This window comes from Rhipicephalus sanguineus, chromosome 3, assembly GCF_013339695.2.
Source record: "Rhipicephalus sanguineus isolate Rsan-2018 chromosome 3, BIME_Rsan_1.4, whole genome shotgun sequence".
Classification (NCBI taxonomy): domain Eukaryota; kingdom Metazoa; phylum Arthropoda; class Arachnida; order Ixodida; family Ixodidae; genus Rhipicephalus; species Rhipicephalus sanguineus.
In genome coordinates, this window is record NC_051178.1 from 164,785,842 (window position 1) to 164,892,097 (window position 106,256).

The following is a 106,256-nucleotide window of genomic DNA, read 5'->3' on the forward strand; positions in this document are numbered from 1 at the left end:
CTTACTAGAGGGAACTCTGGCGCTAGTGTCTATGGGAGCTGCAACGCATGGCGCTTCAGCCAGGGCCCGTATTCTCAAAAGGCGACAATCGCAAAAGTATCGCCTTCGGTGCGCGCTGATTGGCTATTGAGCAAACCGGAAAAGTTAGGGCGCCATCTGGTAATTCCGTCGACGTCAATTTTGCGTCATGGTGCTCGACGGTGCTCTCGACATATTTAAGGCACCGTTAACCGTCGGTTCGTGGTGAAGTCTAGCATTTCAGTGACGTAGGCGGTAGCTTCTAGTATTCAATCCTCGGTGGATATACGCAGCATTTTTTACGCTGAAGCTTTCATCGAGCATTACCTTCGGGTGTTATCAGCACTCGTTCTTTGCCAGCGCGTGTTTTTTCGTAATTTGAACGTTCCAGGAACATGAACCGTGCGTTGCTCGCGTGGCTTATCGCGAGCCGGCAACATGTTGAGATCTTGAGACGATATCGCTGCGGCGGCGCGCTACAGCTGAACTCTCCGAGTACGCCGTGTTAAACTCTCAACGAAAATACGTTTCACGCAAAGTTGCATTCTTTAAATATTATACTGTGCAATAAATAATCAAACAAAAAAACGTTGAAAGCACTTTCAACACGTCTTATACTTCAAGTAGCCACTGGCAAGCCGGCCAAGCCTGGCCACTGCGTAGAAGCAGCAGCGCACGCTCGAAAACGCCGCACTCGGGTTGTTCTGCGCTCGTACGGTGCGCTCACTCCTGTGTTGTGAGACATTCGTACTACCAACGGCCAGTTGCAACAATGACGTCACAGGCAAGTGTTTTTTTTACTTACTGAACGCATCAAATTCTACGTCACCAAACGCGATACTATCGCCTTTTGCGATCGTTTGAGAATACGGGCCCAGCATGGGAATGATGGGTAGTACACGGATTTGTCTAAACTTCGTTCTTTCGGCTCCGTTTGGCTCCGCGTCACCTGCATCCGCTTTGTCGCAAAACAAAGTTCAGCAAAAGGCACCAGTTCCACTTCACCATTTTATCCTTTTTAGGCTCACGAATTCAAATCTGGTCACGAAGTTCACAACGATCCATTCTTTTATCCGAAAGAAAACCAAAACACAGCAATAAACAAAGCCGCAAGTGCGTTCGAAGCCCGCAAGTACGAAGACTAGGCAAATCCGTGTACTACCCATCATTCCCATGGTGGCTGAACGATCGCAGCGCCATAGTCCCCCCTAGTTAATTTTAGGAAACTCTATGCTCTTGGGTACCCACGTAAAGTTACGGAAAAAGCTTACCGCACCCAATGAAAGCTAATGCTGCGAACCCTATTTTAAATTACCTTCTGTAGGCTAGTGCGCTGCGGTTCGCACCGGGTGCTCGTTATTCCTGGATGACAGCTTCAAAAGAGAAAGAAACACTTTAAGAAAGTAGCACGGATAGCCTCGATGCGGAGTCCCGCTGGTGCGCTTCCTCAGCTCTGAGCTAATGTATAATCCCACATGCACTGCTGCTAGGTGCTTAAAGTCACCCTTTACTAAGAAATAAGAGGAGGAGTGGGGGGGGGGGGGGCAACATTCTTCAAAATGAAATGCGAATATGTATTTCTCGTCACCAGGCCAGGGAGCACCCCTTTCCTCCCTTCTCCCTCCCCTTGAGTGCCCCTGCAGTTTAAGCCCTGCCGCCGCTCTTGAGAGTACGGACGACATTTCGCGGCCTGGTGGTTAGCAGCCTCCATGAAGCGTGAACAGGGGATATGTTCGTTGCTGATGCTGACTGTGGGAGTTACTGAAAGAGTTACGACGTTATTTGATTTCTCAGTGGTTGTTAAACAGCAGTTGAAAATCCGGCTCAGCTCTTTCAGCGTACCTAAATGTATTGTATACATTGCTGGCGATTTTTTTGTCCTGAAGCACGGTGTGCTATCGTCCACCTAGCATTGGTGGGGGCAGGCATTTGTGATGATAAAGTTGAGAAAGTGAATGATGCTCCCGGAGTGTGTCATGAACACCAGAGGCGAAAGGGGGAGCAGCTGGTGTATAACGTGAGAGGCCCTGCTAAACGTACGCTTCGCCATTCAAGGGCATCAGCTTTTGTGGTATTGTCATGAGCTTTTTCTCCAAGTCACGTGAACATAGTATGCGAAAAAAGAAATTGTGAGCTGTTAAATATGGTTGTTAAATATAGGCAAGGTTCTGCCTGACGTTGCATGAGTAGCGCTGTTTTGCCCGCGTCAGTGGTTGGCCCGTATCACTGGGAAGCCAGTAACCAACGCCGTGCCTCTTCGCAGTTTTCACTATTTAGCCAGCATCACTACGGCCAGAACGAGAGTCGACAAAGGCGTGCCGGTCTACTAATGATGTCGTAGGTAACGGTTCTGCTCAACCGGAAGTTCCAGTGTCGCGCTTTTGAGGATAGGGAAACACGCTTCGTCGGTCGCCTGCAATTCGCCGAAACACGTCCACAATTAGTTAATCGCGGTAGGAACGACGCCGTTATGAAACAACTACTTGAACGACCGTTAGAAAGAACATTTGCATAACCTGGTGCGTTGACATGTACAGTATAAAACGCGCAGTCTCAACGGGAAAAGATTGGCACAAGTGACTGGTTGCCGGAGCGGCAAGATTGCGACTCGCGGCGCTGTTTTTACCGAGCACGCCTATATTGAGAGCACCAAGCACATTCCATTTTCCAAAGCAGGGGTGGCCGGCAGAAAGCATTCCCACAAACAGCCTTTTCGGGGCAACTGCGATAAAGGTGTACGGTTGCGCGCAACTCCAGCGAATAAAAGAATCCTGTGCGTAGCCACATCTGCCGTTAAGCATTGGACAAGCGTATGGGTTTTCGGATGGGCCAACAGCCAAATGGGCTGCTTTCCGTCGGTCCACCGGCCGCGCCTGCTTTGGAAAATGGAAAGTGCTTGGCAATCTCGCTATCAGCGTGCTCGTGAACAACAGCGCTGCGTGCCGCGATTTTGCAGCTCCGGCCACCGGTCACTTGTGCTAATCTTTTGCCGTTGAGACTGTAAATTAAGATGCACGCAAGTTCTACGGCGAGCGTGCAAGGTTACGCCTTCGTATACAACGGCTGAGCAGAAACTGAGGTGCCTAATTCAAGGGCGTTTCCCCCTGTACAAAATGATCCGTAACTGCTACGTAACCGAAAAGATGGTTCGTTGGTCACACGCACCCGACAATTAGCGGGGGTATACCCCATTCTACGCTCTGTAGACTCGACCTGAAACGAAAGAACGACACCTCGCCTTCTCCTTGAGCCGGACACCTGGTGCGGAGAACATTGCCTCTCGCGAAAGATGATGAACGCGTAGTCGCCGCGCGCAAGCGGTGCGCTGTAGTTCGTGGCGGCGGAAACGTTTCATTTTTCTTCACGCACCGCCTACGGTCATAGAATCTAAGGCTAAACGGTCCGTGTGCAGCAAAGTTCCTATGAGCGGCCTACCCTGCAATCGATCACCGAGCAAAGAAAGGCGTTGTGGGGAGAGAAGCATGACTGTACTGGGTCGGTGCAGGGCGACGACGTGTGTACTACATGTCCACCTGCGATTTGCAAGGTTTCTGGATGGCCTGCGTAAGCTTACAAGAGCGAGGCACACCTGCCAACTATGTGTCTATGCTATCCTCCTGTGCAGGCCCGGAGCCAGGAATTTTTTTAAGAGGCGGGGGGGCCCTTGTTGAAGGCCTTGACTATTTGATAAAAACTCGTATTTTTAATATTTCTTTTCGTTAAAACAACCCCCCCATCAAAATTTTAAGGTGTGGTGTGTGGGGGGGGGGGGGTGCGCTACGGGCCTGCTACTATGGCTCAATGAATGCACTCTTGTGCTCCTAGCTTCTAGTGACAAAGACGTGGTGGTCCAGTCAGTTCAAATTCCGGCGGAGGTGGCAACGCTTAGATGAGGGCGAAATTAATAATCTCGTGTACTTGGATTTACATGCACGTTACGAGTCCCAGGCGGCCACAATTAATCTTGAGACCCCATTATTGTCGTGCTTCATAACCAAATAGTGGTTTTGGCTGGTGAAGCAGTCAGATCTTACTGGATATATATATATTTTGGTGCAGCATAGCATTTCTTTGACGTTCCAGATGGACGTATGATCCATATATTCTGGTGTGACGTAACCTACAAACGCTATTACAACAGCGCGTTAGTGAAGTAATAATAATAATATCTGGGGTTTAACGTCCCAAAACCACGATATGATTATGAGGGACGCCGTAGTGGAGGGCTGCGGAAATTTCGACCACATGGGGTTCTTTAACGTGCACCTAAATCTACGTACACGGGCCTCAAACATTTTCTCCTCTATCGAAAATGCAGCCGCCGCGGCCCGGATTCGATCCCGCGACCTTCGGGTCAGCAGCGTTAGTAAAGTAAGCGCTGAGCGTATGTATACACCGGACCAATGAGGAATTGACCAGACAAACATAAAAGACTCGCAAGGTCCCTTATGCCTTATCCTAAGACGACTCGAAGGCGAACGCCATCTTCTTTTCCTACTCCGTCGATGTGATAATCCTCCACCCCCCGCCCCCCTCTAAAACCTTTCTGCACATAACATGGATTTGCACTGCCTCCGAGATCGGCCCACTTTTGACCAAGCGACGATATCATGTGAAAACGTCGTCATGTGACGCCGCAAATTTCGGAGATCTGTGATGTCAGGTGACGTCATCGCGTGGTGATGATTACTTGCGCCACTCTGTGATGACGCTGCCGACAGTCAATCTTCGCGTTTGATGAGACATGTAAGGCTTTCGCCTCAATAAAGGAATATTCCGCCAGCTGGACTTCAACTCTGGGCCTACCAGTACAGAAACCCAATGGTCTTAGAACTACGCCACGGGCACATGCGTCATCATGCGGAATAGAACGGCCTTGAGAAAAATGTGTCAACGAAAAAAATCACAGCATATCCACGGAGTGAATGATGATGAGTGGGCGAAGCTGCGGAGGTTCATCGGTAAACCGTGAATCTTCCGTGAATTCTGCCCAGTACATCATCACCGACGTGAGATCGGGCGCGTTTATACTAAAGGCTCGTTCACACCGGCGACTAGCACCGGTCGCGCGACTAAGTTGGTCGCAACGCGACTGGTCCCAAACGGTCGCAAATGGCCGTTTCCGTCGCAAAGCGACTGCTTTGGCTCAGTCGCTCGCTGCTCGATTTTTCAGTCGCGCGACTGCAGTCGCAAACCTCTGAACCAATCAGATGCGCAGGAACAGGACATCAGCCTATTTTACGGGGCAACGGCAATGCGAGCTGTATACGAGCAGACGTGAATTCTATGTCGCGACGTATATAGGTCGCACGCAGGTGTGAACATCGGTCGCTTTGAGTCGCTTTTTGACCGCCAGTCGCAAACGGTCGCGCGACCGTTGCTAGTCGCCGGTGTGAACGAGCCTTAAAGGTTCGATGAGAGTTATGACGACTTGCAGCTCACTTTAATTTTACATGTACGCTGTGAATTTTCACAGCGTACATGTAAAAGTACATGTAAAAGTACGCGTAGGAGAGGAGAAACATCTGGCGTCTTTCGTTAAGCAGCTGGCGTCTTTTCGTTTTGCTTTAGAAAACATCTGGCGTCTTTCGTTGGTTTATTTCATCAATCAACGGCGTTTTGAACAAAATTTTTATTGTTTAATCACGCACAGGAGAAATCTCACCAGGCACTACCTTGGAGGTAAACAATGGCTGCTAATGGGAATGAGAGACAGAAGAAGTCGGCTTTTAGCTAACACTTACACTTCTACTTCTACTAACGTTTCCTACTGGAACATGCCAATGGCTGCTAATGGGGAATGAGAGACAGAAGAATTCGGCTTTTAGTTAACGCGCACGCTGCGAATTTTTTATTGTTCAACAACGCACAGGAGAAATCTCCCACCGGCACCACCTTGGAGGTCAAGATCTGGTACTAGCGTTAAGACTGGTTACGCACTACCAGGCCCCGGAAAGTCTCAAGTTCTAGCGATCGCCGCAGAGGGCGAAAAAATCGACCGCGGCGAGTTCCATCGATATGCGCGCAGAGTGGAGCTACTAACTCCTCTTTTAGCGGTCGGCTATCTTAGTTTGCATTTTCCCTGCTAGGGGCGCTAAACCACCCAAATTTTCAACTTTAAGAAATTGTTTTGCGCAAGCCAATGAATCATTCAAACATGTTATTTTGCTTTGGATAGCTAGAGAGTTACTTATGTTTAGATTTAATATGTATAGCTGCTTTTTAATTGAAGTGTCAACGTTTTAAGACTTCAGTGATGACTAACTGGACCAAAATCCAATTTGTATCCATCTTTTCCGTGGCCGTTGGCGTTCAAATTGTTCGGCGGCAACGTAAATGCGGAAGCACCTTTCGCTTCAGTTCGCAGACGCCCTTTTATCTTTACAGCAATAGTAGCTGACTCAGTTTACCGGCGAATTTAGGAATGCCGCAGCGATCGAGATCGAGGGGTACGCTTGACGCTTTCATGGAGTCGATCTGTTGATTCCGCACCGCAAACAGGTAAGCCGGAGCGTCAGTTATGCTCTTGTTCAATGGTCCGTCGTCGTTTCTTTGACATTTGTTACATCATTAATGTATTACTATAATGACGAATATATAAACCACATATTATTCAGTGTCAGCTTTGCATTGCCGTGTAACTTGCACACGCGACACGTCTGGTTTGTGATTTCGGTGTACTGTACCTAAAGGGATTGCGCGTGATTTTTCAATAGGACGCCTAGGCAATTTGAAGTGGCTATGCGTGCAGCGTTTCTAATAATCGAGCACAAGTTTTTTAAAAGAGATTTTATATCCGCGAGGGGCGCGAACAGCGGTGATTATTGAACGAAATGGTAATCGCATTAGGTGAAAGAGAACGTTTAGTGCTTTGGGGTTCTTCATGAATGATTAGATTGTGTGAAACATTTAGATTATTATCAGCAGTCCTTAAAGTCAAGGGGGCTTAAAGTTAATGCGGTCTCTAGGGGTCTCATACCCCTCCACCGATATTGAGACCTAAGACCCATCTCGCCAGAATGTAGGGGTGTGTGTGTGTTGGGACTGTCAAGATTGTTCAGAAACTCTTATCATTTTCCTTGGTTTCACGATTACTATAAGATCTAAATTTTTAACGAATTTTGCCTGATGAGTATTTTGTACCTTCCACCCTGTAACGGCAGTGGTTTCGCGAATAATATTTCTTAGGTCACAAGTGTCGAAGCTTCGTTTCGCTGCTTCCATAGATGGTAATTTTCATTGTTTACTTGATTGAAAGTGTGTATTTCATCTGATGTGCTTTTTTCTAAAGCGGATATAGAATTAATGTAATGATGTGTACTTTCAGAATACCAAGATTTCCCCGACTTCTCTCCAGAACTCTCAGCATCAAGGTGTGAGACCAGTAAGTGGGAGCTTTCCAAAAATAAAGCACAATGCCACTGCTCCTGCTTAAATTTATATAGTGATATACAGCATTCTTTTCCAGTGCCCCTCAATATCTCTCCACCAATACAAGAGCCAGCATCCTAGGGGGCACAGGAGCCATTGCCAACAGCACCAACTACACAGAGTAGGTATTGTTCCTCTTATTAAAGCAAGATTAATGCAAGATTACATAGTAATTCCAGTAAGTGTGTCTTCATTCTACAAAACAAAAAGGAATTATTCCCACATGCGTCCCCAATATATAAATATTGGCACTACAACTGGTTAATGATACAGCTCATTACATTAAGTAGATGCTTTCATTAAATAAATGCACTTTTGTTTTAATGTTTTACTATCTGCCACTGGGTGTGTGCCTACATTTGGCCAGTCATATACGTGGCTGTGTGACAAAAAATACATTTTGCCTGTGTTTATTTTGTTCTCATAACATGCAAAAATACCAAATTAGCCTTTTACACTAGCCTGACCTGCTATTTCAATTTGGGCATAGCTTGCAAATTTTGTAAAGGATGCACACAAAATTCCAGGTAATAATACGTTGCATTAAAATACAAATGTACGTGTTTCTAGTGTACCAAACTTAGCAAACCATTTAACCAAGGTGTAAGTTTTAAAGCCTCTTGCTTAGACTTAACATTAGTGATGTGGCTTTTTGATTTCCAGGAACCCCAAGAGCCAGGACCAGGACTCGGAAAGTGCTCACTCCACGTTATATGAAGAGGCTTCAGCACTACTGCAATGAGAACTCCCACCTCCATCAAATTGTTGCAAGACTTAAAAAGTCCAAGAAACCAATTGCATCTCATGCGCAGCTTCTTCTTGAAGCAGGCAGGTACCTAAAGAAGGACTTTTTGGAAATTCTAAGAGTGCAAATGCATCTGCAACCACTGAAAAAACATGGGAGACGATGGCTGATGCAACTTAGACAGTTTGCCCTCAGTCTTTACTTTACAAGCCCTGAGGCATATAAATATCTATCAAAGGTACTAAGTAGGGGTGTGCGAATAGTGAAATTTCATCTCGAATCGAATAGTGCCGCATAGTGGCCGAAAATATCGAATAGTATCGAAGCGTGCACTGTCAGTAACGGCAAGAGAAAGGAAAAATCAAGAAAGCTACGGCGTGGTGACAGGTTTGTTACGTGCTTGTTCGGGAGTTTTTTTTTTTTTTTTTCTTCAGGTTTTATGGGCGCGCAACCATGTTGATAGAAGAGCTGCCATTCCAGTTAGCCGTGCCACTCTTAACCTCTTGGGCAACAGAGGGTGGTGGTACGGTAGCTAGTTTTTTTTTTTCGTATAATTGTACAATACGGCTCATCTGGCAACGGTCACGTTATTGTGCTCCATGGCCATGCTCTGGGCCCAAAAATCTTCAGGCGCCCGTTCACAGCAGCGTTTTGTTTGAGCACCGGAATGATGGGAGTTTCTGAACGAGTGGTGCAGTACGGCAGTGGTGAATGTGCAGCGTGGTCAAATTTTTACATGTGAAGCCAATCCTCAAGGGTTTCGCATGCCAAATTCGGGACGTTCTACGGCACTTGCGGCATACGCGACCGAACTATTCAAAAGTCCGTACCTTCGTTTCAGAAGTGAAGTTGAGAAGGGCTTGCCACTTTTCTTGTCTTTCTTTTTTTTTTACGTGCTGAAATAACATAACCTCCTCTAAAGTAAACACGCGCTCATTTTCGAACCAGGAAATCGGTGAAAGTTTTAACAAAGGCCTATTGTCACGACGTTAGCGTTAGTTTTAGCCACCCCACCTTCACCAAGTTGCACCATTGGCCTTTATCGCGTTTTAGATATTCGTACTGTCGAATTATTCGAAAGTTTGAATACTAGCTATTCGAAAGTCGAATCGAATTATTCGATTAGTTAGTATTCGACTCGAATTCGAAACTCGAATATTCGCACACCCCTAGTACTGAGCCTTCCCACAGTAAAGTCCTGAAGGACGTGGCTGTCGGCCGTAAATATAAAGACAGGAGTTCTGCCTCAGATTCTCGAGTTATTCAAAGGAAAGGCAAAAAAAATTGGGAAATTCAAGACAGAGCTTGCTGCCTAATTTTTGACAAAATTTCATTAAAAAGAAATCTGCAGTATGACCCTAAGAAAGACATCATACATGGATATGTTGATAATGCCAGAGAAAGAACAAATGGCACAGCGCACACTGCAGCACTTGTGGTCTCTGGGATAGCGAAGAAATGGATACAGCCAGTAGCCTTTTTGAGAAGAGAGGGGACAGTTCACGCAGGGCCCCTTTTAATGTCATTGAAAAAGCTAATCATTGAGCTAAAGGCATGTGTCCTCTTCGTCAAAGCATTGGTTTGTGACCAGGGTAGCAGCAATTGCGTTATTGCAAGGACACTGGGTGTGAGCCCTGACAGGCCTTTCTTTATTGATGATAAATAGAAGATTTCCTTCATTTTTGACGTCCCCCACCTGTTGAAATGTATGAGGAATAATCTGAGTAAGCATGATATTCCTGTTGGTGATATTGTTGCTTCCTGGGGGCATATTAAGATTTGTATGAATCAACACATCACCTGAAACTAAAATGCCTACCTAAATTCACTGAGGGCACATCTATGAAAGTGCATTTGGTAACATGAAAGTAAAGTGGGTGCTCAGCAACAGTGTCTATCTGGCAATAGAAGCATTCATAGCATTTAATGTTCTCCACCAGAAGCCACAAGCACAGCTGAGTTTGTTGTGAAAATAGATCACTTGTTTGATTCATTTAACAATTCTTGTGTAAAGATCGCTGAGAGAAAAATGAGGTATACAATTAATACTTCTACAGGGCACATTGAATTCTTGCATTCTTGGATTGCATGGATTAAATCTTGGAAATTCAAAGAGCCTAGGCAACCAAGAACCATTTAGGGCTGGCAGGTCACAATTAAAGCGGTTTGTATGCTGTGGGCAGATCTGCAGGAATCCTATAACTTCAAGTTTTTGCTCGCTCGTCGTCTGAATCAGGATCCCTTGGAGAACTTGTTTGGGATCATTCGGCAGCAGCACAGCTGTAACGAGACTGCAAACACATTTCAGTTCACTGCCGGTCTCAGGCATATCATTGTCGGGAAGCTCTTCAAGCTTTCAGATGGCAGCAACTGCCAAGCAGATAAGGCTGTTCTTCTAACTGAGCTAAAGAAATTAAGACTCGATCAAGAATGTCCTACTGTGGCCGACACCTTCAGCTCAAACCTTTCAGACACCGAAGAACCAGCAGATGTACTTGAATCAAACATAGTTTGTTACGTGTCAGGATACCTAGTACAAGAATTTCTGAAAAAAGCACCATGCTTACAGTGCAAGGATCTCTTGAAAGACAAAAGCCAAGATTTGTCTTCACCAAACCAAATCTCCATGATGTTCAAAGCAGTGGAGATGCAGGACAAGACTCTAGGTAATTTAACAGTGCCCACAGAAGCAGCTTTCAATTTTGTCAGAAAATTGGAAGAAGCATTCTCTGTTCAAATAGGTGCTGTAGCACACTTGAGAGGAGTGTCAGAGAAAATGCTTCGTATTATGATGGAAGTGACTAATGGCCCATTTTGCAGTGCTCACTGTCGCAAATTGTTTCTGCAAATGTTTGTACTAGGGGTGTGCGAATTGTGAAATTTCACCTCAAATCGAATCGAATAGTGGCCAAAAATATCGAATATCGAATAGTATACTTACACAAAATGTGTACCGCCAGTTACGGCAAGACAAAGGACAAATCAGGGGCGCTACGGCGTGCCGACAGTTTCATTACGCACTTGTTCGAGAGTGGCTTTTGTTTCAGTTTCTATGGGCGCGCAAGCATGTTGATAGAAGAGCCGCCATTCCAGTCAGCAGCGCCACTCCAAACCTCCTAAAGACTAACAGAAGGGGGTACGGTGGCTAGTTTTTTCCCCATGGTCGTGCAATACGGCTCATCTGACAACGGTAACGTTGTGCTTCATCGCCATGGGTGCTCCGTGCCCAAAAATCTTCGGGCGCCCATTCACAGCAGCGTTTCAACTGCGTGCCTCAACGATGAAAGTTTCTGAACGAGTGGTTCGGTGTGGCAGTGGCGACTGCCCAGCGTGAACAAACTTTTACAAGCAAAGCCAATGACAGAGGGTTTCGCAGGTCAAAGTCGGGACGTTTCACGGCGCTTGCAGCATATGCGACCGAACTGCGCAAGAAGTCCGTGCCTGCGTTTTGGGAACAAAGTTGTGAAGGGCTTGACAGTATTCTCATGTGTTTTCCTACGTGCGGAAATGACAATCTCTTTTAAGATGAGCGTGCGCTCGCTTTTGAACCAGAATGTCAGTGAAAGTTTTAACGGAAGGCCTAGTGTAACGACGTTAGCGTTAGTTTTTGCCACCCCACCCTAACCAAGTTGCACCATCGGCCTTTGTTGCGCTTTAGATATTTGTCCTGTCGAATTATTCAAACTTCGAATACTAGCTATTCGAAAGTCAAATCGAATTATTCGAAACTTCGAATACTAGCTATTCGAAAGTCGAATCGAATTATTCGATTAGGTACTATTTGATTCTAATTCAACACTCGAATATTCGCACACCCCTATTTTGTACATATTAGAATTCTTTGGAATTCAAAAACAGAGAATTAAGCCAGGCAAAGACTTGGAAGTCTGCTGCAAAAATTGACTTAGCAGTTCAAGACTATTGTTTTTGTGCTCATACACTGCTGTGTTATAATTGTTCTAAGCAAAAAGGATAAGCAATCCAAGGAGCTCATGACTTGGTTGTACAATTTTACTTGTTGTCCATGTGTTTACAAGCAATGTACTGATATTTCCTACAGTATTGTTGTGACCATGAAGTGTTTGTTATGTATCTGTGTTGTGAATTAAGCTGGTTACTTACAATGTGGGAACGCACAGAATGATTACACCATACCTATTACTTTCTGGACACTTGCCGTGCTGTCAAGTGGGCTCTTTACCAAGAAAGGTTGGAATTTTCCCAGCCCGCTTGTCTGCGGTCAGCTGCAAGCTGAAACAAATTTTGTGCTACTCCGAGCCATTACTTGCCTCTTTGGACAAAACTTAGCCGATTGCCTCTGCGGAGAGAAACTAGACGTTTGGATCATTTTTCTTCCAGGGCGAATTTATTATAGGTTCGCTCCACCAGTTAAAATAGTTTTGAATCCATAGAAATTTAATATATGAATTGTTTTTGGAGAATTACGCGCTGAAACCACGATGCGATTATGACGCGCATCATAGTGGGCACTCCGCATCAGTTTTGACCACCTGAGGCTCTTTCGAAATGCCTGTCACGGCGGCCGCATCCATTTTGTCGCCTAGTTTTCCTAGGCGATAAAACAAAACAAATGCGGCCGTCGTGGGGGGAATTCACACCCACGTCCTCGCATTTACCAGCGCGGCACCTTACCTGCTATGCTAAACTTGTCAAGAAACAAGCCAGTAGTAAGGAAAATACGGATTCGGGTGGTTTGAAGTCAAAAGGTCGAGAGAAGCGAGTTTTGCCAGCCACTGAGTTTTGCGCTGCAAGCTATCGTATTCTCTCCGCAAGGCTACCGGCCAGGTGATGTCCCAAAGAGGCTACATAAAATTGGCACGAGGAAATAGGGAAATAATTATAGTGTACACGAGCGTATACATACGTTTCGTAGCTCTTCTTGCTCGTGCGTTCGCGCTTTATGAGCCACTACTTCACGATGTAACCGCGTTGTTTGCTTGTGTGAACGCTCAGTGGTGTACTTCGTCTTGTAATGATTTATGAATATGTAATAAAACATTATCAGGCTTACACATCGCCGGTGTTGTGTGCGTTAATGCCAGTTGAGGCATTGGCGTCTCCTGGCACCTTCGTAGCATTTCACACAGTTGGGGCACGGAATACACACGAAAGACAGTTCAGAAGATTCATTACGACACTCGCAGGGCTCGGTAAGTGAACAAAACGTGGCATATACATTTATTTCTTTTGTACGAGCACGGCGACCGGAGCGCACTGCACAGCAACCAAAAACGAGCGACGGCAGCCATATTGCATAAAACTCATTTCCGTTTCCTGTTGTACAACGGCATCTCTTGGTCGGCTACTTTAGTTCACAACGCCACCGCTACCCTTATTTCCGTTGCACTGTCAAAGGTACAGTTTCCCTTCTCTAAGTGTATGGGTGTTCTCTGGCACTACGATGGGGACGGACGGGTGCCGCTTTAAGGAGCTTCGTCCCTAAAAACTGCCATCCTTAAGCCGCACAACATAACGACATGGATCAGCATGCCCTTGCAGCCCACTTACAATGACCCCTATTTAACAGCGTACGAATACAGCGTTAAAATGGGCACTGTTAAACGACGTACGGACACACATTGGCGGGGGCCTACAAAGTCTACAAATGTCGAATCGTCAATCACAGTACAAAAAACACCTGACTTTTTTCTTTGCCTTGCTACCTATAACTCCTCTCGTGGATTACCACTGTGTTCAATTAAACGCGCCGCAGCGTACAAGGTCGGATAGCAAGTCTTCGTTGTTAAGGCGTCGTCGGTTTCGCTTCGTACACAAAGCGGCGCAGAACGTTTTCTTGAACGACCACACTCTGTATTAAAAGCCCCTCTGTTTGTTTGTTTTTCTTTCCGTGTTTTGCTTTCTAATAGATGTGCATTGTACTGCGAGCGTTTGTAGTCCCTCCTGCTTTTCTTTCTTGCCTTGGCTTACTTTCTGTAGTCAGGGCGTGGCTCTGAACGCAGCAGCCATTCAGTGAGTGTCGACTGTGCATATACGCACCTGGCGGTTACAAATGACAAGAAAAATACAATAGCAAGGCAGTTTGAAACAATGAGCTTCGCCAAGACAATGCCCGTCGAAAGCTTTGCAAACTTACAACGTCAGATGTTTCTTTTCTTTCCATACTTGTTACACTAGGAGACTGTTCGAAAGAAAACTATTATCTCTGTGTGGTTTGTCTTCAACAGGATATCCTGCCCAGTGTAGTTGACCTGTGGCTGGGGCATATTGCTGCTTTATACGAACGAAGCAGCGGGTTCAATTTTTCGCTGAGGCGGTCCCAATTCGGTAGAAGCGAGATACAAAATGAACTTCCTGTAAGTGAGTTTACTTGCATCGTAAAAAAATTTCCACAATCATAAGTGGCAATAGACGGAAGGCTGAGCTATGAGGCAATGTTACCTGTGCTCCGTCTATATCTTGCGCTTTCTACAATGACCTCCCGAGTATCTAACTACGGTATCTATCGTAGGTTCATTGTTACTTTTGGATACCAAACTTCATGAATCATGAATGAATAAATCAAGTAGAGGCCCGTTGTGAATTCAAAAGCAACCAAGAACTTGACACTTCGCTCGCGTAAGATCTGCTATGAATAAGTCAGCTGCTCCCTTTCACAACTTGTTTTCTTAGGTTCATTACCTTTCCACCTTCAATATAGTTAGGAGCGTTGCCGTAAAAATAGCTCCCCAAGTAAATCATTCTTTCAGCGCGCTACGCCGAATGGTTTCATTAAACAATAACATCAGTTTTATTAGACAGCATTACAGTTTCATATGTTGATCACTCCAATACGCGCACAGTAAATCTGTAATGTCAAAGTGTTGTCACTTACCGATCCTTTAGGATGCTCCCTGTGTTTACGATGCTCCTGAATATCGCTACCATCGTCCTCTTGCTGATGACGACGTTACAAATCAATATTTCCAATCCCTGTTTGAAGAAATGCTAACTTATAAATTTTCCCTTTCAGCTATCGTGAAACGCGGTGAACGAGTATAAAAAGCCACGCAAGAAAAGTAAGATCGTATAATAGCGAACAAAGTTTCCTATCTATCTATCTATCTATCTATCTATCTATCTATCTATCTATCTATCTATCTATCTATCTATCTATCTATCTATCTATCTATCTATCTATCTATCTATCTATCTATCTATCTATCTATCTATCTATCTATCTATCTATCTATCTATCTATCTATCTATCTATCTATCTATCTATCTATCTATCTATCTATCTATCTATCTATCTATCTATCTATCTATCTATCTATCTATCTATCTATCTATCTATCTATGTAGTGCTTCGCTTTTTGGGGGGAGAAAATTATAAATTATAAAGGAAATTACGCGGAAAGAAACACACTCTCACAACATATACAAAACAAGCGCTTTATTAAAAACGTTGGAATGAGTTCCAGCAGCAGCATCTCGCGTGCAAAGTAATGAACAAAAATATAACTCGTTTTGAATTAGGCATCAAGTGAGGCAGTGCAATTTGATAAGGTAGCGACTATAACCGCTTGCCATCACAAAACTGCACAGAAGCGCGACACAAAAGAAATTACAATAAAAAAAATTAAGTAGAAATAAACCAAATGTCGCACTCACAAGCACCTCAGATATGCGTGACAGACTCACAGGAGTGAATTTTGCACGCGTAATGCACGAAGTGAACAGTGAAGCGACATTACGCATAAATAATATTGATTTCGATCATTCGCTCGCTCAATTCTATGGTGGTCTTTCGCGTATAAACCAGGAATGTGCTTAGTTCCATACGACGCTATTTCGTCTGAGTAACTGAGAACTTCACTAGCTACCAAGCTCAAATTTCCGTTCCTTTCTGTCAAAATCTATCAGGCTAACCACAGCGTGGCTGCTGCTAAGAGGTGACGCATAAACAGAATAACGCTAACCTACGTGTGGCCGCCTCAAGCCAGGGAGCTAAGCGAGCGAATGTTCCTCGGCGCTTATAAAATATAGAAAATGGCGTTCGTTGAATGCTATATACGTAGATTGAGGGAAGCATATTTCGCATTCGGAGTATTTAAAAAAACAATAAATAGGCTTAATTAGTAGAGAGAAAGGGGGAAATATTGTACTCTAATAAAGTCTGGTGATGTGCCCTCGTTGTTAAAAGCATTCAGACACACAAGCACCATCAATGAACACCATGGCAGCAGCTCCCGCTACACTTCTGGGTAGAAGCGTCGAGTAAAATCCGCGCTGCTCAATCGTGCGACTCGCGATGATAAACAGAAAATATGGTTTCGCTCCATCGCGATATGAGCAGCGTGATCGTACGACACACCCAGCGAAGCCACATGCAAAAAAAAAAGAAGAATAAAAGAAACTCTCAAACGTAATATATAGTTCACACAGCAGCACCCGGCATGGCAGGACACTGCCCACAAACAAACTCAATGAATAATGTCGATCGGCATCCACGCTGTTTTATAAATATGAAACATCTTCATCAAAGGAAAGAAAAAGATTGGTTGTACTCTAATAAATCATGGGCGAAGCCGAACACTTCGAATAAAACACCACGCCAATGATCATAAGCGATGAGAAATATAAAGGGAAGCAGGTAAAAAGAAATTCTAAAAGTATTATAAGGTAGAAAATAGGGGCATACATTCTGTGGTTAGTACAGAAGCCATTCATGCAAAAGATATTAGCTTGCAGATATATTGATCGAAATATTTCATCAATAGGACTGAAACCCACGCACCAAAGTTGTTTCTGGTGGTGTCATTAAGGTAAGTATATGGTAGGGCTGCTTACAAGGTGTTGTCTGCATAGTGTTTACAGCAACGCAGAATGCGGTACCTGTAGTTTCGCGCACAGCTGGCCATTTGTGCATATGTCTTATCATCAGCTCACGTCGAAATATATCGAAATGTGAACATCAAAGAAGTAATCAGACAACTATTGTGGCTAATTACGAAGTCTAATTATGTCTTCGTATCCGATTGCTGGACGCTTTTTTTCTTAAGTGTGTGCTGTAGATTTCAAATAAGGTCACGTTGATAATACTACATCTGCATGATCAATACCGATTAATATCAAGATTGATAATGCAGGTGTTTTCAATTTGTTCACGTTTGGACTTATACTGAAGGTGGATGAATTCTTAATAATGTGTTCGTGTTGAGCCCTATAAAATTGCAGTGAGTATAAGACAGGTTCCTTTTCTTTTGTTCAGCACTATGTAACCCCGCGGTCCTTACTGGGGAGACAACAGTGATTAGGGTTTGCTTCGAGAAAAACAAGAACCACGCATACAGAATTGTGACGTAGATGTGTGGTATGAAACAACTGCACACACAACGTGCTGGTGTAGGCATACAGAATCAGCCTTCGAGATAGCTGGCTTTGTACAAGCGTGCACCAAGAAAACTTGTCAAAGAGAAAGGGTAGTCAAGGCTCAGGTAATACAGGGTGAAAGCGAATACTTTCGCGCAGGTAATGTTCGTAAAACGGGGAAGAACGAAACGATTACGCCAGACAGAAGGAAACCTGCCAGGACCACCACTGTACAACTGTCAGACTGGAATAACACGCGAAATATAACCTATATCTTACCGGCGAACAACGAAAAAAAACAAAAACCACGTCGTATTACCGAAGTCACAGCTATAGCCTTAAGAAAAGCATAGCATTGCTTTGCCAACACTTGTGTTTGCAAAACAACTATTTATATTTTCTTTTAGAACTGAATTCCATGACAGAGATTCAATATTACCAATCTCAGACCAAATCTTCAGCCATGTTTCAGTATGGAAAAGTTTACTTCCGTCATACCCGTGTCTTCCTCGTACCCGTTTTATCCCAGTGGGCAGGACAAATATAAAAACTTCTAGAAAATAAAAATGCGGATTTGTGTCTATGAGAAGTGCTGGTAATGTTTTATGATACTTAGTAACAACGCGAACTTTTTAACCAGCAAATTTCACTGAGCCTCTGAGATAAAGAAAATTATTTTGCTACTGCTGTGACTTCACCTCTCTTGAACTTCTTTAACTGCTCTTTTATTGCATTTCAGAAGTTCACGAACAATGCTTCGGGGTGTTCGGACCGCTTGCATAGGCATTTTCAGCCCTCAGAAGTGGCATTAGCGAGTGCATTAGAATAGAACATTAGAGACGCATTTCACCAATCTGTAATGACCATGACACTTAGCGCGAGGTGCTAACGTCACCAGCGCCAACAATTCCTTGTTGTGTAGTGCTTAGAGCACACGGTAACATGCTCGCGGCCGTGTTACTGAGCCGCATCTCTTCTTTCTATTGGTCCCCTACAAACATGGCTGATTAATGTGTCCCTTCTGCCCAAACTTAGCCATTTGTTGTACTGTTTTACCTACTCCACACTACTAGCGGCGCCTTCGGAGCTTTCACGAATACCAGGAAGTAGCGCTTACTAGTACATACATACTCACGAAGACAACACTGAACAATTTCAACGCACAAAAACAACAACCTTCACTCAGGCAGTTAGTAAGGAAATCAAGATGGCCAGTGGTCAACGTGGAGCAAGCACTGATGTGAACTAGGCGCAACGAGTGCCCTCGATTTGGCATAGGCTTCTCAGTATCAGCGTCGATTCCACGCATTTCTTCGTTTCGCGCAGACGTAACAGGGTGCACGACGTATATAGACGACTTTCGTAAAAGGGAACCTGACAACAGCCTTTGTAACGCAGTGCATGGATACCAGAAGCACGTACGGTAACCCTCTAACTGCAGACGTGTTCGTTAAAACCACGTACCGATAGAGGAATGACGTACGCCCAGTCAACAGGTTGCCGGCTTCAACGTCTAAACAGCATACGGTCAGTGTCACTCAAAGCTGTTGACAGGTGTTTAGACTCCCTCATTTTCTTTGTCTCCGCTTGCTCCGAAAGCTGAGCCTGCCCGCGGAACTTGGTGAAAATCAACAGGCGTAACTTCAGCCATGTTGCTACTGAGCGGCATTTACCATACGCCCACGCACAGTTGGTTCAACCAGCGCACCAAGCCAACTGCGGAAACCTAACACTTCACATCTATATCGGTGGCCTTTGAAACGCACGGGACGATAAGTTAGGGGGGGGGGGGGCAGCGCGCTTAGTCCTTGTAAACGGGCACTTCGATGGTTCTGTAGCCTCCGTCCTTTGTGGCCTGAACGACGCGGACGCGAGGCCCTTGAGTCTTGGGGCGCTGCTTGTTGATGATGGACTTCTTGAAGAACTCGGCGGGCTTGCGGCGGCGCACCTTCTTGACGGTGCGGGAGGGACCTGCGCTGGCACTGCCACCGCTCGCGCTTCTTGCGACGGTGCCGCGGTTGCCTCCATACTCGACGACGACTGGGGACGCTCCCTGAGAGGCCACCACGGGAGTCAGGACGGGCACGGCAGCGGCCGGTCGCGCGGCCAGGCGCCGGAACGACGGCCTGCGAAGCACTGGAACCTGCGAACACGAGCGTGGTGCGTGAAATTATGAGCCTCTGGTTCACAACACTGGTGGTTTATATCTGACATCCATTGGGTGTTGCAGATGAATTGTCAGCGAATTACCTATTTTCACTGACCAACAACCAACCAAGGCGAGCTTGTTGAAATGCGAGCTTGAGGCAAGGCGAGCTTGTTGGTAATTGTTCATACTTAAAAACTTCAAAGCGTAAATACGACATCGGCTAAAAAAGGCAACACGAGCGCTCGTGTTGTGCGTTATCCTTGTCCCTGTCGTGTTAACGCTTTCAATATTTTTGTAAGTATGAATAATAGGATGTTTACTGTACCGCACCTTTTGAGCTAACATGAAAAAGACGTTGAGTAAAGTAAAAAAATAAAAAAATAAAAGCAATGAAGTGACAAAAACGGCATCTACTGTCTCTCTCATTGAATCTCGAGTGTTCTTTAGCAAATTACGCACGAATACATAGTGTCAATTCGAGGCCGTGGTGGTGGCTCTTAAACCCTCTCGAAATTCAAAGTGAGCTCTTAGCACACATGAATACCTTGGAGTCGCGGCCAATGAAGTCGGCTAGCACAAGTTATCCATGCTTAGACCGGCTGCAACGTTTAGAGGGCTGTAAAACGATTTGGTTTCTCGGGATAAACTGCAACGTATTCGTTAACGTACGCCGCACAGTTTCTGTGTTTTCACTTTATGAATACTGGAATTCGAAATAGTTATGTTAGTTTTGACAAAAGCGTTTTAATGCCGCCCGCACCCCTTTAGCACAGACATTAAAATGACTCGCCGGGACGGAACACTCGCCGGCATCGTGCGCAAGGCGAATTCTACCTAGAACAAAATAATACGTCAACGTCAACTTCACAAAAGTACATGCCGCCCTTCTAAGGTCATTTTTCATTCCGCTATTGTTCACAAAGCGTAGAGGGGCGTGGCTATGAGGTCATGGGTTTGCATACCTGCTGGGAATACGCCTGCTCAATGGGGCCGTGTCTCGCCGATATCTCGCCGATTGGGTAGAGAGAGTGGTGCACGGGAACCTTCCTCAGAGGTGCGGCCACGAACGTCGGTGCAGCAGCCACGAAGGATGGCGTCGCCGCAACGGTGGCTAGGTGGTGCACCTGCGTCCAGCGATCAAGAGCGCAATCAGCGCTGCTCTTGTTCCTTGCGTCGAGTGCAAATAACGGCGTAGTTCCGCTCCATGCTTCACTGGCGGAAAATTTCGCGTCGTTCATACTTGCGTTTGGTTGTTCGGTTCCCTGTCGAGAGTTCTCGTGCGCTACATCGCACTCGCGTGCTCTCTTTAAGCTAAGCTTTTATAACTAGCATATTTCGGTGGCGAATTTCGTACTCCGGTATACTGTCCATAGAGCCGAATGTGCTCGTACTGTTAACGCATGCTGTGCTTGAAGGTATCCATGCTTGGTCCGGATAACTTCAAGATTAAGTGTGCTTGTTTATTTCGCATTACGCTCAACCACAACATAAAAAAAATTTGCAAGAAAATTTTTCATGGCTCGTTAGGCTAACATTTTCGAAAGCAAGGCCTGGAACTTTTGTGCTGAAATGTTTTTTGCTAGTTTTGAACGAAAGAAGGGGCATGGATCAAAAGCTCGTTTCTTTGTTAGAACCAATTGAAACGAACCGACAATGAAGCCAAGGAATTCAGGTATAGGGACATTATATGTAGTCAACTGTGGTGTAGTAATTATGACATAAATCGAAAGGAACTAAACTGGATGAAAAACTAACTTTGGCGGCGTTAGGGATCGAACCTACAGCCTTCGAATAACGCGCCCGATGCTACACCAATTGAGGTACGGCGGCGGTCGTTTTCCCGTCCACTTTCTTGGGTATTTATGTGCACATAATGCTGGAAGTGCTAGCCAGCACCGCTCGTAGGCATGACAGCGAATGCGGAACAACCATCCGAACATTTGTGAGTTAAAATAAGGCTGAATTGTACGCTTTCACGCGGTCGCTACTTCCCCCTTCTTGCAAACATTATATATCGAAGTAATCAATGTAATCAACATTCGTTTACTTTATTTCGTTTATTCTCCTGTTGCACGTTTACCAAGTGTGTCATCGTGATAACTTCTTGTTCACTGTCTGCGAGCGCAACAGTTGGACATGTAGGCGCAGGCGTAACACTAGTTTATTTCCAAGAGTCCAAGTGTGTTTGTCCAGTAACAAAGTTAGAAGTTGAAGTTTATCCTAACGGAAAGATATTTCAAGTGAACAGAGACTCTCAGCCAGTAAACATGCATTTGACACACTGCTTAATTGTAGACTACCTTTTGACAGCACAACGTACACTTGAATACCACAGTTGTGCGCAGGATGGTGCACAGAATTCCTCAATATCAAACACTATTCACTTTTTCTGACGCAAATTACACTTACTATAACATCGGAAGATGCATCAACCGATATATATTTTGAACAAACAGCTGCCCAAAGCATCACGTTCGTCACTGTCATTTGCTTTCAGTGGACGTTTCGCCTTGAATAGTAATAACTTTTAGCGCAGAAACAACACAGGTACCAAGAAGAAGGGACAGAACAAGCGCGTTTTTCACACGTATTCAACGATCCAAAATGGCTTAAGTACTGAGCTGCCCTTTAAATTTCGGTGTCAAAGTCGGGCCAGGATTGAATTTATGCGTTCTTACCATTTTGCTGCTGCAGCATCTCTGTCTTGCATTACAAAGTCCTAGTGTACCAAATGCTATTTAGGGTGTCTAAATGTTGAAAGGTTCAGGCCTATTTTTGTTGTCTCGTTGTCGTCGCTCATTTATATAAGCACCTCAATTATCATCTGATGCCTTGCCTTGTCTTTCAGTGTATCTAATAACTGCAACGCGTGTGGAAACGAAGCTATGACTAATGTAAAACGTAGGCATTTCATTAAGCACTTTGTAGAGTGAGCAGGCCAAGAACATTACGTTCAACAAAATTCCTGCAAGCAGACAGTGAAATGGAGTACCATATACGATGTGCTCGATCTAAATGACCTACCGACGTGTCTGTTTGGGCATGTTGGCATCATATGAATGAAGGTTAAAGCTCATCAGACATACGATCGTTGACCAGCGCAAAACACGACGCTGTATCTGTATCACTCATTAGTCGATCTATTAGTTGGCGTTAGTTAAAATGCTCTGTCGTACTAGTCATCATAATAAGACAGTTTCGTCTCTGTTCTTCCTTTTCGTCAAGAGAGAGACAGAAGGAGTACAGGAAAGGCAGGGAGGTTAACTATATAGACTACGTCCAGTTTGCTACCCTACGCATGGGGAGGGTAATAAGTGGGTAAAATAGAGAGATGGAGAAGCAAGGAGAGGCAGGGAAGTTAGTCAGACGCATTTCCTGTTTGCTACCCTGCTCTGGGGGCAAGAAATAAAGGGGCGAAAAGAGAGACAGAAGAAAAGAGAGAGATTGACAGAATCACCGCGTACACTTGGGGGAACACATCAAGTCCACGGGCGGTCGCACAGACCTCTTAACTTTTAAGTACGCCAGTAACGCTATCGTTGCCTTCAGCGCCTTCGAGGCACATATCCATGTTCCTAGAATTTCGGCTACTGAAAATGGTCTTGAGTCCAGCTGGGTCAGAAGCACCCGGAGCAGGCATCGCTGGGTGTCAGAGCGAGCGCAGCCGCACGGTCGTGTTCAATTATGGATATGAACGCAAGGTGGCATGTAGCTTCAGCCTCTACACAGAGGTAAGTTAATCCCGCCAAAACAAAACAGCGCCCGCATATGCATTACAACGCGGTAATGGCCAACCGTGACTTGCTTACTGAACCTACCGGCTGCGGCCTTGGAGCCACCAGGCGGTACTGGTGCGGTGCCGCAGAAGCCGCGCTGGCGATGTGCGCGGCGGGCGGCTGCTGCGACTCAATGCGCGCCGAGGCGGGCGCCGAATCCTGCGTGCCCGGCTCGTTGGTCTTGACCCAGGCACGGAAGCCGCGGTGGTCGGCCACGTACTGCACCTGCCGGAACAGGCCGGCGGCGTCGCGGAACCCGTACATGCCGGTCTTCACGCCGTTGCCAGCGTCCTGCTCGTGCCTCGACTGGCGGTTGCCGTACTCGTCTTGCGTCTCGTAGCCGAACTGGTACGGCTGTGGAGCGTAGACCTGCGTGAAGAAGAGAGGATATAGAGCGTAAGCCACAGGCCAGCGTCGTATTATAGTAACTTTGACGACGCTTTTGAGTACGACGGGCTTGCGAACGCCTCTGACTTGTGGTGCAATCCCGCACGCTGCAGTGAGTTCACTGCATCTCTTCTCTCTATTTCTCGTCTTTCTATTCCCCTTTCCCGATCCCCCAGTGCAGGGTAGCCAACCAGAAGTGTTTCTGGTTAACCTTCCTGCCTTCTCCTTTTTCTGTTTCCTTCCTTGACGACGCTTACATAGAGAAGTTAAGGCATGTGTCACACGTTGTGTTCTACATCGTGAAAACGCTTTCGCTAGAAGACGAGTAAAGCTTGCTCGTCGAAAAAGTAAAGCTCTGGTGCCTATGTAACGAAACGAGTTGCCAATTCAAGTTGATTACATCTTTATTATGCTATTAACGCTACGCGGGAAACACACACATCTTTTGCATAAGTGTCAACGAACATTGCACTGTGTGATTAGCAATCACTGCACGTCGAAGAAGCGAAACTCGATTTATACGAGACCGAATCGGCAAGTTTCCAGCCAAGCGCCTGAATGAAATGGCCTTGACAGTTGATGAAGACGTGCATTGCGCCGCGCTGTCAGCACACGCCTAATGCATTTAAATACGCTCGTTTGCTAAATTATCTGCAGGCTCCCGGCCCCATATACAAGGCGAATGCAGCGTTCGTATATGTACGCAAGCATGAGAGTCTGGAAAACAAGCCATTGTGTGCGAAGCGAACCCCGAAGGAGTACTTCGCATTGCAACAAGATGTAATATTCGAGCTTGTCAGCACCTATAGCGCGCTATCCTTCTTCCCATCCTCTTACCGTTCCACCGCATCTCTAACGCGAAAGAAAGCGATTCATTGCGTCACCACTGAAGCAGTAGAAGAGATATACACGCGCGTTGTCTTCGGATCACAGTACTTTGCAGGCATCGCAACTTTTCGAGCGACTCCGATTCACCTTGAAGTCCGGCCGGCGTTTCGACGTTACGTTTCGGCAACGCTCAGCGCTGAACGGTGTTACGAAACATAGCCGGCCTCGATATGCGTTCTCGCACTGGCTCGTCTGTGCCGCGCGGCAGTCCCGATCGGAGCGCAAGAAACGGATTGTTTGTTTCAGGCAGAGCGTGCGACGACCGAAAGTCCATCGGCGGGCAGTTTGTGCACGTCGTCGAAGAACCAACCATCACGACTGACGGAACACCATGGATGGCTGATCCGGAATCTGAATGCCAGAGAAAGCGTACAGCGGGTATAACTGTCCTCGCACGTTGTCCACGCCACTGCCCCAACGTATGAGCAAATAATAAAGAGTCCGTATGCGAGAGTGCACGGCCGATTCCGAGAGTCGACGTGAGGCACGCTGACGCCGAAAGACGTCGTGTCGGCGTCGGTATGTATTCTCGATAAACAATAGGGAGCGCCGCTGCGGACTCGATGCGTGCCTTTCTTTTTCTGTTCTTTCTTCTTTCTTTTCCACAGAGACGCGAGAGCAGCGTTGCCTCTATGCTACGGTCAAGACGATCCGAACACCGTCGCCACGCACGAACTGCGTGCCGCGTAGGTACACATCACTGCGACGCATTGTACACCCTACAACATTACACGAGCCGCGCGTATTATGCATGTGCACGCTCAGCGCTCCGTGCAGAGAGATTCGCGTACATAGTGTATGACGACCTCGAATCAATGGCTCTGCGACACGAAGTTGTTGTCATTACTTCTTTCGATTTGGGCTCGCAGTCTGCCTTGTTGGTTCTTTAAGACGAAAACTTTATATATGTCTCGCGAGCCAAGAGACAGCGGGATTTGGCGAGGACACTTCGCGAGACCTGCTAAGGCACTGCGAGATTTTGCGAGACATGGCGTTACATCGCGAGATATGAGCACATGTCCCATGACGTCATCAATGATGACATGTGACAAATGACATCATCATGACTTTCTGTAGTGACGTCATGATGATGGCATGTAATGACGTCATCACCTGACATCGACGCCTCGTCAACAGGGAGTCATCCTCGGAGGCTATGCAACAACGGGTGAGGTGCTGAAAACTTCAGGGTAAAAGCGTACGCTTTCTCCTGGTCTCTCCTTAGCGTTAGCTGAGGGTGCTGTCAATTTTTATTTACGCGAGATTGAGTTGGCATCGTCTGCGGCACTCTTTCTTGGCGTTGTATAACGGCCGTTACACGCAATGAGGTACTGTTTTCAGCCCGAAACCAGTTCGAGAAAGCTGATATCCCTACTCGGACGATGTGACGCGAGCGAGCGCGCAAGTCGACGACTGTCCTGGTCGGCGTTGCCGTCGACAACGCGGAACTGACCCTTTTTAATTCTCGAGGAAATGTGTCCAATAAAGGGCTATCTCTGGCCGAACGCGCCTGCCTATAGCGCGCATGCGTGCAAGCGTCATCGGCTTCAGCACGTGCATACAGAGCGGTGGCCTCACTCGCGCCTTGTCAGCGTATACAGCGAAGGCATGGTGAAAAAGAAACTGAGAAGGAGGGTGTTTTCTCTCTCTGCTATCTTTATCTCTGCTTTTCACCCCATTCGCGTGAGTCTCACCGTCTAACGCTTGCATTGCAACACCAGGAAACTGAAGAGGCATTTTCTTCTTCTTCTTCTTTTTTTTCAATGCAAGCTGCAGGATACTCGTTTGGCCAGGCGCCCTGCTCGCCATTCCAGACGGCAGAGGTGACAACAAGAGAACCAGTGTTCTCACACCGATATCGTTTAGTCGCCGATGTGAAGAGACGATAACGGCAAAGCTCCAAAGCGATGTGCGCCGATGCGCATTTGTTCCACCGTGTAAGGCGGGCTTCTCTGATTTCAATATACAGTTATGGAGACATTGAGACGAGCAAAGCGTGGCGCCGCTTTTTTCTACACGCCTATACGTTGAAATCTGGAAGTTAGGTTGACGTTCTGGTAGTCGTAAAGTTAAGAGGATTACGACGGGAGATTGCCGATTTCTTCGCGCGGCTTTTAATGGTGCGACACCTTGAAGGCGCTCGAGGTGTCGATATTACTGTTCCTGAAGGGCATTAACGAAATCCCTACTCGCCATCGGGTTTTAGGCTTAACGCTATGTGATCGCGTGGAATGTTGACATGGCGTCATGGCGTAGTGTATGTAAAGCGTCGGAAAATGTCGCTATGCATGAAGTGACGCGCTCGGTATTTTTTCAGCTGTCTGAATTCTACAAGAGCATGATACTTAAAGAAAAAGCCTCTTGCGTTATTGCTTCCACTACTGAAAACAATAGCACTAATGATTAGCGAGAAAATATGCATCATCGACCTGTGGTGTGCAACAGATATTTTTTTTTATTTCTCTGTTGAAGTAAATGTGATTGCTTTCCAGTTTGAAAGGATGATTGCTTTTAAACCCAGGGAGCATTGAAGTGATAACCGCAGTGACTGTGCCCTATGAGATGATTGCGCTATGGTAAGCCTGAAGTGCTTTATTACAGTCATTTCTATCCCTCTAGTGTGTTAATTTTTCCCTAACTTTGTTTAGACATAAGAAGAATCACTTAATTAGATCCGTTTTCTTCTTAGTTTCGTGCTACTTATTGCATCGTTTTACGTGCCAAAACGATGTTATGAATGCGAAGCAAGCCAGAGTGAGGGAACTCTGGATTGATATTGAATAGCTGGGGATCTTCAACTCGTACTTATGAACCTAAGTGTGCGGTCGTTCTTGCATTCTACACCATCGAAATGTGGCCGCTGCGACCCGCCACCTCGCCCGAGCAGCCGAAAGTCACATCCTGTCGCTAAGCTATCGCGGCGGCACATGTTAGACGGTAAGATAGCGGCGCGGAAAAAAAACAGAATGCATCGTCTTAGGGCATCGTTTAACAAGTTCGTTCATATTCTAACAGCTTCGTTACTCTCAGCCATCTCTTTTCGACCCTCGATCTCGACCTTGACAAATTAAGCACGCAGCGCGTTCCATTTCGTGCGACTGCACACCACAGCACACGGTGGTGTCCGGCGTCGACGTCCTCCCCGTATGCGACCGTCAATCTATTCTCACATATTTTCCTTCTCACCGTTCTGTCGACGGCTGGCAAACAGAGCCGAGAGCGGAGCACCCATTAGATTGTCAGCGCCGGGGCAAAGGGTGGGAAAGAACTACGTTCGCGATAATTACGCGCTGGCCCTGTGGAGCAACACAGCGCAGGAGAGAGCGAGGGGCTCTTGCCAGAACACACGGCTGCACCAAACTCTCAATCGCGTACACATACCGCTCGATACGGATACGAGTACAGCGTCCAGCAAGACCTTCGCGCCGTGGATTCATATATTAGCGCGCTCGGTGCACGGCCGCCGGCCGTGTCCAAAGGGCGCGCTTTCCGCTTGCCTATTTCGTTCGCTTGTCTCTTTCGTTCGGCGCAGTGGAACGCTTGGGCGTGGTTCTCCGAATGCGTGGAACCCGCGGGGACCGATGCCCGTTTCTAATGCATACCTGCGAAACGGAACGCCCGCTCAATTTTCTCGAGGAAAAAGAAGGCGAGAACGACACTGCACGGGCAGTGCACTGTAATGCCAACTTTACGATGACCACAGAGGCGTTCAAGAATCGCACGCAAAGTTGGGGAAGGAGACAGGGACGTGATGACTGCTTGGCAGATTCCAGGGCTCTTTTTCATGAGGGCGTACACGGAGCGGCGATTTGCGCTAGCGACGATGGTAATGTCTGGTTTTTTCTCGGGTACAAAGGCACGAAGCGTTGGCTGGTGATGGTGATTGACTGTTAGCGTCATAAACAAGGAGATCAGTAAAACTAATTCCTGAATAAACACAATGCCTGTCGAAAGATACGACCGGGATTTAGTTAACAGTTTTTTTTTCTTTTTTTCTTTTTTTTTCTTCATGTTCTAATTTGACCTGCCGATGTTCAGCGTCGGTTATCCTACGATGGCTGCCTAATAATACATTTGTGTGATATTCCTGTTGTTACCTTCATTTTTTTCGGCGCTAATCAAAGGCAGTCAGGGACTGTTATTATAGCGCAGGGGATTACAGGCCGCGTGACTGTGCTGAAGACGATTTCATTTCATATATACCGATAATTAGTGACTAACTTAACCCAGGCAAAATTTCGTTGCTGTCGGCCTCTGAGAACATTCACAGCAACTACACAGCAAATGACTCACTGAGCTTGCTTGTATGGATGGACAGAAAAAACTTCATTATGCTTGTATGAAAGAAAATTTTCTCCTGCAATTGTTTAAGCGGCTGAGTCAATCTGTCCGCGCACAATGTTCAAGCCAGGTCTTCTCGGCAACGCGCATATCTAAATATTCGCTGTTTCCAGTCGGCATTCCGCAACGGCAACCATGAACAGGACCCTCAGCTAGCGGTCGTATCTATCTCGCGATCAGCACGAACGTCATTTTCACTCATTTTATCGCTTCCAAACCGCCTGCAATATCAACCAGCGTGGTCTGCGAGCAGACATTATCTATACCGCGTCCAGTCCGGCTGCCTCGACTTCACCCCTTCCTTCCTTTCCTTGGTGCTCGTGTCAACGAGCCTATTGTAAATTCTAAGATGCAGTTATCAAATCCGACTGGTGCAGTGCACAGACTCCGTTGAAGGCGAGGCACGTAAAACTTTCTTTCCTCATCGATATTCAGAAATGTGACAAAAGAAAGGAAACGAAAGCCTTCCTTTGTAGACCCGTTTATTTCTTGGCTTTGCCTACGTGCCGGCTGCAGTGTGTTTCAGGGCATTGAAATGGGCGCGCATATCTACGTCAAAGCAGAAAGAAAAAGAGCTCAAAGCAACGCCTCAGCCTTCGCCTTTGCTGATTACGTTCGCCGCGCCACGTTTGCCGATTGGAAAGGGGAAAAAAAAAGCAAGACAAGCGGAAAAGGCAAAGAATCGTACCCTGGAACCGGCCAACAATTACTCGTATGCACTGTTTCCACTCGCTGTCCTGATTTGAGCGCGCAACGCGAGAATTAATCGATGTAATCAGCTGTCTGAAACGGGCTGTTAAGCCCTGCCGGTGCGGTGGACAGGCGTTTTACTGGTCGCGATGACCCAGCCGATATGCTCGCGGCAAGGTCTTTCTGTGTTTCAAGAACACGCCGCCGGGGGACACGCTGGAAAAGCCCGCAGGAAAAGGGACACCCACCCAGCGGGGTGTCTCTACTCGGGGAGACGTAATCAGCAACAATTAAATCTAGAAAGGGCACCCATTGTGCGCTCGGGGCTCGTTAGGCGAGAATGCAAACTTGGGTGTCCGCGCATTTCCAGGGGAAGGTGCGCGCATAGGTTAAACACACGTATCATAAGCCTGGGTCGTGCAAACTAACACGCACAGACAGGCAATGAAACATACACACACAGAATTAAGACCAATGGGCTCGGTAGACACAGAGAAATGCTCGCACGGAGGTCTAAGTAGGACGGTATGCAAGGTCAGCGCTGGGGAGTAAGATTAGCGCTGGCAGTTAACTATATCAAAGCATGCCATAACCGTGTCTGTAGTCCTTCTCTTCTTAAAGTTTATTTCAACCAGCCTCGACACGCTGTAGTGCATGCAAAGCGCGTGTGCCTTCGGGTGAATTGAAGCACAGGTGATTGAATGCCCACAAAAGAGACGTTAAGTGGACGATTAGTTAACAAAGTTGCAGAGCACCCTAGGGAAGTGAGTGAAGGTGTGGCAGGGTTAACTAAAAACAAGAGTAAGATTCTATGCTGCGCGACGCATGTATTACTTGACTCTACAGCGACGTAATCAAATAACACAGCCCTTTCTTTCTCTCGCCTTCGTTTATTGTGCTTCGCGTTTTCGTTTCTCGTGATGTCCCAATTCCTCTATCCCTGGCATTGTACCTTGATGTTTGTTGATTGTTTATTACCCTTGCATCGGGCAACTTATGGAATCGTTGTGAGTTTGAGATTCCTGTGACTGAAGTCGATGAAACGCAGGAGGATCACGCGAGTTCTGCAGCCTGGATACCAACACCGTATCAAATGGTGAGGTTCTCTTTTATTTCTTTTACCTTGCCTTGTCTTACGTTTCTGCTAAATGTGAAATTCCATTACCGCGAAAAAAGGACGGCATACGAGTGAGAAAAATGTTTACTCCATCGCCCACTCCATTTTTTTGATGAACAGGGATCGTGCGTATTGACGTTTGAGACCGCCACGAATGTAACATATACCTTGGGTTATTTCTGCCAGACTTTTTTGCCATATGTAGGAGTCGTACTTCGATAAAAGGATTTTCTAACAAAGCAGTATTTACTAAAGATTAGTCACGCTGAACAGCAACCCTTTCCAAAAGAAATCCCATTAGGGTTCTATTACATTTCATTGAGGACAGCGCCTCGAAGTGAATTACAGTAGTAATGACCACTCTCATAGCGTAGCATACTGTCAATAAATAACTCAAATACTAAAGCATCAAGGAATCTCAAAAACACACACGTCATTAATAATAACAAACATAAAGTTAATTTTATTTCAGTTACGTAATTCTTACTACATCACCCAGACCTTCTGAGGTCGTTACCTAATATAGTATGAATGCAAAAACAAAACAAAACTATCATCAATTCACAGCCCCAATTTTGCGCATATTATATTGAAATCGCAACGTCTTCTTGCGCTTGTACCTCCGCTAAATGTCATGATAGTCTTAGCTTTCTGCTCGCTGTTTTTTTTATTACTTTTATTGTTACAAAAATTGGTTTGAACTTGCTTCTCATGTTTCGCAAGCGCCAGCATCCCAACCGCAAACAAAAATAAAGAAAGAACAAAGTCTCACCTCTTGGTCATCGTAGCCGGCTCTGGTTGAAGCAACCAGTGCACACGCCAGAAAAGCCACCTGCAGAATGAGAGACAAAGAAAGGTGAAACTAAGAATTACACCAGGCTTCCATTGAAACTGCGGGCAGTCAAGCCGTCAAACTCTTCTAAGATAAATATCTGTCATTGTTGAAGAACGTTAGTTGAAATCTTTGTCAAATTCAATGAATACGGAAGTCCATGTTCCCAGCCTAAAGAGTTATAGCTTTCAGCAACGGGCAGGGTGAAAATCATGGGCACACACATAGAACAAGGCCCGAAAAAAAGGCGGCGACCAAAGGAGCAGCCGAGAGTGAAGGAGACGGACAGAAAGAGAACGAGGATAACAATTGCTCACAATCGAAGGGCGTTCGATCACGAGATCGCGTGCGAGCGCACAACGCCCGAGCTTTGACCAACGTAAAAATTTTTGTTTTATTTTTTTAGAGCGCCGTACTCTATTGTTACTGCCCACCGCATGCGCACGCCCTTCACTTCTGCACGGAACAAAATGCACGAGCAGAGAGATTTGTTCTACGGTGCATAATCCCGGCAACACAGCGGTCCCATGCATTAGTAAGCACAAACAACCCAGCCTTTCGTGACTTGTTCAATGAGGGTTGGCTTTACGTGATTGATTCTGGTCGGATTGCCAATCCTTTCGCGTGCAAATATCAGTCGTTTTTTGTGCGATAGTCGGTATTGAGTGCTTGAGAGAGAGAGAAGTCACCAGGCAAAGGCAAGGAGGTTAAACAAGCTGAGCCTGGTTGGCTAAATACATGACTGGGTACATTAAGCAGAAGAAAAAAAAACCCCAGTGATCAATGTACTAAAGCTGGTGCTGTCCGACTTAAGATTTAGGCATTATAGCTTACGTCATCTAGTCAACGCACGGTTGTACAAAAACCGCAATCAAGGCCGTCACGAATACGGCACAACATTGCACGAGCACGTGTACAAAGGTAGCGTAACGTATAACAAAACACTTTTCATGAAAACACGCTCCCACAGAATCTCCACCTGAGTTTTCAAAAGTTCTTGTAATCACCGCATATATTTAAGAACAAATTTACGAGTCTGAGTCCCCAGTAGGCTTCTTTCCCTGAGGCAGCTAGCTTGGTTTCGCTAGTTCAAATAATACATGGAGCGGCTGGAGGTTGAGATAGTTGGTAGAAGGCGTTCGTGTTGTCTTGTTCTCTTCTTATGCGTCCGTATTTCTACACCTTGCCTTCTTTTGTGATCAAGTAATACAACGCGGAACAAGATGCACGCTACCGAATTGAAGAAGGCTGCCCTTCAGTACGACCTCAATCTTGTTTGGAAGTCAAGAGCGGACTGCTACCGGTTTGTCTGCAGACGTCAAGCCTGCTTTGCAGTGCGGAGGTTGTCACCGTCACGTTGTCGCATCGGCGAAGTTCTATCGCACGAGCTGTCACACAAGCTCGATCTGCCCGGGCAGCGCCGCGTAGGACGCGCATGCCGAACAAGTCGAGTGAACGACAAGCCGCGTGGGGCTACTGTCACTCGCGTTGACATAAAGGCGAGCTGCGTGCACTGTGTACTGGACGCACGTGCACGCATGTACGCCCACAACGCTGCTCGCTTCAAAGGCTGAGCAGTCTGCTTCAGCCTCCGCATCGGGGAGCAGATGCTCGGTCGACGTGACAAGAACAGAAGCGCGAACAAATACATAAACGACAAGCAGTCGCGAGATAGCAACGCCCGCGTCAATGCCCTCGCAGAGTCTTCGAAGCCACCTTCGGGGGCGACGGCGGATCTTCCGCACTCTGCATCGCCGTTGCTACCACACGAGCGCTGACGCTGGACACACCCTTTAATCCTACACACGCGAGTCGTGTCGCGTATTCAATATATGTTATGTCAGTCCGCAGGGTTTCCTATAAACCCCGGGGCCTAACCGCAGCCGCGCTGGATCGTTTCAGCGCCGCCCTGATTCGACATGTGCACCCGAATTGCATTGTGCGGCTCGACCTGAAACAATTATAATTGTTGGGGTGTTACGTCCCGAAACCACGATATTATTATGAGAGACGCCGTAGTGGAAAGCTTGGGAAATTTCGACCACCTGAAGTTCTTTAACGTGCGCCTAAATGTAAGCACACGGGCCTCTAGCATTGTGCCTCCATCCAAATGCGGCCGGGATTCGATCCCGCGACCTTCGGGTCAGCAGTCAAGCACCACAACCACTAGACCACCGCAGGAAATCGACATGAACAGAGGTTAACGTAATCGCCCATGCATTTGTCACACTCAGTAAGTTGTAGTTCTCCCGTCCGTCTTATTGAGCGAGACGTTTTCTGGGATGCGTGAAAGTGCATAAAAATTGCAGAAAATAACAATGATAGAAAAGCATGTATTTTACGGGTGTACACCTTTCTGGGATGTGTGAAAGTGCATAAAAATTGCAGAAAATAACAATGATAGAAAAGCATGTATTTTACGGGTGAGCACCTTTCATTTTGCTGGCCCTCTAACAGCAAGCGGACAGGGAAACATTGCTCATGCGCTGCACTAGTCTGTTCAAGAACAGGCAGAACTGTCAATCACCAAGAGTCCTATGCAAATCTAAGCCACTATGTTTTTGCAAGAGAGCGAAATCCAAACATGCCCTGCACGCAATTGTTCCCTTTAACAGTGGACCCGTCTGTACATTACGTTGTACGTATACGTATGGCATTTCCATATTACATCCCTTGATTTTATCTTCATATCGTACGCATTCCACGTTCGCGCAATTCATTATTTTGCGACATTACGATAGCGAACGAGGAGCGTGATACAACGCTTGAAAGCCGTGAAATCGTGGGCTGGTATTCAAATACGCCGCAGTACTAACGGCCAACCACATTTCGAAAAGTGGGTTGCTCCACTTCGTTACGGGCTCAACGAAAGACTGCGAGGGGCCCCAAGCATTGATTAGCTATCTCGAACTGCCTCGTGGGCAGCCTGTTGGAACGGAGGACGCACGCGCCAGCGATTACGCGTTTCGGCGAAATGCTTCGCGTTCTTCTCGTCGCATTTTGGACCGCCGACGGTGATGTTACATAACTCATCTGGTATTCACACACATAGTACAAAACAGGAATAGCGAAGGTAAAAGAGAAAAAGCTGTTATGACCGGCAGTCGGTGGCGAAGCGCTGACCATGAGAATCGGCGGACGAGGCGTTCTCACACTGCTAGAACACCTGCATCCTTCCTCTACACGGAATTCCTGTGACGGCGCGTGACCAACAATGGGCAGAATCTCGGCCTCAAAAGTCTGGGACGGCAAAGCCGGAGACAATGGACCACCTGGGCTTGGCTTGGTACGCTGCCGAAGCCACCTGACGGGTATGTTTGGACGGGAGTCTCCGCAACCCTTCTGCTGCCGTCGGGAAAAGATCTGCATGGGCAAGCACGAAGAACCTGTTGTCCTGCTTCTCCCCACCTGCGTGCCGTCAGCCGCCGGACTTTTGCCGCTTCAAGTGTGCCATGACCCCTCCACGACAGTGAAATGGACTGTGCCATGGTGGGAGGTGTCGTGTGTGTGATTGGTGGTCATCAAGAGGGAGGAGCCAAACTGAGGGGTTAAAACGACGGTGCTGAGTGAGAAATGGGTCTCTGAGCCCTCGGTAACAGGCTCATCCAATTCGCTCGTCGCTGAACTCTGACCTTGTCATGATGTAAATTGAGTGTTCAAAAGTGCCAGTAAACGTGTTATTGTTTTCCCAACTTGCTAGCATCAGTTCCTCGACCCGGAGACTCGACTACGCTACCAAACGGAGTCCGGGTACGACGCTGCCCTCTCGTAGCAACAGCATGGTTGTCGAGAAGGGACGGATCCAAACACACCGGCACGACAACTGGAGTCAGCGGTGGGATTGATACAAAACCCCGGTTGCAACAAAGCGCACAGGTGCCTTTCCAGAATGTGCATTCTCAACGAATCGCCTAAAACCTGTCCCGCCGGTTGATTGGTCCACGGTGTTGCAGAGTCCGATAATCAATTATTGGCAGCGCCCAGCATAACGGTGACCACCTAGGTCCTTCAACGGAGCCAATCGATCACGACCTATACACATATACATTCCACCACCACGGCCGCCAGTGCTGAGAAACGAGCCGGCGACCTTTTCTCAGCAACACAATGCCATAATTGCCCGTTGAGACACCTGGGCGCTTGAGACTAACAGATCGCAACGGGATAGTTCATCCACATATAATTAACGCACAGAAAGTGTCACTCGTGCCTGTAATACCGTGCACTGCGATATAGTCGCTGCGATATAAATGAGCCGTGGCTTCACGCCTTTAAGAAAGGTAGTGTACGACCCCGCGACACAGTGCACGCAAGCCTTGTGATAGTACAGCAGGGATAACATTATGTACACGTACAAGGACCCGCTAAACAAGTCCTAGAATATGCGTACCTAGAATACGCGTACCGCCAGTTCTGCGCAATTTAATGTCTCCCGCCTCTGAATGTACACTGCATAACAAAGTGATGCCAACGGTTTCTAAACAATGCAAGGCTTGCTCGCTTTGAAGCCTGGTGTCATGGTTGAAGGAAAGTAGTATATTGTCGTACATTAAAGTGGGGGGGGGGGGGCATTGGCAATAATTATCTTAATTATTTTTCCTTGTAAAAATTAGGGTGTCAAGGGGAACGCCGCCGTCTACAGCTGACGTCCAATCAAACCTGGTCAGTTGTTCCAGTAAATTTCGAATAGTTGCATGCTCCGACAACGCAGTTGTAACTTTTGATTTCGATATAGTTGTTTCCTTTGATTTAGGCGCACTTAGATTTAGGTGCACGTTAAGGAACCCCGGAGGGCCAGAATCAATCCGGAGTCCCCTCACTAGTGCGTGTCTCGCAGTCATGTCGTGGTTACGGTACGCAAAAATTCCAGAGTTTAATGTTATGATCGAATATCCTGCAGAAAATTACATCAGGATATGTTCGCGTCAACTACTGTAGTAAACTATTTCCATATATCTGTATGTGTGCCTCTTCGCGCTTACCACCTGTCTTAACTCCATTCTTTCTTTTTTGTATAGCTGCTCAACAGTAACTTCTTCGTCTTCTATTTCGAGGCTTGGACCTGCATGCGATGTCGTTCGTATTCACTGAGAATCGCCACAACCCTTCTTTGTTTATTCTCAATCCATCAAACTGAACATCAAACACGCGCACGTTCTGTATATCTATTCAGTTGACAAAAATCGGCGGATTCTAATTTAGATCTCAATCCGGTTGTCCTCGATAGACGAAACGATCCATTTCGGCCTCGATTGCGCCACTGACAAGCCATACCTGACACAGCGTGCGAATGCACTGAAAGTCGGAAATAGGACCGGTGCAATGTATGCCGTACGTAGATGTATGCCGTACGTTACTAATATCCTGTTGCAGTGCCCGCAGGAAGTATTGCGCTCTCTTCCGGGTGCGCTGACGCATAGCCCACCCAAGATTTGTGAGCAAATGAATGGGTCTTTTAACGGTGCACAGAAGCCATGAAACTCACTATTGCATCAGAGATCTGGCAAGCAAGCTCGTGATAGACTGCAGAACGACGCGGCAGTGCTATCGAAGTTGCCCCTGTCGATGTAATGAACAGCTCAGCGACTGTCAGTTTACACTCATTGATTATTTGTTCTTCCTATTCGCTTAGTTATGTTAGCTATAACTAGAACCAGTCAGAGCTTTTAATATTTTACTCAAACAAAATGTCCGTCCTCTTGAGAGCTGGTCATGCTAGTTGCACAATAAGGCCCATTGTTTATCTGCTAATCGTTAACCGGCTGTTTCCGAGTGTGTTCATTTTATTCACTTCCGCCTAGGTATATATGGATCGGCAATGTTACAGTCCACTAACAAAGCGTTCTCCTTTTTTTTTTCGAACAACTTGTTACGCTTAAACAAACGTTAAGTTGTAACAAATGGGCGCGAATCCGTAAGACAGGAAACGAACTGGAATCTTTAAAGCGCTTAATACGTCTTCAGCGACCCAGGCTATTCTTTACGCCTAGAAACACTAGAAGGGATAAAGAGGTACAAGTCTGGAGCCTCTCCTCGTGAATAAAAGCACTGTCTTGTAGTTCCGCTCGCAAGAATCAGGTGAAAATTATCTTTTGATGAAGTTAGGTGTATGCGTCATTGAACGTCTTCGGCACTTGGGATGATACCGCAGGAATACACCATTTAATATTGAATTCTCGAAGCGACCCGTCGCCGCGGTCTAGTGCTCGTGGTGCTCCACTGCTGACCCAAAGGTCATGAATTCGAATCCCGGCCGCGGCGGCTGCGTTTCGATGGAGGCAAAATGCAAGAGGTCCGTGTGCTTGCATTTTAGGTGCACGTTAAGGAACCTCAGGTGGTCGAAATTTCTGAAGCTATCCACTACGGCGTCTCTCATAATCATATCGTTGTTTTGAGACGTAAAACGCCAACAATGATTATATTAGTTCACGAAGCAATTAGTGGTTACAGTGCACGGCTGCCGACCCGAAACACACGGGTTCGATCCCGGCTGCGGTGGCTGCATTTCGGTGTAGGCGAAATGCTAGAGGCCCGCGATCTGTGTAACGTGAATGCACGTTAAAGAACCACAGGTGGTCTAAATTATCCGTATCCCTCCACTACGGCGTCTCTCATAGCCCTAGTCGCTTTGGGACGTTAAACCCAGTAAAACCAATCCAATTCACGACGCTTCTAAGGAAAGTATCGAGGAAATCGAATGCGGTAGTGCTCCGCCGGTAGTCGTGCTGTGAAACACGCAGCCAGGAAGACCTCCGTGAAAGCTGGCATGTTTACCCTTCTTTGTACGCGAAGAGCAAACAGACGCTGCTGTTCTTATCTCGTCAACCTAGATGTCCAACGGAGACGCCAGCCTGTCTGATGAATCGGTTGAGGTGCGCCGCCACGTCCTTGCGGTGCTACAGGTCGACCAGTGGAGCGTGTTCAACGGTGCCCTTCCTTAGTGGGCAACCTCAATAAACTATCAGTCAAGCGTTTCATTGGAAACGTTTGGCCAGAGTGCAGGTATATTTATAGCTCGCGAAGTAGCTGCGTGCGATTTCTGCGCAGTCTCTGCGTAACCGTAGCATCCAGAGAAACTTCGTACTGCCCTAACTCGTCGAAGAACTTTTTTTTTTCACGTAATAGAGCAAACAATGCCTAGCTACGCGCATGAGTGACAGTTATCTACAACGAGAAATGCTCTCGTAAACTATACATAAAGGCCGAGGGCGTATGGAAGGTATACTATAGATGCTACTAAACTGGAAGATTCGGCTAGTTCATACGACATACTTGTAATTTATAACATTTTAGGGAGTCAGCGCTGCTTCCTTATTCTTCCTCTGGTCTTCGGTCTTTTGCGCTTGTTCAGATTTCACTATAAATGCGTCTGCACACAGTCTTAGATTTCGCGTGGCTTCGTTAAATTGATTATTAATTCCCAGAATATTTAATTTGTTAATTATTGGTATTTTCGTCAAGTCTGTGAGAGAGGTGAATTCCTATAGATGGGTAAATGTATACCTCACCAAATGCGCGAATTGCAGCCTTACGGTAATATGTTGGACATAGACCACAAATATTTCATCAATAGCGAAGCGAAAAGAAACTCGAGATCGAGCTGTGCAACCGGCTGAGGCAATCATATAACAGCCCTATTGGCCGTGAAGGGAAAAGCGTAGGTCCCTGAAAATGACGGGATGCTTCACGCAGTATAAGAAAAAAATAAATTTAACTCAGACGCGGCAAGATGTCCTGCACTTCACATCATGTAGAGCATAAATGTTTCTACTGCTCTTGTTCCGTAGAGGGAAAAAAAAAACGTTTGGCGTAATAACCGGCGTACTCTCTCCGCTAGACCTTTAGCACGTCTTTTCGCGTTCGCTGACAGCAAGTGCGGTAGGAGAACGATGCACGAATTAACATCAAAGTCAACCTCGTTGAAATTGCCGTATTACAAGGTGATAATGACATGCTGGCGCGACGCACTCGCAAGTGAAAAGGAGGGCATGTCAAAAAGTACCGATGACGTGGACATTATTTTACGCAGCAATTTCGCTGACCTCTCGCTGTTGAAATGCGCATTCCTCATAAAGTTATTTGATTTGCTCCAAGGGCGAGTGAGCGATCTGACGCAAATGAAGGCCTAAGCGCGCACAGCGTCTCCAGGCGAGCATTGAAACACACAAAGTTCAATCAGTGCCCGTCCACAATTTCAATCAAAAGCAGTTTAGCCTCTTGTGCTCGCGTCGTGACCTGCCGGATCCCTTCACACTGCTAAATTAAAAGCGAGGTAGTTTTGTGAAGTAACCGGCACCGTATAAGCGCCGCTATTTCTATCTGGGTTCTATGGGGGCTCCGTGTTTTTGGAGTTTACTTTTCTTGAAATTCGGAGGGTGTTCTTCAGAGTTTATTTTTTTAGCGGAAGTTCGGCTTTTAACGGAGTTTATTTCTCGTAAATCCCCACTTCTCCGAAACTTCCGGAGCCCTCCACTACGGCGTCTCTCATAATCATGTCGTGGTTTTGGGACGTTAAACCCCAGATATTATTATTATTATTATTATTACGTCCAGGAAGCTCGTCGTGTAGAAGGTTGCAAGCACCACCACTGCCGGACGTCCACGGAGTTCCGGCGAATCGTCGAGGGTGATGCTAACGGGGCGGTCTTTCATCGAAGAGCTTATCGTCGCAATGTCTATAACGCGCTGACCTCATGTAGGTATTTCCGATATAGTTGATCACTACTTGGCATCGCACGTGCCGCTGGACACTTGCTTCGAAGGAGGCTGGCAAAAGGCCCATCAGCCTGGCGCACTGGAATCCCAGCATGACAGAGTGCACGGCTAAACTGGCGCGCGAGGCAAAGTTCATATCGGCCAAACAGGCCGGTGTGAACATGCTTCGATAAAGAACAGAACGGAGTAATATTTAGCAAGTGCTGACTTCTGGCCTTGTTGGTACGACATATCTGAAGTGTTTAGCGCAGAATTATCAAGAGGGGACAAGAAGGCCTGTGTTCGTGTTCTCCCTTCTATAGTCCCGTCTTGATAATTCTGCGCTAAACACTTCAGAGAGTCATATTGGCGGCTAAAATCGGGACTTATTGGATAAATCCGAACAGCAAAAAATTTTACCGGTGAGTGTTTATCGGATTTTTTTTTTTCGGATTTATCCGAACACACGGAGCGCTAGTTAAGTGAAACCTACAAGTGGCGTCCGACTAACCTGACACTGAGCTCAATGAGAAATACGAGCTTGGTCACATCGTCGTCGTCATTCTTGCAACTTTTCAAAAGCGTCGCTCTTAATTAGTGCCTAGTTTACCAAACCCAAAATTGACCCTTTAAGAAGTCTTGCTCGCCTGCACATAGTGTTCATATAACATTACGGACGCAGCTTCTCAACATGCTACTACGGACACAGCGACCACCGTGACGCCGGTGTACCACATCACCAAGCTTTAAATGTTTTAGGGGCGAAGCTCCTTAAGGCGGCACCCGTTCGTCCCTCGTAGTAGTGCGTAACCAGTCGTAACGCTAGTACCAGATCTTGACCTCCAAGGTGGTGCCGGTGGGAGCTTTTTCCTGTGCGTTGTTGAACAATAAAAAATTCGCAGCGTGCGCGTTAACTAAAAGCCGAATTCTTCTGTCTCTCATTCCCCATTAGCAGCCATTGGCATGTTCCAGTAGGAAACGTTAGTAGAAGTAGAAGTGTAAGTGTTAGCTAAAAGCCGACTTCTTCTGTCTCTCATTCCCATTAGCAGCCATTGTTTACCTCCAAGGTAGTGCCTGGTGAGATTTCTCCTGTTCGTGATTAAACAATAAAAATTTTGTTCAAAACGCCGTTGATTGATGAAATAAACCAACGAAAGACGCCAGATGTTTTCTAAAAGCAAAACGAAAGAACGCCAGATGTTTCTAAAGCAAAACGAAAAGACGCCAGCTGCTTAACGAAAGACGCCAGATGTTTTCTAAAGCAATGGTTTTCTAAACAATGAAAATTCACAGCGTACATGTAAAATTAAAGTGAGCTGGAAGTCGTCATAACTCATCGAACCTTTAGTATAAACGCGCCCGATCTCACGTCGGTGATGATGTACTGGGCAGAATTCACGGAAGATTCACGGTTTACCGATGAACCTCCGCAGCTTCGCCCACTCATCATCATTCACTCCGTGGATATGCTGTGATTTTTTTATATTTTATTGCACCTTCTCAACGTTCTGGATATGTAATGCAATAAACTAATGGACACAAACACACCAATGCCCCTCTTCTATATATATTCCACTTCTTCTATTATAAAGCCACTTCTTCTATATAAAGTTTACAGGACACCCCCATAAAATTCACCAATTTAAGGCAAACGGTCTCAATTATGTATGCTGTCAGGCGTCCCGAAGAGCCAGCACGCAGAACAAATAAAGGTGACATGTTACACGTACGTTTCCGAGAAAATCTACGCGTGTAAACAAGCATGCCAGCCAGGCCTCCTCCGAAACACACCGGGCGCGAACGGCTGTCTTCCATAATGGATGCAGTCGAGAAAACGGCGAATCGACCTTGTAGCTTCTATATAGAGAGCATCAAACTGACCCGCGCTTTCAATGGAGCGAATAAGCAACGTCAAATCGCGGAATTCACCTTATCACGCGCGTTCCCGTTTGGTATGCGAATAGAAGACGGCAACCGATGTTCTCCCGCTACACGCCACCAGCGACCACCAGAGAAAGAAAGAGAATACAGAAATATCGCGCGGGGTGGCGGGTGGGAGGAGAGCGCTACAAAGCGAGGAGCGCGTTCGCGAACGTCCGCGTTTGTCAATCAAGCCGGCCCGCGCTGCCGCGTCGACGAGGAAGGTCGCGCTTCGCTTTCTCCCCAGGAATCTAGGCCGTGGCGACTCGAGAGCATGCGCGAACGCAGCACGCCCCGTATAGCCGCGGGTATATTAAGGCCCCGGGGCAGGTATAAGTGGTCGCTCGCGGGAACGCCAGCGGTGATCACACATTCATTTATGCTAACTGAGTTTACTCGTCTCGCCCATGCATCCCATGTACAAGTCTGCGGGACAGCTGCCACATAGTTCGCTTACGAGAAGCCTTAATCGAGGTGCCACGCGCGTATCTTACACCCAATCTCGCATCAAACTACCGTCAAGCTCAGTGTGCGCTATGCTCCATGAGTGAACCGGAAGACAAGCCGTTAGACATACAGAGGCGTGTCTTCTCGGATCTGCTCTCCCGAAACTGAACGTATACTACAGCCGTGTTCGTCCCGTTTATCGAGGCGTAATGCATTGCGCCACCGAGAAGTTGTTCCGTTCCGCACGAGTTGGAAGTTTCGAAAAACAATGGAATCGAAGGTGAATGAGACGTAACGGTTTCTTCCGGACACAGCGTGTTCTTGTGTATACAGCTTATGTACGCAACGGGGACGATGAGAAACACGTGAAGGTTGTGTAAACGCCAAAGAGGAGGAAGCCGCGCGTTCATTACGCAATAGCTGAGAAATCGAGCCCGAAACAAAGAATCGCCGCGCCACGGTATACACACGTAGCGATCGAAAGCACGAGCTTTGTTACGCTTATTTATACATTGTTCTCACTCATGCGCGAACGCGTATAGGTATACGTGTTGAGAGGCAGCTGTATTAGCGGAGAGATTTGTTTCTTTGTTTTTCGCGGAGTACTTTCGTTTTTCCCCGGTTCGCCTGCGATTCAGAAATGATGTGGCGCTCGGAAACGCCATTTCACGTCGTTCGTTTTCACTCAAGCGTGCGACACTGATCACGCCTGTTACAGTGCTCTGCGAACATGACGCGCACGTGACTTCACAACGGAGGCGCGAATTATTTTGTCTGTTTATATATTTATTTGTTTGTTTGCTTGCTTGCTTGCTTGCTTGCTTGCTTGCTTGCTTGCTTGCTCGCTTGTGTCCAAGCGCTCTCCCGCGTACGACCTCACTCCGATTCTAGATGGTCGTCACTGCCGCCATGCAAGGAAATGCCGCGACGAATCTCCGCTTTCCCGCGAATCGTGCCCAACCGTTTCTTGATGCAGGCGGAAGCACGCACCCTCCATTTTTCGCATCATGCCTCGATTCCCCGGCTCCGCACGGAACTTGGCTGAAGACCAGTCGTTTTATTTTTTTTTTTTCCAGGGCAAGCGGCCGGCTTTGCCTTCCGCTCGCTTGTCCGTCCGTTTGCCGGGACTTCCAGGAAATGCTACGCATCTCTTCATTCCTGCCATGCATCGTTCGTAATGTCGAGGACAGCGGAGAAAAAAAAATGTATATCTCTCCATTATGCGGAGCGAACGCGTTTATATCCTGTCGTGGCGATGCTCGGGCTGTCACGAAGTAGGTTGAACTCGACATCTAGCGGTGCAATATTGCTGCTCCTTCATGTTTTCTTTTTCTTTTCTCGCAGCATCTTCGCGAACGCGAACATGTATGTACGCACGCCTTCTATGTTCGTTATCTAACGCTTGTACCACGTCTAAGAGCGTTCAACCCTTTGGCCTATAGATATGCTGACCTACACAGATAACATCCTTCGTATCATACCTTTCGTATCATACCTTTAGTATTACAACGCATATTCGTTTTTTTATCTCTACGACATAATCGGCACATCAATAACGTGAATACTAACGCCATAAGAGAGAGAGAAAGAGAAGAGGAAGGCAGGGAAGGTAACCAGAAGGTAGAATCCGGTATGCTACACTGCACTGGGGTTGGGGAATAGGGGTTGAAATAGAGAGAGAGAGAAAATAAATAATAAGGAAAAAAAACACCATAAACCTAACCATATTATCTCTACTCTCAGCATTATTATATCATCTCACCTTGCGTACGTTGTTGACTCTGAAGTAGCTGCCACAACTCTTGTTTCGTCATTACAACACTCCACTGTAATTTTTTTTTTGTCAGGGACGTCGGGGATGCTGTACTAACGCCAGTATTCCTTGACGAGCGCTTGCTGTAAACCCTATAGCTTAAGTAAGCATTAGTGCAATTTATCCAAAGATGGCACAGCACTACCCAGCAGCTGACGTCTCCTCGTGACGTGCGCCGCTGCCATCCGTAAAATATCTATAGTTTGCAACGTGCATTATCGTGGTTACTTCCTTCGCTAATCACTATAACGAGTCTTATGCGTCACACTACGTCATCGTCGCCACCCTGACTTCCACAACAATTTTCGTAACTAATCTTCATAATTGTGGCCTCATGTATTTCGAAATGGAGCAGCTAGCCATTCCATCAAACGAAGGACAATGCTCAAACCAAATGCCGGTGTTTCTCGCGCTCGCCGTCGGCTGCTTCTTTACATACACGCGAACAACGAGACCAAGCACCTAGCCGCAAGGATCAACGTATTTAGGGAGCGCACGCGCCTGCACGCGCGGGCGCTCTTAGCTCGCTCGCGCGGCCCAACGTCGCTCGGCCGCACGTGCTCGGCGCAGGGGTGTTTTCGCGTGGGCGTTCTCACGTCCGGCGCGTTCCACTTGCGCGCCGCACGGCGTGAGCGGCAGGCAGGTAGGCAAGCGGTGGGCGCGACCGATCGCTATAGATCTCGATCGCGTTCGACGTCAGGTCAGGCACGCGTTCCTACTTCGTATGCCCCCCAACTCGCGTTTTCTTTTCTCTTTTTTTTTCAGCCGCGTAGCTCAGTTCCTTAAGTTGCGTGCATTGTTGTTCCCGAAGCAGGACTTTCAGCTCGTCTCCCTCGATCGGGAGAGAGAGTGTGTGTACCTCAGCGTCAGGCGCTGCCAATCTTTCAAGCCTGCCCTCTACAGAGATATCCCGGCATGTATCCTCTCTTTGCTGGAACCAGGATCGGGGCACATTTTTCGGGTCAATGACGATAACGTAGTACATAGCCGCGCCTGTGCAAAATCAATTCGTGCAAAACACTAGCAGCGAAAGATCAAGGTTTGAACGGGGCTTAAGAGAATCTTTCTATATATAAGGATATGAGAAGTGGCATAGATAACGGGCTAATAAAGCCTATGTCGCTACGTCTCACAGATAAAGGATCCAGTATATCTATGCGTATACAAGAGCTATACTTATTGTCCTTTATTCGTTTTGAATATGCCGCCTCCGCACGCGAATGTTACGTAATTTTTTCATGTACTTGCGCCTCCGTGCATCCTGTACACACGTCTTCTTAACTGACGGGTTAGTGCTTCGAAGATAACTCGTTTGTTAGCTATACGAAGTCCTGCTTCTTTTCCTTTAATGTTCCCCGCTCGCCTTCCATTATTCGCTAGTTTTCATTGTTGTTTACACCGTGCCGTTTCACAAATTGTTTTTGTGTCAAAGGCGTATGACGTAACAAAAAGAGGGAGTTCATATCGCACGAGCGTAGGTGAAACTCTTCCACGGAAGAACGAAGCCTTTCCTCTGCACAGTGAGCCGCGTCGCGTATGTAGGTGGAGGCCAGATCATTCACGGTCCCGCAGTCTCCAGTGCTGCACTGAAATCGTAACACGCTCTCTCAGCCGGAGACCACGCTCACGGAGGCGCCATCGAAGGACATCGGTGAATCTGGGCCCCTCGCCGGCAGCTCGAGACGCCGAGCATTTCTTCTCCAATCGACAGCCGTGTAACGCGACGGGATTAAATAGAAATGCAAACGGGTTCGAGAGGGGTAAGAGACGTCGACGAATCCTTTGGAACGATGAAACAGAGGGCATAGGGCATATGCGTGCGCACTGGGAGGGAGGGGGGGGGGGCTGCCTTCTTCATCATCTGAGGGGGGCGCCATGTCTGCCCCATTCTTTTACTCAGACGGATCTTTCCCGACACTGTTCATGGTGCAGGGTTATGGACATGCGAGTTTTTCGACGAAAAGGGGGCCGAGGACCCCTGATGTTGTATTCTAAGAATGGTTTACGTCCAGCCTTCGCCCCCAGAAGTCCGTGGACCAAAGGCAGCCCGTTGCGAGAAACATGTCGTCGCTTCATTTTCATTTATGCATCCATTTTGACTCTTGATTTTTTCGGACTCGACCAATCGGCGCTACGGTGATACTTCGCTATTCTTGAAACCCCTGAAGGGAGCATGGCTCAGATTCTAGAAGGGTGCCATCAGCACCCGGTTCTCCCAGTAGCCTTCCTCCCAACTCACCGAAGCTTAGCTTCGGTGAGTGGGCGAGAATCGGCGTATTCAGCACCGTATGGCCGAAGGCTGCAAACAAAGACAGAATTAACTGCAACGCGGTCATAAACAGCGACGCTTACAGCGCGATGCTGATAAGCGGTATGTCGATTCTCAGCGCGGAGGAAAATGTTGCTACTCTAAACTTCTGTCGCTCGCCAGGACGCCCGCCTGTCGGTTGCACGTAGCCGGCCTAAAACGTGTTGGCAGCGTATTTTGTTATGTTCCTATACCGGCCAATGCATCAGACCCCAGGTACCACGCCCAGCAAGCTGCTGCATTAAGTTCTCAAGATGGAAGCGTCCGTGAACGTTAGTTGAAATGTCAGTGCGCACCAAGGACGACAAGCAGTAGAAGGCATCTGTGTCTGCACCTCTGCTTTCCAACTACGAAACGCCCGAAGGATGCATGCAGAAGCAGGTTTCATTTGATATCTTGTTTGACGTACGAGGAAGGAAGAGCTGCAGTAAATGGGTTACCTCAAGAGAAATTAAACGAGGAGCGCCGACTGTATCCTCAACCAGACCGCTGACGAAGTCCGCGTGAGCAGCGCCTAAAAGGAACTTCAGAGTTATCGTCGATGCAAGGTGTTCCTTGAAGTGTCAAAACCTACGCGTTCACAGAAACAACAGTGGCCTCTGTAGAACCCTCCCTGCCGATCAGCGTGTTGGCAGGAAAGGCATCCTTCATGAGCATGTTCACGAGCACCTTGCCTTGGAGAATAATATGCAGCTGCCTTTCGTCCTGTGTTTGGTAGTAGTACACTCACTGCATCCGTTGTTCGTCGTTTGATGCTGCGCGCGCGAAACTCTGCGGAATAAAATGATGATGTGTCAGTACACTTACGCTACAAGGAACAGGAGAGAGAGGAAAGGCGGGGATGTGAAGCAGTCTAGAAGTACTGGTATGCTAACCTACACTGTGGAAAGAGATAGGCCCTACAAAAATGTCGTGTGGCATCGCTATGCTGGCATAGCATCGCCTCTGATTCCTTGCTGGATGTTTATATGCTTCGTGCCTCTTCGCTACTTAAGCACAGCTCGAAGGACACCGCGTGCGAGCACCTGTTAAGCTCCATTACAGTTACCGCACCCGGCGATTCACAGTCGAGCTGTAAAGTCACGCGCAAAAGCTTCCTACTACTGTGTATCTTACAACACCACAAATATCACCTGCGTGTTGTGAAATTTTATTGCATCCACTCAAACATATGAACTATCTTACAATATGACTTACGTGTTGTGAACCCACAATTTGCCCACTAAAGTCTCATTTCAGTTAGCATTACTACCAGAGTTAGAAAGCAGCCCTTATCTAACTCGCCCGTTGTGGTCTTTACCAACAAGCTACAGGAGGTAACTGCAGTTTCACTACGCCAATTTCAGAGCGACTGCAGAGATTACAATCGACATCACTCATTCAGTGCCCACGCTCCTTGCCTAAGACAATAAGGCCGGCCACTGAATCACTCGTCGATCTGCAAACCATGCCCGAGACTGCGCACACAGCGGGTTGTTAGCCACGCACGCGGTCAATCGAGTCGTGTATGTATACGCCGCGCGACACAGTGCACTGTTTTCCATTCTGTGCGCTTGTCTCGCAGGCAAGGCAGCCCCGAGCGCACGCAGTAATCGGCGCGCCGAAGCTCAATCACTCTTTGTTACTGCCGCCGTTATGACGCGGTGGCGCAACGCAAGCGGAAGCCAAGCGCGACCGACCAGATGACGAGGAGCGCCCCTTCGCATGGCGCTCATTAGAGACCGCGCGCGCGCTTACACGCAGGCGCACTCCAGCACGTGCTACGCATGCACTGGCGCAGCCCAACCACCCGGCTTTTACACTTCAAGGCAGCGGAGTTTCTGTATATGCGAAGCTGTCCTTTCATCTCAATGAAATGCGTGCGTCAATGCCAAAGCAGAGTGCAGACGCGAGTATGATTCGTCGTGCAGCCCTACTTTCAATTGGAATGAACCATCTGTCGTTCCTTACGTGAGAACAAATTAAATGCTATAGAATGCAACAACGAGCCTACTCACTTCTTGTTGACAGAAAGCAATTGTGCGCTTACAAGCTGCGAGAAGTGTTTGTACTCGAGTCTACGTGGCCCAAGTAAGACTTTTATTTGCAGCTCTGCGGTGTTGTTGTTGTTGTTGTTTATACTTAAACGCCATTTAAGTTTGCGAATATATCGCAGGCTCGGAACATTAGTATGCAGGAAGTTGACAATGACGTTCCAAAGAAAACGAATAGCTACGCAACACTGAACTTACGGACATTTGGTGACAGATGCGTGAACAGTGAAAAAGGCGAAGGGGTGGAGTAATCGCAGGGCCGGATTACCGGGTTAACCTAACACCACGTAGAAAATACCTTAACCAAGCAGGCAACCAGCCAACTATACACTTGGCACCTAAACACGAGAAGTTCTGTTAATTACAATTTCCTTATTCGCCCAGCTCAGGCGTGCTACACGCAACTGAGAAGACGCTAACCACAGGAGACATGTTGCATTGAACCATAAGACGACGTGGTGTTCCTCCAAGCCCATTGTAGACGCGGACATACGTCTACGCTTTGCGCACATACCCGGATCTATATAGATAAAAGCGAGAGGAGGTGTATAGAGGTGTTGCTTGTCGGCTGACGATCTCGCCGGCCGATTTCCTGCTTACGTTTTTCATGAGTTACCCCGAATGCAGTGCGGCGCGCGAGCGCACTCCGGTAACTGTTTACGCGCCGAGATCGGTGGGTACACATTAAAGAGATATCAAACAAAAGACCGCCCCGGCGGCATCTGTGTTTCGCGGTCAGCGCACAAAGGAGCGGCTGCAGCGTCGTCTCCTTTTCGTTCGCAGTGTGCCGCGCGTTGACTCGCGAACTGATTTGCCGAGAGGAATGCGGACCTACTTCTTCGGCACGGCGGCGACCTTTCCGCGTCGCTTCGAAGGGTGAAACAAACCGAAGGTCCGTGTGTTCGTTGGCGGTCGCCCACGCGCGGATTGCGGTGCAAACAACGGGTGTGCACCCCCGTTCCGCACACAGTGCCTGTGTGGCCAACTTTCACGCCGCTGTCTCGAACGTTGAGATAGGCATCCACGACGTTGGTGCGGTGGTACTCTTAACGTGTGCGATCAAATGTGACGAAAGTTCGTGGAAGAGCGCGCGAATGAGTGTATTTCGTAGGCTCGTTGGTGTGGTTGTCGTGGTTTTTCTTTTCGTTTATTTTTTACTGAAGTTGCACTATGGAGGAGGGAGAAGGTCAAACCACGGCGGTGGGTTCCTTAAGCAAGCTCACTTGTGCTCGTTTGTTCGGAAAGGAAGAAGACTGTTCCGATTTGTGCGTGATTGACGGCTCTGCATTGTGCTTGTACCTTCTCTGTTTTTTTTTTTTATAAATTGAGTTGAAGTTCGCCGTAGAAGTGCGAAGGCTGACAGCTATCTTGATTTCCAAACGCTGAAGACTGGCATATGAAGTGCTTTCGTCACGTTGACTTGATGCTGGATGTCCCTGAAAAAATTGGTGTGTGTGTGTGTGTGTGTGTGTGTGTGTGTGTGTGTGTGTGTGTGTGTGTGTGTGTGTGTGTGTGTGTGTGTGTGTGTGTGTGTGTGTGTGTGTGTGTGTGTGTGTGTGTGTGTTTGTATGTGTGTATGTGTGTGTGTGTGTGTGTGTGTGTGTGTCTGTCTGTCTGTCTGTCTGTCTGTCTGTGTCTGTGTCTGTGTGTGCGTGCGTGCGTGCGTACATGTGTATGTGCCTGTGTGTGTGTGCGTGCACAAAAAAAAGATGGCCTCATATTTGGGTCTCGCGGTTCCGTGCCGCCAGTTTCCCACAGGGTGGGTGCCCTTCCAAGCGACTGTGTACTTCGTTCTGCCGAGCGCCACGCCAGACGCGCATTTGTATCTATTTTACTTGTATGTGTACCCCGTGGCAGCATCTCTCTGCCTCCCGCAGCAGCGGCGAATGCTCGATTATTTCACCAAGGCTGCGGTGGGCTAAGGCGCGCCCAGAGTCCTTTACACAACCTTGTGGGACCACCTTTCGACATGAGTACCCAAGAACAACGGAGTGCCAGGTCGGTGTACTCCTCTATACCCCCTAGGAAAAAAAAAACGGTTGGTTTGCGGTCGTCATTGGGAATCGAACCCGCCACCTACCGCACTGAAAGCGGACGCTCGAAAATGTAACCACCGCTCCGATCGAAAATAATCATGAGCACGTGCAATACTAATGACAAACGTGGACCCCCACTCAGTTACAGACAAAAACCGACCACCGTAACAGCAGAAGATTCTTCACGAAAAGCAGGAGTCCTGCAGCGAAGAAGGAAAGACACGCCGAGTGGGCGCGATAAATGTAGCGGAGATCTATGTGAAGAAAAGAGCGTGTATCGCTATGGATATTTCGGGAAATCTTTTTCGGCTCCGGTTAGCCGTGCACGGGGGAGTCCATATGGGGGCGCCTCCGTGGTTTCCTCGCGCACTGCGTCACGCAACAGATGTAGCGGCTTTCGCGTACACGCGTGAATTTACGAGTATCCTCGAGAGAGCAAAGCATCGGTATGGTTCGAGCGCGCACACATGCGTATCTATGAACGAAGCGTGACGGCGTCTGCAGCCGCGCGTGTTTTAGATCCTGACGTGTCCCGCGTGCTCCTCTTTAGTATCCTCGCTTTGTTGATTCAGTTCTCGAGTGTACCATTTAAACGGTGGTGCATTCATGGGAATGGCGGCTCCCTTTGAAGCTCTAAAAAGCGTCGTACGTTAAAGTCAAGAGGGAGTCAAAAGTGTTATGTGAGTGGTGTTGAGGCAATCTCACGGCCTTGCGTATGCGGTGTGTGGTGACACGCGGGTCTGTCACCTTGGCCCTGAAAGACTTGTGTTTTCTTCTCGGCCCAGCGGAGCGTAAAAATGCGGGGGGTTTCGCTACAATTTCGGAACGAGGGCAGGCGCAGCTCGCTACTCGCGCAAGGACGTCTTCTCACGTGATTTATTTCGTATATTTCGTACGGCTTTTAGGCCAATAAACTGTCAGACAGAAGACACATACAAGTCACTGAGATGACCGCGATCGTCTTGCGCTCATTTTGTTTGATTTGTAAAGATCCTATTTTCTAGATTTTTCAACTACCCTATTTACGAATGATTTAAGCATTAGAGGCACACGTCGTCCTACTGGTGCTGTGCTACTAAGCTTGATTATGCGGATTGATTTCCCAGTTATGGCAGGCTGCATTTCGATGTGTATGAAATGCAAAAACACCCGTGTACTCAGACTTAGGTGCACGTTAATGTACTTCAGGCGCTCAAAAGTAACACGAAGTCCCCTACTACTGGCGTGCCTAATAATAATATTAGTGGTTTTGGCACGCAGTAACCATTCTTTTTTTCTTTTTCCACTGCAGTAAACACTTTCGGTGAGTGTAACTCACGCAGGGGAAACGTCATCGTTGCTGGGAAATATAGCTATCTTTGTAGATACACATTAGCTCCCTTTTGTAGGTCACCATACTCTCTTTGGAGAGTCATCAGAAACGCGACTCTCCAAAAGAGAGTGAAAATGTGTCTTTAAAGAGAGTTATATACTTTAATTGGCAAGTCGGGACACGCCGGTAAGAGTAGCACAGGATCTTTTTTTTTTTTTTTTAGTGCAGATCAAGTCCAATAGACCAAAGTAGTTCGCTGAATTTATCCCGTGATTCTCGTGGTTTATCATGCATGATTTGTGGATGAGTGACGCTTGATTGGCTTTCAGAGATATGTGGAAGTATGCCTTCCTTCTATAAATATTCCACGGGTGTTTTTGACGAGAACAGGACAAATAAGTGCATGACAGGACACTTGTCATCCTCTTCACTGCCCTGCGCTCATCAAAAGTGGCGCTGGAGTATTTTAAGTAAGGATGCGTCACCAACGGGTCCTTCAACGTGTTTTGTTAAGAAGTATGCCACTGCGGAGAGAGATATTTACTTGAGTAACCTGAGATACATGTATCCGCTGCGCCGACGGTGGTATAGAAGAAGGGGGTAAAGAGCTTAGGGTTTCACAAAATTCGCATGCTATGAGCTGGAGTTTTACAAGCCAATAATCAGACATTAGAGCTTAAGTTTTGAGAGCAGTACATACCGTTCTCCAGAGAACTGGGGCTGCCCACGTTGAAGAACAAGGCAGCTGCTATCTACTGTGGCTATGACATCGTTGGGCAGCATTACAGTTCGTACAACGTCCGCTGCGAGGACAACACTTTCGGTGTCAGCGGATTTACTGCGACCCTAATTTGTGGCACTAAACGTTCTCACGTGCGACTGCTCCACACGCTCACACCGACGGCCTCCAAGATATTCCTGCAACTGCCGGACTACATTGCCCGTGTGAAGTGACTACGTGAGTTGCGTACAACGATCAGTACGTTCTGGGCGGTGCCGTTCCGTTCTTATGCTTGTTAGTGCTTTCAGTTCCTAGTTGTACTTTCAGGAGCGATTCGTTCGCTACTTGTTATATCCTGGTTGCGTAATACGTATAACATTCAGAGACGATGTGACGCTGAGGCACGAAAGGCTCCACTATAGCACATAAATCAATGTTTCAAGAAGTGACAAGCGCGCGTGGAGTCGGGCAACAAACTCACTCAGCTGTCGTGCTAATAAGCTTAAACGAAGACGCCGTTGTAGACAGCAAAAAAAGAAAAAGGAAAAAAGGTGCGTCGCAAAGACCAGCGCGTGTATTAGATACAAGCTGGATAGAGGTCATTGTACTAGGTCTCATACAATACAAATGACATTTTGATTGTCGCCTACGACAAAGCAAATCAAGTGAATCGGAACATCGTGAGACAAAAACATTAAGAGGAAATAACGTGCCCACCACTTGTCTCGGCGCGATGTCTAATGGCGTAGACTTCTGCCCGTTTTGATGTACATGCGTGGCGAAAGCCAAAAGTAGGAGAAGGGGATTTTTGGGAGAATTAATGTTCGAGTTGGTGCTAAAAGTGGACGATATTCCGACGAAATGGGCTCAGTTAGGCAACGACGATATGTGCGGGAAAAGAAAGAGAAAGCGTTTTATTCTTAGAACGGGGCGCGCAGAGCCGGCAGCACTCCGCGTGTGAGGTCCAGACGCTTAGGAAGCCGCATTCACACGATCGCGCAACATGAGGCTAAAGATGCTCCTCCGAAAAGCCGGTAACTTCAGTCGCTCGCCGTGCCAGTGCAAAGCGTCGGGGAAAGTGCGCGGTGATTACTACGGTAGAGGCATTCATGACGTTGCAAAACAAAAAAAGGGGTGTGTGCACGATGTCGTCAGCGAAAAGTCGTGCAGACAAACGTCACTGGATTCACGAGCTAAAAATGGGAACTATTCCAGGAAGTGCGGCGGAACCCGCGCGTCTTTTGAAAAGCAAGTTAACGGCAGCCCTATATTCTAAGAAAAGAAAAAAAAAGAGTATGCGTTAGTTCTTTCGGTGAGTGCTGACCTGACACGTCTATAACTCCCTTTAAAGAGACACCTTAAATTTCTTTTCGATCCCACGACATTTCCGAAGAGAGTACATTGATCTCCAAGGAGAGTTCACGTATCTCTTTAAAGGGAGTCACATACGTAGCAAGCCAGGGCTCATAATGGAAGAGTCAAATGACTCTCTTTTTTCCTTAGAGAGTATTCCCTCTAATAGACACGTTCACTAATTTTGATTTGCAATCTCGCGATAGAAAAGCGGGAAAGGTTCGACAAGTATACGGCCGTCTCTTTCCATGGTTTGACTTGTCAGGGCTATATACATACAATCAGCACTTGCAAAAAGCGTTTTGATATCAATAAAAACTGTTAATTGTGATCGACGTAGCGGTCACGTCATTACGAAATTACATATTTATAATACTTTACACGCAATGCGCAAGTACGTGAATGTGGTAGGGAAACTTTACTTTCATTTCGAAAGTGTCCTGCACTCTCGAACTACTTCACGGGCGGGAACTTATGCCAGAAAATATAGCATCTGCGTAAAGGCTCTGACGCCCATATAATAGCCCCGCTTATGTATATGTCCTGGCGCCTTGACAACGCGCAACAATCTCAATATAGCTCCTCGTTTTCTTTCGTCGTGATGCCCTGCATTGAAGCAACCCATCACCTTGAACTAGATACTCCGTTTACCTCAATTTTACCTGTGCCGTTTACGTTTTGTGTGTGCCACATTTCGTACGTCATATATTTGTTACTGAGTTACATGTAAAGCATACGATCAGTCAGACTTCTCTAACGTTCGCTGAAACCTATTTCTGTCGTTATTATATTGACGTCGTTCAGAGTGGTGATTTTTATTAGCCTATATAAATCTAACGGTACCACGTTGCCTTCCTTTGTCAATGACCGCGTCATAGCCCTTATCCGCAGAACTGAATGCAACGATAAATAAAAACGTCACTTCGAACATACTTTGTCTCGTCGACCTACTTTGCTGTCCTCGAGCGTGCGCGCCGCGCACTCCGCAAGCAGCAACATTAACTGCCGTATACTTAAACGTCACGCGCCTAAGAGGCTTGGTTATCACGCGCCTCGCAGTTTAGTGGTTTGTGTACTGCGTCCATATCCACTGAGACGGCGGCATTTTCGCGAGAGGTGGTTAAAGGTTCAAAGCCCGAATTCTGAATGTCAAAAAGAAAGAAACAAAAAGAAAAAGCGGAGCGATGACATCGCCTAAACGTCGCTGGTCCTTTGACGTTAGTCGCGAATGCAGTCGACGTTTTTGTAGGTCGCATGTGTGAGCCGCGTAGTATGTCACGAGGCAACGGGATATACGCACACGCATGCGCTTCAGCCAGTTCGCGAAAGCTTTCCGCGTTGTTCGGTCCGATGAGGGCGGCGTGTGTATCCCAGCACCACAACCGAGTGTGGCAAAACGGCACGCGGAAAACTTTTTTTTCCCAAGTCAGGGTCAAGAGAATGAAGCGAGCAACAAATTTTTTGGCCATTTCGGCCCCACAGCGTGGACGTTTTCTTTTTCTTTTCTCTTTTCATTCAAGCAGCTCGCTATAGATGAACGTATGCTCTGATTTGGAGCAAGGTATCGTAAGTTGACGTATACTATAGCGTACGCTTGCATGAAAGAGCCAAACGCGTCGCAGAGGCCTCTCATTCATTTGGGATGCAGTTAAAACATTTGTAATGTAATGTAATGTACTGCAATGTAATGTAATGTAATGTATTGTGTATGTATAATGTAATGTATGTAACAATGCAATGCAACCTGGGAATCGTGTAAGTACTTCATGCAGTGCAACCTATTTCTCGTTTTGAAAAAATCATTCCCTTCTGCGTGAGAAGAAACGATTTACCTAACAGTGCAGGAAAGATGCAGTGACGGTACTCCATTATGCACGACTCTCACTCACTCACTCACTCACTCACTCACTCACTCACTCACTCACTCACTCACTCACTCACTCACTCACTCACTCACTCACTCACTCACTCACTCACTCACTCACTCACTCACTCACTCACTCACTCACTCACTCACTCACTCACTCACTCACTCGTGATGCTTAAAATACGCGATCTTGCAATTTTCTCGACGTGAATATAGCAATATAGCTCGCGCACACGAACACGTATACCTTCGTGTTAAATACTCGCCGCGTTTCCTGATCTCCTCGCTCCAAGACGACGGCTGCTAAACTTCGTTCTCAAGCGTCAGGCACCAAGAAACGCGACTTGCGTTACAGCTTGCGCTTGCGCGCGCTGTCAAGCGCAAAGGGCGCCCGCACACACACTGACCAAGATTTCGGGGCTCGATCGCCGATCGACAAAGTCAGGGCTGCAGTAGAAAGACCCCCCCCCCCTCTCTGCGCATCGTGCAACGACCTATTTCGGTACTTTCAGTTCCCGTCCAGTCTTCTTATCTCGAGAAAGAAAAATATTCTTTATGCGATGCCTACTTCGTGGGAATCCGAGCGCCGTCGCATCCAAATTTTCTTTTTTTCTCTGCACGGTCGTCGATTTCTACGCCGCTCTCTTATCGTTTTCACTGCGGTCTTCGATGACGGGCCTGCCCTACTACGACACTACATTTAACTGTAGTTATACCGTATAGCTGCCATCATGTACGTAGCCAGGATGTTTTTTCGGGGCGGGGGGGGGGGGGGGGGGGAGGCCTAATTATTCGAAAGAGAGTCTTTCCATGGCAAAAAGAAAAAAAGTTGCCCGGTAGTATAGAATGCTGGAAGAATTTCGGGGGGGGGGGGGGGGGGGAGGGCCGGGCCCCTCTTCCTTACGTGCTTGACTGCCACGGCATAGAGTCTTTCATTATCGTCTCTACAGCTTTTTCCCAGATGAGCTGTGGGAATATGAATGCTGGAATTTCTTTTGTCATCATCTACTCATTTATAATGATGAACGGTGCCTGGTACTGGCATTGACAGAATGGTAGGTACGCGCACATCATCGTTCTGCAAAATGGGTTACACTCACACGTACATAGAGAGTATCATACTCATAACCAATTCCGCACTAGCACTTACTTATTATTCTATTCGCTAAATATACAACGAAGCTGTTAAGGTATCATGTGCAATCATATGAACAGCCAAGCCTCTCGCTATAACCGCTCGTACACATTCGCTTTATGCAATCAATGCAAGGCCCAGAAAAAAAAAAAACACATGTACTGACATTTTGATTCGATCTCAACTCCCTCAGTGAACCTAAACAGCAAATGCCGATCCTACTTTTGATTATAGTATCATCCATTTGAAAAGTATATTTAACTATGTATGCCGTTGGGCAAACTCTCGAAATACTAAAAAAAGAAGACGAAGCATTCGAAAACGGAACGGTATGCTACTAAATGTGTTGCACCTATAGATTGCAGTCCGAGAACTTCCAACTGTCCCAATAGACACAATATGAGCGCTGTCATACAAGCGCGAAGAAAAAAATACCTTATTAAGCTAATGTCGACAGAGTACCAGTATTTATCTCCTCATTGCTATACATAAAGGGCAGTACAAGCACCGGTGTCGCGCTTAGCTCGCGCCATCAGCGTTTTTTTTTTATGCAGTCCATGTACTGATCAGATAATGTGCGAGTCTAACATTAACTCCCCCAGAGCCCTGATCAAGCTGAAAACATCAGTATTGCCCGGCAACCAGGCAGCCTTTAAATGCCAGCTGCCGCCCAGCTGCCCTCAAACACGCGCGCACAGGACATTCTCGAGTTCTCACCCAAGATAAGCAACGCATTAAGGCAAAACTAATTAATGACGTCGAGACGGAAACAGACACTAAGGACGGAGTGTTACACGGAAAGGGTCAGCTTTATTATTTACCGCTTTGTGGGCCCTGCCCAACGGTTTTTTTCCACAGCTCCAACACGATCGCTCAGTTTGTTTTGTCTTGCCCACGTTTCAGTTCTGCGGGCAAAATGGCCAAGGAACTGATGCAAGTAATAATAAATAAGCGGTGTATATCTGTATAGAGCCGGCTCTGGCGTATATATCGAGCGCTGGCTATATACAGTCAAGGATGTCAGGCAAACCGCGCCCGCCGCCGGCCACGCCAAATGAGCGTAGCCTTGGAGGCGATGTCGTGTCGGGTGAGGGCGACTCGGACCATAGCCTCAGGGAGCAGTGCATGTCTGCCGTGTACCCAGGAACGTCAACGCCTGCGTTCAGCGGGCCTGCGCGCTGAAATTTCCGCGCGTCTCGGAGACCACGGTATTCTTTTCTCTGGTTTCGAAGGAATGGCTCCTTAGCTGAAAAGATCCCTTCAAGGTAGCACCTTCAGGCTACAGTTGAGATTATAGGCACTGTCGTTGCACCCAGCAGCTCTCGTAAACTTCATTTCATTTTCTGTTCAATCACCTTCTCAGTTATGCCCCGCCATGGTGGTCTAGTGGTTATGGCGCTCGACTGCTGACCCGAAGGTCGCGGGATCGAATCCCGGCCGCGGTGGCTGCATTTTCGATGGAGGCGAAAATGTTTGAGGCCCGTGTACTTAGATTTAGGTGCACCTTAACGAACCACTGGTGGTCGAAATTTCCGGAGCCCTCGACTACGGCGTCTCTCATAATCATATCGTGGTTTTGAGACGTTAAATCCCAGATATTATTATTCTTAGCTATTTTTACCTTCGGAATCATTCGCGTTATAAAGCTCCGAGAAAGTAAGTGAGTGGTGTACGTATACGATGAGTGAGGTTGAAGACGGAAAACTAGCATATTCGCCGAATTCAAGAACACGGTCGGAATGGAGGAGCAAAACTAGCCATGCTTGATAGGACGTGTCCTCGTAGAATTTGCTAACGCAAACAGTCAGGGGCATAATTTCATCCTAAATTGACACATGTTCAGATTAAGCCCACATTCAAAGAATGCAACCAAAGCGTTCCATCTTCCCTACATAACAAGTCTTTTATGCCAAAAATTACTGCTCAACAGCTCGTCAGACGTCACCTGTATAGCTTTTTTTTTCTTTAACTGAAACATTCGCTTAAATTCATGGCATAGGTCCTTATCACTTTAGAAGTGCGAGTGGTATACTACTATGCCGTCAACGAAATCATTTTCTCCTACGTGAACCGTAACGAAAGTCTGAAGAGTCCAGCCATTACAACGAGTCGGGCTTCGCGTCCACCATTGTTTGCAAAAGCACTCACTTGCATGCGGAACGAACCCGAAGACCGTCTCACAAATTGTTTTGATCTACAGAAATGCAAGTGTACACACCTGGGAGATAGGAAAAACAAAAAACGCATCGCCTGTCACTGATTGAGTGCTCATGCGAGCACTTCAAGGACATTGTTCCGAAGGGACGTTTAAGTGCGGGGCCTTGCCCCACAAACGCGAAATTTCGCGTGATCGGCAACAAAAGCGATGCGCCTTGTAAACCCGCTCCCCGAGCACTTCTATGCGCTGTTCGAGAAGTAACGTACACCTCCTCGTACTCAACACTCGATTGTCGTCTAACATGCGAGACCGCTTCCAACTGTTGTCGGTTTCGACACGCGGCATTCGCATCTAGGTGATCCTCGTGCACCCGAGGGAAATGGGTACAGCGTCGTTCAGTTTTATAGTGCCGTTTACGACACGCTATTGTGTACCGCCGTTCGACTGTGATGTAATGAAATCGATACCCAATGTCAGTGAAATAAAGACGTCAAAGCATTACTTCTCGTTTCGTATTTCACCCTTTGTTTTTCAACGCGTATTCTTTGCGAAACTGCCGAATTTTTTAAGACGTTGCTCACTTAAGTGGCATAACCCCACTTATGCAATCTAAAGGCATGGGGATTTCGAAATAAACAATATATATTTTCTGGCGGTTATGTTATTTACCCGTATTATAATGTGTTAGCAGTGCGCATACATGTATTTAGCTTTATTCATGCCCTGACTACAAGGCATTAAATGCGAAGCATTCCTTAGCGAGCCCTTGGCACTTTGAGCGTTTCTATCTATCTATCTATCTATCTATCTATCTATCTATCTATCTATCTATCTATCTATCTATCTATCTATCTATCTATCCAGCCGACTACGTATAGGTGCTCTCATGATCACCTCCTTAACTTGGTGTACACCAAAATTGGCCTGGGAGGGTAAAAGGATTTGACGAATATGACTGGGGGTCATGACTTGAATAACGTAGAAATCATGCCACGTACGTCTTCAAACCCTTTCCTCCAGACACGTGTGGCACATACCCGTTTACCACGGGCCGTTGTGTACGAGTATGCACCACAGGTGATTGACAGTTATATCTACCGAGGAACAGCGAGAACAGACATTGGCAATTTAAACTCGAAAAACCGACATCGGCAGCATTGACCCGACGAATGGAAAGGATAAAAATTAGGATCCCAGCAGGAATCGAACCCAGGCATTCTGCGTGGCAATCAGGTATTCTACCACAAAGCCACGCCAGTTTCGTCAATTGTGGTTGTAATGCTGGCTATCTAATTTTACAAGAAAGGAACACTACATATGGTACTCCTACGATACAGGTGTCATATCAGATTAGCATCTGTGGTTCCACTGTTGGCTCCGCTTTTAGAGCAGTCTAATAAACATTACATTTGTATTCATATGATTCAGCAAGCTATAATGAAGCATTGCTAAACCCCGCAGGAATACATTAACGAAAGTTACGTATGATATTCATATGATTGCACCAAAAGTGCACTTAGTTTCGATAATACTAACGTATGTACTCTAACGTGAAGGCTGACGTTACATCGCACCGTAAGTTACCCTTGAAACGCCAGTGTTGTCGACGTGCCTGGTAAGCCCACGATGTGCACACAGCTACTACACTTACAAAAACACGTCGATCCATCTCGTAACGCTTGACTCAAAGCCATAAAATACAGCATAAAAGTACTCGCTGACTGCTTCGCATGAAACCGATTCCCACAACGCGTGGGATCTGCCGAACTTTTGTGTTAATGAGAAAAAAATTATGTTTGTGTTGCTCATGTGTCCCCATGGTATTGTTGCCTGGTTGTGGACCCTTGGCCTCGTCAAGCTGCGTGCTTACAGCTTTCTTGCCAGGGTGGCCTTTAACAGTGTACTTTGTGCCTGCTGTAAATAAAACTTGACTTGACCCGACTTCATATTAACCTTCAGCAGCCCTTCATTTTACACGATACCTGCAGGTTAGCATGTATGGCAAGTATAAATTGACTCGTGCTCGTACGAAGGCTCTATTTTGTAGTTATGACACGCGCTGTGACTACACAATGGCCTCGTCTCTTAGCGTATCTTTGCGGCTGGTCACGAAATCGAGCCACCAAAGGCCGCCGTCGTGCGGAGACCACGGCTGCCGAGTCATCGTAACGAGGAACTCGTGCCGTGATCAATAATGAAGCCCGCGAACCTCGCATTTATCACGAGCTGACATGCTTGTTCGGCAGGATAGATCGCCTCTAAGGATATCACCGCTAATTACCCGGGTAGTTCAACGAGGAAAAAGCCACAGTGGTAATGTTACACCTATAGGGAGCGCCGTTGGCCGGGGTCATTAATACTTCAAAGGCTGGACAAAATGAACAAACTTTCTCCTGGCACTGTCGAGATTGAATGGTCAGTCGGCTTTCGTTTTATGTACTGCTTTTGCAAGATATACCTCACCTGAACACAGCAGAATATGTCATCTCTGGATGGCACTAATTTGAACGTTAATTCACCGCCGGATACATACTGACGCAACGCTACTTTACTGCCTCGCTTGTTTTATACGGATGGGTTCTGTGTCCTCATTGGCGCGATAGAGGTTGCTTCGAGAAATTTTGAATATTGCAATGGGACCATAGCACACATCATAATTTGATGCCACTATTTGATGACGAGAGAAGGACTTTGTTTTCTGTTGTAGGACGACTGCAGACGACTGAGCGTTTACAGAAGAAAGAAGTTTGAACTATGGGCTTGACATTCATCTGTGCAGAAAGCCACCAGCTGCATATTTCGACGGCGGCTAGGATTATGTCGCCACCTTTCATTACGCGGTGAACGTCCTTGTGTGTGAGCACGAACCGCTTCATTTTATTTTTCTCCCTTTTTTTTCTTTTACTATGTTCGTTTGCCTCTCACTTCCCCATCTTCCACGTGTAGGTTAGAAGAGAAGGGACAACCTTGTTAGCCCCTCTAACATTCCGTCTCTGCCTCTCAATCTCAAATAACCTGTAATATGAACGTACAACTGTTAAAAACAAGACGTTTCGATTATATATAGATCTCCGTATATTTAGTGTACAATGTTCTACCTTCTTACAAGGAACGAACAGGAGAGAGAGAGGAAAGGTAGGAGAGAGAGAGGAAAGCGGTAGAGAAAAATAGGCATGCTACCCGACACCGGGGAAAAGGATAAGGTTGCTTTAACTATATGACGTGCATACGGAGTATTGTCTATGAATAAAAGTGGTGAAATAGTATTTTTCACTATTCTGGAGAGTCCGCAGACATTTGCGCACGACTTGCTTGCAGACGTGAGTAGGAATGAGACACCTATGGTTTGCAGCAGTGAACGACGTTGGGCCAGCTGGTGTTGCATAAAGAAAGGAAGAAACAGCGCTTATACGACGAGGACAGAGATTGAAAGACACACGATGCGCACCTATGAAAGGCACGCTGTCTCTTGCAAAGTATAGAATTTATTATTTCCTGTGAAGAATGTATATGATGTTCAGTAGGCGCTTGGTAACTTTCAATAAAAATTAAAAAAAAGCGATTTCTACTGCTTCATTATGAAGGTCACTTTTAATAATGAACAAAGACTTGAAATCCCTTGCACGACGAACACTGAGAAAGCTAAAGAATACATTCCACGTGCTTAAGATACGAAGTTCTGCGTCATTCCTCGTCACGTAACAGTGTAATGAAGCAATGAAGATCCTTCCAAAACATATACCCTTTCAGGCCAAGACTCTTCCGCTTCCTGCTTCGTGTCACTGTTATGCCAACATGGTGTTCCTCGAATAGCCACGTTGCCGGCAGGAAAGCCTGTACTGGTAGTGTTGCCACAACAACGTAACGAACAAAGGCAGCAGAAGCCCCTCGAAAACAAAGCGTGTGGTGGCTACCTCTTTGTTGCCCGTGTGACGAGAATCAAGATGCTTTCCGTTACAAAGGACCTCGACCAGTGCCAGACAACGCCGACACTGTGTCGCCTTTTCTTAAGAAAGCGAGCGAGATAGCAGCTGCAAGAACCTGTCGGCCCGCATTCTTCGCTTGAGACACAACTCCGGGTCTACGAAAAGTAAGGCAAGGTCCCGCGATGCTTTCGCACCTCCGTTCTTGTGTCTATTCTAAAAATACGTATCCCAGCAACTCTTTTCTTATCCTTCTCTCTCTCTCTCTCTCTTGCGTTGTTTCTTCTATTACGCCTATGGAACAGCAGCAACAGCTACCGCAGCTAACGCTAGCCTTGCCACCACCTTCATTTATGCGAAGAATGTAAGAGAGATATGGGAAATTCGCCGCTTCGACCAACAAAAGCTATAATAGAAAACCAAGTGCGAAAAATGTGAAGCAAGGTCCACACCTATACTGTACGCGTCAGAGCAAGACAAGGCGTGCGGACAGTGCAATCACCTGAATGGTTCCGGCGTCTGCGGTTGCAATTTGTTTCAGCGGCTCCCACGCTCTGCATATTTCTCCGCGTCAAACTTGCACCGCGACAGAAGCAGTGTTCCTTTATTTTTCTCTTTCTTTTCACGCCCTCGCACATTTCCACCACAGCTGTAAACTCGTTACGTGTTCTGCACAGCATGCCTCGAGCAAAAACACTGCTCGAGTGTTCTCTCACGTTCAGAACGTGCTCCGTTCGCCGTCAGTCGTGCGTGTATACAAAAGCACACACGGCGAGGCTATACTCGAAAAACGCCGGCAGCGGAGATACAACGTCCTTGCCGAACGGCAAGAAATTTGCGCAATCTGTGAATTCCTGCTCCGTGCGTGCGCGGAAGGCTAAGACAGCGCCGTATCGCTTTCTAATCTTGATCGCAGCGCGCGCGCGCGCCCGCGCGAATGTATGTATGCTGTATGTATACATGCGGCGCAGGACCTGATCGGTGCTCAGTACGTGGTGGAAGTGAGATCGTGAACACGCGGCTTCTTTCTCTCTATCTGACAGAAAAAGCCCGCGAGCAAGCGCGCGAGCCTTGTCGAGATAAATTATCCCGCAAAAGCCAAAGATCTGCGCGTGCCCAGGAGAGAAACGATCGTGTGGGTCGGGCGCTCATACTGTAGCGTGCCCGCTTTGCGGTCTTGTCACCACTGCCGCACCAGCCGCGTTTTTCTGCGTGCGGCAACAGCCTAAAAGAGAGAGGAAAACACCTGAAGCATGTATGCCGGCCCGCTCCATTACAATGACCGCAGCCCGAGGGTGCGTGCGTGCAAGCGCGAGCCGTACGCAATGCACGCGAGCGCTCGATCTCCTGGCTGGCACATTACATGCTAGTATAGGCGTCGGCGCGTTGCACCGATATGCCGAGACAAAAAGATATGAAGAGACTGAGAAGCCCGCATAGATCTGCGCGAGCGAAAAGTGTCGGCGCCGCAGGACATGATCTATAGCGCGTATGCACACGTTGCCCGAGATGTACTGACGAGAACGAGAAAATATAAAGATCGGGCTTCCGTTAAACGCCCCTTTCTCTTTTTTGTCATTTCTTGAGGTCGCCGCTCGAGCAGGGATCCGAACTTTTTGTTATTACGTGAATGTTGCTTGGAGCACCTGCGGAGCATGAGGGAACCGCGCCGCAATTTATAAGAATGCGAAATAATAAGAAAGAACATATACCTATATAATGAAGGATATTTTCGCAATGTTTGACGGGAAAGACGCGGAGGCAAGGGAGGATAGGAAAGGGGGGCTGCTTGTGAGGCTATTCTGTGTCGCGCGACCGAAACGAGATCGCAGTGTTTAAGTAATTGCTCAGCGGCTGACGCCGCGCAGGCGTCGCACGTATACACAGGGTGGGCAGCTGTGACTGCTTCGCAGAAAGATAATTCGACGGAATAATTGGTCCGCCCCATATAATCATGCGCGACGCCCGAGATGACGATAAAGTTTCGTTTCGACGAAAGGGACTGGCGTCCAGCGCAGTGTATATATACGATAAAGGCCGAAATATCGATAGTATTACGAAACAAACCTGCGGGCGGATCTTTCGGCACCTCTGATTGTGTCCTTTAATTATACCAACACGTAGAGAAATGAGGTAATGTGCTTACTGACAAAGCTGCTGGTTTCGTTATCTATATCAACAGAGAGAGTGACTTCCGGGACGGACAAGTGCTGCACGGCTAGGAGTATATTCTCGCAATAAGCGTTTAATGCACGCTGCAGTCTATCCTGTCAATCAGGAATTTATTGAATTTACTTTATACTGAGGATCAACGTTAGTCATCTCATTAGTGTTCCGGTGTCACTCTGACAGCAATGTTCTATGGCAACAAAATCTGTTCGTCAGACAGGAAGCTCAATTCCTTCTTTGTCTGTTTCAAGATCAATTCTGAAGAAAAGATAATGCTTCTACTGGCATATTTGCAAAGATAACGGCGCTATATACCGCAGAAAATCTTGCCGAAGTCGTATATCTCACGCAGGAAAATGCTACCCTTCTTCTCGCCAAATTCTTATGTCGTTTTGTGTAAACAATATGTTCATGACGGAAGGCAGAAACAAAACAGGGATGTGAGGATGCAAGCGCAGAGTGAAACTTTTATTCTATGCATGATCGCATGATGGCGAGGTACTCTCTAATCTTAACATTAGTATCAAGATGAACGACTCCACTGCAATGAATGCGAATCGAGTACTCTTACGAACTCACCGAGCTGGTGTCTTAGGACGGTGTCGTCTGATTGTCACACTCCCTTTACCAGCTTCATTGCATTAAAATGAAAGAAGCCCTGTTTCAATCGCACCTCCTTTTTTTTTCCTTTTTTAAATTTTCTTCCCCAGTCAGGCCTGTGTACAACACAGTGCGGAAATGTGGAAGCGAACACTCCGAAAGCCCTACTTAGTCACTGGAGTTTGTTTAAAGATTGTTATTACCCGCCCAACATGGCCTACTTCTCTATAGTTTCCTCACGAAATAATACGACAGAACAACCAAACACCATAAAACTTTTAACGTATTCGGCAATAAGTATAATGTCTCGAGTATTCGCACAGAGTCGGCGACAAACTAACAGTTAAAAGCCCGTGACGGTGAGATGAAGTTCCAAGCAACCGTAGAGTGGCCCCGCTTAACGTGTTAACAGACAACGAGCAGAGAAGCCTGTGCACGGAGCCAATATTCAGCCAAGAGGACCTGTCTTCATTAAGCATGTTTCAAGAATGCTTGGTCTTCATAAATGCAACCTCCTTAACACTAAAGTACTTTATGCCGGGCTCCACGAAGCTGTGACCTGGGCAATTTCCGTCACGGAAATGACGTCCACAAAACAGCTCTTTTGTTTTCCTTTTCCTTTCATGCCAAGCGCAAAGTATCCTGTGCTTAGATGGAAAGGGTGGATGATTCAGGGTACTATGCACTCTACTGCAGGACAGCATTAAATTTGAACATGGTTGGTAAAATAGTTTTAAAACAGGAGGAATCACTTAACGTGTTTAGAGGAAAAGTTCGTGAGCGATTCCCCTCTGTGAAGTTGGATGACCAGCGAAGCTGTGTAGCACAATACACATAGGTGACACAGAATGTGAGAATTTGATTAAAGTTACGGACACACTTTACTGTCCTATGTGGCAGTGGTGGTCATAGCGACGAAAAGCGCGCACGCACAGACACAAACACACATACAAACACGCGCGCACGCACACGCACACACACACACACACACACAAAGTTATTCTTGACTGGCGGTCATTACTTGTGTTTATCGCCGCGTTGATCATCGGGAGTGCGCACTACACGCGGCATCCCTGTTATGACGGGATAAGTAAAATTTAAAATGGAGAACTGCATCTTGTCTTTTTGTTTAACGACCGCGCAAACAACCGAGAGAAAGACGAAAGGGAGAAGGACGAACAAGCGTGACCTCCTTAGAGTGACCTCCTGCCGAAACTTCCTCCGGACAGGCAGGAGAAGGGCTGCTTCGGAAACCCTCCTTTCCCAGTTCGCTTTCGCTCTGAGTTTTAGATGCGAAGCAGGTTTTGCTCGGGGTTGTGTCCGGCGGTGGCGTCCGCGCTCCACTGCGCATGCTCCTACTCTCTGTCCTCTACTCTCCTACGCTCTTCCCCCTCTCGCGCGCCTCATTCTCTCCTGCGCAACGCCGCGATGAGCGCCAGCGCATGCGCGTCCCCCTCCCCCTCTCTCTCCTCTCCTACGCTCTCCCCCCTCTCGTGCGCCTGTCGACCGCGTTCCCTGCTCGCCCTGTGAGAATTAACGGCTAGGCTGGAGGGAAGACACGACGCGCGTAGCGTTCCACGAGGCTTTGAATGGATGGATGCAGCTTACGGCGCGGGACTTCGCCCCAGCTTGAGAAACTGGCCAGCCAGCTCCTAAAAAAGATTACACCATCTCTCGCTGAAGCGAACCATCTGCCCGCTGCTTCGCATCCACACATGGTTCCCTTTAGCGGGAGATGGTGTAACTTTTTGCACACGGACGCCGCCACGAAATCCCGGATCTTAGCCATATACAGTTTCGCTGTAAAAAGAAAAGCGTAGATGTGGAGTAATATACAGTCTACTGTTGCAGAGGGGTCAGCTGCCTCTACGCACACACGTGCGGGTTGTCCGTACGGGAATCGCGTGCGGCGTTCACTGCTGCACGCCTGTACGCTGGGCAGGAATATATTCTGTTCTGGAAGATATTCTCTTTAGAAAAATTATGTGTTTACAAAGAAATGTCAACAATTTGTGTTTAAAAAAATTGGAGGCTATCCTAATTTCTGACTTGGGCGTTTCGTATCGGCACTCGCACGTCGGCGTTCGTCTGCCTTGGTGTATTATTCCTTGGATTAACATTGTGTTCCGTGCGCCGCCGAAGCGGATCTAGAGGCCACATAGAAAGAAGCGCGTGGTTGAGATCTGCCCCGCCAAGTTCCGCAATGAACTCAATCAATTAATTTACATAATTATCCTGGCACTCAATCGACCCTTACCTTAAGTAAAGTTATGCTCCGATACAACATGTATCCAATACAGCTATTATCTTCAACCAGAACCGTAGAATTCTATTTTTCAGAAGACCTCTTCTGAATATTGGGGAAGCCGGAAGTAAGTGCTCGACCGGAAATGCTTGGAAGAGAAACAAGAGTGCCACTCGGCGCTCGGGCCTTAGAGCAACATTCCTATGTTACTCTATGCTCGTGCCCCTAAACACATGGTTGGTGATTCGTAGTATTGTGCACCCTACTATGCGATCGCGTTAAGCTGTCCCAGCACCGTTAAGACCAGTCGTAGAATGTGTTGAGAAAAAATGCGAACAATTTAGAGCAATTTCTACTCTACTATGGGCAATATAGTACAGACGAGAGGGCATACACAGTCATAACTTTGGAGCCAAGACGCTCACGCAGCCTCTTCAAGTGCCACACTGTAGACCCTACCGAAATATGACAGGTACATTAGCTGATGTCGTCAGCATCTTGTGTCTCATTACTATTCGTCTTTTCTTTCACGAAATATTTTAGAAGCGTTTTGGCCGCTGCATATGAATTTTATCCGAGAAACTGTGACGTTCCATGCGGAAAGGAATCAGTTACGTCATTGACTTATAAACTTCGGCAAGGTCTGCCAGCTCCGAAGGGTACGAAAGAACTCGGTGGTGTGTTAAAATAAAAATGTGTACAACTCAGTCATATTACGCGTGGGGCAATTTCATGTTGATGCACTTCTTAACCCCCAGCATAGCTGCAATTACTTATATAAAGACACGTTTAACTTTCACGTTATGAGCGATCCATGTGAAACAGGGGTCAACTATCCTTCCTTTTTTCTTGTTCGTTAATCTTTATTACAAACAACTGCTGCGGCTTATGGTGCCGTATCTAAATGCTAGTTCTCTGCCCCAAATCATGTTTTAGATGCGAAGCAGCTTTGGGCTGGGCTGTGTCCGTAGTTCCATTGGCGACCGTCCGCTTTCTACCCCGAGCATAGCCATCTGAGCGCGCGCTCGCGCCAAGGAGAAGTCTTCTTACTCGTGTTCTTCGACCGCCTTGATGATGATACGTGCAAAGAACTTTAGGGGCCCGGGCTGCCGTATGCTGTCCTAGCTTGACATAACGCAGACAAAACCACGTGTGCTGGCACGCGCCAGCGCGTTCGGGCTGGGTAAGGGGCTGGATAAGACGCTGTGGCCTCTCCCCCTTACACTCTCTCAGCAGTCACGTGATGGCGTCGGGGAACGAGATTCTGCAGACGCGCGATGAACCCGCGTGGCGTGCTCCAACAAGAGCTCGGGACGAGTAACAACAACAGCAACTACAGTGAATTCATGGTGTGCTCCACTTGCAAGGACGCGTTAACATCTGGCAAGGTGCCCGTGATGAAAGGAACTTTAGATCGACCCATGCGCTGCTTCGCATCCCCACATTCAGATTCAGATTCCTTTATTTCAGCATTCATCATGAGAACAAATGCTAGGACAGGAGCAAAACACCGCTATTATAGCGGCTTGACAAAGGCCCCTTTAGTGGGATATGGTGTAATTTTTTTTATGTGAAGCTTTTAAACTCACAGATTTCAGAGGCGGCGTCAGCACGCGAGAAACGAGGCGCCCTTTTAGGATGCCTCATTTACCGCTCGTGCACCCGTTGGGCGGTGAGGCACATCGGTTTCCATAAACCGGCTCTGAGTAACTACCGAAAGGGCAAATATGAAATAAGGAGGGAGGCATTTTATTACAATACAAGGGGAAGCGCTTTACTGTTTGAAGCAAAGACAGGTTGCCTTAGTGCGCGTAGTTACAAAGCGAGGTTCAGTAAAGAAGGTGGTACCCTTGCGATGGCTATAGTCGCGACTGTTGATGCACTCTGGGGCAAGCCTAGACAAATCCGGAGGGCTTGAGCCTGTACACTTTGTATCATTCGTAGGCTTGTTTTGCTTGCGCCTCATCAAGACACACATGACGTGCTGAGGACACATATACGACATCTTGCTCGCACTCCCCCGCCATCACCTAGCCTCTCTACCAGCGGACCGACCACGCACATCTTACTGCCAAACAGTGACGACGCATGGTGAATCAATACCAGCTTCCTTTCGCCTGCTGCAAGACCTCGGACTCCTCCATGGTTCCTTACTCAACCAAATATCAACATTACAGTACCCGGCGTCCAGAAAAAATAAACGGATTTGTCGTCACCGGCACTTAAACAGCTCACTTTACTTCTCTTGTACGAAAGGTACCAAGACTCTACACACATCTACACTGACGGATCTGTCCTGCCAAACAGCTCAACCGGAGCTGTCGTGATACCAAGATTGGTTACGACAATTAAATTCAAGACGTCTCACGCAACAACATCGTCGGCAGCAGAACTGGCAGCCCTTCGTAAAGCGTTACAATTCCTCAATGACCAACCGATGCACAAGTGGACTATATTCTGCGACTCGAAGGCGGCACTGCAGTCTCTACTGTCAGCTTTACGCCGCGGGCTGCACGAACAGCTGGTACTAGAGACAGCAGAGATTATACACCACCTAATTGTGAAAGGACATCAAATCACTTTTCAGTGGTTACCCAGTCACTGCAGAATCATCGGCAATGAACGGGCCGATCAAGCTGCCCGCTCAGCCCACGCAGAAGACCATGAACTATTCCTACTGCTTTCCAGGACCGACGCTGCACGGAAGCTACGTTTACATGCTCGCCAACGCACCACGTCACAGTGGATTGAGCCGCAGTTCAAGCATGCTCGATTGCACTAATTTGACCCTACCTTAAAGGGCCCCTAAACCCCCTCCGACATTTTCCCAAACATTTCAAGTAAACAAGCGCATCGCGTGCAGAATGCCGTCGCGATCAACGATGCCACACGCCGCAGCGCTACAGGTCGCGGGCGCGCCACAATTTCGAAAAAACAATAGCTTCTCCTTTCCGGTCCCCGCCATTCCCGCCACTGACATGTGTGACATCACCAGTGAAACTCGATGACGTTATCACTTTCGATGCTTGCGATTGGCCGAACGACAACCGACGACTTCGCGACAACCGACAACATGACCAAGAACAGCAAGGTGCGCGCTGTTCGCGCGCACCTTGCTGTTCTTGGTCATGTTGCCGCTTGCGAATCGACATCTGCGGCCCGTAACGCAACCGCCAAGTCGCTAGCGTAATTACACATCCACGCATTGCGGTTTGATGAGCTCCGTGAACTCGAGCTCGGCTCCTCATCTCGAGCCGAGGTGGTCTGGCACGGCCTGTCTCCGTACGGGTCCATCACGTTGGCGATCCTTTGAAGGCGTGCGCGCAACACAGGGTCCATACCGGCACGATTCGTAGGGGCAGGGGCCGGCACGGCAGCAACAGCGGTTCGTCAACGAACAGTGCACCCAGATACCACACAGAGTTGACGGCGAGCTGGAGCGTCGGAGTCGCCGGAGTCGCGGCGACCGGAAGTAGACGCTGTCTCGAACAGCGCGTCAGCGGTGACGTATGCCACGCGAGATGAGGAGCGGCACTCAGCTGACTCAGCGAGGAGGGCAAAGCGGTTTTGGAAGAGGGTAGCGTAGGAAAGAGGGAAAGAAGCGATCGTCGCGTTTCGATCATCAAACGCGTGTAACTCCGCTATTACGGCACCGTTTCGAAACATTCTCACGGCTACGTGTTCGTTGTAAACTCGAGCACAACTTCCTCACCTCAACTAAATTTCGACCGCTGGGTGGTTTAGGGGCCCTTTAAGTCTTCAAGTCCCATGGAGGCTTCGCCGAGTAGACGCGACCCTTTTGTGTAGACAGTGGTTGGGCGTTGCGTTTACCAACGCCTATGCTTTCCGCATTGGGATGGCCGACACCACAGCCTGTGACCACTGTGGCAACGCAGAAAAAATTGGACATATTTTTTGCGACTGCCCACAGTATATAGTGCACAACGACTATCTCTTTGCAACGCGCTGAACAAGTTAGATGGCCGACCTTTGTCGGAGGAAAGAATTCTACGCCATCGACAAGATGCAACGTCGCAGAAGAAGGGCTGAGCTAGCGCTACTGCGCTTCTTGCGATCGACCGGCCTTTCTGAACGACTGTAACCAGAACGCCCTTCCTGTGTGTGTTATTTTTTAGGGGCGAAGCTCCTTAAAGCGGCACCCGTTCGTCCCTCGTAGTCGTAGTGCGTAACCAGTCGTAACGCTAGCATAACGCTAGTACCAGATCTTGACCTCCAAGGTGGTGCCGGTGGGAGATTTTTCCTGTGCGTTGTTGAACAATAAAAAATTCGCAGCGTGCGCGTTAACTAAAAGCCGAATTCTTCTGTCTCTCGTTCCCCATTAGCAGCCATTGGCATGTTCCAGTAGGAAACGTTAGTAGAAGTAGAAGTGTAAGTGTTAGCTAAAAGCCGACTTCTTCTGTCTCTCATTCCCATTAGCAGCCATTGCTTACCTCCAAGGTAGTGCCTGGTGAGATTTCTCCTGTGCGTGATTAAACAATAAAAAATTGTTCAAAACGCCGTTATTGATGAAATAAACCAACGAAAGACGCCAGGATGTTTTCTAAAAGCAAAACGAAAGAACGCCAGATAGTTTCTAAAGCAAAACGAAAAGACGCCAGCTGCTTAACGAAAGACGCCAGATGTTTTCTAAAGCAATGGTTTTCTAAACAATGAAAATTCACAGCGTACATGTAAAATTAAAGTGAGCTGCAAGTCGTCATAACTCTCATCGAACCTTTAGTATAAACGCGCCCGATCTCACGTCGGTGATGATGTACTGGGCAGAATTCACGGAAGATTCACGGTTTACCGATGAACCTCCGCAGCTTCGCCCACTCATCTTCATTCACTCCGTGGATATGCTGTGATTTTTATCCTGCGTGTGTGTGTGTGCGTTTCTTTTTCTTTCTCTCTCTCTCCCTCTACACCCTCTTTCTTGCCCATATTTCCCCACCTCAGTGCTGGGTAGCAAACCAGATGCAAATATCTGGTTAACCTCCCGGCCTTCCTTTTTTCATCTCTCTCTCTCTCTCTCAGTAAAGAAGAACAAAAATTTACACGCTGGTTGGAAGCTAAAGAAGACAACCGAGCAAGTTTTTATTGTGGAGATATCCACCCGGGTGTATGTTTGGGCACTAGCCTTCATCAAGCCTTGGGTTTCAGGGACAACAATGGAAAGGTAAACAGGTACACGAGAGATATAGGTAAGAGAGGGTTAGAGTACTGGTGGCGGACAAATAGGGAGAATGGACAAAAATAAATAGTGGGAAAAACAAGGTGATTATGCCGTGAGGGACCGAAAGTTCGGCTGTCAATTTGTTTTTTTAACACGAAAGTGTTTTATGCCGGGGTCCACCAAGACTTCAGTGACGTGTTTCCGTCACGGAAATGACGTATAAAAATTTACACGATCAAATGTCAAAGAAAAAAAGTTCCGTCAACGGGCATCGAACCCACGACCGCTCGGTCCGCAACAACAGACGCCGGGCACGCTATCCACAGCGCCACGGCCACAGACTCCAAAGCCTTTACAAACGCGCCTTTTATATCTACCACTCTCCCGGTCGGCGGGTTGGTGTTGCACTCTGGGAGCGGTAAAGTAATTCGTCATTACTGTGGCCTCCGCGATTAGCACCTGCAACGCGTTTCACGTCCATCCCATTCGGCGCGTTTTCAATAGAAGTTCAATTTTGTCAATGCCTTAACACACCGCGAGGTGGCGATCTTAGACCAAGCGTCGCAAAAGCGTTGGCCTCGCTCATAGCATCACGCTAATCCAAACCGAAAATAGCTCTGCGACGCGCGCCTGCCTCACCTGGCTGTAACACCGCGTTCACCGCTAACGCGCTCGCCCCGAGAAAAATCGCGGCTGGGCTACCGGGGTGGCAGGACGCACTTTACGTTTCCCTCAAGTGCGGCCGTGGTGTTCAGTCGCATTTTAACATGCCGCGGGATGGCGAACAAGTTCAGCGTTCAATATGCGACGCTCTTCTGGCTATGACACCTCGTTCTCTGATTACGCTTTCACCGTTAACTACTACAGCTACCACAAGGGTTTGCTTAATCATTGAACATGGACGTTAGCCGTCGGAATGGAGATGTACCACCAATCATCGAAGTGGGTGCATCCACGTTAAACGGTGCTATATTAATAATAATATCTGGGGTTTAAAGTCCCAAATCCACGATGTGATTATGAGGGGCGCCGTAGTGGAGGGATCCGGAAATTTCGACCACCTGGAGTTCATTAACGTGCACCTAGAGCTAAGTACACGGTAAACGGTGCTATAGCTGCCAGACATCAATATACATTGTGCAAACTCGCTTATATCAATTCAGTTACTTCTGTAAGGGCACGCTTTACTTTCGTGTTATTCCGATTCCTATGAAGGAGGGATCAACCATCTTTTTTCTATAGGATGAACGATTTATTTGAAGTAGATAAGGTATTAGGGCGACTTAAAAAAAGTTTTTTTTGTCAGGCTTGGTGACACATAGGTCACTGCCCCGTTGTAAAGGGGGCGCTGATAGCATCCATTCAACCATGCATCAATAACAGCGTTCGGCGCACGGGCAGTCCTAGTGCCACTGTTGCGGCGAGCTTCTGTTTAGCCTTTCTTTTCAAAATTTGGTGACCCGCCTAATAGGAAACGTGGGTGGCGCACCGCGGTTGTTGACCCAGTGCGACGGGTTGACGGCTGTCGTAGACAGAAGAGTTAGCAAGAAAGAGAATAAAATATTTTTTTCTGCCCACGCTCACACATCGCTGCATGGTGTTGAAAGGTGGCTCAAAAACAGAAGGCAGCATGCACCTTCGCAGTTCACCTTCGCTTTTCTGAAGATAATTCACCTAATAAACGACTCTTTCATTGCTGGCAGCTTGAAAAATCAGTAAAACCAAAAGCTTCACGAATCCGACAACATAGAATACTATCACCTTAAATACAATAAAAACATACTTGAACATGTCCTAATATACACGCCACAACTGACGGAGAAATTCCGCTAGCGACTCGAAGAAGAAGACTGCGTCAGAAAAGGAAATCATCATCATCATCATCAAACCAGAAGTTGCGATCATCTTCGCTGTATGTACCAAGGGCCTTATCACAACTCAGTAATAAGGAGAGATGGGAATCTGATCTGCGCTCATTTGCAGTGCGGTTGATGAAGCACCAGATGGCGACAGAAGAATAACGCTATCTCCAGCCCCAGTCCAACTATAACTCGCGGCGCAAACAACGCGTACCCTGTGTACCCTTTCTAATACGCAATGTGCATATTAGTTTACAGTATAGACACTACACAACCATATCTATCACCCTCTAGCTTATCGCTCAACGTCACCCTCACCCTCTTCACGAACTCGATATCTGTCTTCGGCACGCGCACTCAGGAGAACCACATCCCGGGGCTGTAAACAAAAGGGCGGTGACGACGACAATGGCGACCAACCCTTTCGAGATAACCCCAACTGAAGCGCCAATGCGCGTACTTCGCTATAATGTACGCTCTTATGCGCGAAACCACCAATTATCGAAGTGCGTCCGCCCGTCAAGTTTAATGAAGATAAAGCGAGTCAACGTGGGCGAGCCTCTTTCGGTCACTTCTCTTTCCGGGTTACGGGAACGAGGAAGGTTATATGCGCCAATGCGCCAATACGTCGCGTTCCAGAATTCCAGTCACGCAGTGCGTATTAAATGGTACAGCATGTTGCAACACATGCCCCTCACTGCTGCAGTATCGCATGTTTCGCCTTGCGGCCGTTTCGCGCGTTCCTTTTAGCCGCAAAGAACGAAGGCAAATACAAGGGCGGTACTCTTTTATCCGCTTGATTGAAGGCAGTTCTTATACAACGCTGGCAATCAAGGAACGCGCTTGTCCGCTCCACTTGGCGTTGTTTTCCTTTCGGACCGATTATGTGCCACGCCCCGGGACAAGGTTTCCTAGTTTCCGTACCGAACCGCGTACAAAGCCGTAAAGCAGCGCGGAGCAAGCGGCAACGTGACAGAACTGCAAATGGCAAAACAGCTCGTGACAGGTGCGCGCGGCGCGCGCATAACCGCTCCAACTCACGCGGTTGCACGAAGTCCAGATGTGAACTGAAACGATCGCCTCCTGTACGTCCACCTTATAAAGCCCTTTTGCTGTAACACGCAACGGGTTGGGTTGCATGAGGCTTCTTATAAAAAAAAAAGCAGTTCGTATCCCTTACTGTAGTAGCGCTGTACAATAACACGCAGGGGAGAAGGAATCAACGAAGGCCACCACCGCTGCGTGCCGTGGAGACAGTGCCAGTGCTTCGAGATCGTCTGTAAAAACGCACGCAATTGCAATGCCGGTGTAATGGATTGCCAAAGAAACCGCCACTCGTGCGCGCGGTTGCCATCCTTGAGGGCGGATAATGACGCCCGATTTGAATGCATGCACCCCTTCTGAAGTGGCCGTGCTTGATGCGGTGTTACCGCTGGCTTCCCGTTCCGTCCGTCGAAATGTCGCCACATTTAGATCTTCGTTGTGATCTCTTTTGTCTCTGGTTTCTTCGGGTTTTCCTGCCCAAAGTCGCGGTAACGCGAGCGAGCAGAAGAAAGAAAGAAAGAAAGAAAGAAAGAAAGAAAGAAAGAAAGAAAGAAAGAAAGAAAGAAAGAAAGAAAGAAAGAAAGAAAGAAAGAAAGAAAGAAAGAAAGAAAGAAAGAAAGAAAGAAAGAAAGAAAGAAAGAACCGAACGCTTCCTCCTTCTGCTACGGTCTCCATCCCATCGTAAGGGTCCGACAGTACCTGTTGAAAAGGAACACAAAGAAATGCGGGGCGGTGCGGTCCGAGCATCGTAGAAACCTCACGGACCACTCAAGAAAAAAAAAAGGGTGTTGGCCACGAGCCTGGGCGCTTAGGGATGTGTGTGGCTGTGAACAATGGTCACTCGTCGATCAGCTATCCCGCTGGAGCAACACCTCGCGCGTTTATAACGGGCGCTCGCGCACGCGCGCACACACCCAGTGGCGCGTAGCCCACGAGGTGGACGGCGCTCTTGCAGGTCCGCACTATTACTGCATATATACAACGCAGCTAGAGGCCGCTTTTGGCTACGGCAGGGCGAGCCGCGCGCGTCTCGCTTCCCGTTCCAGCCGTGAAGCACGCTGTGGCGGTGGTAGTCCCCCCTTGCAACGCGGTCGTTGTTACGAGGTCGCGAGACCTTGGTGTACGCCGCAGGGCGACGGCGTCTTGCGGTCTGTGGCACGTCCTTTGGAGGTCGCGTCGATATAGCTGAGGGCGAGTGACTTCCGCGCCGCGAGAGGTGGTGAGCATGCTCGCCGCTGCTGCCACAGGCGTTGCCCATGTACGTGACACGGCCCTTGCTCGCTGAGCAGCTGCTTTAATTGCGATCGCCCCTCGTTGTGCTTATAATGTGTCCGCGTGCGCGATTGTTGGAACGCACTCGTCTATATCACATACCTCGGGACAGCTTATACAGTGGGACGATGGTGGGAAGGGAGAAAGTAAGTGCCTTTCCAATATACCTTCAATTTGCAAACAAGACGGAGAGAGAGAGAGATAACTGTAGTGAGGACAGGCAGGGATATTAAACTGGAGATGAGTATACGGTTTGCGACTCTGTACTGAGGAAAGGGCAATTGAGACAGAAAAGTAAAAAGGAGAAGGATGAGAGAGGGGGGGAAGAACTATAAAGACGCACCACGATAATAGGGAGTTTTCGAATAGGGGCCCCAAAGAAATAGCGTCGAGGACACTGCGCATGCGCGAGACCCAAACAGCGTTTGGGTTTCGCGTTGGGGACGCTATTTCTCGAATTTAGCAGTATCCCCAAAGACTGCCCCAAAAGCTTTGCTTCAAGCAAGCATGATGGCGCCCACTGTAGCGACGGCTCTTGGCCAAGAGAATAAGGGGAAGGGTAAAAAGGCGCCGCAGACCCTATTCGAAAGCTCTTAGCTCCTGATTGACCCAAAGTGAGCACACGCAAAAGGCTTTGGGGCCCCTATTCGAAAAATCCCTAATGTCATAATCGTTCAATAAGGTGGGTCGCTCGCAGAAACTTCAGCAGCGCCTTCGTCACTTTCTGGTGTAAAGCTCGAGCTTTCCGGCATTCCAAGATGGATTGCTCAGAAAGCGGCTCGTCATCGAGGCGCGCAAACACTGCTGAGCGGGACTGTCTCCGGGTGCTGTATTCAGGACAATGACGCAGGATATGTTCAATGGCTTCATCGCGCCGCTGTGGCCACAGGCAGCACTGTCGGCCATTCCGGTGCGGCAACCAACCGCATCGAGAAGGACCGTATTTTGATTGTATCGAACAATTACTCTCACGAAGTAAAAGAAAGCTAAAAACAAAGCACTTCGGGAGTGCACAGCGAAAACGTTTAAACGTTTCACAGTAGAGAAAGACCGGACGGGCTGCTAAGTTGTTTGTTCGAGAGAGAGGGGAGCCTCGAGCAACGAGCCGCTTGGCATTCGGACCGATTTCCGGTGCGATCGCTCGCTTTCTTACAAGAAACAAGTCCAGTGGTCCTTAATGGACCGCGTAAAATGAAAGAAAAACCAAAGAAAAACTTCCTGCATCGCTTTTTTCTTTGTTCTTGTTCATTCGCAGGCATTATTATATCTGCATATAGTGCTGCCAGGTAGATTGCAGTGCGAGTGGCATAAAATAAGGAATGATGCAATCGGTTTCTTGCGAGCACTGGCAGACCACATGGGAATGCATGTTTGGCACCTTTTATAAAGTGCAGAAGCGATGTTGGCGATGCGGACGCTGCGGCATTCAAATCAGCCGATATAAACGCTAGAAATTAACAGGTACGTATCGTGTACAGTGGAGTGCAATTACTCCCCGCACGAGAGTCTTGCGTAAGCTTTTGAGACAACAGCATCAGCTCCGGAACTCCGAAGTATTCTGCCACGTACGACACCGAGGTTAAACTGCGTAAGCCTGTATAGAGGAGCGCTTTGCGAGCTGCGGGCTATCTGCTTCGCGTGCGATTTCAAAACCGCTGGCAATAGGACAGCTTCATTTAGAATTCAAATTAGCGGCAATAGAAAGCGTTACGCCTTGACAGTACGAGGCAGTGTGCGGATAACTCTTGGTTGGGTCAACACGCCTTGGCGAATGCAATGCCATCCAATTGTGGCGCAACAAAAACCCGCAACTTAACCCGCTGTACTGCGCCGATTTGGAATCTATTTTTCGCAATGCCTTTTTCAGAACTCTCGGAGCATAACGACAGTGTAAGGCGTGAAGTATGTTGTTGTTTCAGTTTACTGTTGTGGTGCACTGCAAAGGTTCCGTGTTGCACGAAAGTGATTTTCGTGTTACTGCTATAGTATCAGGTTTTAGTTCACTGCAAGTACATGGCGAGGTTAAAAAATGTGGAGGCAGAGGAAGGTCACAGAGTCAACATGATGTAAGCGGGGACCTCCAGTTAGTGTTCTCCAAAAAAAAAAAAGGACTTAAATATGCGGCACCTTTACGTACTTTAGAAGAAATACGTATTGGATTCGCTGTAGCTAACACGAAAAGTTGGCGACCGCATTTCGGTGGGAGCTAATTGCAAGAAACACCCGTGTACACTGATTTACGCGCACAATGAACACCAGGTAGTTCAAATTAATCCCGACTCACCCACTATATATACGGTGTGCCACATCGTTATATGGCGAATACGACACGTAAGAGCAGATTTTTCTTTTTTCATTAATGCAAGAATATTATTTTTATTGCTACGGAATAATTGTAAAGAAAGCACGACCAGCTGATGGGTTGATTAAATTAACTGCAAGGTTTTCAGCTGGGTTAGGAAGGTAGAAAGATCTACAACAACGACAACAACCAGACGCATAATCGATACGGTATATCTTCAAACGATAGAGCGCGGAAGGTGATAAAATCCGGTACCGTGAAACAGCACTAACAAGTCCTCCTCCTCGTATTCTGGTTCTTTATTTTATTTTGGCGCAGCGAAATCATACTACGATCACTGAACTCCAAACTCTCAAAAATGATCTAGAGTTCATCGCCGGTCGAAGGTACCACCCTTAATTCCGATATGGCCCGTATATGAATGACCCTGTCGAACAGACGCTGTCTTCTGTGCCCGGCCTGAGTTGCCCTTCATGAAGACGCGCACGTGAGTGTAGTGCGTAATCGCGCCGTGGCGAGAGGAATTCCTCATCCGCTGTTTTCTTTCCCTCTTGTGGCCTCCCCAACGCTTCTCGCATACCAACGCGACTGCCGTGAACTCCGACGCCAAAAGACAGGGCGGGTCGACACGGTTTCTTTCACTGCTTGGATTCTGGTGCTGTACGTCACTCCGGCTGCCCCTGATTTGAACTGCGTTGCACAGTGACCCGTTCCGAATTAGTGAAGCTCCAATATCTGATGTGCTGGAGCAAAATTTTAGAGCGAAATATCGATTCCAAAGTCATAGAACGTGTGGCCATCATGGGGAATCGGCTAAGTTTGCGGGTGACTTAAATTATCGCAAGAAAAGCTTAGTCATTTAACTGAGGAAAGAAAACGGTTCTTACCAATTTCATCTACACGGATAACAGCTTCTTTACACGATAAGTCCATTCCGTGTATACGAACATAATACGTGCATGGAACTGTCGTCGAATGTGGGCATAGAACTGAGCTTATATCGCCAGTTACGAAACGCAGTACACTGGTGTACTCGGTATCGGCGCGTATTGTCGTACATGAGGTGCACGTTCTCACCTACATGCTTGCAGAAATGTCCGCTTTAAGTCTACACGCGTCATTGCGAGTGTCAAGAGCTTGGATGGAGAGTGGTGCGCGCATTTACGTAGACGAGAGTCGTTACGCGTCGCGAATCGAGAGCACGGAAGCGTCCCCGCTCGTCAATAAAATGGCACGAGCCGGGGTTGTGTGAAAAAGCAAATATAATCAATTTTCATCAAGCCGTCGACAGTAAAATTACATCAAGTTTACGCGTTATATTACAGCGCCGATTCAATCCGTTCTACAATCGAACGAACGGAACATTCTTTTTACGCGTGACAAGCAGTCAAATTCGTCACGCTTATCACACGGCTGTCAACAGTTCTGTTCCTCTTCGATGTAACTCGGGGAACAAATCGCGAACATCTCTCCCGACGCACGTGTGTACAGGTATACTGGATGGCCTTTGAAACCCCGACCCTCTGTCGCGACTTCCTCGCGGAGTGATTCACTTATCTGAGCGTAGTTTTACGGCCTGCCATTTTAAAGAAGCCGTGACGACCGGTCCCGGACGAAAAGAAGATTCGAAACATGAAACAAACGTTCCGAATAGCCCGTGCGAGCACGGACGGCTTCTTCATGCATCGCACGCGCCACTTCCGTATACAGTGAATGCAACGACCGCAACGCTCTTCTTTCATTTTACTACCCTCCTTTCCCTCTCCCGCTCTCCCTTTCCTTTGACATTTACTGCCGCCGGGAGAAACGCGTACGATCGCTCGCGTTGATACCTACGCTCCGTCGTCGCGACACCAAGCGTGCGTGCACACGGCGAGAAACCAGCAGTGTTTTATGTATTAGCGCTCTTTTTCATTACGGTAAACCGAGTTTTTCGTTTTCCGTCATTTTGTCTGTTTCGCCTTCGTTCTTTCTTGATTGCATGTTTGTTTGTTCGAGTTGGTGCGACTTCGAGCTTGACGCGCGGCAATTTCGGGCCACTGCTTCACGCTTGAAAACGGTCGAAAAAAGATAAATAACAAAGAAAAGCAAGCTCACACTGGAACGAAAGTGAAACATGCATGCCGTATCAAAGGTGGCACTGCCGCTGTACCGTGCACAGCTCTGCTAGACGGCAGAGAACCAAAATTTCACGAAGAAAAACGCTATTAAATTGGGCAAAACGCGCGCCTAACTCCGTAGTGTTAAATTTTTTTTTCGTCTTTGCATAGCACGCTGCTTAGATAGACGCGGTTTGTCGTGGGCGTCGCGCGAAAGCCCCGTTTTTCTCTAGAACGGCTCGCTTTCGCTTTTCCGCGGTGCATTAAACGTGTCCTAATGGGCTGGCTGCCGCCACGGGGAGATTAGGAGCGCATGACATGCACGGTGACGGGAAAAGAGAAGGCACTTCGCACGCATGCGTGCAAGTTCGCTGAGGCTGAAAACGATGAAGAGGGAGAGCAAGTAATTCTGGTTCGTTTTCTTTCTTTTTACTTCGTTAATTAACCGTGATACACAAGAAGAAGAAACAAACAGGCCGCTAGACAGGTGGGACCTGTTGAAGAAGGAAAAGAAGAGGACGAAGGAAGCTGACTCGCTCATTAAGTCTCGGAAGCCCAGTTTATTGGAACACTTCGCGAAACAGGAATTTATCGCCTCGCTGCGAACGAACTTAGCATCACCTCCGGAACAGACCGGAGTGCCCGAGCGTGTTTCTGCAGCACCTAATGAGTGCTATGGCGTTGACGGTGTGGAAGCTTCTTTGAGAGATGTTGAAACGAGATGCGATCAAAACAATAAAGGTTATCTTCGTACAATGGCGAAAGAAAGACAGAATAACCTTGTTATATAGTACATGAAAGTAAGCATGCATGAATAATTCAAGAACTTCAGGCATTATAAGATGGCATCGTTTGTTGCTGTTGTTATTATTATTATTATTATTATTATTATTATTATTATTATTATTATTATTATTATTATTATTATTATTATTATTATTATTATTATTATTATTATAAGTACAACGTTTAGAACGATAGAAGAAGAGCTTCTGCTGTATCTGCAATAAAGCGATTGTGAATTAAGCTAAATTAGTCAAGGTTTAATTTGTATCTGCTCTGAAATCCAACGGAACAAGTATGTTTAGCTATGTTGGTAAAATTAATTAATATAAAACAACGCGTAGGCCCAGGTCCTAAAAGCGAAGTCAGTTGATATTATTGGACAATCATGTATTTCATGCTCCACAAAGACGGAACAGAAATAGTAGTATATAAAATATGAAGCGCAATTCCTACTTTTCTGCTCTATTTTCAAAAGGGATGCATTTTCATTGCTAATTAATTGAAACGTGAACAGAGGAAGAACGAAAATAATTCCTTCCTGCAGAAACCTCTTCGTCTCGGAACGAATTATCGAGAGCTTGTAAAAGTAAGAGTGTCATCTTCTAAATAGTATAGTTTTCTTCTGTATGAGCTCACTATATAGGCTTGAAAGGCCTATGTAGTGAAACCTATGATCGTTATATTGGTGATCATAACTTTCGCTTTGTCTATATATCTGCGCATTCTTAAGCTAGGCGGGGTGAAGGAGTGACACCATAACTTTGCGTGTGTCCAACATGCTCGTGTAATTCGAAAGTTTTTCATTTCACGTCATGTTATCATCCGTTGATCAATTAACAACATATTATTGCTAAAGTAACGGGACAACACGACAACTGAAGTTGCCAGCATTCCAAATTTATTACAAGCCACGGGAACTCGTTATACGAGAAATGTCGCCGCAGCCAATGACTCAACAAGGAGGCGTGTCTTCGACATTCACTTTTCAGTCACCCGAAGCCTCCATCTTCTCCTAAACTTCTGTGATCTCGTTTTATATTTAATGAAGCCACTAAATCAATTGTCATTAGCTGATGCTACTGAACTTTCGAAAAAGCAATAGTGCCGGACACAGAAGAAGCCTCTTCTACCCGCTCGCGGGGCTTCAATGAGCGTGTTAGGTAACTTTGTATATATAGTGACGAAGTCCATGAATTTGTACAGCCTTTTTTTTTTACCGAAAGAAAGCTAGAAAGCTGAACGAATATCATAAGCTGCGTGTACTTTCCCCGGCTACATGAGAAATAGATAGACAGGCACCGTCCTTCCACGTTCGTTGTCTACTGCAAAAAGAATTCACGGCTTTGGAGTCTCACGGTAGCGTAACAGTTTGCCAAAGGCAGTTGTGCAACATCGTATCAGGTTCCTTTTTGTGTTCCGCTATATCGATGTATCCTTGCGCGATTTCTTGCCTAGACTTTGTCAATAAAGCACAGTCATATTATGTATTAATAGTTGAACCCTGTTGCAGGTTGTCCACCGAAAGACCCTACTTACTTTCCGTGCGTGTTCAGCAAAAAAAAAAAGTAAGCGATTTTGAGTGCTGCGTGCTCTACTATGGGTGATCGAAAGGCTAGTCCCTGAATATGGTGCGCAGGGGCTATTAAACAAGCTCAAGCTTATATTTTATTTCCTAATTTTTCGGGGTAAGGCTGCATACTTATCAGCAACCATTTATGGCTACGCACCTGTCGGCCTACAGGCGCCCACAGAACACAAGGTTTGCATTCTTGCGCTAGCGCGCCCCGTCATCAAACCGGGTTAATTATTACCCTTGTACTATAGCAACAGTACCCGCTTTATTATAAGCATTACCTTGCGATTCATGATCTCGGAATAATAAGATATTGCCCCTCGCTTTCTTCATCTTGGTCCTTTGTAGATGGGGTGAAGTTTGGTTAGTCACTCTTGGAAGGGCCCAGCGCTGTAATTAGGAATGCAATATCAGATGTAATGCCAAAAGCTTAACGCGGCTCCTGTAGACAAAAGCCGGGCTCTTAGAGGCCCTTATGGGACCGCCAAGATGGAGTGTCATGCATAAGCTGAGTGCTGTAACGTTCATACATACTACACTGGCTACCCTGAAATGTTCCTTTTTTTTTCACTATGTGCATCATAATCGTAAGAGGAGGTAAGACGTGAAAACACGGACACAAGACTGGAGAACAAGAAAACACAAACGCGGCATTTGCGTTTCTGTCTTGTTCTCCTGCCTTCTGTTCGTGTTTGCACGCCTTCTTTTGTGACGAACCCTCACCAACTATGTCAGTATCATGTCCTTACAAACATCGGTACGTTATAGCAATGTGTTTTTATTTGAAGGTGACTGGCCTGCGTGCCCGACTGCAGCTACGATGAACCATGCTCGTGAATTATCTACACTCACGCTTTTTCTCTTTATCTCAGTTTTTACCAAGCCGCAGCCTCCCCACGTGTAGGATAGCAAACTGTGCAAATGCTGCTAGTAAACCGCCAATACATTTCCTTTCTCTCTTTCATCTCGTGTTCAGCGAAATAAATGAAGCAACGTCCGTGTTGCAACGTCCAAGTGCGAGATTCGTGCAATGATGCAACGTCCGTGTGTACATTTTTTATGCGGTATTAAAAATCTCTACGTCATGTTTTGTGATGTTCTAGAATCTCGCATTGCATTTCGGACATCGCGCATATTCGTGGTTCCATGAAGGATAGACAGTGACCAGTCCTATTTCGTTACGGCGACGAGACCACCGCACTCCTCCTCATCTATTTCCCTTCTTTTGATGTTGATAGACATACTCAGTGTGTCGATTTAAACCGACTAAATGAGAGAGCCGTGGACTCGGCCGTGAGTTTGACCATCGTGTAGAAGGGGAAAAAAAGGACACAAAGTGGCCGCAGCACGTCTTAAAAACAGCTGCTTTGTGCGACCACCTTTGACTGCATGTTGAACACCGGTTGTTTGTGCACGAGCATAGTTTCTTATCACTTTCCCTTTCCCTTTTCCCTTTCCCTTTTCTTTCAGATTTCACCTTCTCAGCGTAGAGAATAAAACGAGCTGCAAGCCTTCCTTCTTTCTTGACTGACATTGTCATAAATATGATTGAGAGTGAACTTTACAAAGCAAACGTAATGCAATCAGCCGGCGTCGCAAGCGCTCACTACCGAGTGGCTTGGTTTTGGGAAGATTCAGAGCGGCCGTGTGAATCGCAGCCACGGCTCCTAAACGGCCACCGCTGCCAGCGCACTACGACTTTCATCGCCATTCTCTGCCTCTAGCCACCGCATTTAACGCGAGCCAAACTCGAAAGTACAAAATAGTGATGCATCCACAGTAACGGCCACGTCTTCAAGGAATGCGTATCAATCCAGTTGAAAGCCACATTCAAGCAATAACTACCCCGCCTTCATACGTCTAGAGTTTATAGAAGCCTCGCATTTTGATTGTGATTTAATGACTTTTCAAACACCGAGTAGCAGCCTTGAAAAACCCCTGCGTAGAAATCGCTTCTTTTCGTATACCCTTCATCGGTCACTTGTGTATTCTTTCCTTGAGCAGTTCATCGTGGTTTTTCTGCACGTGCTTTAGAAAGTTCAGCAAATCAAATTACGCTATATAGCATGCCGCAGTGTTTACTGACATTGTTCGGTTTTTCTCTAAATTGTTTGCTCCTTTATTCCCCTGTTATAAAAAGATGCAATTGAAACAAGCTTACGTTGTTCGGTTACGCAGGAAAGCATCCGCTACCTTGCGTCTTCAACAATTGGGAAGTGCGAATGAACATATTAAATAGGTTGTGCGCTTAAAGTAATAATGCCATTATGTGGGTAAAATTTACTTGTGCAGTGAGGTGAACGTGGAAATATTTTCATTATTCGGATAAGGTTTACTCTATAGAGTTCTGTGTAGTTGTAAACATAGGCCACCGAAGAACTAGCAGTCTTGTAATGAAAAACAGCAAGCCCAAACTGTTAGGAAATAAATTGAAACAAAAACATGTCGTGACTATGCACACCATTGATGTTCGCATGTCGGTGTTGACAGCTTTCCGTAATTTTCTTAATGAATGACATTACGGAAAATTCTCGCTTCAATGTTACTTTGTCTATGACCAAAAGAGTAAGAAAGAAAAGACATTTGATTGCAAGGCAAGATGTATATTGCGCTTAAACTGCGAGTACAAGCAAATTTTGTTTTAGGTGTTGCATCCAGTTCTACTTTGTTTTTATTTATTTCTCTCCATTCGTAAGTTCGTCAGAGGAAACAAACGTCAGAAAAAAATGAAGCCGAAGCTCACCTGAAGCAGCTTCATCCCGGCGATCTTGGTTTCACGTCCGACGGCGAAGCAAATCAAGAAATAGCACAGCGAGAAGCGTCTGGCGAGAAACCGTATAGACGTTCACACACGGAACACTTTCCAGTCGGCGGCACCGAACGGCGCTTTCAAATCACCGGCTGTAGCGGCGCGAGGGTCCGAGAGCGACAGAAAACGGCGTCGACGCGAGCGAATCGCTTCGCTCTAACCCAACGAGTCGACGACGGTGGGTCGAGTCGTGTCGTGTCGAGAAGCACTTTTTCGGAGAGTCCCGCAAGTGTCGATCGTTTGAGAAGACTGCGCCGGCTGCTCTGGACGCGGAGTGCTTTTTGTCGCGCCGCCTGCGTCTGGCGGGGAAGAGTTTTCTCGCTCCTTCTTCCTTTGTTTTTTTCTGCGCACTTTCTTAATGCACTACAGGCTGCGGCTGGAAAGGCGCTCTCCCACTTGCACTTGCCCAACGAGGCCGCCGCGGCTTGCCTCCTCTTCACTTCTTCTCACTCTCGCTACATCGCCGCCGCGGCCGTGCCTTCGGTCGGCACAGAAGCCACGAGCTGGTGAAATGCAGCCGCTTTCTCCCAGAGGGTCGCCTTCCCTGCGAAACACTCCCGCTTCGCACGTTGCACGCGCGCGCGCGACCAGACTCGCCATCTATTCGCCGCCTTAACAATGCCTCCCCCTTTTACACTTATCTTCACACCATCCGGCACGTAATTCCTTGCCTCCAACTCGTCCACTTACGGGTTTCTGGCATCGCGTAACGTTTGCAATACCAGGAGGTATACGTGCGAGGCGAACGCGTAAGAAAGCAGCGAGCTGCGTTTTTCTGCGCGTCAAAACGTGCTTGCTGGTGTGGCCTCACGCGGCGTTCCGTAATCCGCGCGCCTCGTTCGTTCCAAAGGCGAACGATTCATTCGGATTCGCTTGCGTTAGTCGTGATGAACGCTCTTCATCTCTCCGACAAACGCTGCTAGCTTCTTTCCGCTCCTCCCCCCCCCTCCCCCTCCCTCATATTCGTTCCTGTATCACTTACCGTACTTGACTCATTATTTTATTATTTTTGTCGTTGAGCTGCAAGCGCTTTTCTTCTGAAATGATTCGCAGTCATTGAAGAGAGAGAAAAAAGAAACCGCGAGGATGGTTGTGATGTGCGGAAGACACATTGGCGGAGAGACGTAATTTTCCGCGAGCATTAAGCGACGAGGTGGCCTCACGAAGTTTTCATCTGTCTCTCGCTCTCTTTCACGTGCGTTTTAATGACGGCATTGATGTCATGCGCGATTCATTACGACCATCGCCTGATGTTGCGTGATAGACGAGATGCACGCCTTGTTCTTTGTGTCGCGGCGTAGTGAAGGGCACCCGTCTTCCGAAGACCACCCGCAGTTATGAAGACATAACTGAGCCGACCTATAGCCAGAGCAGCGTGACCCATAAACTTAGTTTTGTTCGCACAAGCGGTATAGGCATTGTACTTGATTTCATTATACACAGATAGCTTGTGTACCTTTCAGGATGCGCTCCATTAAGAGTACAATATGTGTGAGGGAGAGAATAAACGTTTATTGAATAGTGGCTATAGGTACTAAAGCTATGAAGGTCCCTTATTCCAGGAACCCTCTGGCCTGGACCGCCCGCCGGGCGCGGGAGGCGAGTGGACGCTGGTCGACCAGGTCCGGCTTGGAGATCGCAGCCCCCACCGCTCTATCTGAGGAGGTGTGCATCTGTTGCTGCTTCTTGTAGCGCTTTGATATTTGCTTTGCATTGAAGTATACAAGGTGTGCCAGAGTGTCTGCCACATTGCAGTTTGGACAGGTGTAGCCGTATAGCGTTGGTTTGGATATGGTTCAATAGGATGTCGTCAGTGAACGTCTTGCTCTGAAGTTGCCTGAAGTCGTTGCCTTCGTCTTTTGCGAGTTTGGTATGTGGGGGCAGGGTATAACTTGCGTTCACGCCTACAGCGTTCGAGCAGTGCGTGGTAAGCTTGTGGTGTTGATTCTGTTTCGTCTGCTGGTGTTGTTGCGTGGGACGTGTCTCGGATCTCGGGAGGGAGGTCCGGTTGGCGCATGCACGTGTTTTTAATCACTTTTCGGGTATATTACATAAAGCTGTCGGAGTCTTTCTTCGGGAGCTTTATTCGAGGAGAACGTGCACCTCTGATGTCAATATCTGCATTAATAAACAAGGTTATAGAGCGCGCAGTCACTCATGGAGATATTGCTGCGACTATAATGGCAATTAAGCCTCGGAAGTAGGTCAGAAGTACCTGAAAAGTCTCCTCGAAATTATGGAAGACCTCGCAATTACACGGGCATTTGGAATAACCATGGTGATATGGTAAATAATTACGAAGAAAAACATTTATTACTGACAGAAGAGAACTTGAAAACAGACACGGGTAAACAATTTTAGTATCAATGTAATATAAAACGATGCTCATTACGGCCTTCTTAAGGCAACTTCTATGTGTCGATTTTACATGATTTCTGTGACGTAACAGAATTTGATTGTTTCAATCCCACAGTGTTTTCTTCGCACGATCCTACAGACAGCAGGGTTCATGCTCAGAGCCAGAAAGGCAATAAGGCCATTTATTTTATGCACATTGTGTTGAATCAGGGACAAATCGACAAATGCTTCTTACTCTATATACTTTTTGAAAGCAAAAAAATATCTGCTTATCCATCTGCTAGGCATAATATTAAGAGGGCAGACGAGCAATATACATACATATAGCTCAGTGAACACTTACAAACAAAAAGCTTTCGCTAATTTCAACCCCTGTTCTGATCCACATCTCTGGCGTTCAGAATACGATGCAATCAGTGCCTCATCAAGTGCTAGCCGTGATGGAACCAGATGCCCAAAAAGCCGCCTATCCTAAAGCCGCAGCTAAAGCCTGAAACACACTATAGCTCTTGTTGATCAATCGAAAATCCCATAGGATTCCGCTGCATGTGTTGCTAAAATTATACTCCCTGCAAAAGGGTTTCGCATACATCATAGGTTTGTTCGCAGTACAGACAAACTATAACGAGGGGAAGTAATCAAGGTTACACAAGTGGGCGAAAGAACCATAGTGAAGAAATCTGGAGCTTGTGTATAGCACGGCGAATCGAACTGAATTTGTGCGAAAGCTGCGTAGGCTAATAATGGCTATAGTTAGTACTCCTTCAAGCTTGAGGATTACAGCGCGATGAATAGCCGACAAGGACGAGGGCAGACAGTGACAAGTGCTTGTCCTGGTTATTATTGTTGCTGTTGACGATGACGATGGCGAAGATGACGCTCATCCCTGTGTGCTTTCGTACTTGTCGCCTAATATTCGCTCTACTACCCTTGAACAGTGTATGCGACACCTGTGTCCTTACACACTTGTGTTTCTTTCCGAAAAAAAAAGAAGAAGACTTCGCGAGATCGACGCGATCGCAGATAATTTGTCACTGCTGATCATAGGTCTCCAGCCCATAGCAACAAAAATGACGCACATAGTTTCTCATTCATAGTTTTTCTGCTGCTACTGTTTTCCTGGACATCTGCCGCGGTGGTACAGTGGCGGCGGTGCTCGGTTGCTGACCCGAAGGTCGCAGGTTCGATCACAATCGCGGCGGTCGTATTTCGACGGAGGCAAATGCTAGAGGCCCGTGCGCGTTAAGGAACACCAGACGGTTGAAATTTCCGGAGCCTTCCACAACAGCGTTTCTCATTATCATATCGTGATTTCAGCACGTAAAACCCCAGATATTATTTTCTTTTTACAACGAAAGCTGTTATGAGATCACAGCAAGGGCCGTTTTTGGCGCCGTAGTTGTCCGCCGCCGCCGCCGGTGTCCGTAACCACTATCGCTCGAAATAAGAAAAAAAAAACGAAATAAGAAAAAATTTCCAGAATGGGGCGTGGTTCGAACCTGGGCCTTCTGCGTGAGAGTCCAGTATCCTACCTCAGAGCCATGCCGGTGCTTGAAACGGCTTTGCAAAATGACCCTATACAGTTTTCATGTCGGGAAGGAACCACATAGAAGAGTAAAATAACAACCAAGTGTCACACAATGCGAATTCTGTAACCAGGCGTCACACAATGCGAATTGCGCAACGAGTGAGTTGTCGAATGCTTCCAACCCATTACAAAGGGCTCTGCCATAATTCTTCATCGTCATTAGCCACAGCATGAACAAAGTGCACATAATGCCTTACAGGTGTTTAGTAGGTACCACGGTTCTGCGCAGAATGACGAAAAATTGCGTAGTGGCTGCTTCCTTCCTTCATAAAAATTATGATTTATAGCGTATAGTGGGTTCCTCGCAAGTGCACTTCTATTGGTTGCCAAGGAAGCCCATAAGGCTCCCATGATCCATTTCCTCAGGGTCTCAATAAAGTTAATTCCCTCTCTCTACCTCTTTCTCAAGTTAGCGTATGTTATAAAGCATGGTGGGAGAATGAAATAACGACCGGGCGTCACACAATGCGAATTACGTAACTAGTGGGTCATTTAAAGCTTCCAACCCATTACAAAAGGCTCAGACATAATTCTTCATCGTCATCAGCCGTCGCATCAAGAAACTGCGCATAATTATTTACAGATGGCACCTCGCTTCTCCGCAGAATGACGAGTAATGTCATGGTGGGTGCTTCCAACTTCACAAAAATTATCATTTGTGGCGTAGTGGGTACGTTGCTAGTGTAGTTGTATTAGTAGCCGCAAGAGAGTTTATAACGGGCTCTAGAAATGCCGCTCTTCGAGCTTTCGCTGTGACTGTGCTGCGCTTTCCGCGCAGGCCTGGCGTTTTTTAGACATTTGAACTCTGTAGTGGGATAGCAAACCGAAGGTGCCTGGGCTTGACCTCCCTCTCTTTCCTTCCTTTCCTCCTCCTCTTTCAAGCTCCGCAGAAGCTGCAGAGGCTCTTTTTCCTGTTTGCGGCTTATACTGAAGAATAGGTCTGTACACCAAGCTGTCAATCTCTCGGACTCCAGATACGACAACAATATTGCGGCACTCCTCCAAACAAGTTCCGTCAACATCCAATGAGATCACTCAATGAAATTACAAAAAAAAAAAGATTATAACGTTCTGGTGGAAGGTATAACTGGCAACGAAAGAGCAGATGTCCTAGCCAATTAAGCGCTTTTAAGACAGCTGACAAAGAGAGCGGCTATAAATCAACTCCCTAAACAGGCTATTCGGGACCACTTCCGCTCTTTATCGAAACCGTAGCATCGGTCCTGTGTTGTGAAGCGACGTAGGCGCCTTAAGCGACTGTTCTCTACACTAAGTCATATGGTACTTTATGCATTTGCCTAAGACGACTTGAAGACGAAAGCCAGATTCTTTTTCTCCGTCACCTTTTTCATATGAGTCTGTTGCATTGATTGATAGCATAGCCATCTGTAGCATATTGAGCGCGCGCTCGCGCCAAGGTGAAGTCTTCTTCCTCTTGTTCTTCGAGCGCCTTGATGATGATATTAAGTGCTGAGCACTTTAGGGACCCGGGTTGTCGTATGCTGTCGTACGCTGTCGTCGCTTGGCGTAACACAAGCAAAACCACGTATAAAAATATAAAAATAGAGGAAGCAAGCGAGAAATAGAAAGAGAGGGAAAAATGGAGATAAAAAGAGGTAGAATAGAAATAAAAAGAAATAAAGACAGAAAAAACTGGAAAATAGAAAAAGAAAGAAAGAGAGGAGGAACGAAAGAGAAAACCAAAGAGAAACAGAGAAGACTGCCCAGCTCAGCACTTTCTTCAGGCTCGGCAACAATAGTGCGAAGCTGCCATTTTTTTTAGACAATACAGATTTTTTATAAAAATGCTATGACAGTCGGGTCCCTGTCGTCTTCGCAGAAGAACTCTACGCCGAGGCGGAAAAACTTTGCCGCACCTAAAGTTACGTTCAACTGAGTAATTAACAAAAATACGTTAATGAACTTTTTAATTGTTAACTCGAGGGCAGTTGTTTATATGGACGAGTTGTGGGACGTCACAATTTATGACATTCCCATTTTTTTAATTGAGAAAAACACACGTAATTTGACACAATAATCGCCGAAATTCAAGGCCCTGATCTAGGCAGGAAGTATGTGTGTTTAACAAATAGGTGAAAAATGAAGAGTACTCCTTGCTCTAATATGCGAGAGCTGTACGCAGCTGTTCCCTTATTGTAAAGCAATTAAGTGCTCGCGAATTAGCCGATTGTTTACAACAAAAGATGAACGATTCGGAGTACAACATGAAGCCTACTTTGGGAGAGCAGTAGGCCGTCTCGTTGCCGATGCGAACGATAGAGCCCATCAGGGCCCTCAGTGATAAACGTCCAAGCACTTCATTGAGACTAAACAGCAAGCGATGTCGGAAAAAAAGAAAGAAAGTCGATAGCAGAAGCCCGTGAACTTATATACATTTAACCTACAGATAACTGCAAGTGTACAAGTCAGTCTTTATCTAAAGCTAAACGAAAAATGATAAGAATTAGTCCTCAGGCATTTAGCGCCTTTCTTTTGCTTGAAAACGAGGAAATATACTGTCTACGCAATGAAGCAACTTAATAATAAGCCTTTTTTTCTTTCCTGCGCACACGGTAAGATCTTCCTTGCGACCGCAGGCTCACTGCTGCTATTCCACGCGCGAAACCGCCTGTGAACGCGTTACCATGCAGAAAAGGCGAAGACTCGGGTTTGAATAACAGATGGCTGAGCTAGTTGGTAGGTGTTCATGGTAGAAGACTGGGTGTGCAAACACGGACCCAAGGGAAGTCAAGGCAACACACACGCATTGTCCTGACTTCTCTCGCGTCCGTGTTTGCACGCCCTTTCTTTTAACACGAAGACTCGGGCATTCGTTTAATTCAACCAACAGGAATAACCCTAACACGTCGTTTTATGCAGCAGCCCCTACAGCTCACATCCATAGAAGCCCGCTCAACTCTTACATCTGAACGAACGAATGCCAGGAATAAACCAAAAGGAGGTCGGGAAAATGTACGAAAGTGGGAGATTTTTTTTCCTCGGCGCGCTCATCTTATTACGGCGATTGTCAAGCAACAACGGGTGGCGTCTTACGCGGCTCCTCGCTCCGATTACCGCCGAGAGGCGTGTAAGAAAGCACGAGGACGTCGTGTGGGCATCCGCCGAGAGATGCCGGCGTCATAAGAACGTACTAATGCTGTCAGCTCAGCGGACGTGCTTGCTCGCTAAGAAAAGGCATCCGTGGGGCTGCACATGAAGGTGCACCGCTTCCTCTTCCATCTCTTAATTTGAGTGGCCAAATAAAGTAAGTTTCTCACAACCGTAACACACTCAGGGGAGTCCACAGGTACACGTTCGCTCATTAGACCAAGACAGCTATTAACTGCAGTGATATTTGTGCATCGTACGCCGCCGTCATTTGAAGCAGTGCGCCGAGTCCTATGTGTACTTACGAAATTACCGGTTAATCCACGAAATTGGCCTGGCATATCATAGAGAACGGAAGAACTACGAGACAATTAGCCTATGCCCATAGCGGATGTCTGGTGTATGCGTAGGTCCTGATTCGCCGGCTGGTCGTCTCGACTCGTTACAGCATCATTCGATTTAATGCGGATTGCCGCAGGAGAACCGTCCTAAAGTAATGGGCCCTCACACAGTACCCATTCTAATATATGATACATTCGGGAACTAAGTCAATAATATACAAAGGCGACCTTATATGAACCTAGAGTGAAAACATTAAACAGAGAACGCGTTCAACACAGCCATCCCAACACAACTCTTCCCGCGAGTTAATTCATCAGTGAAGGTCAACGGAATTACAAAATCGATTCCTCTTAATGTTCAAGACACTAAGTGAAGCGCATATTATTAATGTGAAAGCCTTACGTGCCTTGTCTGACACTGGCCTTGAAAACGAGGCGCGCAGTACAAGAACCCCGTGACCTTAATAAAATCAGGGTTCGCGCCGGAATCGAAGCCAGGAATTCTGAGTGGCAGTCAAATCGTTCTACCGCCTAGCCACGTCAGTTTTTGAAATCATTTCGGATAAAGGCCCTATTCAGTCGTAATGCCGGGCTAGGTGTGACATTAAACGATGTAATATTGCGTAGAATCTCACCGGGCGACACCATGGGAACTGCGTAACGAATGAGTGGTGTAAAGCCTCCCACCCGTTACACAGCTAAGGCTCAGCAATAATTCATCATCAGCACCAGCTGCAGCAGCTACAGCACCAGCAAAGTGAGCAGCTACGTAGGTGCGCGCATTGCCGTACATACGTGGGGAGGGTAGATCGCTAAACTGTGCACGCCTTCGAAAAAGGCGTACGAATACAAAAGTGCTCGCATGAGGCGTTCAAAGGGTCGATTTAATGCAAATGATACGTACTCGCTCATTGCGGCTCATCTGCCTTAGACGAGTGCAGCCAGGCTTTCGCCTTCTTAAGTTACAAGAGTGTGACAGCTGCCGAATATTTTTATACGGCAATCAACAAACCAGGAATATTAGGGGTGGTAAGGGCTGCAGAGCAACTTCAGGAAAATTAACGAAAGTACAACGTTGATCCGAGCTGAAAGTGTGCCGGTAAGCACGCGCAAGAAGTTCTTGCTTTAACATAAGCTGTTTCGAAAGGTATACGTCGTTCTAACCTATATAGTACGATCTAAGGTCAACAATAAGCGGATGGACGTCGAGCCTGGAGCTATAGCGTAGTCGTGTAAGAAAGTAGCTGCGTAAGCCGCCGTTGCTCTCTCTTGTTGGCAAACGCGTATTTTGAGGGAGGTGTAAAGTGCCAACAATAGGCCACATTACTCCGCAAATTATTTATAACTGATGACGTTGGTTTACCAGAAGTTCAAACAACCTGTTCAGCTTCTATCCCTCCTACGGCATAATCGGTTGAAACTTCACCGTTGATTACCATGTAGGTACCTTGAAGCAGAAGCGTAGCCAGAAATTTTTTTTCGGGGTGGGGGGGGGGGGGGTTCAACCATCCTTTTTGTATGTTCGTGCGTGCGTTTGCATGCGTGCGTGTATATATGCACATGCAAAATCGAAAAATTTCGGGGGAGTTTCAACCTCCCCCCCCCAACCTCTCCCCTGGCTACGCCCCTGCCTTGAAGGTAGATTACTATGTAGGTACCATGATTAACTTGAAGTAGGTAGACTATATGAGCAAAAAAATAAAATGTCTCACTATTTTTTATGTTTATAAGTCAAAGTAATCGTCGCGCGTACTGATTGCAATGGAAAGAGGGAAACAGTAAAGCAGAAGGCAGGCAGGTTAACTAGAAGAGTGTCTCATTGCTGTAGTTAGTACAGACATCAGCGTGACATCATTAACGGATTCCCTATCGCGCTCATTAGTAAGCTTTCCCCCAATAAGGTGGGAGGAAGAAGCCCTAATTCGGTCATGCATCGCGCGCAGTATTACGCCATACTCGCTGTGCGCGAGCAATTTGTCGTCGCTATGGGGGGTCTCGCTACGGAAGCTCGCGGAGCACCGCGTCACGCCTTCCCTGGAGGCAGCACGCGTACCCGATTCGACGATCACGAGAGTTAATTAAAAAGTAAATTGATTGCGAGGCCTCTTAAAAGAAAAAGAACAACGGTGGAAAACGCTCACGACGCCTGGCTCTTTAGAGTGTCGTCACGCCGAACCTCGGCGGAAGCGTTCGCGGTTTATCAGCCGCAGCAACGGCTGCGGCAACGCCGTAGATGCCGCGGTGTGCCCCGGGAACCATCTAACTACATACAAGCGAACTGGCGCGCACGCACGTAGGGAGCGCATACCGTTCACGCTGCTACCGATTTGATTGGCGTGCGACACGGGCTACCGGTGATGGGCCGCCGCGCACGTAAGAGATCGGTGGCGAGCCTCCTTAGCGCGTGGTAAAGGCGCGGTGGCGGCCTCGATGTGTTGAAGACGGGCGTAAAACACGGCGCGAGCCAAGCTTTCAGCACGGCGGCGTTGCATGGCACGTCCTGCCGCCGGACTCATCTCGGTGCATTGACGGACGGCTGCGGCGTCACGCGTATCGCCTACGTGAGCCGCGCAGCTCGTCGTTAGCGTTCGGGCCCTTCCAGAAGGTGTTAGGTCGGGCCTGATGGTGAGAATTATGACACCTCGTTGGCCACGTTGGCCACCTTCGCTGAAATAGCCGAATGAGTTAAAGAGGCGAGTGTCTACGCCCATGTCAGCCAGCTGTGGGCTGCAGAAAAGTACCAACGCGGTCATCGGCATGAACTTTGGCGGCAGGACGAAATACTTGCGCATTTGATGAGCCGCGCCATTGTTCGTGTCGCTTGTCACAGCAACATACAGCAAGACACGCCGTATACACATTTATGTGTGCGTATAGCAATTGTGGTGTCTTTTGTGTGTCTTTACGTAAGACAAAGTTTTCATCTCGTGTTTTACGGCGCACTGAGTGTTGAATGTCCGTACTATCTTGTAAAAATATGCGCAGCTAGAAATGTGATACTGTAAGTATGCCCTGCATGAATGGTGCAGGAGAGGGAGGTCAACCAGCCAATGTTAGAGCGAACAAATCGAACATGCTCCTGTAGGTTCGACATATGCCGGAAGGACAAAGACTTGGGTGAATGTGCGTTTCACCTAGAAATTTCTATTCCCCACAAAGTTCGCATGTAGTCGAACGTACGCTGGCTAACCACTCTGCTTTTGGGCAAAGAGCTTTCGCTTTCTCTCTCGCTTCCTGAACTAAGACCACTTTCTCATCACATTTCCTACACCATCATATTGTCACGTGGTCGTGACGTCGACGAAGGCAGCAGTCAGCACGTCAGAGATGAAACTCTTTATTTGGCCGAACTTGTGGCCGGGAAACTGAAAGTCAAACTACAGCAATACACTGATAGCGGCGAACAGAGCGTCGACCGTCGATCAACTGACAAGCGGTCAAGCGCGTCGGCTTTTATACAGGCGCTATCGAACTTTCCAGCGATATCGCTGGCGGCGGCGGTATCTCTCGACAAAGCTGGAACATTCGCGTGCGGCGCGCAATCTTAACAAAACGATCTACTACAATAGGGAAGCTCCTCGAACACTGCTTCGCGGACAGCGTCGAGCGTTGATAACCGTCCTTGCTGGTCAAACCCGAATACATCGAAATAAAACAAGAAGTGGGCGTGGCATTGCCCCCCTCTGAAAAAGCATCGTCCCGATGCTTGTGAAAGAACAAAGAGAACAAAACAACTGCATACATAAATAAATTACAATAACAAAGGAAAAAGAGTCCCCAGGTTCGCTAACGCGCAAAAAACGGCTCAAGGCGCACGACATGGACGACTTCAGGTCGTGCGCGGCGTCGCTGGGAGTTCGTAATGCTGTCCGGAATAACCTCGTAATCAACAGCACCGAGACGTCGAAGAACCTTGTATGGCCCGAAGTATCGCCGAATGAGTTTTTCGCTAAGCCCACATCGGCGTATCGGCGTCCAAACCCAAACACGGTCACCGGGCTGGTATTCCACGAAGCGTCGTCGAAGATTGTAGCGACGGCTGTCGGTGTACTGCTGGGTCTTGATGCGCATGCGGGCGAGCTGTCGAGCTTCTTCAGCACGTTGTAAGTAAGCGGCGGCGTCGAGGTTTTCTTCATCGGTGGCGGTCGGAAGCATGGCGTCGAGCGTCGTCGCCGGGCTCCTTCCGTAGACCAACTTGTACGGCGTCATCTGCGTCGTTTCTTGGACGGCCGTGTTGTAAGCGAAGGTCACGTACGGAAGAACGGCGTCCCACGTCTTGTGCTCAACGTCGACGTACATGGCCAGCATGTCGGCGATGGTCTTATTTAGACGCTCAGTGAGGCCATTGGTCTGCGGGTGGTAGGCGGTGGTGCGGCGGTGGCTCGTCTCGCTGTATTTGAAGATCGCCTGAGTTAGGTCCGCAGTAAAGGCGGTACCTCTGTCGGTGATGAGGACCTCTGGGGCGCCATGACGCAAGACGATGTTCTCCACGAAGAACTTGGCTACTTCAGCGGCACTGCCTTTGGGCAAGGCCTTTGTCTCGGCGTAGCGGGTGAGGTAGTCAGTTGCTACGACGATCCACTTGTTGCCGGAAGTCGACGTCGGGAACGGCCCCAGTAGGTCCATCCCGATTTGCTGGAACGGCCGGTGAGCTGGTTCGATTGGCTGCAGAAGTCCCGCTGGCCTAGTCGGCGGTGTCTTCCGTCGCTGGCAATCTCGGCAAGTCTTAACGTAGTGGGCGATGTCGGCAGCAAGGCGTGGCCAGTAGTATTTTTCCTGTATTCTGGCGAGCGTGCGGGAAACACCGAGGTATCCAGCCGTCGGGTCGTCGTGTAGGGCCTGGAGGGCTTCTGGTCGCAATGATGAGGGCACGACAAGAAGGTAGTCAGTTCGAAGTGGCGAGAAGTTCTTCTTCAGGAGAACGCCGTTCCGTAAGAATAGCGACGGCAGTCTCGCTTGAATACCTTCGGAACAACGGCGGTCTTGCACTCGAGGTACTTCATAAGGCCCCCCAGTTCCGCGTCGGCTCGTTGCCTTTCGGCGAAGTCGTCGGCACTTATAGTTCCGAGGAAGCAGTCATCGTCGTCATCTTGCGGCGGCGCTTCGACGGGGGCACGAGACAGGCAGTCGGCGTCAGAGTGTTTTCGTCCGGACTTGTACACGACGGTAATATCGAATTCTTGAAGCCTCAGACTCCATCGTGCGAGACGACCTGAAGGGTCCTTCAAGTTAGCTAGCCAACATAAGGCGTGATGGTCACTGACAACTTTGAAGGGCCTGCCATAGAGGTAGGGGCGAAACTTTGACGTAGCCCAGATGATGGCAAGGCATTCCTTTTCTGTTGTGGAATAGTTGGCTTCTGCCTTGGATAGTGACCGGCTAGCATAACTGATAACCCTTTCAAGCCCGTCAGCCTTTTGCACAAGGACGGCACCGAGTCCTACGCTGCTTGCGTCGGTGTGTATTTCCCTATCGGCGCAATCGTCGAAATGCGCAAGTATGGGTGGCGTCTGCAGGCGTCGTTTAAGTTCTTGAAAGGCTTGCACTTGCGCCGTTTCCCACCTGAATTCCACGTTAGTCTTCGTGAGAAGTGTCAGTGGTTCGGCGATCCGTGAAAAGTTTTTGACGAAGCGTCTGTAATAGGCGCATAAGTCGAGAAATCGGCGCACGGCCTTCTTGTCGGTGGGTGACGCGAAGTCGGCGATGGCAGCTGTTTTCCGCGGGTCTGGGCGCACTCCAGACTTGCTGATCACATGACCCAGAAACAAAAGCTCAACGTACGCGAATCGGCACTTTTCTGGCTTCAGGGTCAGTCCAGAGGTCTTGATTGCTTGAAGTACTGCCTCAAGCAGCCGGAGATGCTCGTCGAAGGTCGACGAACACACGACGACGTCGTCCAAATACACAAGGCACGTCTGCCACTTCAATCCGGCCAGTACGGTGTCCATGACGCGCTGGAACGTCGCAGATGCCGAGCAAAGACCGAAAGGCATGACCTTGAACTCAAAGAGGCCGTCGGGTGTTATAAAAGCGGTCTTTTCTCGGTCTCTTTCGTCTACTTCATCTCTGAAAAAAAAAGAGAGCTGGGTTTTTTGTTTTTCTTTTTTTTTGTCAAACACACGTTCATTCGAACAATTGTGTGTATATTTAAGTCAAGCGAGCCAAGTAAACGCGGCATCTTTACTCTAAAACATTTTTTTAAAAGAGAAGATGTTTAAGCCAGCCGTAATTAGTGCTACCTATAAGGAAACTATCATCATCATGAACGGATATGTGCCACAAAAACTAGGCAAATCCCACTACTCCCCACCAGTCCACTAAAAATGAAGAAGGCAACAATAAGCCCAAAAAATGGCTATCATCACGGGTATGGGCCACACAGAAATTGGGCATATCCCACTACTCACTGCTGGTTCACTAAGAGAGAGATAAAATTATAGAAAGAAAGAGAGACAGAAAAATTGACAGAAATAATGGTAATAGAGGCATAAAAAGATAGAAAGACAAAGAAAGATATAGAAAAGGAGAGAAAGAGAAACACAGAAAGAGAGAGAAAGAACAAGAGAGAAATAAAAAGAAAGAAAGAAAGAGAAAAAAAACAGAGATAAAGAAAGGGTCGTTCTATGAGAGGTGCGAACGCTCGGTTCTGGAGTTTGGACATCCGCCTTGTGACTAACCCAGCTAAAGTTTAGCGACAACCTGGACGCAATCAGATTAGACTTCACAATCGTCCACTTTCACTGTTTCAAGCTTTGCGCAACTTAGTGCAAGCTTCGCCAATTTTCTGTTTTTTTTTTTGTAGCTCTATTCCTCTCGCTTCCCTCTCCCTTGTTTGCTTGGTGTACTTCAAGTATGAGATGCAAAAGAATAATAAGATATATTCTGACAATTTAGCCAGGGTTCAACCAGTATGCGTGTGGATTGTGGTCGATTGCTTACCGCGCCTTCCCAGACGCAATGTGCTCCTTTTATTTTATTAACCGCCTGCGCTTTTCACGCCACTTACAGCCACACCTTCGCATTTTCTCGAGCCATTCCTTCCGTACAGCAGACACATTCCCGGTGGTAATTCATACATCACTGACTCAATCAACCGCTAGATTGAGACATAAAATTCAAGAACGATTGACGTACTAGTTTTGAGGCGCATGGTTTGTTCAATCACGGACGTGACAGGCAGCAACCGTTCACCTATACATCAGCACTCGCCATTTCCTTCGCAACGTCTCGAAGAGCCGATTCGTGAAATCGCTCGCTCACGAGCTCACTCGGCCATTCAAGAATCTATTCTCATTGCTCCCTCGAATCTGCAGTTTAGTCGAGCGAGAGTGAATTCTCTTGCATGCTCTGTGAGGACAGAATCACGGTTCAATGACTTGAGGTGGGAGCGCATTAGAACCAATTCTGCAAGGACGTGCCTCCGTTCTATTTCTTTATGGAGTGACACTTCGATTTCGCCCGCGGCTTTTGTCGGCAGCGCGGGCATTCACGCTGTTAGGACGTCGGAAACAGCGCCCGGAGTGGTGCCGCTCCAGAGTAATAATACGCGCTTCGAAGAGACACAGTCAGAAAAGCTCACGCTGCTGTGCCCACGAAAAGGAATAATCGCAACGGCTATCAACTCGCAATTTTCCCGGCTGCCGGCAGTGGTCGCGTAATAAGCGCTGTGCAATAAAACCGAGGGACGTTTCTGGCACTTACGTTGTCTAAACAAAAAAAAACAACAACAACAAATGTATAGAATGTTATGTGACGTGAGAGGGGCATAAGGAGCTAAAAAATGCGAGCTCGCCAAATGGACGTACGCGCAAGGCTAAATACGCGGACAGTGCGGATACGAGTAACCAGAACACAAAAGAAAGAAAGTGCCTTTTAATTAGGGCAGACACACATACGTTGGCAAGCTTGAACGGGTTACGTTAGAGAGATAGGAAGTGGCCATGCCGAAGTCTTACCGCATGCATAAAAACCAGCATGGCGCATAGACTCGCGTAAGCGGTATTCACGTGCATATGACTCCAGCGACCAGCTGTGTTTTATAAACTACATCCAAAATAGTCTAAAAAATTGAGGAGCCGTTCCACTCTGTCAAGGTGGATGATTAGCGAAGCTATTTAGCCCACGACACAGAAGTAACACATACTTTCGAATATGCAATTTTATGCAATTTTACCACAGCCCATGGCACACCACACAGATAAATCCAAAATATCTGTCCAGAGAGTTCCTTTTCAATTTGGCGTACGATCCTTTAAACTTTTCCATTTGAGCAGCGCGCGTATTTTTGTCGCTATATGCGCCGTCTTGTCTTTCGTGTGGCACACATGTTGGTGTTCGGCGCCCGTGTGATCCCTTCTTGAATTTTAGTGGAGCAGTGGTGAGCAGAAGGGTCTGTCAAATTTCTTTGGCACATAAGTTTGTGCTCGCTAATAAAGGGCATGTCATAGCCATATGCTACTTCGCTGTAAAACATGCCTACTGAGAAACAAGCAGCAGTATTGGGCTTTATATGCTCTGGTTCGTGTATACGACGGCTTTGGACCGTTGTTCAGTTATTAAAGTGGGCAGGACAAGCTGGTTTTATAGGAGAGTACAAATAGCCTCACTGCGGTAACTGCATCAGAAGGGCCTAGGTAACCTGACAGTTCCCGATGCTTTCTTAATATCCAATTCGGATGGCGTAATTGAACACTTAAGGAGGTGTGAACCCGGCCGATACAGTGCATTTACTGTGGACGCGGAAGACACGTATTATGGGATAGCACAGCAACTGTTGACACATGTTAAAAGGTGACATGTGTTAAAATATCACCAAATGTGCATTTCTGTTGGATCTTTCTTGGAAGATGCTATTCGAATTTTACCGTTATCGGGTTCGAAGACAAGCTGTACACACAGAAACAAGGAGTTTGTATCGGGTCTAGGATTAGCCCCAGTTCTTAGCAATGTGTTTTTTAAGGAAGTGCGGATGAACGTATGGAGCAGGGTATAGAACATAACAATGTTAGGATTTTCCGTTATGTTGACGATTATCTGGTGATGATAGATCAGGGCCGTTGTTCAAAAACAATGAATGATATTTCAGAGCTGTTCAAGGAGGAAGGTAAAGGCCTTAAATTTACGCGAGCTTCCTGAGCAGCAAAAATTAAGATTTCTTGATTTGACGCTTTTCGTGCAGCCCGGTCATGTAGGGAACTTTGGACGCGCTACAAAAAAGGAATCCCAAGTTACTCGTCATCCCACTCCAAGGTTGTAAAGGATGGCATCGCCATTTCCTGCTTAAGGTCTGCGATCCAGGAGACGTACGTTCATAGTAATAGAAGGAAATTTGTTTAGACAAGTAGGCCGTTTGGTGTGCGCAGGTTTTCCGGAACATGTAGTCACCAGATCACGCGAGAAGATAATCAGAGTCTGAAAACAAACTGGGACAAGAAAAGAAAAATTACAGCATATCCACGGGTGGATGATGAAGAGCTTGGGCGAAGCTCCTGAAGCAATCATGGTTACACCGTGAAATGTTCAGTGGTTTCGCCCAGCAGTAATCGAAGCGATACGCCGCTTTGATTACTGCACGCCACCTAGCGTGCAGGGTGCTGCTGCTTTCCTTACTTTCTTTCTTTTCTTTTTTTCTTTTTCTTCTTTTCCTCTTTTTCTTCTTTCTTTTTCTTTTTTTCTTTTTTGTCTTTTTTGCACACATATTGCACACATCTCTATGGGACAGCGCCATCTAGTACTATCGTCACCCAACTGCAGTTTGCATGCATCTCTATGGGACAGCGCCATCTATTGAATGTTACGGGAGACGCGACGGCGGGGAACGCCGGATGGAGCGACGACCGACCAGGTGATGCTATAAGGAGCTTCGCCCCAAAATCTCGAATGTGACAAGAAATTTGCCGTCGTACCGTACGTACGTACATAAATTGTCTCATGAATTGAAGAACGTAGCAGGCCGGTTTGGTGTCAAAGTAGTTTCTTTCCGTGCCTAATCAGCTGGGAGGAATTTGCGCATGCGTCAGCGAGAAAGCAAATCAAAAGAATAAGAGAAAGAAAGTAGAATGCGGTGTGAACCACAGAAGCCCAGCCATTGACTGTGCCTCGGGGGTAGTGTACAAGCTCCCCTTGTCGTGTGTCGCGCTCCCCTTGTCGTGGCACACCGGAAGATGCGTGAATGTTAGATTAAAAGTACATGAGGCCATGACAACATGAGATTAAAAGAACATGATGGACCATCGCATTTAGCTGCGCATTGCAAGGAGTGTGGGTGCGCTCCTCATTTTAGCAAAACTAACATAATCACCAGGAACTTATCAAAACACAACTCGCGAGATAATCGAGGCTTTGCACATACATGGTAACAAGAATTCATGCATCAGCGTTCCATCTATCGCCCTGCATAAAAAGGAAACTGTATTTGAATAGGCATATTTGACATATTTTTGTTTCCTTCGTGTTTTTCATGCTGTGTGTGACCACGTGTGGGTATAAAAAGTGTTTGTCGAAGATATAAAGTGAATAAAGATATGGAGTGAAGTGAATAAAGATAAGTTGTGAGTTCGGCACTTGTCTTCGTGTCATCTCCGTCGTTAATGTTGCGCGTCCTTTCGTTACGCCGTTTCATAATCATGAACTCCACCTGCTTTTCTACGCTCGGATGGCATACTATGTTTCAAAGCACTGCGCAATGTTTAATTTGTTACCGTAAAAGAAATAAAGTAAGTCTGCTGAAGAAAACGGGGTCACTCTTAATACATTCTCTCTCTTTCTCCACTTTCTCTGCTACATCAATCCCCGGCATGAAAAGTATATCCGCCATATTTCCAGACAGTCGTTTGCACGTTCCTTTCGCAAGGCATGATGCAATATGATGTAAGCAACGCTAAACCGATCTCACGGAGTAGCCACATGGAGCACCCGCTATCGTATACATGCACCTCAGTTGTGACCCCTCGAAATGGGCGTTCTGATAAAAACAGGCTCCGGTATTGTGAGTTACACGCGGTTGCCGGTTTGGCTTCTCGTCGCGTTAACCGCGAAATGACCGCATCTGTAGCAAAGCTGAACACTGTATACTAAACCTTAACCTGCTTACAGTCATTGCTTCCTATCTGGTAAGCGGTGCGCCCGAGCTCCCGTATACAAATCGTGACTTCTAAATGCGTTACAGCGTCGTGATTACGCGCATATATGGGGGGACCGAACCACTCCATTGCGACGCTGCCGCTTCCTGCGCGTATACTCCCCAGAATCATTTGGCATCATCAAATTCCGGTGCGAATGAGCTCTACAAGCCTCTAACCCAACTCCTTCCCTCTCCCGTTGAATGCCACACATCCGTACTCGTGCCACGGTGTCAAGGCCTGCCGCGTCTGCGCGTGCTCTGAGGCAAGGCTCGCACGACAGTTCGGTGTAGAAGACAAAACTACAGCAGCAGGAGAGCAGCGGCAACGACTAAACGGCGTCTCTCTCTCTCTCTCTCTTTTCTGTTCTCTTGAATGGA

The 106,256-nt window shown here is 47.3% G+C and overlaps 2 protein-coding genes across 2 annotated transcripts; both read right to left on the bottom strand.

The window, feature by feature from the left end:
* Positions 1-19,226: 19,226 nt before the first annotated feature.
* On the bottom strand, positions 19,227-20,929 carry LOC125757696 (uncharacterized). The gene is made up of 2 exons (XM_049413595.1): positions 20,639-20,929; positions 19,227-19,670 (listed from the first exon to the last, which is right to left on the bottom strand). Exons 1-2 carry the CDS (start codon positions 20,912-20,914, stop codon positions 19,329-19,331), a joined length of 618 nt encoding a protein of 205 aa, XP_049269552.1. The 5' UTR covers positions 20,915-20,929; the 3' UTR covers positions 19,227-19,328.
* Positions 20,930-22,629: 1,700 nt separating this feature from the next.
* LOC119387639 (cuticle protein 16.8) lies at positions 22,630-87,598 on the bottom strand. The gene is made up of 4 exons (XM_049414211.1): positions 87,296-87,598; positions 31,648-31,707; positions 23,495-23,821; positions 22,630-22,641 (listed from the first exon to the last, which is right to left on the bottom strand). The coding sequence occupies exons 1-4, from the start codon at positions 87,308-87,310 to the stop codon at positions 22,630-22,632; spliced, it is 414 nt and encodes a 137-aa protein (XP_049270168.1). The 5' UTR covers positions 87,311-87,598.
* Between the last annotated feature and the right edge of the window lie 18,658 nt (positions 87,599-106,256).

Coding starts and splice junctions, on each gene's coding strand:
- LOC125757696 (XM_049413595.1), bottom strand. CDS start 20,914: ATGAACGACGCGAAATTTTCCGCCAGTGAAGCATGGAGCGGAACTACG. Junction 19,671..20,638: donor AGCAGGCGTATTCCCAGCAG/GTATGCAAACCC, acceptor TCGTGTTCGCAG/GTTCCAGTGCTTCGCAGGCC.
- LOC119387639 (XM_049414211.1), bottom strand. Junction 23,822..31,647: donor CCGGCTACGATGACCAAGAG/GTGAGACTTTGT, acceptor TTCTTCACGCAG/GTCTACGCTCCACAGCCGTA.